The 132007-nt window shown below is 34.0% G+C and overlaps 20 protein-coding genes, 1 long non-coding RNA gene and 1 pseudogene across 26 annotated transcripts; 11 read left to right on the top strand and 11 right to left on the bottom strand.

Annotated features, from left to right (window-relative positions):
• The window catches only part of LOC108976598, a 3821-nt pseudogene extending 3666 nt beyond the window's left edge, over window positions 1-155 (bottom strand).
• Window positions 156-4908: 4753 nt separating this feature from the next.
• On the bottom strand, window positions 4909-6824 carry LOC108976651 (keratin, type I cytoskeletal 10). The gene is made up of 2 exons (XM_018945885.1): window positions 6203-6824; window positions 4909-6067 (listed from the first exon to the last, which is right to left on the bottom strand). The coding sequence occupies exons 1-2, from the start codon at window positions 6218-6220 to the stop codon at window positions 5540-5542; spliced, it is 546 nt and encodes a 181-aa protein (XP_018801430.1). The 5' UTR covers window positions 6221-6824; the 3' UTR covers window positions 4909-5539.
• A 15323-nt stretch (window positions 6825-22147) lies between these two features.
• LOC108976640 (C-Myc-binding protein homolog) lies at window positions 22148-23044 on the top strand. The gene is made up of 2 exons (XM_018945867.1): window positions 22148-22295; window positions 22356-23044. Exons 1-2 carry the CDS (start codon window positions 22284-22286, stop codon window positions 22878-22880), a joined length of 537 nt encoding a protein of 178 aa, XP_018801412.1. The 5' UTR covers window positions 22148-22283; the 3' UTR covers window positions 22881-23044.
• A 637-nt stretch (window positions 23045-23681) lies between these two features.
• On the bottom strand, window positions 23682-25453 carry LOC108976638 (serine/threonine-protein phosphatase alpha-2 isoform). Its single transcript, XM_018945866.1, has one exon. The coding sequence runs from the start codon at window positions 25257-25259 to the stop codon at window positions 24351-24353; it is 909 nt and encodes a 302-aa protein (XP_018801411.1). The 5' UTR covers window positions 25260-25453; the 3' UTR covers window positions 23682-24350.
• Window positions 25454-26253: 800 nt separating this feature from the next.
• On the top strand, window positions 26254-27964 carry LOC108976637 (sialic acid synthase). The gene is made up of 3 exons (XM_018945865.1): window positions 26254-26426; window positions 26510-26725; window positions 27144-27964. The coding sequence occupies exons 1-3, from the start codon at window positions 26295-26297 to the stop codon at window positions 27921-27923; spliced, it is 1128 nt and encodes a 375-aa protein (XP_018801410.1). The 5' UTR covers window positions 26254-26294; the 3' UTR covers window positions 27924-27964.
• Window positions 27965-27997: 33 nt separating this feature from the next.
• On the bottom strand, window positions 27998-29435 carry LOC108976634 (interleukin enhancer-binding factor 2 homolog). The gene is made up of 2 exons (XM_018945862.1): window positions 29035-29435; window positions 27998-28975 (listed from the first exon to the last, which is right to left on the bottom strand). The coding sequence occupies exons 1-2, from the start codon at window positions 29326-29328 to the stop codon at window positions 28085-28087; spliced, it is 1185 nt and encodes a 394-aa protein (XP_018801407.1). The 5' UTR covers window positions 29329-29435; the 3' UTR covers window positions 27998-28084.
• A 229-nt stretch (window positions 29436-29664) lies between these two features.
• Window positions 29665-30984, top strand: LOC108976635 (SUMO-activating enzyme subunit 1). The gene is made up of 3 exons (XM_018945863.1): window positions 29665-29911; window positions 29972-30400; window positions 30464-30984. Exons 1-3 carry the CDS (start codon window positions 29805-29807, stop codon window positions 30939-30941), a joined length of 1014 nt encoding a protein of 337 aa, XP_018801408.1. The 5' UTR covers window positions 29665-29804; the 3' UTR covers window positions 30942-30984.
• LOC108976636 (proteasome subunit alpha type-2) lies at window positions 30971-32101 on the bottom strand. Its single transcript, XM_018945864.1, has 5 exons — window positions 31974-32101; window positions 31837-31913; window positions 31522-31777; window positions 31310-31465; window positions 30971-31252 (listed from the first exon to the last, which is right to left on the bottom strand). Exons 1-5 carry the CDS (start codon window positions 32012-32014, stop codon window positions 31060-31062), a joined length of 723 nt encoding a protein of 240 aa, XP_018801409.1. The 5' UTR covers window positions 32015-32101; the 3' UTR covers window positions 30971-31059.
• Window positions 32102-32613: 512 nt separating this feature from the next.
• Window positions 32614-33642, bottom strand: LOC108976617. The gene is made up of 2 exons (XM_018945834.1): window positions 33305-33642; window positions 32614-33218 (listed from the first exon to the last, which is right to left on the bottom strand). The coding sequence occupies exons 1-2, from the start codon at window positions 33527-33529 to the stop codon at window positions 32715-32717; spliced, it is 729 nt and encodes a 242-aa protein (XP_018801379.1). The 5' UTR covers window positions 33530-33642; the 3' UTR covers window positions 32614-32714.
• A 6279-nt stretch (window positions 33643-39921) lies between these two features.
• Window positions 39922-47151, top strand: LOC108976654 (putative fatty acyl-CoA reductase CG5065). Of its 3 annotated transcripts, none has more exons than XM_018945891.1 (6): window positions 39922-40156; window positions 44093-44333; window positions 45495-45889; window positions 45964-46073; window positions 46199-46634; window positions 46712-47151. In XM_018945891.1, exons 2-6 carry the CDS (start codon window positions 44112-44114, stop codon window positions 47127-47129), a joined length of 1581 nt encoding a protein of 526 aa, XP_018801436.1. In that variant the 5' UTR covers window positions 39922-40156; window positions 44093-44111; the 3' UTR covers window positions 47130-47151. The 3 variants fall into 3 exon arrangements, with proteins under 3 accessions (XP_018801436.1, XP_018801435.1, XP_018801437.1); XM_018945890.1 differs by having other exon boundaries at window positions 39922-40253; XM_018945892.1 differs by lacking the exon at window positions 39922-40156 and adding an exon at window positions 40263-42187.
• A 1459-nt stretch (window positions 47152-48610) lies between these two features.
• LOC108976606 (solute carrier family 25 member 51) lies at window positions 48611-50934 on the top strand. Its single transcript, XM_018945823.1, has 4 exons — window positions 48611-48854; window positions 48912-49641; window positions 49701-49830; window positions 49891-50934. The coding sequence occupies exons 2-4, from the start codon at window positions 49154-49156 to the stop codon at window positions 50173-50175; spliced, it is 903 nt and encodes a 300-aa protein (XP_018801368.1). The 5' UTR covers window positions 48611-48854; window positions 48912-49153; the 3' UTR covers window positions 50176-50934.
• Window positions 50935-51372: 438 nt separating this feature from the next.
• Window positions 51373-53844, top strand: LOC108976644 (probable cytochrome P450 313a4). Its single transcript, XM_018945876.1, has 8 exons — window positions 51373-51571; window positions 51643-51846; window positions 52114-52299; window positions 52380-52449; window positions 52692-52806; window positions 52870-53034; window positions 53127-53550; window positions 53619-53844. Exons 1-8 carry the CDS (start codon window positions 51373-51375, stop codon window positions 53780-53782), a joined length of 1527 nt encoding a protein of 508 aa, XP_018801421.1. The 3' UTR covers window positions 53783-53844.
• An 894-nt stretch (window positions 53845-54738) lies between these two features.
• LOC108976645 (60S ribosomal protein L32) lies at window positions 54739-55594 on the top strand. The gene is made up of 3 exons (XM_018945877.1): window positions 54739-54826; window positions 55052-55151; window positions 55217-55594. Exons 2-3 carry the CDS (start codon window positions 55059-55061, stop codon window positions 55526-55528), a joined length of 405 nt encoding a protein of 134 aa, XP_018801422.1. The 5' UTR covers window positions 54739-54826; window positions 55052-55058; the 3' UTR covers window positions 55529-55594.
• Window positions 55595-56028: 434 nt separating this feature from the next.
• LOC108976605 (serendipity locus protein delta-like) lies at window positions 56029-58315 on the bottom strand. Of its 3 annotated transcripts, none has more exons than XM_018945821.1 (2): window positions 57901-58315; window positions 56029-57367 (listed from the first exon to the last, which is right to left on the bottom strand). In XM_018945821.1, exons 1-2 carry the CDS (start codon window positions 58046-58048, stop codon window positions 56067-56069), a joined length of 1449 nt encoding a protein of 482 aa, XP_018801366.1. In that variant the 5' UTR covers window positions 58049-58315; the 3' UTR covers window positions 56029-56066. The 3 variants fall into 3 exon arrangements, 2 of the variants coding, with proteins under 2 accessions (XP_018801366.1, XP_018801367.1); XM_018945822.1 differs by lacking the exon at window positions 57901-58315 and adding an exon at window positions 57617-57732; XR_001993971.1 differs by lacking the exon at window positions 57901-58315 and adding an exon at window positions 57591-57855 and having other exon boundaries at window positions 57276-57367.
• A 357-nt stretch (window positions 58316-58672) lies between these two features.
• Window positions 58673-60127, top strand: LOC108976601 (serendipity locus protein delta-like). The gene is given in 1 exon segment (XM_018945818.1): window positions 58673-60127. A coding segment is annotated over 1 exon segment (1221 nt). The 5' UTR covers window positions 58673-58881; the 3' UTR covers window positions 60103-60127.
• On the bottom strand, window positions 60120-62041 carry LOC108976600 (serendipity locus protein beta-like). Its single transcript, XM_018945817.1, has one exon. The coding sequence runs from the start codon at window positions 61807-61809 to the stop codon at window positions 60502-60504; it is 1308 nt and encodes a 435-aa protein (XP_018801362.1). The 5' UTR covers window positions 61810-62041; the 3' UTR covers window positions 60120-60501.
• A 210-nt stretch (window positions 62042-62251) lies between these two features.
• On the top strand, window positions 62252-65995 carry LOC108976642 (succinate--CoA ligase [ADP-forming] subunit beta, mitochondrial). Of its 2 annotated transcripts, XM_018945869.1 has the most exons (9): window positions 62252-62282; window positions 62382-62453; window positions 62764-62867; window positions 63525-63677; window positions 63737-63899; window positions 63959-64223; window positions 64411-64416; window positions 64853-65277; window positions 65332-65995. In XM_018945869.1, exons 2-9 carry the CDS (start codon window positions 62388-62390, stop codon window positions 65503-65505), a joined length of 1356 nt encoding a protein of 451 aa, XP_018801414.1. In that variant the 5' UTR covers window positions 62252-62282; window positions 62382-62387; the 3' UTR covers window positions 65506-65995. The 2 variants fall into 2 exon arrangements, with proteins under 2 accessions (XP_018801414.1, XP_018801416.1); XM_018945871.1 differs by lacking the exon at window positions 64411-64416 and having other exon boundaries at window positions 62257-62453.
• A 130-nt stretch (window positions 65996-66125) lies between these two features.
• Window positions 66126-68394, bottom strand: LOC108976641 (beta-catenin-like protein 1). Its single transcript, XM_018945868.1, has 5 exons — window positions 68275-68394; window positions 67664-68216; window positions 66721-67589; window positions 66464-66659; window positions 66126-66397 (listed from the first exon to the last, which is right to left on the bottom strand). Exons 1-5 carry the CDS (start codon window positions 68302-68304, stop codon window positions 66309-66311), a joined length of 1737 nt encoding a protein of 578 aa, XP_018801413.1. The 5' UTR covers window positions 68305-68394; the 3' UTR covers window positions 66126-66308.
• Window positions 68395-69212: 818 nt separating this feature from the next.
• On the bottom strand, window positions 69213-75632 carry LOC108976625. The gene is made up of 3 exons (XM_018945851.1): window positions 75316-75632; window positions 74058-74211; window positions 69213-69971 (listed from the first exon to the last, which is right to left on the bottom strand). The coding sequence occupies exons 1-3, from the start codon at window positions 75462-75464 to the stop codon at window positions 69609-69611; spliced, it is 666 nt and encodes a 221-aa protein (XP_018801396.1). The 5' UTR covers window positions 75465-75632; the 3' UTR covers window positions 69213-69608.
• Window positions 75633-88230: 12598 nt separating this feature from the next.
• LOC108976624 lies at window positions 88231-92362 on the top strand. The gene is made up of 4 exons (XM_018945850.1): window positions 88231-89629; window positions 89689-90321; window positions 90381-92042; window positions 92101-92362. The coding sequence occupies exons 1-4, from the start codon at window positions 88519-88521 to the stop codon at window positions 92268-92270; spliced, it is 3576 nt and encodes a 1191-aa protein (XP_018801395.1). The 5' UTR covers window positions 88231-88518; the 3' UTR covers window positions 92271-92362.
• Window positions 92363-93211: 849 nt separating this feature from the next.
• LOC108976623 lies at window positions 93212-93924 on the top strand. Its single transcript, XR_001993976.1, has 2 exons — window positions 93212-93324; window positions 93604-93924. It is a non-coding gene; the product is annotated as an uncharacterized LOC108976623 (long non-coding RNA).
• A 215-nt stretch (window positions 93925-94139) lies between these two features.
• On the bottom strand, window positions 94140-115249 carry LOC108976622. Its single transcript, XM_018945849.1, has 3 exons — window positions 115100-115249; window positions 95367-97067; window positions 94140-94478 (listed from the first exon to the last, which is right to left on the bottom strand). Exon 2 carries the CDS (start codon window positions 96945-96947, stop codon window positions 95685-95687), a length of 1263 nt encoding a protein of 420 aa, XP_018801394.1. The 5' UTR covers window positions 96948-97067; window positions 115100-115249; the 3' UTR covers window positions 94140-94478; window positions 95367-95684.
• Between the last annotated feature and the right edge of the window lie 16758 nt (window positions 115250-132007).

Below are 132007 nucleotides of genomic sequence, written 5' to 3'. Positions count from 1 at the left end.
TTCACCTTTACATACAACCTTGATACAAGTGAAAACGCAATAGGAATTGTTTTCATTTGTTTACCGCCCAGCAAATATTCCTCGGTATTATCCGCTCCATGTCCGAAAAATCCGAAATAAATACCGATAATTAACGAAACACGTAACATCAACACGAATCAACATAATCGACGTTCCACAACTAAAGTCGTTAAACTGGAGAATAACAGCACCTAATGTGTCATTTTCGATTTGCGAAATTCGAATAAACCGGTTTCACTTGCATGGTGGAGGTGATTTTGGTTAATGAATGATTTTACTTTCATAATTTAGTTATAAAACCTCTATGTTACAAATCAATTATCATAAAACTTAATTTCTTATCCCCATTGGAAGACTTAAAGCGATTACTTAAATCAACTGTAGGTACTATAAATACAATAATATTTCAATCTTCAAGTGCAATTAGACTGCATAGCAGGAAATTGGAAGAGAATTTTGAGATAACGTCATATTGGAATTGTAAATGCTACACATGCTTATACATATGTTATAAGGAAATGGCATATAGTAAAAAATAACGGCTACAAACATTATACGAACATATGAACATTTTGACGGACAAACAGTACAACTAACGGACCACTTGAACGCTGTGTTTGACGTCGTTTAAGTGAATATATGGGGAGTTTCTGCATCGTTTTATGACCAACGACGAAACATAGTTGGATTAGTACACACTAGAAACCAATAAAAAGTCGATACAGTCGAGCTGTATCCTGTAAACCTGCTCTGAAAAAGGCGAAGTTTGTGATTTGGTGGATACCGTTTTTTAGAATTCACACGCTCTGCGCTACATTGTCTACTTGGAGAAACACTTTGGGTCGTTTCGACGCCGAATTGTGAAAAACTCCTCTTAAAGCTTACCGACTTCCCTACACTTCGTCACCACAAGAGCATCTGGCTCAGTTTTTCGTCAAATTAAATTATTTATAAATTAATCGTTTCATAACTGGTACAAATCCGGTATTTTTAGGAATAGTTTATTTTAAATCATGAAATTGGTATCTTATATAAATTCTGGTGTTTTTTGTGTTTCACTGCAAAGTATGACCTCACACGATTAGACGAAAGGTTTAGAACATCTTAATTTAGCAGAAAATAAGCTTTTTTTCACACAAAATTTTTGCACAGCAACAAATCGCCAGAGCTGCATTCAACTTCGATTTCAGCTTCGATCTCGTTTCATTTATGGTATTTGCAGCTGCAAGCTGCCAAGTATGATTACAAAAAGAATATGTGATTACATTTATATTTTATGCCACATAACATACATATGTATGCAGACATGCATACGTGCAAGTGTACAAGCGCTTCTGCGCAAGAGTTCAGTTACAATAAAAATTAATGATTTCTTAAAAAGTCTGCAATTGTAAAATGTAAGCAGCACAAAAACCTGAAACATTAAAATAACAAAATTCGGCAATAAAATCAAAATCCTTTCACTTTTGGCGACCGCAAAATGACAACGATGATGCTACGGTAGCCGATGCATCAACACCATCAGCAGCAGAAGATTTGGGCCTCGCACCAAAAAAGGCGAAAATGTTAGCAACAGCTACCCATATGTATATTCATTGCAATAATTGTCCGAACATATGGCAACAGTGATCGCATCATCGCTCAGCAGTTGGTTTAAGTTGTTTTTATAGGCCGCTGCACTGCAATCATTACAAATTGCATATTTTGCTACAAACTGGTATTAAGTAGCGGGCAACTGTGCATAATGCAACAACGTGCAATAACAAAAATGCCTATAGGAACTAAAATATTTTGCATATAAAAAGTCATAAATATGTCAAAGCAGATCAAATAGTAGCGGGAAATTCAAAGTATTCGTTAAAAAAATTAGAATACCTTCAGAGAATTATAAGCAGCTTTTGATATCAGATATTATTTATATGAATTTCTGACTTCACCAATTTATTTAACCAACTTAGTATACAAATATATCTTTATAGAAATGTTTATAAAGTTACGAGCACTATTACTTAAAGATTGTGTGGTTTGTTTCGTCGAAATAATATTAATTACTATAATAGGATAGAAACACGTTATAACTCCTTAGGCTATGCCACAAGAGCCAATTCGACCTTCAAACACTTATTATGAAACTTTACCAAAGTTATATCTTATAGTTCAGATTTGTCTTTGTAAATTAGAGTTAAAATTAATTTTGCTTTTTTTGCGTCTGAATTTCTTTCAAACTTTTAATTATATATTATTTTCTCCATCAGCTTCAATTGTGCTTATTATTATATCATAATATATCGTTCTTACATTTTATGTACCCATATATAGTTTGGGGTTAAAGTTGTATTAAGGTCAGTATTAGGTATTATTTATACTTCATGAAGATGCATACACATTTATTTTCAATGAAAATACACTACAGTATTTTTGCAAGAACACGCGTTTTTATTCATAGTCAACAGAAATCGACAAATTAATTTGCAACCAAGTACGTGATAAATTATTGGAACTAGAATAAGGTCGTCGATTGAATTTTATTATAAAAAATTTTGATTAAAATTTTGTAGTATACAAATGTTTCAATTTATTAATTTGGTTTCTATTGAATTTCGGTTGGTTTTCATAGCTGCATCAATTTTCATTCTCTCATTTTATTGCGTATTTTTGAGCAAGTTTTGTTTTGCGTATTTGTTCTGCGAGTATGTAATTAGAGCACAATGAATGGTTGGTAGTACAGAACTAAACTACATATATGGTATTTACATACAAATATCGATTCATAAAATAAATTAGTATGATCTGCTCATCGGCAAAATTATGATAGATTTTAGCATTTGGGGTTGAGCGCCTTTAACTAGACTTTTTATAACTACAATATCATATATAAGTCTACGTTTCTATGTAGAATAGTGTAAATATCCAAACATTGGCAATTATTCGGCAATCAAGAGCGCATCTCAAATAGTAGTTTCAGAGTATATTCCGCTCCTCTCAATCTTCGAACTGCCTCAGAGCTTTTTGGATACGGGTTTTGATGATAGAATATAAACAGATTTGTGGAATTTTCTTAAAAATAGGAAACTGTACTTCTTATTTTCATATTTGACGTCCACATGAAGGCTGTTAAAAAGGATTTTTTCATAACGATAATAACTAAAATGGACGATGAATCGGATTTAAAAAAATTAGCAATAAAGCAGTTACAATTTCTTGACAATGTTTGAGGAAACATCACATCCAAATTTGTATCAATAATTAAAAATTTTTAATACTCTATCCCTATTTGTAAAAGGCTATGGAAAAAGAAATCGCACACCTTTACTGTGTTTTTTTATTTGTATAAACATGTATTACTAAAATATAAATATCGGCATCAGCATTGTATTGAAGTAGGCAAAATGAATGGCCTACTCGACTGACATATATATAAAAAACTTATGTATATACTTGGACATTTTGGCTGATAACACCAATTGCCTCTGAGTTGTGATGTTATATGTATATAAACACAGTACATAAGTTTAAATATATGTTTACGAACTAAGCCAACTGGGTAGCTGGGTTAATTACTGCCGCAACATTCCATTATATGTATGTTGTGTGCTCATGGGTACGCTGCCCAGCCAAACTAGACTTACAATAATGCCCCATTATTAAAGTACAATGCAATATATTTCATACGAAAAGAACAACAACAGCAACACCAACTGAGTAACCATTATAACAGTAGTAAACCAAATTGTGCCACAGACATCAATTTCTATCAGTTTTGCTTACCACTTGGTGAAAACTATATACATATATTTACAATATTATGCAAACTAATGAGTGTGGCATCATCAACCGCAAATAGGGAGTACAAAGTCGGTACTTGCACTTTTTTGTGGTATTCTCATGCATGGCCTCATATTATGTATGCTTATGTTGATGAAGAGGCATGAATGACTATGTAATTGATGTTTTTAATTTAAAAAAGTTAACAAGACATGGATTAGGGTTGGTCTTATTTTGATTTTTTGGTTGTAGTTTTATCTGTATATTAAAAAATTATAAAAAGTGCGCTCAACAACTACGACATAAACGCCGAATTAAAACTTGAAATTGGTTTCAAAACTAATAAAATCATAGGGGCACAGCAAAGAAAAATAATTGTCGCAAAGAAATTTTAAACGTTTTCTAGATGAGTGCGGAAATGGAAAACAAAAATCAGCTGATGCCTTCATGGAAATCTGTGTCTTAAACAAACGGTATGATATTTAAGAACGATCTTCATGTAATCTGTAATGTTTCTAGTTTATGAATAGAAGCAAATAAAACTAATGCAAATTTAACGGTGACAAAATTTACTATTTTTTTATTGTTTTCATATTTTTTTGTTGTTTCCTTGTTTGTTTCATGTACAAATAAAAACACTTACAAGCTAGTGATGCGTTATAACATTTTTTGTTTTTTTTTTTTGCTGTTACTGTTGTTGTTTACACAAACAAACAAAAAATTCAAAACTATTTACAAGAAAAATTAAAAAATAAACTCAACAAAACACACCCACCAAAAAAGTTGGAAAATGGAATATGTGTTCTTTTTGGTGGATATGTTGAAACAGCGGGGGTTATAAAGGATAGCTTGTTGAAAATACCTTGGAGATAGTGGGGTATTGGATATTGAAAGAGCGAGATCGCGTGAAAAATGAAAACGAAATATCACTGATGGCCCACCACACCATACACCGCTTGCTACTGCACCGCCGCGAACGATGACAACGACACAACGGCAGCCGTTCGTTGGTTGCGGTGCAGTGGATTGGTGCTGGTTGATTGGTTGTTGATGTTCGGTGCTGCAGTGGAATTATAAGTTCCCTACAAGTTATTGTTGTAACATTTTTGGCACAGGTCGCTGCAGAGCAAAGTCCGGCGCGTCAATTATGCTTGTTCGCGGTTGTCCGTTGCGCTTGGCGGTGTTGGGTGGATGCGGGTGACAGTGCGAAATCGAAATAAGAAAAATGAGTAGATATTATCATACTCTACATGTCTCTGTACAACACATGTTTCACACATTCAGCGACAGCAACGAAAATGGCAACAATGTTGCAGATTTCGTTGTTATTTGATTGTTGCTGTTTGGTTGCTATTGCTAATGTCGCCTCCGTGATCATCGAATTATCCATTGAGTGGCGTTATTGTTGTTGCTTGCATTACTGTAGTTGTTAGTTATTTTTAAACCGCTTTCACTTTAAATTTGTGCTTCATAGCAATCAATGCCTCAAATCGCCCTCATCGTCTTCATCATGTATCATTATCGTCATCTTCATTTTCGTTTTCAACTTCAATTTCATTTATTTGGCAGCATGTTGTTTGATTTATTGTCTCATCGATTGGTGTATTGGCTGAGGATCGTGGTCTACATTTAATTTATATTTTTATGCTTGGCTTCTTTCATTCCGCTCCTTCTACTCATCTACATGGTCACAGGCACAAGATTTTTATATATCTAGTATTTAAATGTATTTAAGTTGACGCACACATACATCTTAGAAAGGCGCGCCATAACTACCGCTTGGTCTCGATGGAGCACCATACGAGCCAGAGGGCGCGCTTGGGTAGCCGCCGAAGCCACTACCGCCGGCTTGCGTGCTCTGTTGAGCGAATTGCGCCACCTGGATAGCCTGACGCACACCTTCCAAATCAATGCCAACAACACGGCCGCCACCACCGAAACCGGGCACACCATAAGACGATGAAGGTGGACCATATGAGCCCGATGGTGGGCCATACGAGCCAGATGGATAGCCACCGCCGCCACCACCACCGCCGCCGCCGCCAGATTTGCTCTCCTCATTGAGTAGAATTTGACGTACTTGTTCCAACAGCTGAGGATCGACATTTTGGCCTTCGGAAGTCTGGAAGCCACCACTTACGGCTTGGTAACCGCCACCGCCACCTCCTAAGGAGCCGCCACCAAAGCCACCGAACGAACCACCGCCACCGCCGCCTCTGGGATAATTATATCCTGATGGTGGTTCCGCAACGACCAGTGCTGCCAAAGCAAACACCAAGAACTGCAAGAAACAAATTAGAAAAGGCGCAATTAATCCACTTGAAAGTTTGAGGCAACGACTTTATCCATAATTGTTGGTGAAGTATCCTTTTCATCATTTGTTATATTGTGTTTTGTTCATCACTTTAATACTTACCACGGAGAAGGAGTTCATAGTTGTGAGTTTTGTGTGGGGGAGAGAAGTAAAACTTAAATTAAAAAATAAATTTAGTTGTTTGCTTGTAGGGAACCAACGACTGAATGCTTTGACGTTGCCCAGTGAGGCCTCTTTATACTTACTCAACGAAGCGCACCAATGCTTGTGACACTAGAGTGGACTTTGCTGCAGTTGTTGTAGTTGTAAAGCGACCAATGCTTGCCGAGCGTATGCGTCGGAGGCAAGCAACGAGCGAAGCAACCAAAACGATCAAGAGGCGAAATCAGCGTTCAACCAAAGCAACAGACAAGCGTGTGACCCCACAAACAAACAAAGAAATAGCCGTCAACACCAAAAGCGATGCTCGACCTGCAAGCGTTTTTCGGTATTTTCGTCTCTTCGGCTGTTACTTTAACACCAATTCAGCAACAACTCGATCATCAAGCTGGTGATTATTATTTGGAGAATTATCACGTTGCTTTGGCTAAGCAAGCATTTGTTGCTTCCAATTGAGGCCTCCAAAAAACGTGTAGCCTGTCGGCAGTACTCTCAATAATCTTGCTCATCTGAACCAATTGTTGACTATGCAAATTTATTTCATTAATTTTTTTATTTTTATATGAACTCATACTTTCTTTACAATATAATTATAATACATATTTATGCTTTACTTTCCGAGCATTTATTTCTTTCCTAATATATATTTGAATATAGTCACTAATTTTTCTTTCTTCCAATAAAAAGTACTTTTTTTACCAAAACCTATACTTTGTCCCAATACTTTTTCTTCCGTTGATTTGTGTTCAGGTGGTTTACATATCCTGTATGGTAGTAATAGCATCTGTGGAAAATCGCATATACATATGTACGTAGCAAACGTGAAATATTTTGAATACACCACGAAGGTCGAAACTATAAAATGGAAAGCAGTCAGACAAACACATATGTAGTTAATGGTTATGTCTATATACATATACATTAATACAGAGTTTACATATGTATAAAATGAAATAGGAAATACTTGATATAAAATCGAACGAGTTCTGCGTTTTGGAAAGGTGATTGCGCTGTCTAGGACTTACAGAAATTCGAAAATACACACACAAAAGTACATATCCTCTGTGGAATTTCAATTCTTTTAATGTTAATATTGACCAGTAAAATAGGATGCGAATTAATTACTCTGTTCCTAAAAACAAACAAAATGCTTGTGGAGTACCGTAACAGGAATATGTTTGGCGCCATCATTTTTTAAATCAATTGTTGTAAGCGACGCCACTTTATAGGCGAGCATTCGCATGAATTTGAAATATCAGAGCACTTTGAGCGAGCTGGACTTTACATTAAATTACTGAAGAATAACCGTTCAGATGGTTATCGCGAATTGTTATTGGGGAATGTACCGGGTTTTCCAATGGGGTTGACATGATTTCTAACAGTAATTTCGGCCATTTTTAATATGTAATGGTCTGTAATTTTTTTTATTGTATTCAGAAATGCTTACAATTTCTTCATGCAAAGATATACGCGAGAACAACGTTTACAAATAATTCAATAAATCAAAATAATCGTTCTCCAATTGCAATTTTTGTTATTTTATAGTCATAACAATCGTCCATCTGTGCTCGCTATTCGTCGAATTATTAATAATTTCGAGCATACATTTCCTTAACACAACTTTCAGGTGCTAAGAAGGCAAAGAACCGCTCGATGTAATGAAATATTGCTGTCTTTGAGGCAAGTGTTGCTGAAGACCGCAATTCGTTGATTCCAAAACATTCTCAAGAATTGGGACTGTCTCAAAGCACAACTTGGCGTATTTTGAGAGAGGATTTGGGCTTGAATCCATATAATATCAAATAATGGAGCCATTCTACTACAGTAAATGTTGTGAATTTGTCGAGTTTGCCTTGGAACCACTTGAAAATGATAACAATTTCTTTAAAAAAATCATCTTTGCGAACAGGCTCACTTTGGAGAGCGGTATAGATCGTTGATAACCAAAATTGTATGGCCGTTTTTGAAAGAAGTTGATCTTGACAACATCAGGTTCCAACAAAACGGGGTTACATTGTACATAACACAGCAAATTATTGCCAGAAAAGTTTGCAAATTCGATTATTCCAAGAAATTTTTACATTGAATGGAGGCCAGTAGTTCCATTGGTAGGTCAATTTTTGAATGAGTTAGATTACTTAAGACGAATTTGTATAATGGGTTCAGTAACATGATAAATAGCGCTGAATTCAAGTTTCTTCTATATCGAGTAGTCAGTTGCAAAGAAATCAGCAACATTATCATATAAATATAGTATATACGTTTCTCTTCGTCAGGGACTTCTGGAATTTTCATATGCATGTGCAAACAATCTAATATGCATATAGTCGCCAACAATCTTGTTGTTGTTGTTGTAACGGCAGAATTCTGCCSAGTTGACAGTCCTTGGCCGGATAAAAATCCGGGTCCGTTCCGGTTTTCGTAGACCCGACTGTCGTGGGAACGGTCGCCAACAATCTTCAAAACTATTGCTTATTATACATATGTATATGTAGTATGAGTGATATATATTTTCTTTATTTAGTTATACATTATTCTCTAAGCAACTCTCTCCTTTAAGCATTTTCAGGAAACAAATTCAGTAAATGATTAACAAACTGCCCAGCCGATCAGTAATTGGCACAACATCGTCAATTGGGTTACAAGCTATCGACAAACAGAAACAACATGAAGGATGGCGATGAATAAGGCGATGCTGTCGAAAAAAAAACCAAGATGACAATTGTTATGGCGAATATGTAGTCGAGTGTAATGTGATTGTACTACTTTTTCAACCAATTATCAACTTTAGGTCCCAACAACTCGAAATGGCAAATAAATATTACATAAGAATACAGGAAACCAGCCATGATACGTTGAAACGTTGCAATCCACCGCAACGTTGGCGAGACGCAATCGTTAATGCTTGACGACATGGAAAAAGTGCCGACTTGCGACTACAAACATCAAGAAATCACCTGCAGCGACGGTAATGTTAGTTGTTGCAGCAACTGCAACTAATAATAGTTGCAACAGCAGCCGGCATGGATGAGTCGGCAGCACTAGTGTGCGAACGACTGCTGTTTGTTTGTGATCACAACAACAAATTTTGATGATTTTACAGTTTCCTATGCGGCTTCTTCAACGCATTTGCTACAACAATAACAGTTCAGTGCCTCTTGCTAGTCATGTCTACAGATTGGCAATTGTCGTGTGACGTACACTGGGTAAAAGTTGTTAGGCCACTTGAAAACAATGAACAGCTGAGAGCAAGTCGCGATGATGCTGCTGTTCCATGTTGTATTCCCGGTTTGTACACGAAGATGACAACATCGCTGGCAGGCAGCACGTAGTAACCATGTACACAGCTGTAGCAAATTTTGGCTATGTGCTTCCAAAAGAGAGAAAAAGTGCTTAACTAGGAATACATAGCTACCATAACAGCCCGTTTGCAAGAGTCGAGAAAGTTTTAATGTTACGAAAGTGCAGACTTTGATGGCTTATAAAGAAGAAAACACAAGGGCGCTAACGTCTGGAGTAATAGTGTGGTATGCATGAAATCTTCAACTTATAATTCTCATATTATATTTATTTTACAGCAGGTATGCATAACAAAGATATTAACTTTCCCTTTCAATTGGTTTATTTTTTCATGCAATTAAGCAGGATTGTATTATATCGGATTCTTTCAATAACAGTAAAACTATGAAGTATGAAATTGTTTTTGTTTATTTAGAAAGCACAGCCTTGTTACAACATTCATTTATCTGGGTGCTCCAATTTTTGATAAATCGCGTTACAAATCTTATTGAAAAGTTAACAAACTGTGGAGTACGTCAGAAACTAACTGAAAAGTGTTAAATCTGATGTAACATTAAACAACAGAAGAAATGTACACCTATTTATTCCTAAATATTAGATTAAACCAAAGTTAATCGTCTATAAAGTCTAAAGATGATAAACCCCATGGAGGTTCAAAAGGGCCTGCTGCGAACGAAAAATCCACAAAATGATTTCTAGTAAACATAAAAAGCGGTGATCGAGAAAACTGTGTGACCTAAAGATATCGGACGAATATCTAAAACGTATCATTCATGCAAATTTGGGAAAGATCTGTGGGCGCCTCGCATGCTCACAATCGATGGAATTGGAATTGGGATCAGGCCCCTAGTAGTATTTTCTGCCTTCGGATCTCAAGAGAACGGTATTTGAAAAGAAATCACTGAGACTAGAATATAAACATTTTAATATGACAAAATGTCGCTAAGAAATTAACGTTTTATAGAATGAAACACGAAACACTTCTTCTTTGGATATAATTTAAAATTTTAATTGTTACTGTAATAACAAAAGACCAACGGGGATGCTATTAAATTTGCACACAATGCCACATAATTATACGATTCACTCTTAACTTGCTACGAATTGGGCATTTTATGTCGAAATGGCAAACTAACCGCATTTCTCAAATCAACTAACCAACAGGCTAAATCAGACGAATTTAACGAACCAAGAAAAAGTGCCGTCTCTGACAGCAGCCCAGAGGTCGTTAAATCAAAGTCTGCTTGCTTGCTGCTGGTGCTACAAACTGTTCACCGTGCAAGCATCACTTACCGTCTTTAGTCGCATCTGCACGTGTAATAATAACCATAAAGTGTAGACAATAAAATATGCGACAAAAAAATATAATTTTAAAGAAATAAAAAATATCAAAAAGTGCCACTGATGGCAGCGTGCCGGCAACAGTTCACCGGCTCACAGCGGAATATTTAAACCCTTTGCATGGCTCAAAATAATGCGATACTGAAACACAATAACACTCACACTCTCGCAAAACGACCATCAAGTAATCTTACAACAAAAAATAAATTAAAATAATTGCTTACGTACAAAAAATGTTTAACGTTTTATATTTCAACCACCTTCGGTTTTCCTTGCACCAATCAGAAATTGTACTTTTAGTTACTCGCTGGAGACAAGCTTTTTTTATCGCTGCGTGCAAAATGTAAAATGCCATCGATGGCATCTTCAACTTGAGCTTCAAATCTTAAGTTACCAATTTGCCTGCGCCCTTCCCCACTTAGCCCATCTCAAGCACCACTATGTTGCTATGAAGCACATGAAGGGCGAGGTCGACCAAGTGATTCGAATTGGCATTTTTTTTTTCAAAAATTTAAACAAGTAATTATCCATTACATGACGTGTTTTTGACTGTTTTTCTGTTCTGTTGTAAATGTCAGAAAAATTAGTAATCCCTCCATCTCCACGCTTGTTTGAGATGAATAGCAATTAAAAAAGAGAATTGTGTGCTTGAAAATCGAATAACTAAAATATTGCGACAACCATGTTTTTTGACATTTATGGTGACCTTTTTATCTTTCTTCTTCTTCTTTACTGGCGTATACACCGCTTACGTGGTTATAGCCGAGTTCTTTCTTTTCGCTGTTTGACGCCAATTGGAGATTTCAAGCGCAGCCAGGTCCAGGTCCTTCTTCAACGGCAGGCACGCTGCTTTATACGTTCAGAGCTGGAGGTTTTTCATTCATACGGACGACATAAACCAGCCAGCTTAGCCCTTGTCTCTTAATTCGTTGAATTATGTCAATGTTGTCATAGAACTCGTACAGCTTATCGTTCCATCGAATGCGATATTCGCCGTTGCCAATACGCAAAGAACCATAAATCATCCGCAGACCTTTTCTCATTTCGATGGCATTGTTGTTGCAGTGACCTGTTTTTCCACTCTTCACACAAAAAGTTCATTATAATCTTCGTTGTAAAGCCGCAATGTCGCATAGAAAACAGTTCTTCAGCAACTATTCAAAAACTCGATTTGGGACACTTTCGATCATTTAACTTTCGATGTATTGTCCTCACAATGGCACAGTCCGAAATTGTGTACTCTCACAAAACCAGTCTGACTTTTAGCGATGTTCTGATTATGTAAATTTAAAAAACTTAACATAAGCCAAGTCGTGAACCCGCTACATATTTTCCAAATATACCATTATCAGGAGTTTTACTGTGCTGAAATGAAAGTCAATACTTGACACTTGATTTCAATGACAACATGTTAGTGTTATCCTTCTGAGTGCACTGTCATGGTTGTCGTGTACTCGTCTGCTGAGATCACCGCAAGCATAGTGCCAAAGAAACGTGAGATGTTCATCTTAGCTACATACTACAGCTCGATGTGCATTTAAAAATACAAGTATGCAATTTTAGTTAAATTGAAAGTTGTTTTTTTGTAATTAGAGCCGAAATATTCCAATTGTTGATATCCAATACCATCACTAAATACTAAATTCAAGTAAATTGAAGTTAATGTAATGGAAAGGTTAGTGCATAGTGTTAGTGAAATACAGGTTTGAAATATTGTCAGTGCTTTACGAAAATAATTTATAGTTTTGGAATTCTAAAAATTAATTCATCGCTGAGATAATTGTAGTAATGAGAGCAAAAATCTTTCAGTTAACGACTATCGCTCTTATATCTCATTGCATATATTATACACATTAAGTTGATTATATAACAATAGTGCAATGAAAATGCGGAATTCCCATGAAAATGTTATTGTTATCATAACCTACTCATACAACTGATACACGAACTTAATGACACTACACTTTACACCCATTAAGGGTTCCAACTAAAAAAAAAAAATATATGACAAAGCCATAAATATGTGACTTGGGTATTTTAAAAATGTTTGTTTTTCAACATTTTCATTACGTTGACCGTGTTGACCCAGTTAATGTGTGCTATTATTTATACTGATGCTAGAGACTTATGTAACATATGCATAGGTATATGTTAATATATGGGTCCAAGTTTAACATACGCAATTGAAGAAAGAGTATATCGCCGAATACTTATGCTCTCGCATTGCACAGCGCCACGTACATTCACACTTAGACACATAAATGTAACAATTATATATGGGGTAAATGGCAACACCGTTGACCAATGCATAGAGTTGAGGGCAGCATTAGCGCCACTGACCCACTGTACTACAACGAATACGTGCTAATGATCACACTCAGATTAGGCCAAAAGACGAAGTAAAAACAAAACAATTTAAACCAAAAACATATATACATATGTATCAACAATTTCTACCATGGTTTAGAGAAGTATGGCAACAGTAATTGTGTGTGAGAAAAATATTAAGCGTTGGGAACTCATACAATCGTACAAAAAGTTGCAAACAGAAATAAAATGAAAATTGTTATAATAAAACGAGAAATAATGAGTGCGAAAATTTGCAAGGCATTTCAATGCGCTTCTTAAGTAATTTCATGTCTTCAGTTATTTTTCTTGAACGGCAATTATGCTGTATGTTTTTGCTAGAGCCGACAGTATCTCACTGCTGGCGGTCGGTTTGTTTAGCACACATTTTTGCTTTCTGCAGAGAGGTTTATAAAAATATTTTTTCAGCTTTTTTTGGTTTCTTGAGTCATGGAAATCGAGTGATAAAATAATTGCTTAAAAATTTAATGCATTTTTATTAATAAAAAAGTACAAAGAATCGCGTTCGGGGAATTGCCTTCATATAGCATTTTAAGATATGACGAACTAGATAACAAATACACAGTTTATGGGATGGCAGTATACATAATTTACCCTATTTCGATGCCTAACAACATTATAGGTCACACTCTTCTCGAATTACCATATTTATTACTCATATTAAACTCAAAAAGAAATAATTAAATTCTTTATTATTTATAGTCAAAATGACTGTCTTTATATACGATACACTTCCCGTTTACCCCATTCCTATTACTCTCAAATTAGCATTATGCATTTTCTCTCAGTGGTCATCCTTAGTTTAAATTGCTATAATGCCCGACTCGTCAATGGACTCGGCCAGTTTATTTCACTTGTCATTGTTTAACTATTTATTTTTGTGGTTTGTTTTGACTCCAACCATCTGAGTTGATCACTCGACTCAGTGCACAGTGTTATTGCAATAGCGCTAATGTTGTATATGATTTGTATTTACCATGCGTTGTCTTCACAAATTCCATGAAAAAATAGTGCAAATTGTGTGTGCGCACTGATGTGCGGTGTGCATTGCTAATACATAAATAGAAAACATTAAAGAGCAAAAAGCGGCTAACAGTATAATTAAAAAAACATGTGAGAGAAGGAGAAACAACAAAAAATATTTACTAATAGGAAAATGTTGCCAGCAGTCGTGCGCAAATTCCGAAATTACACAATTTTTACAGACCCACCTGATGCATTTTACCTCGAAAAGTGGACATTTAACGAGAAGCATATCTTAAATGATTCATCATGTGTTGTAAAAAAAAAGCCCATTTAAATGCCCGGCGCATTTACCTTCATTCGAAGAGCTTTGTTTTGATTTTTAACTAACTCGCCGTAAACTTTTTATGTTGAAATAAAATTGATATTTTATATTAATGATTTTTATTTTATTATTATATTTTTATTAAATATAAATTATTATTTTATTAAAAATGTTTATTAGTGTAAATAAGTACTACATATATACAAAACGCAGACTCTACTTATTTCTGAATGTAGGGTATGCTGCTTAAGTCTTTTGTCTACACTGTGGTTATAACGAAATATGTCTGATGCGCGGTGAAAWTATTTGAATGAATGAATGAAATTAAATAATTATCCATGTATGCAATACTTCAACTTTAATTATTTTTAAAAGGAGACATAAAAAGTTTCTTGGCTTTCATAATTGAGGGGTTACATGGGTTTACGAGTTTCAAAAAATCGATTTTTTTTATTGTTTTATTAAATCCTACAACACCTCAAGAATATTGTAGCAAATTTTCAAGTTGTTCCTTTTTTCTTGAAACTGTGTTTTTAAAGTTGGTTTGCAAGATTTCTCGAGAACTACTTTTCATGAAATTTTACATTAGCCTTTAAGATACAACTCTTAAAGACTTGGACGAATAATTTCGATTACAACTACCTGAAAAAAAAATTTCGCAAAATTTTCACTGAAGTTTTGATTTTTTTGTAAAAATGTCTGCCAAAAAACCATTTTCATTTTGATTCCTTTGTTCAAGTTCCGTGTTAGGGTTTTAACTAAAAGAACTATCTTTTTCCTTTAGATCTTTTTTCCCAGAGCTCACCAGAAATGGCGTTACAATGGCCGAGTTAAATTTTTTTTTAATTTCACAATTTCTTTGTTAATAATGAATGTTTGTAACAATAAAAAAATCTAATAAAATATTTAATTTTGTTATGAAAAAAAATTATTGGAAACAGGCTGGAGGAAACCCATGCAGCCTCTTTTAAGAACTAAACATTACACAACGAAATTATATTCAAATATTTTCTTAAATAATTATCTTCTGGAAAATTTTCAAATCTGGACTTACGGCAGGCCATTCTAGCAATACAATTTTCCGAGAGTTAAAGAACGTTTTTGTCTTCCTCCCTAGATGGATCGGTTTATTGACTTGCTCGAAAATCAATGTATCACCATATAAATCACCAACAAAATCAAGATGCTTGTTTTTCAACAAATCAACGTAGATCTCCGCATTCATTTTGCCATATATGTATAAAATATGCATAAGAAAGCATTTGAGTTGAAAAAATTGTTTCAGAAATATCAAAGCGTATAAAAAGACCAAAGGTGTCCAAAAACGTCCTTACTTTTTGCGCTTTAGTTTCTTTATTTTTGCTTAATTTCCAAACACAAAAGACGAAAAAATAAAAAACTAATGTTAATAACACGCATTGCCCTTCAGAGTCGTAAATGCGTCGAAAAAGGGGGTAATTGTTTAAATAGAAGATGAAATAGTAAACACGAAATATTAAAAGCAAAATTAATTTTGTATCATTTATCATTGCCGTCTCAGTACAACCTGTTGAAAGCCGGCACACCGATATACCGACACACAGACTCAAACAATTAAAGCGTTAGGCAGTTAAAAATAATAATGTTATGGTATATACCAGTATAATTGTGTGTAAATGCAATATGTTTGAATCAATGCAACAGGCGCACTTTGAAAGAATATCCAATTAAATGTTAAATACTTTCGGCCTTAAAAGATTCAAAACGTTCAACTACACCTTGCGGCTGATAATATATGAATATACTTAAGTATATAAGGTACATTTAATCAGTATTGATACTTTTTGTCAAATATGCATGAATGATTTCTGCTCAATGTAGCAACAATCGAACAAATGTCGGCAAATTTTCTTGGAATTAATTCGCTACTAAATTGGCAATTAGTTCAGCTCATTTAAGGCGTGCACAAAGAAGTGCGATCGTTTACACCTTCAATATTAATATTTAGCGTTGAATTCATTAATACAATAGTGATTTACAAACACAATACGTACGTAAGTACATATATTTCGGCTTAAAATTAAGTCATATTCATACTCGCGTGCTATGCTTTTGTTGTCATGCAATGATTATTTCACTTGGCTACAGTTGTGCTCTTATCTACTGGTACACCGTATTTTCACCTGAGTTTACACGTTTGCATTGCCGATTATAACTTCGTACTTGTAAACAATCCCCTCTATTCCGGATATTCCCTTAATGCTAATATTATCACCATCACCCATTTCTCATGCGATTTTTTAAATCTCAGTCGCGAGGCCCTTTTGTTTTTCAGCGGTTTTCGTTTTATGGACTCAATAAACTCAGAATGCGATCGCCATTGCGGATATCAAGTATTTCCATGCTTCGAGACAACAATCGATTTAAGTGAGTCCCGAGCTTCGGCTAGAGCGAGCACACTAACCTAGATCGCTCTTACGGTCGTCTCAACGTAGTAAAAAAGCGGAATTACTGATTTTATGAATGCTTAGGATAGCAGTGGGATTATTCGCCTTTACAATTATGCAATGCAATATAAAGAAAAACAAATGAAAGCAGCAAATATTACTGTGCGATGCATAGGCTAATTTACCTCAGCTGGTGTGAAACTGGTTTTCGTTCAGTTAGAAATTACTGAAACCTCCATAAATTCACCAAAACAAATGCAACAGAGCAAAGGCACAATAAACACTTATGTTGCAGTTGCATATGCAATTGCCATGGCGAAAAAGGATCTTCCCCGTTTTATGTAAGAGACAACAAACGAACAGCCAGTTAGTCGCAAAACTGCAAATATTTGAGTGTGTAAAAGTGTTCACGGTAGACAAGTGTTGCAATTTTTCTGCATGCAAAAACTCATGGGAAGGGAAGTGAAATTAACATTTAACTATGAGTTGCATGCAACATTCGTTAGATTGCGAAAAGCTGCTAGGTAGTGGAGATAGCTCTAGCCAAAACTTCATGCAAATCAAACCGGAATTTGAATCACAGTAAAAATTGGCGAAAATAAAAAGGTCAAAAATGTGGTCTAAGGTTTTTGAAAACAATCTTACTAATAGTAACATAAGCCAATTAATATTTATTTCAATGTTAGCATAGACCTTAAACGGAGAAAGATTATTTTTAAAGCAGACTTCTTAAGCTAGTCGAACTTGGTGGGGCTTAGGCTAAGTCGTGTGGAAGTAGAAATTGGATTTATCTATGGACGCGGCAAAGAATATAATTAAGTTATTTTTCTTTGTGGCTAAAATCGGTACTATTATTTTTTCAGTTATTAATTGCATTCTAAGTAAAATCTGGCCTCTGTGGCACCTCTAATCAGTACAAAAAGGTTTATCTATTATTGAACATCGGAAACAAATCACATTAAATATATATTTTGCATACTATGTCGAAAAATTTAATATATTTCTGTAAGATTAATACGAAAAGTTTCTAAATATCGGGCAAATGAATGAACCACAGTCTTTTTTTTGGATGTAAGAAATTAAAGTACATGAACCCTATATCCCAAGGGTTCATGTACTTTACTGGTTTACGTGAAAAAACTTTGAAAAGTATGAAAATAAAAAAAATAAAAATCGAATAACAAAATTTAATAATTTTAATTAAGAAATATTAAAAATATGAGAAAAATTTATTAATATTCAATGTTAACGTAAATTTAAACCATTTTCTAAAATTCATGAATTCGCAGCCGAAACAAATTATAATGATGGAGCTAAAATGTGAACATGAAAAATAGCTGCTGGCTATGAAAGAAGCGTGAAAAAGGTTTGCAAATTAGGTGTTGAAGTGTTTAGTAATCTATTTGATATTGCCAATAAATTTTCTGCTTTGTATTACTGTTTCGTTTTCATCGCTTGATCGCATTTTTAATTATACTTGTTTTATATTAAACGTTGAGTCGAGTGTCTTCCTCATTTTTTTGTGGGTATTTTTCAAGTTTTGGAAATTTTACTAGTCTTAATCCACAGCCGATTGATATTGAGAAGCTTTTCATGCTAAAATGGCTCAAGAAATTTCACCATAACTGTCGAAGTGCAATCCATTCCATACTAACAATCAGATTGAAGTAAGTTTTGGAATACATGACGTTGAATAAATCTTAGGCAGAATCTTCTTACTATTTTCACATTTCTTGAAGAATATTTTCTAATAATTTTAAGATTTACATACTGCTAAAAAGATGAATTTGCTGATCATCTTCAAATTGTAGTAGTAAAAACATATTTGAACTCGCTTCCAAGCAGACGATAATGACTAATGTAACTAACTTCATTTATCAACTTTCAGTTGCCAGTAGAGCTAGCTACCCGCTCCCGGCTACGTTTGCTGTCACAAGCATAAGCGGTCTAGCGTAGTTGCAGATGTGGCACTTGCATGCGTGAATGGTTGCGTCTCGTTGTCTCTTCGCCTCTACCCACCCTTTCAATGGGGTTTTATGCAATTTCTGCGCTTGCTTGCGTTGCACAAATACTAGTTTGCCAGATAATTGAGGAAATGCTAACACCACCGGCAGAGTTGTTAAAGGAGTTGGACGAAAAGGTGCGGTGAGCACAAATCGACCAGCATGACTGTGCAATAACCACTAAACAAACAGCTGTGCGAAATTTTTTAACAAAGATAAAAAAGCTATTCATTTTTTTATTGTGCCCACTTTGGCTATGGGATAATATAAGCCAGCATAAGTGTTGATGACTTGACATATATATGTATATAAATATGTGACATGCCACACAAGAGCTTCAAACTATTACATAAAAATGCATTTGCATTGGAAATGTTTTGTAACTCGCTGGTGACGCAAGAAAGAAAAGATATTCAACGGTATGTATGTATGTTTGTAGAAACAACTGCTTACGCATATATCCGAAGTTGCGCGTGCAATTAGATAAAAACTGGTGCGTGCACCCATATTTCCTTTGTGGTGGCCTAAATTTGTTATAGTGATTGTTGTTAGAACATCAAAATGTTGCCGTCTGTTTTGTTTAACCCTCTTATGTGCACCAACAACATTTATTTATTTTTTTTTTTTTGAACAATACGTGTCACATATTAATCATGCATTGTTTTATTAAAACTATTTTCGATTTTGAATCAGATTTTTACCAAAAACCTTTTTCATCAAAATGCTTAAGGGTTAAATGGGCTTACGGGTTAAAAAAAACGATTTTTTAATATACAGTGAATATTGTCCCAAATTTTCAAGTTGATCCGAGATATAGTTTCGGAGATATAGCCTTAATGACTTTTGCAGTCGGGGCTAAATTCTCTGTCTTTAAACGGGTTTTTTGTCGAAACTATGTTTGTGTAGTCGGTTGGCAAGATTTCTTTAGAACTAATCAACCGATCTTCCTCAAATTTTAAACACGTATTTGAAATACAATTCTTTAAGACTTGGATGAACAATTTCGATTACAACTGTTTGAAAAAAAATCGCGAATTTTCACTGGAATTTTCATTTTTTTTTTTCTTGTAACAATGTCCGCTAAAAATCCAATTATCAGTTTCCTATCCCTAAGAACCCCATATAACACCTTAAAAGCTTATTGCGTTTGAAGAGAGTTTGTTTTATAATAATGACTTTTAGATGCATACAATGAAAAAAAGCAGCTATTATAGTTTCCACCCTCAAGAAAAGCTGCAGAAATCAATAATTTAAAACAACAACCGCTATATTGAATGGTATTGACCTTTAAGTTTGCAGTGAATGTGAGGCACTCGTAAACACAAGCTTACAATGAAAGATCTGCATACATGACTCAACACATTAATATAATTAGTTAAAAAATGTTTTTGAATACAATTGAATTACAATCTTTTGAGTTATTTCTCTATTATTACTTATCCGCATTATTTGAAGTGGATTTTTGCGTGCAAAACTTTTCAGCACATGGTCAAGCTACTATGGACCATTTGAAGTGCACAACCAATGTTATACATATTATACTCTAGTGTTGTACACATGCAACATCTTGCACAGAGTATAATAGTTGTATGCATTAAAACAGTTGTTACAACACCATATGTATGTATATATACATGCATTAGCTTTTTATTATGTAAAGGCATCGTATGACTCACCTATGTACATATGTTATCAATCCACGAACACATAATCATAAAAGGATTAACTTTACAGTACACTGTAAAAGCATATGTTTGCACATATTTTCAACATTTTAATGCCTGTTTCCGTAACAAAAAAGACAATAAAAAAAGAATTTATGTGTTTGTATATAAAATATATATAAATAAAATTATTAATAATGCATTAGTGCTAATTAACTATATATTATAGTATGTTGACATTTGCTGTATATAGTATGTATGTATCTGATAAAAATAGTCGTGAACTCATATACTCGCAACCATGGATGATATAAAGTACAAAGCCAACCATGGTCATAACAACGCTTTGTGACTGCCAATATCATGGCCTTTGGTAAGAGTGCTGTATTTTCGCTATTAATATTGTATTTTGTTATTTCTCATTTCTTATTTCATTTTTTTTGTTAATTGTTTTCATTCGTACCTTTTTTTGTACAGCGTTGTCTGTTGATCACGACAAGCATTTTAGAGAAATATGTACATACAAATACATTTCACAGCGAATACCACGCTATACAGAGGGCGCGCAGCGAATTACAGAGCGAAGTCGGGATCAACTCGTAAAAACAGTTAAATTGAAGGTGAAAACTGTATTGCGTTGGTGGTGACGCCGCTTACTCGTGGGTTGCTAACGGCGGCTGGATGGGGGCACTTTGATGATCGGGCAATGGCCATTGTATGGAAACAGTTATTGTTGGTAGTTTTTACTAGTGCCCCTGCAGCAACTTCCTGATATCTCATATTTCAACTCATGTAAAACAAGTTCATACAAAACAGTACCACTGTAAATATATACATACATAACATACTGATAAAAATAAGATGAAAGCAAACGATATTTATGTGTAATAAAAAAATGCGGTAAATTTCGATAAATAAAATTTAACACGGAGGGAGTCAAGTTTCCTGCCGAACATTGTGAAATAAACGTTGTGGAAATTCATAGAAAGTAAAATAAGTAGAACGAGTGAAATAGAAACAATTTGCTGTTCGTACCTACAATATCCGAACTTTTTATAAATATATGTACATTTATATATGTATGCTATTAGAGATATGTGTTGTGTACTTAACTGAGAATGTTTCCAGAGAACTTGAAACTATTAATTAATTCTTAATTCTTGTATGTTCTCTATAACCATCTTTCTATAACTACAAACATGAAAAACAGAGAGCGCTATAGTAGCATGAATTCTAACCTTAACTTATATCGATTCGGAACTTGGAAATAGATAAATATGAAGGAAATTGGCACCCTGTGTGTTGACCAGAATTCAATCAATTCATTTCGTATGATATTGCAGTGTAAACTTTTATAAATTGTGGCATTTTACTTTGTGTCATGTATCTCTGTTAAGTTAGCATTTCTTATAAATATTTTACGTATCATGTACTTTATAGTAAATTTCTTTTTAATAAGAGAGAAATCTTAAATTTGTACAGTACATCTAAAAGCAACTCTATGTTTTCGATTATCCGATATTTTTACAATATTGCTAGGATTTTTTGACATTTGTGTTGATTTATGGATTTGAAATCCTGTTGCTTTACAACCCGTTTGCTTTTACGACCAAATTGAATTAAAATCTACAAAAAATGGCCTTCAAGGTAATAAGTATATACCAAATTTTATTATTAACCGGAATATTATTGTATTTTCATTAACAGCCAATAGATCCAAAACGTGATGATTTTCGCCGCTATCTGGAGCGTTCTGGAGTAATAGAGGCATTGACGAAAGTTTTTGTGAAAATCGTAAAAGATCGTCCTGACAATCCTCTCGACTTTTTGCGGCATAACTTGGGAGATGCTCTGCATCAAGCTGATAGTATGGCATATTTACAGAGCGAGCTTCAAGAAGCCCGCGGGGAAATAGAGCGATTACGCGGTCTAATTGAAAGCATCGATCCTGACGCTCTAAGAGAGCAAAATCTGCCAGAGGATATGGAAAAGAAAACTGATGAAACAACAGAAAATCAAGAGAAATGTAGTGAGGAGAAGACAAAGCTCCAAGAAGAGTCTCAACCAGTGAAAGCTTCTGATGAATTAGAGGCAGTAGCAAGGGAAGATTCTCCGGCGCAAAATAATACCTCACCTGATAATGATATAGTTAAAAATTTGGAAACTCCGGAAGATTCAACTACTGCTAACAATTCAAACAAATTGACAGCAGTACAAACCGACAATAATTAAATACTAGCCCGTCCATGATATAATAGCTTACATACTATTCGCTAAGATGCTGAGTTCCTTATTTTAAAAGGCACAAAAAGTATTATATATATGTATACATTCATTATACCATACTTAATAAAGTGATATGTAAAATCGGAACACCTTACCGATCCAAAATAAAATTATATTTTCATTTATAGAAATACTACCATAAAATCCATTTATACATTTTTCTTTATTGTGTGTTATCGAGTGCTTTTTATGTTGCTCTGCCACAAATTTTTTACCAAGTGTTCGTCCTCTAACTGATTAATCGCAGCAACGGGTTTGTACTTAGTTAATTTAACAGCAGAGGGAGTTAACAGAAACAGCAGTTATTCACATCTTTAATTCAGAAAAAAATAAACCAAATATTACTCCAAATATTTATTTAATTCATTTTAATAAGTTGTATATAATGTATTTAGTTATTAATACATACAAATGATGTTTAATAATACAGATATTGATTAATAATAGTAAGCATATGTGTATATGTATATGAAAAACATCTTATTTTAGGGTACTATTGTTCATGACAATCAAAAGTTTTAGCAGAAATTATTTTACTTAATTCCAAAATTTAAAGTTAAAGAAATTAAATGTATATATGCAGGTGTATAAAATTTTCATGTTAACTTTACAATTTACATCGATTGAATTTCCTCTTAATAGGAAACCAATGGAGCGACGAAATGATACTAACAAGAACACTAGCCGCAGGAAGAATGAAATGATGTAGCCTACTAAAATTTTGAACAGCTGGTTAATAACAGAACATACACTCCCATTGAAGCCTTTTCTTTCCAAACATCCATTTGAAACATTAAAGAATTTTCTTATTACACTTAAAGAAATTAATGCTGTTAGTATTTTATGAGATATAGAGCTATAATTTTTCTTACTGTCCATCGAGAGTAAAATATAGTTTTGTTTTATTTTTTCCAGAGTAGCGTCGTTATACAAAGAGTTAATTCAGCACATGGTTTTAAAACACAAACTTATTATAAAAAGTATATAACAATCGTTTACCAGGATTTGGTTAACTCAACCCGATCAAAACCGATAAAAGTAAGATATTGGCTCGGTCAAAATGAGTGAGAAGTGCCGTTTGTTGTTGATTTATTCATGCAATTACATGTATTACATTTAAGTAAAATTTAAGAAAAAGTATTTTTGTTAATTAAATGTTTTTGTTTAATTTGTATTTTTTTTTTTTTTTTGTTTCTTTCATCTCTCTGCATTGTTTGTTTACTTCTTAGCTCCATGTCTGTAAAACTGGTTGTTTTCCTTCCCTTTTTGATTTTATATATCAAATCAACTTTTTAACAATTACTTCGTCTTATATTTGCTGTTGCGATATTCTTGCTTAGACATATTACTATTATAGTGTGTTGTTACTGTTGATGTTTTTATTGGTGCACTTGCAGCAGCGACTAAATGTTTCGCTTATTTTTTACGTTTGTCTGCCGGTTTCAATATCTGAAACGAGCACATTAAAGAGTCATCCACAGACATCATAGCGCCGGCATTGTCAAATTCACCACAGTAGTTAGGTGCTGAAAATAACGTCACCAATTGCCGTTTTGCGAAAAACTCGTAGCCGTCTTCGACCACTTGATGAGCACGGCAAATCAAATCAAAATCATGTTTTTGGAGGAATTTACCAACAACTTCAGCGCCAAATGTGAAGCTAACTCCACGATCATTCTCACCCCAGCCCATAGTATCCTTGTCGGGATCAGACCATAACAAATCGCAAAGCAAACCTTGGTCGGGGACATCTGTTGGCCTCATTATGCGTCGGATTTGTTCCATTGACGACAAATCAGGACTGAGACCACCATGGCAGCAAAATATTTTTTCGTCAACGATGGCAGCAACTGGTAAACAATTGAAACAGTCCGTGAAAGTTTTCCACAATTTTATGGTATAGCGACGTTTGCACTCGTCGTAAAATCCATAGATGCGATTTATACTGGCGCACTCATGATTACCACGCAACAGGAAGAAGTTCTCAGAATATTTAATCTTGTACGCCAAAAGCAAGCAAATAGTTTCCAAAGATTGCTTTCCACGGTCAACGTAATCTCCCAAAAATAAGTAGTTGGATTCTGGTGGAAAACCGCCATATTCGAAGAGACGCAACAAATCATAATACTGACCATGAATGTCTCCACAGATTTTTAATGGTGCCTCCAATTCAAGCAATATAGGTTGTGATAGAAATATCTCACGCGACTTTAGACAAAGCCCACGAATTTCGCTCTCCGATAATTGAACATTCTTTCCAGGCCTTGCACCACGCACCTCCAACAATCGTGAAATTATGCTGTCAATATTCATTACGTCAGCCATATTGGTTAGCTATTTGAGTTTTCAAACGTGTGTACTTGTAATTTTTACGTTTTTTAATGGCAAATCTAAAGTGTGTTCCCTGTTTAAATATTGTTAAATATTTTTAGTAAATTTTTCACAGCTACCAGAAGATCGAAGAGCGAACACACAAAGACTGACAATCGGGCCGAGTTAACCCAGCGCACGAATACTATCAACATACAATCGGTTGAATACAACAGAATATGGCCGAACGATCCACTTAGTATACCTTTGATTTTAGAATTTACTTTATGTAAATAAAGTCCATGCGAACTTATTGAATTTTATAGCTAAACTTTAAAAATTATTATATTTGTTAAATTAATTATTATATATTTATAGTAACGAGTTTATTGTGAATAAAGTTGAGAAATTTTTTACACACATACATATGTATATATATTATATCAATAACTTTTAATGAAATGTTCTTTAATTTTTCTTCTTGTCTGATATTCATTTACAATTTTAATAATACATTTTTATGCATTATAAGTTTCGTTCACCTTAATATTATATACCTACTATCAAAGAACGTACATTTATACTACTATCATTAAGACTTTTAAATAGTTACTACGTTTTTGATGCTGGGCATAAATATTGCTTTCCAAGCGGTAAAGATGAGTGTACCGGTTCAATTCTAACCTAAAATGTGTATATGTAAATACACAAGCGCAATCATAGGATAAGTGACAAGCGTATGATTGATACAAAGAGAATAAAATACCACAGGGTTGTATTTCTTCATCCAATTACCGAAAATTCGGAGTGCTTATATTACAAAACTACTGTTTCACAATTTTCATAAAAATAAATAAATAACTGCTTTCGCGGTTTTAATAGTTCTATAATGAAAAATACTCGCTATGTTAACTAGGTTTTTATAACTGGCATTTTTTTAAGTTTCATAGTCAATTAACTTTTTACCTTCTGGCATCTTTTTGGTTTATTTAAATCGTTTGCTTAATTAGAGCTGTTAATTAATAAAGTTGCTTTCAAATTCAATACTTTATGATGATAGCATTAAAATTAGGAAATAAAAATATTTTTTCTGATGGCGATACTGTATATATAATTGCGGAGATAGGGCAAAATCATCAAGGTGATTTTAATACCGCAAAGGAAATGATATCGGAAGCAAAAGTATGTATGAATTTAAGTATGCACAAGTAGCCTATACAATATATGTATGTATGTAATTATATATCACATTTATATATATTTAGAGAATAGGGTGTGACTGTGTGAAATTTCAAAAATCCTGCCTCCCAGCAAAATTTTCTAAAACAGCCCTTAAACGCCCATATATATCAGAGAATTCTTTTGGCAAGACTTATGGTGAACACAAAGAGTTCCTTGAATTTAGCGAAACCCAGTATAGAGAATTAAATATATATGCCAAGAGTGTTGGAATAGATTTTACTGCATCAGCTATGGATGAGGTAAGAACTCGTATAGTATTTTAGAAAAGTATATACTTGTACATATATTTATAGTATAGATTAATAGTTAGTACTCAGTTAATTGTAACAGACTCAAATTTTGAAATAACACTGTAAGGCAAGTTGGAAACATAAATTAACGGAAAAATTAAAATTGTTAGAAAAATAACAATGATAAATCTTTAAAAATTGATATAAAATAAACCACACTGTTACATTTGTATACGAAATAACAAAAACACAATCATCAAAGCATTAGAGAACAATGCAACACGCATATATGTATTATGTCAACTTTATTTAAAAAAACTACGTTTCTAACCTCTAATATACTTATGAAATCTTATTTTTCAAGTTTTTGAATTTATTTCCAACTCATAAATATTTATATTTTTTAACCAAAAATCGTTGATTTTAGATATCTTTAAATTTTCTAAACGAGCTGAACGTGCCTTTTATAAAAATAGGCTCCGGCGATGCTAATAATGTGCAGCTTTTGAGGAAAGCAGCTAAAATGGATACTCCGCTAATTGTGTCTACAGGAATGCAAACGAGTGAAACTATCCAGAAAATTGTTGATATAATGAAACAGAGTAACAAAACTAATTATGCCTTAATGCATTGCATTTCTGCTTATCCCACTGATCCAGATGATTGCTCTTTGGAAATGATAACTCGTCTGAAAGAGCGGTATCCAAATATAGTCATAGGATATTCCGGGCATGAAAAGGGCATTGAAATAAGTAAAGCAGCAGTGTTAATAGGAGCTAGAATTATAGAACGTCATTTTACTTTAGATAATAATCAGAGGGGTTCAGATCATAAATGTTCATTGGAACCTCACGAATTTGGAAGCCTAGTTAATGAAATTAAGACATTAGAAAAGCTTCGTGCATTGACTAAAGAACAGATTATGGATTTACTTGGTCATCAGAAAATTATCGAACTTGCTTTGAAAGAGATAAAGTTAAGAACTATACTTCCAAGTGAAATACAATGTAGGAGCAAATTGGGAAAATCCATAGTTGCTACCAAGGATTTGCAAGCAGGCAATATTTTAAAGATATGCGATATATGTATTAAAGTAAGTGAGCCAAATGGTATACCTGCAGAATATTTTGATTCTGTACTAGGTAAATTGATTGCAGCTGATGTGAATGAGGATTCACCTTTAACCTGGCGCCACATTTCTATTTAATTTCAATTAGTTTTTCTAAAAATAATCCATAACAAAAATGAAACTAATATATTTTTAAATAAAAAAGTTTTTCATTACCAGTTTGTGACATGAATTTATTTTCATAAGTTTCAGTTTAAATTAAATTTAAAAAGGATGGTTTTTATTAGGGTAAAGTAAATCTACTCGACTGTATCATCATCTGCTACACCATCATTCTCTACAGCTTCCATATCTTCCTCACCTTCGCCATCTTTCTTATCAGCAGGCTTTTCATATACCGCTTCTAGAGGTGAGACTACCACTCCGTTCCATACTGACATTTCCCGAACTATACTTGTATTTCCTTCCAAACCCAGTATATGCTTATATCCACCGTGCGCAAGAACACGTAAGAGGGTTTGAGCAGTTAAACAACAAACATCTTGTTGTTCCAAAGTCATTGCAGTGTGTACTCGAATATGACCTGGTTCACATGGATCCGTTATACCAGCTGAACCAGGCAAAAATAATCCAGCAGAAAGTAATTGAAAAACACGTCTGAATGCCAAATTTATAGGCAATGCTTGACGCGATGGATTATTCATAATAGATAAATGGGCGATTAAATCGAGCATCCAAGGTGAAAGTGGCGCGAACGCGTCAAATCTTCTTGTGAGATCTTTCAAAATGCGAATCAACACCTTGATAGAAGAGTGATGAGCATTCTCCTCAAACCATCTGGTATGACGAATAGCAGCAAGATGTGCTTGCATTAGCTTCTGGTCAAGGTGAATATCGGCTTCCAATTTTCTTAAATTTTGAGGAAGTGTTGCTATCAAAATACGAACTTTAGCTTGCCAGTTTGCTACATCAAATCCACGATCATGTATTGTTGTGTAAATTTGATCGGCTTTTGTTAATACCTCAGTTTTCATAGCATTTTTAAGATCAGATTCCACTTTCTTAGACAATGCTTCGCATGCCTCTTTTGTTGGTAATGTTTTCAATATTACAACGATGTCTGCTACATTATTGCCAGAAATCATGGTGCCTTTTTTAAAGGATCCAACTTGACGCACCTCCTCCAATTGCTTTAATAAAATTTAATTAAGTACTTCCGAGTAAAAAGCATTAAACCTTTGAAACTTACACAGGTATTAAAATCGCCAGGTGCCACCACCAGATTATCTAGAACTGACTGAACTTTTGTCACTAAATTTCCAATTGAAGTTTGCTCAGCTGGGGTTGGACTGAGGTCTTGGTTACGTTTTAAAAGGGCTGCAGTGAGATTGGAATCATCAACTGCAGGCGAAACTTTTGGAAATAAAACCTCAGCAACCAAAGTCAAATCGAAAGGATGTCTGGGAATGAATGTCTTTTTAAATGGAGGCCGATGGAGTCCACCTCGGATTGGTCTACCTCCCCGCATTGCTCCTCGCACCATTTTTCTGTTTGATGAATTAATGATTGCAATTTTTTAATATAATTTCCTGAAAAATATCACTAGTAGTAATCAAACTCCACAATATGAACACCGAAAAAATCGATAGGCGATCGAAATAGAGGTGGGTGGAAAATATATATTAAATTACTCGGCGTGTGGTAATCGGCAACGTGATATGAGACATATATTTATAATAAATATACAAAATTCGAAGTAACTGAACTATAGTAACATCATTTAAAAAATATAATTTAAAACAGTGTTAACCACATGAATAATTTTTTGTAATATATATAATATAGGAAAATTTACCCGATAGTGAAATCGATTGTTGAGAAAATATGTGTGGTAACTATGGTAGTTGGTAGGACTGAGAGTCGGCGTTTTTATTTGCAAATTTTCTTTTACTATTTCTATTCTCAACCAAACCAAAAGTTAGTTTACAAGTTTAATAAAATATAATATTTGATAAAATCATGGAAGTCGATAAAAATGAAAGTGTTAATGGAGTAGAACTAACAGAAGCTGAAAACGAGTTGTATGACAGACAAATTCGACTTTGGGGCTTAGAATCACAGAAAAGGTTTTTATACAAGCAAGCTTAAAATAAATGAATAGTGACTTTAGTTTTTGACAATTGCAGACTCCGCACAGCAAAAATATTAGTTGCAGGTTTAGGCGGAATTGGTGCAGAAGTCACAAAAAATATTATTCTTTCCGGTGTTCACTCCGTAAAGTTGCTAGATGAAAATATTGTTACAGAAGAGGATTTTTGCGCTCAGTTTTTAGTGTCGCGTGCTGCGATCGGCAAAAATCGTGCAGAAGCCTCCATTGAACGAGCGCGTTCTTTAAACCCAATGGTCGAGATATCAGCCGATATAGAATCGCTTTCCACCAAAGAAGCTGATTACTTTGCAAATTTCGATGTTGTAGTTGTGATCGGTGCATCCAACTCGGAATTATTACGTGTTAATAATATATGTCGTGAACACAAAGTCAAGTTTTTTGCCGGCGATGTTTGGGGAATGTTTGGCTATTGTTTTGCAGATCTGCAAGAACACAGTTTTGTTGAGTAATGATAATTAATAATTACACCTTATAATTGTTTATAATTAAAATGTTCAACATTTTGCAGGGATGTGGCAAAGCATAAAGTCATTTCGAAACCAAACGAAAAAGTAAAAACTGAATTAGTCACTGCCTCTATTCAGCGTACTTTGAATTTCCCATCATTCGGTGAAGTTGTGGATTTCGACATCAATTCACCATCTTATCAAAAGAAGCTTAAGCGTACTGGACCTGCTTTAATATTATTGCGCGTACTACAAGAATTCAGAGAAGCCTTCAACCGCGATCCTTGCTATAAAACTCGTGACGCCGATATTTCGCAATTGCAGCGTATACGAAACGAAATAACAAGTGCAAGCTCGTTATCTGATGAATATTTTGAGAATGTGTTCGCACAAGTTTCGCCTGCTGCGGCAGTAGTGGGTGGAGTTTTGGCCCAAGAGATTATCAAAGTAGTTTCGAAGAAAGAAGCACCTCACTGTAATGTATTTTTATTTGATCCAGACACATGTTGCGGATTTGTTGAAACGATTGGTTTGAACTAACACTTTATTTTCAATAAAATAAACCGAAATATACTATAACCGATTTTATTTTTCTGGTTATTTAAATTACGTTTTATTAAAAAATAATTTTTTTGGGAAATTTGTGTTCTCAGCAAACTTAGTTTGCATTAGATAGATGGTCATCGATTTCCGTGGGTGTTAAACGTCTGAAGCCCTTTTCGGTACAGATTCCTACTTCTATGTTATCTTTAGTCATTACGCCTTCAAATCCACCTTTTAAAGTTCGCATGGCATCGACTACTGCATCATCCAATGATTGAGAAACAGAGTTATTTGATTGTAAGTTGAATCTACAGAATATTAAAACATAATTGTTGTTATTTCAAAGCCAGAGAAGATGAAAATACCTTTTCTCCATGTATGTTTTACAGCTTTGCGCGTTTTTACCGAGGGCAGTAGCTTTCCACGCAAAAAATGCACCAGTGGGGTCACATTGGAATAGGTAGGGTTTTCCGTTATTCCAACCACAAATCAGCAAAGATACCCCAAACGGCCTCACACCTCTAAATCAATTTTTTATTTGAATATTAAAAACATTTAATATTACAGATTTCCTTACCCTGACTGTGTATATTCTTGCATCACATTAGCAACTTGTTGAACTAATTGTGATACGGGCATAGGCTCTTTGTAGACTAAAAAGTACTGTTGAGCCATTTTACGAGCTCTTTTAAGAAGTGGACGATAATCTGGTACTAGTCCAGAGTACACCATGCCAATATGGTCAGTGATTGGCTCAACACGATGAACGCTATGTTCTTCATATAAAGGCGACTTGTACTTATTTTCAGTGGCAATAACAACACCATCCGAAGCTGGAAATATGACATCTAGGTTTATATATTTGATTCTATGTACAGTATTGAACACTTACCAACTATTCCCACTGATGTAGCACCAGCAGCAACAGCTGCCAAAGCATATTCTAATTGCACCAATTTACCAGACGGGCTGAAAACATTACAGGACATTCATTAGGATATGTTTTTACATAAATTTAATAATTTATACCTAAAAGTAGTTAATGAGAAACTATAGCGTTCAGAAGCCATTTTCGCCAATTACTTTTAGTTGTTTTAACTTCTACAATCCTTGTACCGCAACAATACTACAAAATCCAAATGACACAGCAAAGCTAAATCGGAATGTCAAATTTTAAATTGTCATATTTTTTTTAAAGATTGTGGGAGTTGCCGTATTTCCTTAATTTTATATATAAGCTATAAAATTTTGGGTAAATTTAGAATAATAAAAAATAAAAATAATAATTTTAAAGTATTTACGTATTTATTGATAATAATAGATGTTTCTATTGTAATTAAATGGATTAAAAGATATGTGTAACTTTGATCATGCTTTCACTGAACGTTACCTAACAAGAGAGTATCTAAAGATAAAATTTTGTTTCAGATGATTCAACACCGTGTTGTGAGCGGCACCGCACATCAATTTTTTCCGAAACATTTCTGACTAATTTAAGATATTGCAGATCAAATATCATTATATAATAAACCATTGGTTTTTAAAAAAGATTTTAACTGTTTCATCATTAAAAATGGGCCTTGTTTTTACGAATTAGCCCTACTACCCCTTAATTTCGACTGCGCCTGAACTTGAGCCTCTTTACTTGTTGATTGAGGAGTTCACAAAATTCAAGTGTTTTAATTTATTAGTTTACTAAAATTGCCTTACATTTAAAATAAAATGCTCAAATGCATATATTGATCTAAATCATTTCACAACATTTCCAAATTATGCTTTCCGAATTACTTTTGTTGAGCCAATATTTCTAGTTTCAGCACCCTCGCTAATGGACCTTGGTGTTGTAGAATCTGATTGTCTTTTGTTGAGCGAAACAGTGCTAGCAACAACTCGTAAATTTTTCGGTCTTTTACTTTGTACAATGGAAAGGCTGCAAGCCTTTTTTTGCTGAACAAGCTTTGACCGTTTCAAAATAGAGTACGGTGCACTTTTCGCTGGCGGTGGTGACAAATTCCCTTTAAAGGGCTTGAAACCTCTAACAAATTTTTTCTTCACTTCCTTCGGTTTTTCTAGTGCTTCCTTTGGGATATCCATCGCCACAGATTGTGATGGATTTTTCAAAGCCAATATTGCTTCTTTGTTTTCCTTAATTCTTCGATATCCTTCCGGCGAGATACTTTTGAATTTTGTTTCTCTTATGGTCCATAAAATTGCTGCGAGCTGGGCGATAACTGCAGTTGAATGCCTAACTTTCTCTTTTATTTGCTGCAAAGACTTTAGGATACAAACAATAATTAATAATACTTGCATGTATACATATTTACAAGTTAAATTTACATATTAATATAATGTATCAATACCTTCTGATCTTTTTCGAATATCGTTAGCATGGTTACGACCAAAAATGCTAGGAAAATTAGTATAAAGGATGACAACAGCATTGTGTCAAATGTGCCCACCGAGTCCAAGTGGTTGTCGAAAATGAAACGGAACAATTTTGAGAAACCATTACACATCTTTTGCGAATATGGGTAGGCGCAGGTGAATTCAGTCCAAAATTTTAATACCGGATCTTTGTCGTCCATACTGCCTATTTCTCACTTGACGTAACAATTTGAAAAATTGCAAAAAAAAAAATATTTACTTTAATTGATTTCCTAAAAAATATGAAAAATAATTTTTTGTTGAACATTAAAATACAGGAGAGTTAGAAAAGTTTTATGCAGAAAAGTGTTTTTATACTCTCGCAATTAGAATTGGTGTGGTGAAGGAATGACAATTTACTTTCATTTTCCACCATACAAACCAGAATTTATATAGGAACGATTACTGAGTTTTAGAGTGCCTACCAGAATTTTACTGGATCTATCATGAGCCAACTCTATTTGGAATTTTTAGCGGCTGCATTTCAACATTCGACAGATGAAGTGGAAGTCTCGCACTTAAACACATCTAAAACTCTAAATATAATCAATAATTTTTTAATACCTAAAATAGGCATATAATTTACACAACAGATCTGTAAATATCGATTAAGCAAAACATAACTCTGATTGCAATGTAAATGGGATGGATCTAAAGTATTCTGCTTATAAATATTTATTGGTAATAATATTAGGTTAAAGTTCTGAGAAAAATAGTTATCTCTGCTTACAAAGGGTGTGAATATGTGCAATGTATGGATATACTTATGAATGGAATAAACTATGTCTTTTAATACACACGATTAAATTTCTCAGAAAAGCTGTAATGCCCAGGCTAAACATATCTATGTATGTATGTATGTACATACATTTATCCTATACTTAGCAAATAGGTTGATTTGGGATTCACCACTCTGCAGTTCATAATTCATGTGAGCAAAAAGCTGTATTAAATGTCGGGAATGGTACTGTATGTAAATATGCTTTATACATAATATAAAGTATTAAAAATGGGAATTGTAAATGCGCGTCTTTAGCTACATACATATGTAATAGCCAATAGATTGTGTCGTGAGTCCAAAAACTGTTTTCGATCTTCGCCTTCTCACTTTAGCTCGCTTTCAAACGGATGTTCTTTGGCTACACAGAGGATACTTTTTCTAAGACCAGAAGTCGTGAGCTGCTTGAGCCATATGTAAAGTAAACGTTTCTGGGCACTGCCAAGTGAATGGCGACCATCTGAATGAATCATTCACAAATCGAGCCCATACTACGTATAGTATACATTGTATAATGCTCGTCGTGCCTAAAGATTACGTTTTCATATTTATGTAAAGTGGCGTACACGAGCAGGATGAAATGACTGCATGCGCGTCTGAAAATGTGTAAAATCCCAACTGCATTCAGTATGTTAATTATACGATTTACATACATATGAGTATATACTTGTATATATGGGCAATAAATACTAATACCCTATATGACCTCATAATAGGTTTTTACATTTATTGTATATTTCATCATACAAGTACGATATTTAGTTTGTTTGGAATAGATTTTGATCCACAAAGATGAAAAAACTATATTGTACACAACTCAATGTATCAATGTACGAGTATGTCAAAAATATTTTGGTAAGTTTTTTGGACTATCCTTAATTACTATGCCAAATATGAGCGCCATCTGTCTAACAGTTTACAGCAGCTGCTTAAGTCGGCACTGTTCGCAGTGAGTTGGGATTTTTAGCAGGGATAAAAGGATACCAAACTTATCCCAGTATAAGAGCGCCTAAAAATTAGCGTCTTCTATAACATTTTCCTTTATGACTAATAACCTATTGGCATTTAAATTAAAAATTATTATATAGAGGTCGTTTAATATATGGATAAACTATTTAAATCTTAGTTACTTAAGGGTATATTCAAACAATAAAGGTATTTAAATTATTTCTCAATTAATAAATGTTTTTAATCATTTCCCATTAAAAATTGCATCATAGTGAAACAGGTTTTTTATTATGCAACAAATCCCTCCCTTTATAAATATTTTTTTTTTTTTTTTTGTTAAGATTTCAATGTGACCATCCCTAGTTTACTATATAATTGCTAGAAGTCAAAACCTCCTGAACTGTAACAGTTGACAGAATTCAAGATGTTTTAACTCTTATTAATTGATCTCTCACGTCCAATGAGAGATGAATTGGGCATCTCTTTATCTCTGATTTTTACAATGGATAAAAATATCGAACAAAGAATTTGTCTCATTTCTAACCAAATTTCGGGTGAGGAATCATTGTGAAAGTCGGCTAACGCTCACGGTGATTCAGTTTTATCTAAAACACAAATCTACGAGTGATACGAAGCCATTAAAGATGGTCGTGATGATGAGAATATTAAACAAGTAAAAACGTTAACTTCGGTTGCACCGAAGCTAAATACCCTTCACAGGAGCATTTCTGTTAGTAACTATGTGTTCAGTTTGTATGGAAGCTATATGCTATAGTCATCCGTTCTGAACAATTTTTTTTTGGAGATTATATTGTTACCTTAAGCAGTAATTTCGTGACGATTCGACGTCAAGTGGGAAACTTTTACATACAAGCCCTTGATTCCGATCGTTCGGCTTGTATGGCAGCTATATGCTATAGTGAGCCGATCCGAACAATTTCTTCTGATATTACATTATTTCTACAAAAAATAAGTCATACCCAATTTCGTGAAGATATATCATCAAATGAAGAAGTTTCCCATGCAAGCATTTGATTCCGATCATTCAGTTTGTATGGCAGCTATGTAATATATTAATCCGATCTAAACAATTTCTTCGGATATTACATTGTTGCCTTAGAAAATAGCCTGTGTCAACTTTTGTGAAAATATAGTACATTGTGAAATGTGAAAGTTTTCCATACAAGAACCTGATTCCGATCGTTCAGCTTGTATGGCAGCTTCTTGAAGAGAAAATGATGTTTGCAAAATTTCAAAACGATATCTTAAAAACTGAGGGACAGACAGACGGCTAAATCGACTCAGCTCGACATACTGATCATTTATAGGGTCTCCGACCATTCCTTCTGGGTGTTACAAACTTCTCGACAAACTCAATATACCCTGTTCAGGGTATAAAAAGTGAAGGAAACGTTGCTTGAAAAATGTCAGGCAAGCGTAAAAGAGATGACCAGAGAGCTCGACATCTCTCCCGAGTCCGATTGAATAATTTTGGTGGATATTTTGGGTATTAAACACCTTCTTGCTTTACTTGTCCCTATAAAGCTGTTTTTTTTTTAATAGGATCGTAAACCCGTCTCTTTGGACATGCTTGATCATGCGAATTCCGATCACATATTCAACGAGAGCATTATAACTGCCGGTGTGACAGGGTTTATGAGTTTAACAAGAACAAGAAAACCCGTTTAAAAATCAAGGATTTGATGCATTATGAACTGGTTCTGGATGGACAGGCGGTCAATAAGAAGTACTATTTGGCCGTAACGAGCGGAAAGACAATTCATGGATTTTACACGATGATATGCATCATTACAGCGCGCTACGGTTGTGACCAAATTTAAAGCTAAAACCGCAATGAATACCATCCGTGGTAGAAGCTGAAGGCCTTCCCAAAAAGTACTTATGAAAAGTGTTTCGAGGAGGGGAAAACTCGTTGACATAAGTGTATTACATCTTGTGGGCACTATTTTGAAGTCGACAAAATAAATATTGATGAATAATTAAAGATTTTGCGTTTTATTTACAATGAAATATGTAGAAATAATAATGGAAAACAATCAGCTCTTCAGAGCCGTTAAATATCATATCAGCAGTTTAACAACCACCTTTTATATAATTTTGAAGGTAGCCTAACCTTTTCCTGATTCACACGTGCTTCTTCGACAGTCGTGTAAATACAAAGTTCGTTTCAATCAAATAGTATTAATTTAGGCAACTTTTGGTAGTTTCATACTTTTTGTTCATATTTGCAGCTGTGCTCTAATTGCATTTGCATTTATTTTGGCATCAGTTGCATTTTTGTTAGCAAAGGGTATTATAAAATCGACATGAGGTTTCTCTTCGGATGCAACGCACCCACCAATCCCTAACTGGTACCGAACAGGTTTATAAGTGTCTTTTTTGTCTCTGCTTGCACTTTACATCTCGGCGGCCTTGAGGAAAATAGTCGTTTTTCTCTCCCTGTTCGCCCTAATAAAGTGTGCAATGTGATAAAAAGCGAAAAAGTACCAAAAATATTTGTTTCGTAAGCTTAAACATTGTAAATATGTTTGTATGCATATAATATATATGCCAACATAAGATTATGCTCGTATAAATGTAAGAATGAAATATGCGAAAAATACTACTTCCGTAAAAAATATACTCAAGCTTTAACATGTTAATAGCTCATTTCCTGGCCACACTTATTCATGCCCAAATTATAATTATTTCAATTGTAAATTCGCACATATCCATTAATAAAGTGATTGTACGCAAATGTGTACATATATATGGTATATACTTACGTAGATTATATAACTCAAGCTGTTTGAAAAAAAAAATTGCTTTTACTGCTATGAGCTTAGTTAATAACGCTAACCTTTTGAAGAAGTAAATTTGGGCCAATTCTTCTGTTTGTTGGTGTTATTTTTGCAAATAAGCAGATATTGCCTTAAACGCATTGTTGTGCTGTTTTGTAGCAATGGCAAAATTAGGTAAACGGAATATATTCACTGAACGCATTCATATGCCTACAAACCGGTAGTTTTCACTTTCAGTTTTCTTTTTATGCCAAGGCAAGGAGTAGCCTTCCTAACCAGTTTCTTTGTCACATTTTTAACCTGTTTACATACGTTACCTGTTATGTGTTTATTCACTTAGTGAATCCCATTAAGATATTTGTTAAGCATCCTTAAAGTTGTTTTAAGGGGTATGACAGACTAAGGTTTTCATATTCTAGAGTTTTTTGACAATTTAAGCACTAACTTTAGAGTCCTGAAAAGTTGTTATAAGCCTTGGATGGAATGAATTTCAGTGCCTTTGGCGAATTTTGGTTTTTCGGTTTCAGCTTATTTTCGGAACGCTATTTACTAGATTGATGCACAATTTCGACGTCCCTCTTCTCGATGAAGTTTTTCCAAAAGGTTCAGTAAATAAAATGAGTTGAGTCTATCCATAGATACAAAAACTCTTTATTACATGCACTCTTAGTCTTTTTGTCGGTTCCAAAGCTTATTCTATCTTAAAGGACACAGAAAAAAGTGTACCTACAAGGTTTCAACTAATTCTGGTTCGAGAAAAGCGAAAAAGAGATACAGGTTTACAAGGTAAAAATGGTCAAATGAAATAATGGTAATCTAATAGACCCCTTACCGAATCACTTAACACATTTTTTTTTTCATTTTTGCTCCAATCGACTCATGACCACTCTTCTAGGGGTTATAACATATTTGGATTTTCGAAATTCAGAGAGAAAAATCTGTCAATTGTTAGGTGTTTTGAAAAAACTTCAGAGCTCTTTCTTTAGGGCGGGGATAATGGTTTTCGACCACAATTTAATGCCTTCTCTTTAATTCATGTTGATGTTGTTGTAGCAGTAAATCCTGTGCAGTGGTAAGGAAGTAAGTATTGGCCTTCTAATAGGATCTATTTCAACATTGTCGATCCATAAGACGGCGGTTGTTAGATGAGAATTTTATCACAATTTTCACTCACACAATACCCGCTTCAACTTAAATCCGTTTGCTGTCGCTGAGGTAGATCCTTCAAAATATTTTTGCTTCATTTTTCAATAAAAAATTATCAAAGCATTTTTTACCAGCTTAAAAGAAATCGCGCTACCGAAAAGAATTACTCCGGGATTGAATTTACCGATTATAACTACATAAGTAAGTTTGTAAATAATTGCCCTAAACGACGATATCAATTGAACATTGATTTTTACAATATTTTTCTGACTTATTAATAATGTATTTTTAAGCGGGCTTTTAACACTATTTAATTAGTACTATTATACTAATGAATATTGTTGTTATCACAACGTTTCACTATATGTGCACACACATATGTTGGGTTTGAAGTTAAATAAGAAGAATTCTTCTCAAATAGCATACCAGTTTTGGAACAAGGGTTAAGTAAATTTGTTCATGGGTAGGGCAAGAAGGTCAACATAATTCTCATGCTATTGAAATGTACACACGTTGACAAATGCTTGCAGTCTTTAATTAGTATTTATGACAGTCTAAATCGAGTCAAAGTATTTTCTTGCAAATCACTGCCCAAGTAAACACTTTAAGCACTGTAAAATTACTTGTAACTTACTGTTGGTGCTACCTATGGGTATTTAGTTGACCCTATATACCGAAACGAACACCAATACATTTGGCGCAAAGCGTATTCGCCTCGAAAGATGCTTCTTTATTTGCCTACTCTTATTTTTCTTACCACAAATATTATTAACTACTTAAAACATGATCTGTATGTATGTGTGTGCATGTGCTTCGTTCGTCTATTTAGGCTCCTTTGCTGCCGAGATCATATAATTTCCTACCTATTCATGATATTCACTTCAGTTTGTGCTGTGACTTCAGGCGAAAACCACAACAAACGCTCCAATCGCAAGCGCAGTAAAGCTCGCAGCTCGATCGCTCGAATATTGGAAATACCACAAATACCTGTAGTCGTACATGAAATAAGCATTGTGTTTCCTCAAGTTTCCGAGTCGTCAATTGCGTGCAATCATAGTGAAGAGTAACTTTTCATTTACTTCTATTAGTCAGTTACTCAGTCAGTCGGTTAGTGGGTGAGTCGCAGCAGTGCCGCGGAAAGCCTAGTACGAGTTTAACAGCAGCGATATTAGTATATGAACAGTCACGAACGCTCCTCCAAGGAACTGCATGGTATCTCGAATTTGTTGCTTTATAAAGAAATTAATACAAATGTGCTAATGATATAGAACATCACCGAACAATTTTTGTGTGAAAACAATGCAATTAAATGTGGTCTACAAAGTCTTGATGTATTTTGTCACTAATAACACAGCCTTGAGCAGTTTAACCCTGAATCAAATCAGCGTAAAGATGCTTAGACAAACAGTGCAATTAGCACGCGTATAAAAATTAGGAAATTCCAAATTAATTTGTAACAAATGAAATTGAAAGTTGTAATGCCTCACTATAATACTTAATTATAATGTCAATGTGAGAGAAAAGCGCTTAATTGTTGCCGTAAAAGAGTGCCAAAGTAATAAAATGCAATGAATAATGAAATTTCCTTCAATGTTTCAAATGAATTGAGCGCAAAATAATGATATTTCTTCAAGTTATGCATGCAGAAGCAATCGAAATAAAAAAAAAATATGAATTAACGCCAATACCAACAATACCGACAAGCGTAAAAATTTTGTCAAAAAATATGAATTTGCAAAAAATGCCATTGAAACTAAATAGTGCCTACTGGACTGTGTTAGTACTAAGCTTAACTTTGGGTACTTTGTATAACTAAGTTTGTGTACTTGCTAAAAAGTGAATGTGAACGTCCGAATATAACAGATATTTATTTGTTAACTAATTTGCACTACAATCATATTGTACATGTGTACATATGTATSTATGTATATCAGCGTATATCTCAAAGTAATGCCTCGGCTGCTTCACAGCATATGTATATTTAAATACATACATATGTATTTATATATGAACAATTGGACACATTTTGAGCTTAGATTTAAGTAGATGCATTGTATTCTAAACGCCTTGAAAAATCAAAAATTTTCTTACTGTAACTATTAGATGTGTATGTATATGTATACGTATATATGGATTTAAAGCACACATTCTTATTATTAAATAATTATTACGAAAGCATTGCGAATTTGAGCTCGCATGTAATTTTACACCAATCTACTCACCAATGGTGACCGCATTGGTTACTTTATTGCAAATACGTCGAAGATTCGTCAAATAATATATTCCGCTTCTTTATCTTTAACAACCAATTTTCAAGTTCATAAGTAGTCTGGAATTTACTTATTATTTATTTAAAGACTTTTTTTATCTAAAAAAAGTATAAAAACATAAATTTTGCATCAAGGCGCATCTTAGGTGTAAAATTAGGTAATTTTGGTAATAAATAATTATGCAATAAAATATTTGGTGCACAAAAATATTTTTCGTTAGTGAAAAAAGATTCGTATTTAATTCAAACCCTTGCTCACCACTTGTCCGATATTTTCTTGTTTCTTAATATAACGGTTTAATTAAACGATTTGGAACTGATAACAAAATTTTCTGGTACAATTTAAATTCCAGTACTCCATTTACAGTGCATATATGTATCTTCAACAAGTTCACTCCAAATCTATCTAACTTTCAAAATGCGCCATATTTATATTCCCGCGCTCTCAACAAAAAAAATCTATAAAAAATTAATTATACTTCCAATTTTAGTCAAACCATGCTGTATATATAATATATTCACTGCAATGGTTTCTAGCCGGCTTCAACATAAGAAGTCACAGAGACTATAAGTTTGAGTATGCATTTTACTAATAGATTATAATGTTTGTATTATCAACAGAAACATAGTACAAATAAAGAAATATACATATGTATATTACTATAACAAAACAAATATGTATGTATTTATAAAGTTGAAAATACAAATGTGCGACTTTCAATATGCGCCAGTTTCCTCATATTTACACGAACAGGTTGCTACCGCAGTACACAAACGCTTTTAATTAGGTATTAAAACACACATACACATATGCACATGCCGAAGCTTAACGCAAGACAAAAGTAACGACTCTGACACGAGAACTGCTGCTCACAAGGTATGCTTAAATCCATTGTATGTATGTATGTATGTAAGTTGGGGTGTATGCATGCATTTGATAAAATATTGCGTGCAAGGTAGTAAAAGTGCTAATTTGTTACACCAACAGCATTAGCGGTGAATATTACGCGTATTCGCTTACTTGAATATTTCAATTTTGAGCACTTCTTGTAAATAAATAAACATATATGTTCATACATATGTGGGTGAATATTTACACAGCAGTAGCAGAGCTACTAAAAGCCACAGCATAAAACATTTATCGTCGTACAATAAAACAATAAATATTGTAAATTTTTTTATGATATTTATACAGCATTTTTTGGATAATTTTGTAATAACACAACTATCTACGTACATCTATGAAAATTTAAAAAAATATGTTGCAGACAAAAATTTGAAATATTGAACTAAAAATTATTATTGTTTAGTCCACAGGCATATTTGACAATATTTATTTGGTAAAATATTTTTATAAAGTTCAAACATTTTATAATTTAACTTTGAATTAGTGAGACATCTATGTACCTAAACTTCTTGTCGAAACAACCCTTCGCAACAAAGCAAAAAAACTGAGAAAGCAAATATTAAAATGTATAAGACTTTTTCAGTGCAATTTATGTATGTTATACATATAGTATATAATATAATCAGGATAATTTAATTTTGAACGATGCACATGCACCTATACATACCCACATAAGTACATATGCTGCAAATTTTAATGAAATTCACAGCTAAAGTGAGATTAGTTGAGTGCGATAAGAGGAGCACCAATGTGTTTGAAATTGAAAGTGTAGTAATTTATTAAGCAGGCAGGGCCTTTTAATGGGGTTTGTGAAGGGTGCCCCAAAATGAACGCAAGATTAGAATTTTTTGCCATTTATGTAGTAAAGTTTTGACAACCCAAAAAAATYCACAGCTAACAGTTTAGGCTTAGTGAAAATGGAGCGTTAAACGATAAAGCAAAAAATAATGAAAGCTTGGCGGCCGTAGTTTGAAAATTTCAAACTAAATATGTCGCTTAAGTCTTTTGTTCATGATATTTGCATGAATGTTTATACTACATACGTAAACTTGTGATTTTTGTTATTTTATTAAAGTCGGCTTTATTTTAGTGAGTAAACTTTCTAACAAAAATGTTGTGACCACTTATAATTAGAATAATTATTATAAATCGGAAATAGTACAAATTAAAATAAAACTTTGGTGACGCTAATATATTCTCGCCCAGAAGACAGTTGATTCTACGTAATTTAAATGTAGGAGGTGTTTTTTATCTCAACATATATTTAACAAGTGTAAACTCAACAACATACTCCGAAATATATACAGATTTTCCTTTATTATTATATAATCGAAGATGAATGATTTGTTTAAAATTAATATTAATTATTATTTAATTATACATATATCATATATGTATACTCGTATATAAAGCTTGATTATATAATAATGGAAAATCTCCAAAAACTCCAAATAATAATTTTCTTGTTTCATAAATATGCGAACATAATTTAAAGAGTTTACTCAATATTATTTAACCAGCAGCAAAGACATAAAACGGTATTTACCAACTGTCGACATACGCTGTATAAGATACGTAGGTGCAAAAATGCCAACGCCACATACACATGCACACTATGTACAATAAATGCATACAATGTTTTTGACTAAAACAATCACAACTCAACAAATATTGACTCTGTTTAGACTCTGTTAATATGTAGTGGGCAATTCAAATGAAAATTAGGATAGATTTATGTACATGAAAGTGTGCCACTAAGTAACGCCGTTACATCAATCGCCTACCACTACAGTAAACTTTATGCTATTAAAATTTTTTGTTACTTTTTTCGTTTTATTTGTAATTATGCTTATACCTGTTTCTATTTCCATGCAGAAACTCATATTTCCACACAATGGAACTCCTTACTACAGTGGAACAATGTGAAAAATCTCAAATAGCCCAATGGTATGCCGGCAAAAACATACTTATAACCGGCGCCACGGGTTTTATGGGCAAGGTGTTGGTGGAGAAATTGTTGCGCAGCTGTCCGGAAGTGAAAAGGATCTATCTGCTTATAAGATCTAAGAAAGGTGTCGATCCCTTGATACGCAAGGATCAGTTTTTCAAATGTGTGGTAAGCTTTCAAGTATATATAGTGGATTCTAAAAGAATCGGAGTTTGAAAAATATTTTTACAACTTGTTATTGAGTGTCAATGAAGAAATTCAAAGATGAAATTCAGAAATGAAAAGTTCGCATCTATGAGAGGGTGGCACTTTGTAGTTAACTCTAACCTTCAAAACTGGCTGACGAAAAATTATTTTGAATTCTCATAATTTGATGAGAGTTTTATAAATTAAAGCTCAGGTTATGATAAAAAGGTAATCGCTGAGAACAATTTTATAACGAAGCAAATTTGTCTTTTACTATAAAAATTGTATGAGAAAATGTGATAATCCTTATCATAAGCTTGTTGCAGTTTACATAAATATATGTATAAGTATATACACAAATTTGTGGTAGCAAACATGAGCATTAATTTTACCTTTCCACTATAAAAAGTATTTATGGACCAAGTACTATTGTAAATAACTATGTAAGTACTTACATTATTAGGTAAAATTAGGAATCAGGTACATATTCATATATGTATATAATAATTTTAACAATATTTACCAATGATTATTTCAATTAAGTCATGGCCCGCAGATCGCATTAGACAAACTGAAATTATTTGTTTGCTAAATATAATAACGCTTTTGAAGACATTTTGCTTTTTGAAAATCAATACACACATATAATGTACATCTGTATGTATTTGCCTCGATATTTCCACATTTAGATGATGCGGTTAAATTTTCAATGGGCAACATCGTTCTTACACATAGACGCATAAAATTTCAAAGTCGTCATGTAGTACAAGCAGTTTTTTTTTAATAATGAGAGTAGTAAACGGTAATTGAATTTTTTCGTACCTTAAAAATTTGGTAGGTATTGGGTCTTAATAGCAGAACTTTGTCAAAACCTCTGGTGTATAACGTCATCACATTTCTGAAATCACAGTGAGTTTTGAATGCTGGCAATCACATGGTGCTTTGTTGGTGACATTTTCGAAAAATGCAAATTTTGAAATTGCAGAAACGCGCACTTCTTCCAATAGAATGGTATATAATCCACTCTATATACATATATAGGTTTTCTTCCAAGGATTGGAAATAATAGGTTGAAATTTGTCAGAATACGAGTATCTTCTGTGCTTGTTAATAAACAAACACTCAGCTTTAATTTTATTTCAGATTTTCAATAAAATTTTAAAAGAAAATCCTGAAATTGCGAATAAAATTCAAGTCATCAAAGGTGATGTGTTGGAAAAAAATCTTGGTTTGAGCGCAAATGACACAAACGTATTAGTATCGAATGTTGAAGTAATATTCCATTGTGCTGCTAACGTGAGGTTTGACCAACCCCTGCGACCTATGGTTCAAATGAATGTTGTGGGCACACTGAAATTGCTACAGTTGGCTGAGAAAATGGCCAATCTCCAAGTGATCATACACGTATCGACGTCATACTGTCAATGCAACGAAAGCGTTTTGGAAGAGCGCGCCTATCCAGCACCACAAAATCCCTACGATGTTATAAAAATGGTGGAAGAAATGAGCGATGAGGCGTTGCTGGAAATAACACCAAGGTAAAAATATACCCAACCATTAAAATCACTTAAAAACCATAACAAAAGTAATAAAATTTTGATTTTAATTTTAGACTGTTAAATGGACTACCCAACACATATGCCTATAGCAAAGCGCTTACTGAAGATCTGATTTGTAGATATGAAAAAAATTTGCCTATCATTATTACCCGACCATCGATTGGTAAGATCTTTGCAATCTTCTTTAAAGTTGTTCGATCAGATATCCGTATCAATGATAGTGTGACTCTAAACAATAACTTTTATGATGCAAATTAATTCGATGTATTTTATATTTATTTTATTCAGTAACTGCTGCAATTAAGGAACCTCTGCCTGGTTGGATAGAAGGTGTTAATGGGCCTACCGGACTTATGATTGGCGCAGCACGTGGCGTAATTCGTTCAATGCATTGCAACCCTGACTATTCATCAACAGTTATACCAGTAGATACAGCTATTAATGGAATGATAATTGCGGGATACAATCGTAGCAAGTCACAAGAACAAGGAAATGTGGAGTTTTGTAATCTTTGCATATCAAAGAAAGCTCTCTTTTCTTGGGGTGAAAGTATTGAGACTGGCAAGCGATTTTTTTATGACTTTCCACTAAGCTACGCATTGTGGTATCCAGATGGCTCGATCAAAAAGAATTATTACCATCATTTATTTTGTGTGATTTTCTTTCACTACTTTCCGGCATACCTCATTGATTTCCTCTTATTACTTTTTGGGCGAAAACGATTGTAAGTCAATTGTTTTTTTTTTTATAAATTATACATAGCAGATATTTTTAAATTATTTTACTGTCCTCTTCTTGCAGTATGGTGCATGTTCAAAACAAAATTTCAACTGGTCTAAAATTATTGCAGTACTACACGACTAAAGACTGGGACTTTAGAAATGAGAAATTCCAACGTTTAAGCGATAACCTAAATCAATTAGATCAGAAAATTTTCGACGCCTCTGCTAGTCAAGTTAACTGGGAGCAATACATACGTGGCTATATAATTGGCATGCGTACATATATACTTGGGGAGAATGAAGATACAATTCCACAGGCAAAGAAAGTTCTTCGTCGCTTATATATTCTAGATCGTTTAACAAAATATACTATTTGTATATTATTTTTTTGGTTTTTGTGGGCTCATCTAGAAGGCTTTGTTGAACGAAGTGATGCTATAATACGATCATCTTTACATATAATTTATAAAGATACTAATAAAACTCTTCATATATAGTACAATTTTTAATTTTTTACAATATAACATGTTAATATTTTGTATTGTTTAAGTATATTATTTTCATTCATTTTAAAAATCTTAAAAACTTATTTTTTTATTAACATAAGTCTATAAACAAGTAATAAATTTAAGTAAGCGCTCATTTATTTTAATAAAAAATATAATTCTGATCAAAGCTGTCATACAAACTGAATGATCGCAATCAAGTGTTTGTAAGGATGCAAAAACCTTTTGATTTGCAAAGAAATTGTTCAGATCAGAAATTTTTAGCATATAGCAACTAACGTTTTTTTTCTTGTTTTTATTAGTAATTTAAGCGAACTGCAAATAAAGATAAATGTAAGTGAACGACTACGGAAGTTAATAAGTTTAAAAGTTAGTGAAGTCACCTTGTGACCTCCAAATCAAATCACATCGCGGCGTGAGAATCATCTAGGCACTGTTTAGGCCCGGATACTGCTTTACTTATATAAGACAGCTGGCAGCACACTTTTCGTGAAGTCATCTTGTGTATTCTAGATAAGATCACATTGCGGAGGGAGAGTCACCTAAGCGCTGACTAGGTACGGTGTCCGGTTTTCTTTTATAGAACCAGCTGGCAGCCAGCTTCCAGTGAGGTCACCTCCTGTCTTTTAAATCACATCACCTCGAGGCGGGAAAATCACCTAAGCACTGAAGGCAAGGTGTCTGCTTTTTTTATAGAGCCAGCAGCTTTCAGTGAGGTCACCTCATTAATTTTAAATGAAATCACATCGTGGTCACATGCGAACATATTGTTCAATTCGGACTACTATTGCATATAGATGCAATACAAACTGACGGCTCAAAATTAAGATAGAGATCATTTTATACCCTTGTATTCATAAGAAATAAACCTGTGAAGGGAATAATTACTTTGGTGCAGAAAAAGCTAACATTTTTCCTCTTACTTTTATAAGATAAAATAATTTATTAGCATATGTATTATGGTACTCACTACGATTCAAAAACGAAAAATGGGGATCCCCTGTTGTTGTTGTTGTAACGGCAGAATTCTGCCGAGTTGACAGTCCTTGGCCGGATAAAAATCCGGGTCCGTTCCGGTTTTCGTAGACCCGACTGTCGTGGGAACGGTGGCTTCCCTCTCTACGGTAGCTTTAAAATACCTATAATGACGGTCACAATCTTCCGAAGAAAGGAATGCACAAAATGCCTTGTTAACACAACCATTGAATGTAATTGGTAGAAATTTAACAAAGTTTAGGGTGTCTACTTCCTTTCCTTTTTTATTCATTTGCTTTCTTTACTTTTAATTATAAACAAAATATTAGCTATTCGCACCATGTACTCAATTTGAGTTTGAATAATTAACAACCACCTGAACCTTTATCGCTTCAACCAAAGTAACATTTTATCATCTCTAATCAACGCCGTTTTAATTTTCTCCTCAGCTGCGATATTTAAAATATCAGCTGTTTACAGAATGACAGACTGATAATTCTTACTACGAAAAGAACGAGGAGTTTTAAAAGTACGTGTAAAACCTTTATCCTGCTGGAAATATTTTATGATTAACAAGAGAGGCAGAGAGGCAACAATCTTGATACAGATGTGTTGCTTCTCCCATTTGTTATAATCAAAAGCTGGCTGTGTTACAAAATATGCTAAATGAAAAACGTGACGTATGTTTATGTGACAAAGTAAAGCATAAGGAGAGAAGTTACCAAAGGGATAGTTCTGACCGTAAGATAGCTTATTATCATAGTTATGTAATTTAATAGTTTTATCTTAATAATCTAGGGATATACGAAGCATAAATCATTCGATCATGTGTAGTGCATAGAAGTGTGAACTATTAAAGCTGTGTGTGTGACCAAAAATAGAATTCAAAACCGAAAAGGTTCATACAAACCCACCTCTGATAGTATCTCCAGCAGTTTAACCGTCATCAAATGTTGAAAATAAGTTTACGAGTACTACATATCAATTACAATACAAAAAAAATATTTGGATAAAACTGTTATTTGCATGCATAGTACAACATGAACAACGAATCAAAATTGCGGGACGTCAGCAGCGAGGCTTTAACAACAACCCCACACATATACACCAAGTCCATATTAACCGCTTTCGACTGGAAAGAGTTTGCGTGTGGGTGTGGGGCAGCCTTTATAAATATAGGCGTCACCTATCCAATTTATAAAATGATTTTTCGCCAAATGCTCCATGGTGTGCCAATAACATCAGCTTTCGGCCAGTTACGACACGAAGGTTTAGGATTTCTTTATCGTGGTATATTCCCGCCAATGGCACAAAAAACAATATCTTTGTCAATTATGTTTGGTGTGTTTGATGGTTCACGCAGATATTTAATTGACAACTTTAATATAAACTCATACACGGTTAAAATAATTGCTGGTATTACATCAGGCACAGTTGAAGCTGTACTACTTCCTTTCGAAAGGATACAAACATTATTGGCACATTCAAAATACCATGCATATTTCGCTAATACACCGCGAGCGTTCAAGTAAGTTACACAAACATATTATCATTTTGCCACTTATTTTATACTTAAACTCGTTTTAGTTATGTACTAGTACATCACGGATTTTTAGAGCTATATAGAGGTATTGTGCCAGTGCTGTGGCGGAATGGACCATCGAATGCCATGTTCTTTATGCTTCGGGAAGAAGTTTCATTATTTCTACCAGAGACTGTAAGAATTTGTAAAATACTTATATACATAATTAAATCATTATTGTAATTCTTTTTTCAGACGTCGAAAACAAGCAAAGCAGCACAGGAATTTGTTGCGGGTGCAATTATCGGAGCGTCAATTAGCACACTATTTTATCCGCTAAATGTTATAAAAGTTGCCATGCAAAGCGAAATGGGTCAAAAATCAGAAACAATGTGGACGATATGCAAACAAATCTACTTTGAGCGAGGAAATCGTATAAAATATTTCTACAGAGGATGTGGTTTTAACTCTTTTCGTTCCTTTATTAGTTGGGGAATTATGAACACCGCTTACGAAAACTTGAAGAAAATTATTTCATAAAAATGTTAATGGTGCTGAATTCATTTCGGCAGCTGATTATAGCGCACATGGAATGTCCGTTTTGTGACAGTGTTGCAGAGGACTGAATCGCGCCGAACGATGCCTGATACATGGTACGTTCATGTACTTTTAGGCGGAGCAGTATCGTACTGAAAGAAATTTAGAAATTTTGGTTTTGTATATAGCAAGTAAGAATTTGGGTTTTGAAATGTGTTACTAGCTAAATTTCTTTTGTAAATTTAAGTAAAATTAAATTTTATTTAAATATTTTTTTTATAAACTGCCCTTAGACCTTCTCATTCTATATACATTGTAACATAGTGTACGTACATAAATGAAAAATTTGAAGTTAGACTTTTAGTTCTATTAGTGAATTGCATATGTAAGTATAAGAGAATGTGTAGAGAGTAGTAAAAACCATAAAAACTAAGGTTTCGTTTATTATAACTAAATACATTGCGCATTTAGTCATTAATTCGTAACACACTTTTAAGCAGTAAGAATGTGGTTTTGCAAAATACTATTATTAGCTTACATGCAACTAGTCCCTATTAAGTAAGCATACGTATTTACTATATAGTATTCATAATACATACTCACTTGCTATGAATATTTCAAGAGGTCAATGTATTGTAATTTATTATGACGTATAAAGTTTCTCTTGTATGTCAATTGAACGATTATAAGTATTTAATATGAAATAAAAAGACATGCCTGTAGAAGCAGTACGGCTGTTATTGACATTATCAAATCAACATACATACATAAATGTTTCTGTTAATAATAAGTTCAAAGAGCGGGTTGACCGCCATTACTTGGGTGACAATAAATATGATTCTACACGCGTCTGCGTATAATATAAGAATGTTGGGACTACTTACGTCCGATTATTTCTGTATATTTCGTAATAGTGCTTTAAAATTTCTAGTCATTTGCCCTTTGTATTAACAATATACACACGTATGCATATTTACCTGTACATACACATTATATAGCACTGTTCATACCTACATACATACATACATTTGTTGTATTAAAAAATTACAAAAATAAATTAATGGCAGTAAAACCATTAACTACTGCAAAATAGCCAAAAAATGTTGGTTTTACTAATGTATATAGGAACTCATATAAAACAATGTAGACTGTCTTATTAAAGTTAGTTTCATCGAAAATTTATACTAATTACATTCGAAAATGTCTCCAAGTACGGAAAATTATGATAATTGTTACTGTGTGCAATTGCGTTATGCATTTGGAATCGTGTGTTTCATTTTGACTTCATATTTTTATATTTATACTAAACGTAAACAATTCAAAAATATCACAACGAAAATACCAACAATTTTTGGACTACCATTTATTGGGATAGCATATAAGTTGGTACCTATCAAAAGTGAGCTGATATCAATACGTTAATTAAAAATATGCTAATCGAAATTTATATTATTTTGTGAAAAACAATAGGATTTTTATACATAATTAGTTCATATTTCGAAGAGTTCAATACATCAACATATTGCGCGTGGCTGGCTACGTGTCCAGTAATTGTCACCATAGACCCAGATATAATCAAAACTGTTACATCATCAACGGAGTTTCTGACCAAAGCGGAAGTATTATATAATCCCATTAATAAGGCTATACCAAAGGGAATAATTACAAGCGAAGGTAATTTTGATACTATACTGTGTATTAAAAAAATTGTATAAATATTAAAAATGAATGGTGTAATTTTATTAACTAATTGTTATCAAAATATGACAAAAAACTTAAAATTGTACGACGCAAGAATAAAAAAATACATATTAAAATTAAATAATATCATATGTTACTCACAAAGCTTTTAATACCAACTTTCCACTTGCTACATATAGTACACCAATTTATCTATTATTTATCTTCATCATTTAACTTCATCAATTTCCCCGATTTCAGTTATTACATGGAAGCACAATCGCAAATTAATTAATGGCTATTTCAATCATAAGTTACTGATGAGCCTTTTTCCTCTTTTTAACCGAGGTGCGAATACTAGCGTTGAACGGTTGAGTAAACTTTCAAATGGTGGCGAACATAAACTATTTGATCTTATTAAACGCGTAACTCTGGAAATAGCCATAGGCAAGTATAATACCAAAACCAAAGAACCAATAAAAGATTTTAAGGTTTCAAATGCTTTCATAAGATATTGTCTTTTTTAGAAGCCACTATGGGCATTGACATGAGAGAAGGTGCCAGTGAAAATTATGAGCTTATCGATTTGTTTACTATGTAAGTATTACCATACATTAATATATGGGTAAATTATTTGAGTAATATTTTAATGGGTTCAATCGAAATTAACGTTTTTTCTTTTTTTAATATATGTATGTATTACTCTGTAACTATTACATAACTATGTAGAAATCACACATTTAATTACTTCAACCTTAGGAATAATTTAATTTAAGTTAATGTACATATTTGTACAAGAATTTCAAGTAAAATACTTTTACTGTTACTATATGCAACAGTTTAATGGAGAGAATTGCCGAAGATGCTGCGTGTTCTACATTGGGGCTCGGTTTCTTAGCGCGCACACCCGATTATTATAAGTCGCGCCGTTCTTTGCGAAATTTTATGAATAAGGTTAAAAATATATACATACATATATTCATTCTTACTAGAAAAGTAAATAATTATGTTCCTTAGTTAATAGAAAAGCGTACAAACAACAATAATATGCCTAAAGTTGAAGAATGGCAGTATGATGAAGTAACCATGAGCTCATTTTTAGATATTGCACTAAATTATTGCGATAATGGAAAATTTGAAAAGGAAGACGTTATCATAGAATCTATCAGCTTGATTGGTGCGGTAAGCGGAACAATTTTAAGCAAAACATTAATTTCAATACACGAAATTTGTTAAACTATACTACATAAACATGTTAAAATATTATTTTTTAGTCGTTCGAAACAGTTGCCACTGCGATTTATTCAGGCTTAGTAATGTTGTCTATGCATTCGGATGTTCAAGAGAAACTTTTTCAAGAAATCCATTCGATATGGTCAGTAAATGACATACAAGTTACTTACGACCATCTGAAAGAAGTTCCTTACCTAGATATGGTTGTTGCGGAAACGCTACGACTTATGCCATCAATACCAATAGTCGGACGTCAAACTATACATGAAACGAAATTAACGTCAGATTTAATTTTGCCACCAAAAATGCAAGTGATAGTACCAATATTCACTTTGCATCGTGCGAAAACTTGGTGGGGACCAAAAGCACACCTCTTCAATCCCGACAATTTTCTGCCCGAAAACATAGCCAAACGAAATCCATATGTATATATGCCATTTTCAAAAGGCGCCAGAAACTGCATTGGTAAGATGAAATTCTTCATTGGAACTATTTGGTTACAATTGCAAAGATTCACTTTAAATTTCTTTCAGGCTGGCGTTATGCTGAGATCGCAGTAAGGATTTTGCTTATATTGCTCGTCCGGAACTTCAAATTCTCTACAACATTCAAGTATGAAGATCTACATTTCGTCGACCACATAAGTTTGTGGTACGACGTTGAACCAAATATAAGACTTGAATTGAGAAAATTATGAAGCATCATGGAAATTTGAATTGACTTAATAAACTAATATGAAATTATCTATAGGAATATATACATTACGAATTGTGTAAATATACATTACGAACTACTAATGTAGTCGAATTAAATAAAAAGTGTGACCAGTCTATGTAAGGTAACAATTTGCAAGTATTATTTGTGATTTTTTAAATATTGAATAAAAATTGAAATAAATATATAATTCTTTATGTATGTTTGTTAAACAAAACAAGAAAAATATCCTTCACAAAAAAGATTTTTATGCAAGAAATTGATTTTGATCGTTCAGTTTGGTTTGCGATAGTAATCTACATACTTGGACAACTTACTCGGAATTGGCAGCGTTGCTTTGGAAATCCATGCTAAATTTTATGTCAAATAAATAAGATTTCAATACAAAGGACATGATTTTGATCGTTCAGTTTGTATGACAGCTTTATGTTATAATACTCCGTTAATTGCGGACGTGTGCGAAAGTTCAGATCGATATCTCGAATACAGACAGGAGGCCTGGTTAAATTGACTCCGGACGTCATGCTGATCCTTCACATAAATATATTTTATACGGTTTCGACGTTTGTTTTTGTTGTTGTAGGGCTGAAAACTTTCCTGAAGTAATTTCGGGGCATTGTGCCGAGTAGACGGTACTTGGCCGGATAAATATTCAAGTCCGTTTCGTTTTCTTAGACCCGACTGCATTCGACGTTTCCCTTCCAGTGCCACGAACTTTGTGTTACAAGTCAATTCGCGCTATATCCTCCTATATTAGCAACAACAGCCAACATAAATAGAAATCGATGGTAAAAAATTAATTATAAGTAAATTCCGCATTATTTCTAAATTTTTAAAATCATGGTTTACAAACATTGTTTTATTTTTTCACGGACTATTTAAATTCAAGTTGGTAGAAGAACCGGAAATGTGTTTAATAGTTGATTTGTGCACACTGTTGAATGACACAAAGTGTCAAATTACGAATTAGTCAATAGCGGCCAACTTCAAGTTTCTTTCTTTTTGACGTGCTCTTTCAGAAAAATCGGTGTGTAATTTCTAAAATAATCAGAAAATATTTATAACATCATTAATTTTTATAATATTCTGTGTCTTTTAATAAGAGTTTATATAACGAATAATGTACTTTGTGCTGAAATCTATCATCATTTTGGATGACTTATGTTATTGGACAAATTTTGTTGACAATTAAAAGTTGGTTTTGATTTAGTGAAAAATGCTAATAAGGGCAATTTATATCTTTAATTCATAGCGTAAAGATGACTATCCGCCCCGCATACAGGCCAAAAATTGTGAAGAAGCGCACCAAGCACTTCATCCGTCATCAATCGGATCGCTATGCCAAGCTTTCGGTGAGATTGGTAAAATAATATGTTTTTCAATTTAATAAAACATTTTTTTTTTTTAACTTTTGCAGCACAAATGGCGTAAACCAAAAGGTATTGACAACAGAGTACGTCGCCGTTTCAAGGGTCAGTACCTGATGCCTAACATTGGTTATGGTTCCAACAAACGCACCCGTCATATGCTGCCAACTGGCTTCAAGAAGTTCTTGGTTCACAATGTCCGTGAATTAGAGGTGTTGTTAATGCAAAATCGTGAATATTGTGGAGAAATCGCCCACGGTGTATCTTCTAAAAAGCGGAAGGAAATTGTTGAACGCGCCAAGCAGCTGTCGATTCGTCTCACCAATCCCAACAGTCGCTTGCGATCACAGGAGAACGAATAAACTTAAGTTTTTCGCTGTTCTTTTTTTATTTTCGCCAACAACTTAAATATAAAATCTGAAAATTAAGTAACAACCGAGTATTCATATTAGAACAATGCAGAACTGATCCAACATTCATTGTTGTTTGGCCGTTAACCGTGTGATGGTTTTACTGAATGAATTGGGGATTCAAGTGACAATTCAAAACAGTTGACAAAAATTTTTGAAGATTACAGAAAAGGCCGCTTTTGGTGAAGTGAAAATTGTTCGCGAAATTTATTTGAATTTCCAATCTCCCAATCACACCCAAAAAGTTTAATTCCAGACCACATGCTTTCTTTTTGAATTAAGAACTGACCCTGAAATTTTTCAATTACAATATATAGAGAAAATTTCATGGTCTCGACATATTGATCCTGCACTTGGCGCTAGTTTGTTTAACGAAGGTACCATATTAATTTTCCCACCCCAACCTCAAGTTCTTACTTCACGGTTGTTTTAGAAATAAAATTTCTTTGACATTTATTAAAATTTCTTTATAAAAAAATAAGCATGTAATTTACTGGTTGTTATCATCACCTAAAATAACGTCATGATCGCTTTCCAAATGTTTCTCCAAATTTTCTTTATTATCAAAAGATCGGCTGCAAATTACACAGCTAAACTCCTTCTGTGGAGATGTATCAAATTTCGATATTAGCGTAGATACAGCTTCCTTTGTTTCGTTAAGTTCCTGCTCGTCTAATAGCTGTGCCACTTTTGAGCGACTAGAAGGAAGTTCTATATTATGCGATTTCATATGCATTTTTAGCGTATAACGTTCGGTGAAAGACTTTGAGCAGTGCGTGCAATGATGTCTCGGCCTATTTTCTTGGTGAATAAGCATGTGGTGATTATAAGTTTTTCTTGACCTAAATGACTGGTTACATATACTGCATATAAGCGGGTTCTCTTCGGCTTCATGACGCATACGGTGGTTGTAAAGCATATTATCCAAAGAAAAGCGTTCCCCACATTTTTCGCATTGATATTCCTTTTTATCCCAGTGTTTACGCATGTGGCGTAATGTATTTACTGGTCTAGTGAAACGTTTATCGCAGTACCGACACTCGAACTCTGTCTTGCCTTCATGCAGATTCATATGTAATTCTAAATACTCTTGATCTCTACGAACTACTCCACAGATAGGGCAAATAAATTGCTTTATGTCATGCGCTGAGCTTATGTGTCTTTGAAGTTCAGATTTCGTTTTAAAAATTAATCCACAGACAACACATTCCTGGCTCTTTTCCCCAAACATTTTATCGGCGTTCCATTCGTCCTCATCATCATTAAACTCTTTGTCACTGTGCATGCTTTCGTCATCTAGGATCGTGCTTTCAACACTTTCCTCATTTCCAACTATTTCTATGAACTCTTCTTTGGACTCCATATCCGGGTCAAAGGCGTCTTCTACCTGGCCATCGTCTTCAACGATCATTGCTTCAGCAATAGACTCATCATAATCGATCTGTTCTAACTTTAGTTCGCCAGACAAAACCGATCGTAATTTTTCGGTTAACCGTTTTTGAAATGAAAGCAGATTAACCATTAAATTGTCATATTCAGATAATTCATCACAACATTCCAAGCAAATACTTGCGACCCCTTGAAACACCAGATTTGTTTTTACACAATGGGCCAGATGTTGTAATACAACCTGAACTGGTTTTCCTGATGCCGGCACTTTGCATGTTTCAATATTTTGGAATGTTTGGTTCGAGGGTTTGTCCGATTTACCACACAAAAAGCAATACTCGCTGGTTAATTCTCGAATGGTACTTGCATTGTCAATATAATCGAGTTCAGCCTTAGGTTTTGCTGGAAAGATAAAATTTCAGTTTGTGGTTGTGGTCATTTTTATGCAATAAATTACTACGAGCTATCTACTAAAATCTTTAGGATTGCATCAGATATTTGCTCTATTTTCAGAGACTATGTTTTATTATAAAACGAGATAAACCGTTCAATTCACGTGAACAACATGGAATTGGATAAGGTTCATTGTAATTTATTAAAATGTTACGCAAAACTGCAGACTAACTTAAAATAATAGAATGCAACGTTTACAATGCAATTTGAAACAGAATAGGTGATTGATTCCCATTTGAATTGACCGGTTAAATTTATTATTATAATTTCATAGAAGTCGATTTCGACCTTTATCGATTTGGGTAAAGGCGACACATTAACTAACCACTGAAAAGTGGGGTTAGGGATGGTTAGTCGATATCCGATTTATAAGCTATATCCCCCCTTTATTTTCAATTTTAAGATCGACTACTTATTTAAGTGATGGGCAAATACCACAAATAACTAATGGAGCTGATAACATTTTGAGTCAGTAACTTTACCTGTGTCTATTCCGTGCATCGCTCTTAGATGAAACGAAAGTGTTGTCGTACTTTTGTTGTATTTTAACAATTTATTGCACTCTTTGCACTTCACTCTTCTACCTTCGTCAACTTTGACAAAATGCTGCCAAACTGCACTCACTCGCATTATATCAATTTAGAAGAAAATTAAATTGTTTTCTCGTAGTCTTTACAAGCTAAATTTACGAAATATTGCATCCTAAGTAAATAACTGAATGGTCGACCATCGCTGGCGATAAGGGAACGAACGGAATTAATGAAACAAAGGATGGTATATCAGTGATAGAATAATGTCGGATAATCACATCGCTTACATTTGGGTACGCTGTTTAGTGGTAATGGGCAGCATTTGCCATCGTTAACGTGGGAAAATTAAATTTTTGATGATAACTTATTGGTTATTTATTAATAAACTATACAATTAAAAACTGCTTTTGAGTAAGAATTTTATAATGTTTCATACATAAGAAGAACTGCTCAGCACCTGCAAATTACTGTCAAAAATGTATCACGGTCATAGATTTTGTATGATGCTTACATAAATAAACGTGGTTGCAACGCTGAGAATTGAAAACAAATTCATATGAAATAAAATTTTGACATTTTGTTAAGAAATAATTTCTATACTTTTCTTACAAACTTCTTGATTTGCGATGTTTAATGTTTATCGTATCTCGTTTTGCATTTTAATTATTTTGTGCAAAATTTAGAATTTCAAAGTGGCAATATCGCTAAGGCCTATTCTCTACCTCTGTTCGATAAATGAGTTTTATGCTCTATATCGATAAGTCCGACGTTTGACAAACTCATTTGTTAACTTTTTGCACAACACTTATGCTTTCGCTTTTATAAAAAATACCTATTAATAAATTTGACAGTTATTCAACTTATAAACAACAAATATATACAAACACTGTTGGATGTGTTAAACTCGTTGGAGTCTGCTAAAACAACTTAAGTATGCGTTGCCTTCTTTGCAGAGTGTTCCTAAATGAATGCGATGAAATTGAAGACATAAATAAAAAATCTCCTTTTTCTAAAAAGTCTCTCCGTTCAATTGTTGATTATTTAGCAAAAATATCTAAACCGCCTCTTGTTATAACATGGACTAATCAATTCAATGAATGCTATATATGTAAAACTTGCTACTATGATCTTTTATTATACGACGAGCATATGGTCAAATTGTTGGAAATACAAAAACGTATTATTTCATTTTTGCGGAATCCAGAGCTCAGCGACAAGCTTATAGCAACACAAGCGTTGGATGAATGCATAGAAGATGGTAATATAAAAATAGAAGAAATCGATATAAGTATTTAAAGCACAACCGGAGAGAGTTTCACTGGTGATGAAAATAATGCTGATAAGACATTTATAGAGAGAGAAGAAAAACCCGAGTCTATTATTGATGATGGCGAAGATTTCAGAGATATAGAAAAACTGGTATTGGATACAATTAAAGACCCTCCCGCTGGTGTTCGCAAATACAACATTCCATCTAAATGTGAAATATGTAGTACAGCTTACAAAAGTAAAACCCTTCTGAATAGACATATAAACGTTGCACATAAACCATCTAAACAAATTTGGAAATGTGAAGTTTGCGGCATTATCGCAAAAGATGAAGAATATTTAGAATTGCATAAAAATATCCACGAAGGAAGGTCTGATTTGGAATGCCGTTTCTGCAACAAACGTTATTCTCGCAAAATCAATGTTATTCGACATATGCATAAACATTGGGACAAAAAAAATTTTCAGTGTGAAAGATGTGGACTAAGGTTTTCCGAGTTACCACTTTACTATAATCACAAATTGCAGCATGATGCTGAAGATGAACCGCTGATTTGTGCAGTATGTAACCAATCCTTCAAAACGCGACGTACTTATAGAAACCATTTATGGGTACATCGTGATGATCGCCCACGTTATAGCTGTGAAATTTGCGAGAAGACATTTGTTGAAAAATATACACTTAAAGTTCATCTCAGATGTCATACTGATAAAGATGGAGAACGCAGAGGGGGACGAAGAAAAATTAAACCTTCGGTGCACCAGGAAGAAGAAACCTTCGAATGTGTTATATGTTCCGATCAATTTTCTTCCAGGGATATATGCAATCAGCACATGAAAGAGCAACACGACGTAATTCTAAAATCGGAAGACAAATTTATTTGAAATAAATAAAAATTTACTAATTTTAGATATATGTATATCCTTTTATTTGGACCTCGGAAACATAATACAGGCAAATATATAATTAAAGCAAACGTGGATATAAACGAACTATTATTTAACCTAGTTCTAGTTACTGACTCTGAATAACATAATTAGTGTTTCTTCAAATTATATGAAACATAGTACTGTGATTTCGATCAAATGATTTGGTTATTTGAAAATAGCCTTTTACGTACTATATTAAGGAAATAAAAGAACAGAAAACAATTACTAGTGACGGACCATACACACATATATATGTACATAAATTAATACCTAAGAGAATTAATACCTATAAATCAATGAAATACTAATCGTATAACATAAAAAAATTACTGATGAAGCAATTGTTATATTTTTTTAAAATGTACTCGTGTGAACATATTTGAGATGATAGTCTAAATTTGCTTGGGCACTAAACATTTGGCCGCATATATGACAAGCTTTCTTTGACTCGTCATCGACCACATCAAATTCAGAAAAATTATTGATCGTTAAGGATTTAAGTATAACGTCGTGTTCTTTCTCCATATGTTTATTTAGATGATCCTTAGCTGTAAATATTTGATCACAAATTACACAATTGAATTTGATATCCTGGGTTTGTGCGCGTTCGTTATCTGGTGGGATATCTTGTTGCTGCTCCTTTACTTGAGCGACGTCACTGGAATTCATTGCTTCAGGATGCGTTCGTTTGTGAACTTTAAGAGTATATTTTTCTGTAAATGTTTTAGTGCAATATTCACATTTATAACGAGGCCGGTCCGCCCGATGTGTTATCATATGATGACGGTATGTGCGCTTAGTTTTAAAAACTTGTGAACAAACCTCACATTGAAGTGGTTGTTCTTCAGCTTCGTGTTGTAGTTTATGATTGTATAACACGGTTGTTTGTGAAAAGCAGAGGCCACACTTATCGCATTGATACTTTTTGGAATTGAAATGTACTTCCATGTGTCGAATTGTGCTAATTTTTGTTGAAAATTCTTTGTCACAAAAACGACATTGGTTCTCATTTCGTCCATCATGCGTGTTCATATGTAGCAATACATAGTCTTCATTACGATGACTGTAATTACACAATTCGCAACTAAACTTTTTATGTGCGTTTGTTATGTGTTTTTTTAACCCTGATTTTGTTTGAAATCGCATGGCGCAAAAATCACACTTGGTACCAGTCGCACGATTTCTCTTATTTATTCCACATGGACTTGTTGAACGATTCTCCGATTTTTCTCCAATAGCATCATCTATGGTTTGCGCAATTTCAGTATCCGAAATTTGAGCATCATCAAAGAAATGGTCGTTGGTCAATTCATCTAGTGCGCTCATATCCGAATCAAATTCATTATCAAAATCAGAATCAACTCCCAAAACTGCTTTTTCTATTAAATCAAGAAGGGCACGTTGCTTCTTTAAAGCTTTCATGAGGTAAGTGTCATATTCAACCACATCAAAATGGCATGTTGCACATACAGATTCGCCATAGCCAATATATAGCTCAGAATTCGCGTGACGCGCCAAGTAAGATAATACATCCTTAAAGGATTTCTTTGATGCGGGACATGTACTGCTATCGACGAGTCTCTGATTTTGCGTAGATAAGATTTTCCTCCGACATAAAAAACACCTTTTATGAAAACTTTCTGTATTCACAGCGTTCATCATTATTTGCTTTTGTAAGCGAAAAGCTTCAATAAGTACAAATTTCTATAATTTGCAATGTGTATAGAGAATTTTAAAATAGGAGCTGTAAGAATATCAACAATCTTTGTGGTGTTAGTTATTGATGAGGGTTTGTTTATTTATTATTGCATAATCGACTAAAACTTATCGATAGTCGTAGAAATGTATAAATAGACATTTCATTACAATCCAATTGTTAAATTTTTATTTACGTATTTATCACACGAAATTAAAAATCTAGGTGACGGCAGAACTATTCTTTGTAATAACAGCCATTGTAGTATGCAAACTCCAAAATTGGTTGTTTATACCTTTCTGTGTGTACAATTGCCTTATGATGCGATTAATTGAAACAGTTTTGACTTGGCAGCACTTTGATTTTGACATTGAATAGGATTATTTTGCAGTCGAGTCACTCGTTATTCTCACATATTTGCTGTCGACATTTTTTGGTGGTTGGAATAATATAGATTTTTTAAAATATATTTTCCGAATAATTTACAATCGCTATATAATATATTAATATATAAATTTTTTAATTACTGCCTCACTAGTTAAATATGGCTGCTTTATTGGCTCGGACGGGTATTTTGAATGAAATCGTAAACCCAAAGGTTGGGCAAAAGGTATGGTGGATTTTTTGGCAAATTTTTTACATAATTGTTGAGATTTGTTGTATGTTGTTGGGTGGATGGTGGAGATAGGAGACTTCACTAGCAAGGTCTGAAACGTTTGATCAACTGTTGACTATGAAATTCTCAGCTGACTTTCTTTTTAGGGTTCATTATCAGTGACGTAATTAATTAAAGTCGTTGTAATTATTGTATTGTTTAATTAGAGAATGTAACGTTTTTAGTATATAAACGTAAACAAATTCACACACAGATATGTATATTAACCTTTTCTTATTTTGCAATTTGATTGTCTTTTTTTCAGATTCTTGCGCTTGCCACCAGCGGAAGTCTGCAGAAAAGGAACCTTAATGTTCAAGAACATGTTTCATACACTTTACTTAATGAAGCCGGTATCCCAACTCCAAAGTATGTTAATAAATATTTAAAAATACCTGTTTAATCAATTACTTAAGAAATATTGTATGCTTAACAGAGATTTATTGAAGTTATATACAAATTATTTGTATATTGGCTATTTTTATTTGACTTCGGAAAAATAACCCAAAACATGATTTCTCTGGAAATTCCATATGTTTTAAATATTAAGTGTAGTATTTTCTCTGCAATATCTCAAGACCAAAAATGCCAAATGTAAAGTATATACTGAACTTATACAATTACGCAATTTTAATTAGTTGCTTATCAACAACATTAGTAAAGTTGTGATGCTAAATGAGTAATTTCAGCAGACTTTGTACCTAGCTTGAGATTTGCTGTTTGGCATACATACAGTAATTTCAGGGCGATGTGTAAATAAATACATAAAAACACAATAATTATACACATATGTGATTATTTAATGCACAATAAATTAGGTTTAATGTTTATAGTGGAGTATTTAAAATATTTAAGATAATAAACAGTAAAATACTTAAAGTAGGTTTTTTGTATTTAATATATATTTAAGTTGTATACATCATACTACGTATACGTATGTTATCTTTATGGTTGAATACGTCACGATGAGATGGATTACGTTCTATTAGCGCTGATAATTTGTGTACATTGTGAATCATTTCTCAGGTTTGGCGTAGCGAAGTCCGGTCAAGAAGCCAAAGAAATTGCCCAAAAACTCGATACGAATAATCTGGTGTTGAAAGCGCAAGTTTTGGCTGGTGGACGCGGAAAAGGTCATTTTAAGAATGGCTTAAAGGGTGGTGTACGCGTTGTAAATACGTAAGGATTTAATAAACTTTAAATACGCTATTATTTAGCAATACTTAATTCAATCGTAGACCTACCGAAGCTCAAGAAATTGCCAGCAAGATGGTAAATCAACTTTTAGTAACCAAGCAAACTGGCGCTGCTGGTCGCATCTGTAATTCTGTTATGGTTGCGGAGCGCAAATTCCCACGCCGTGAGTTCTATTTTGCCGTTATGATGGAGCGAGCCTTTAATGTTTGTATATAAACATATTACCCTTTAAAGTTATTAATTTGAAAACTATTCAAAAAAAGGGTCCAGTTATCATTGCTTCATCACAAGGTGGTGTTAATATTGAGGAAGTGGCTGCCGAAAACCCTGATGCTATTGTTTATGAACCAATTGATATTAAAGTTGGATTGACACCTGATCAAGCAGCTAAAGTGGTGAATTCCGTTGGCTTGGGTGAATTCCAAGAGGAGACCGTAAAAATGCTAATGAACATGTATCAGCTGTTCGTAAAGAAGGACGCTTTACTCATTGAAATTAATCCTTATGCAGAAGATGCTCTCGAAGGCTGTAAGTATATTGCAAAAGCATAGAAACTTCATTAAACTATTTAACATAATGTTGTCTAATTTAATCATAATTAACAAAAATACCCATGACTTCATCAATCAATTACGAAATGTAAATCGATGGAATTAATGTCAACAAATTAAAAAATATCTCTTTTTATCAAACATTTAATGCCACAATAACGCAGGTTCCTGTAAGTAATAAGCCTCTTATATTAGTAATCATAAATAATTTTGGAATTCTGTTATACTAAATAGCTTTTTGCAAACGACAGTTTTTATTAGTTCTAAAATGGCCGGTTTCATAATTTTTTTTAAGCAAGCTATTCATATAAATTTACTTTAAAACATAGAAACATTGTGTATAATGACATCACAGCATTGAAATTTCCAAAACTTAACATTATCGAATATGAAAAATATTTAAATACAAATTATTGTTATTGATGTATTAAAAGTATCTAAATACCAACATATGAATAACTTCAAAATATAACGGCGCACAAGGTTCATTAGTAGACCTTAAAATGTAGGAATTCGCATAAATTTGTCTCATTCCATTCATCTTCGTGTTGAAACCCACTGAATATAAAATTTTTAATACAAATCAAATGTTTTATCTTAACTTAGTCTTCGCATTGGATGCTAAATTCCGTTTTGATGATAATGCTGAATTTCGTCAGAAGGAATTATTTGCATTGCGTGACTGGACTCAAGAGGACCCCAAAGAAGTGGAGGCAGCTAAATTCGATCTGAACTACATTGCTTTAGACGGTACTATCGGCTGCATGGTGAACGGCGCTGGTTTAGCCATGGCCACCATGGATATTATTAAACTCTATGGCGGGGATCCAGCTAATTTCCTTGATGTCGGTGGCGGCGCAACCGCACAAGCTGTGAAGGAAGCCTTCAAGATTATTACTGCCGACCCGAAAGTTCACTGTATTCTAGTAAACATTTTCGGTGGTATCATGCGTTGTGATGTTATAGCTGAGGGAATTATTGCTGCTGCCAAAGATTTGAACATGAAAATGCCTATTGTAGTTAGACTGCAGGTAAGCACAGATGATTGATTTCTTTGGCAAAATCATAATAATTATTATTTTAAGGGCACAAATGTGAACGAGGCACGAGAATTGATTCGTCAATCAGGTTTGAGGATTATTCCCCGTCACGATTTGGACGAAGCTGCAAATTTGTCTGTGCATTTGGCTCAAATTGTCCATTTAGCGCGAGAAATGAACATGGATGTCAGCTTCGAGATCCCAGACAGTGTGAAGTAGATATTCCAAATTCTCGAATTAAAAGTAGTTAAACATTAGCAACACGTACACGTCGAAAACAAAACAACATAATTATATACGATGTATAACAAACACAAGACGATTTGAAATTAAGACTTGCTTTTAGGTTTTGCAAAAATTGTTAATTAATTTCAAGTAAAAGGTTGCAAATATTTTAAATATACAATATTTGTTTGTTGAAATTTTACCTAATTGTGGCGCAATTTTTGCAAATTATTATGTTAACCGCATTTCTTATAATTTCCTTAATCTTTTATTCTCATTCGTGCACGCATTGCTACCCTTGATGTGGACGTACGCAGTTGTAGTGGCCACTAAGCAACTTTTAGTATATTTGTGTTAAAATCTATTTTATATTTTTATTTTTTCATTTCTTCTAATTTTAAAATAATTTATTGTAACTACACATAGATAAAATCACATTGTTGAACAATTAAATTGTATTAAAAACAGCTGTTTTAAACAGAAATTCTTACACTTTTTTTTTTACCAATAACTGTTAATAGAATCAAACTAATTATATATTCCAATTCAAAACTAGCAAAAAGCCTGGCCCAAAAAGTGGTAGTGATGGAGATGGCAGTCCCATTTGCAAACCCAAGAAAAAAGTCACTTGTGACAAAAAACCGAAATGAATTAAGTAATTACTATGGAATTTTCATTTATATTTTCAAAATTTTATGTATTCGTTTGCACATTATACCAAAAGCAATTTATTAAACAAGTTTTCGGCTCCATAAAAAAGAAACATTTTTAGTTGTTATTTGTTTCATTAATACATTTCAGAATCTATCAATCAATGAAACGATATGTGATTGCTCTTGTTCCTTCCAATCGGCATCACCGTCGTCGCCCAAATTTCCGGCGTATTCTATAATTAATATTTTTTTTGTTTTTCATTTAACGACATGTTGAGTATGAAATAATAAGTACCAACCTCGCATAACATTCCTTATAGTTTTCATTGATGAACCACGTAAATTCAAAATTTGTACAACTCGTTGCTTTACCGTATCCGCAGTAGCTGATACTTCTAAAATAATATAGTCTATTCGCTGCAGCGTGAAAAGTCCGCCTGTCAATCGCTTGATGTAGTTATTTTCTGCTTCCTCATCTTCATCGATTTCAGTATTCTAAATAAAAAATGTATGCGTTTGAATTAGGAATCTAAAATAATTTGCGTAATCTAGCTACCTTTTCTTGTTGATCTATTTCCCGGTCTACGGTTTCTACTTTTTCCAAGTATTTCAAATGTAACTCTAGCAACCGATCTACTTTTTCGTGGTCATTCTCGGTGAATTTCGATAACAGTCTTTGTCGTTGCGCTCCTCTACAATTTCTCAGCATCGAAGCTATCACTGAACAAACGTGCTCCTCGTGCTCATCCGATGATAATAGATGTTTCTTATTGCGTTTTGGTGTCTTCATGAACAATGGGAAAATTGTACGAAGTCCAAGTATGTCTACGAATTTATTACAATTTTCACGACCATCTGGACCAGACATGGCATGATCGAGCACTTTCAGCGAACCATTTCGTGACATCTTTTTCTCTCGCAACATTAAATTCATAAGCTGCAAGCCTTCACCTTTCAGAAAACGATCCCTGTTTTCTTTGGCCATCAGCGCTGAACAAAGGCAATTGAATAGATTTTCCATATATTCTTGTTCCTCTGTGGAGGATGGATCATGTCGCTTATAAATAGCTAGCTGTTGCAGTAGTACATCAATGCCATCAATAGTGCCAAGCATTAGACGGTTATCGTTGTTTGTTTGTATTAGTATGGAAAGTATTTCACTACAATAAAGTTTATTAGGATCAAAGGGTGACTTTTGTTTGAGCCTTTTAAGAAGCCAAGCAAGTAAGCCTTGCTCTGCTGCTTCTCTAACAATATCACTGTGCATTTCTGTTAAATTTTCCACGATGGCCAAAGAGTTATGAACTCCATCTGCTTCTTCTTTTACTTCTTCGTTCAGACGTTCTAAATTTTGTACTAAAAGTGCACAGACCTGCTGCTTACGTAAAGCTTCAATCAAAATTTCTGCTCCCTCACTACTCTCTCCTGCAATATTTTATTCATACCATTGAATTAAAAGTAATTAATTTTCAATTGTTTAAATGTACAAACTTTTTTACCTAATATATCTACATCGGTGACTTCTTGCAAGAGATCCACAATCGCTACAGCTATGTCTGTATTTGGATGTGCAAGTAATTCCAAAATACTGGGTATGCCATGCAATTCCACCAATACTGGGTAAAGATCTGGCACTGTCGCAACTCCTTTCAACTCCTGTATTACTGAATGCAGATCAACTTCCGAATCCATAAATTTTTCTGGGTTATCAGGATATTTTATTCTCATTTCCTGGTTTTTTAAATTACGTTTTTCAAAAACCAGTAGCAATTTCTTAAGGCCAACTTCATCAAGTACGTCCCCTTCCGCATCTTCGTTTTCTACATAATTCAATATATTGATTCGCTCTTCTTCGGTCAGCTCAGGACCGAAAAATGAATCCAATGATGGAACGTCAGGTTTCACGAAATCTGCTGACTCCTTGGCCTGCTCAATACGGCGCAGTCGTTTTGATTTTTCATCCCGTTTAACATCTCGACTATTTCTGTCCTCCGAGGAATTCAATAAGTAATCATCATCCTCATCATGTGGACGTTTTGGGGTCTGCTCTGGCTGTAAGGTTATTGCTTTGATATAATCATTATTGTTTTCAAATTGAAATGTTTCTTACCTTGAAAGACAGTAGTTCGCCGACATCCATATTTAATTGATATTATTGATTTTATATTAATAAAAATATCAATTCACTTCAAGAATGTTTACCTCAGTATATACTGTGATGTTTACAATATTTTTTATTTTGGCAATTAATGCGGCATGAGAACAATGATGCTGCCACCTTAATTTGACGCTATAAGGTTGCCAGCCTTATCTTGTACACGTGACATTTAACTGAAAAGATGTCGGCAATGCAGTGTCAGGAAAAAATTAATAGTCTGGAGTACGTGTTGTTGTATCGGCACACACTCTCCATATAATTTTAGAAATGTTATCTTATTAACAGACCTTGGTTATTTACTTTCGGTTACATAGACATGATTCTTGTGCGTCTAATACTCGAAACTGACTTTAAGTCTACTTCATTGAAATGCCCTCCCTCCCCAAGTAGCATAACAGTAACTCTAATGGAAATATGTAGAAATTTTCAAAACCAAGTTTTATGCAAATCATCAATCATCAGACCATCTCGTAAGCAAACAAACATGAAACACTCACTTACTCTATTATTTCGCTCAAAATTCGCAGTTGTGAGTGGATGTAGCACTTAATGTGCTCAGTTTAAAGGACCAATCCAAATAAATTTTTTTCATATACACTACATACTTATGATATACAGCAACTATGTTGATATACATACATACATCTTCTTCCTCTTATATAGCCGAGGTAACAACAGCGCGCCAGACGTTTCTTTTCTTCGCTATGTGGCATCAATTGGATATTCCAAGCGTAGCCAGGTCCTTCTTCACCTGGTCCTTCTAACGGAGTAGAGGTATTCCCCTCTGCTTTCCCCGGCGTACACCTAGCCAACGTAGCCGCTGTCTTTTAATTCACTGGACCATACATACATAATATGTACAATAATTATCAATAAATAAAAGATTTGAGAATTTTTCGACGTTTATATATATTATAATCATAAATTAATACAAAAATATTATTTAACTAAATAATGAGAGTATAAGAAAGTATCAGAAATTCAGAAAACGTAAAATCTTCGAAGGTATGTCCTCGTTTACATATGTATACAAGCATAATTAAGCACAGACAAACATATGGTACATACATAAACTTTGCTAGTTTTTCACTGCTAGAATAAGGACATAGAACAGTGTAGGATAAACAAGAAAGAAAAAATGAAAATATGCATTGCCCTTATGAGTATCTGCGTTAAGAGTTAACATTTTATATGATAGAAAACATTTTTGGTTTCACTCCAGCAACTTCGTGTACGTTTGCACACACTATTTGCTGTACTTCCTACGTTTCAAAACAATGCTGCATTTAAATGCGCAAGTTTGGGTTTGTATAGCGGACGTACTTCAGCAAGGCATCGTTTTCCTCGCACACGAATGGTTTCTTGTGATGGCAGGCAACGTCGTGCCAGTTGACGCCATCATTGTAGAATTGGTTGAGCAGAGCCAAGCAATTTTCGGGAGCACCGTTCTGTTTGTATTCACGGTTGTCGGGTTGGGGCAGACCAATACCGCCGCTTGGCGACCAATCACCCTGGGAGCGCTCGGAAGTTGGAGCCAATTTTTGCAGAGTGGCGGTCCAGAACCAGCCATTGACGTTGGTGGGCTGCAAGTCGGGACGGTCACAACCCTTGAAGTCGCAGAGGCGACCACTGGTCCAGATATATTTCACCTGAAATCAAATTAAAGTGGTTATGTTAGTGGTTTTTGTATACTTTTGAAATTATAAAAGTGTAGAATATTGCTTACATATGCATATGCATGTAGATATATGTATGTATTTGTATATATTGATATATATTAGTTAAAAATAATAATACGACCATTATAATTATACCCTGAACAGAGTATTGATATTCAATTTGCCACGAAGTTTGTAGTACCCTAAAAAAACGTCGGATTGCTATAGTGTCTTGTCAAACTAGTTGATCACAAAAGAGTTTTTTTCCAGAAAACTTTTTTTGACGAGAAATCTATCTTCATGAATTTTAGCATCGATTATCATAAATAGTTTTCGAAAAAACTGTTGAGTTTGTTAAGGGTTATAGCATATAGCGGTCGTTAAACTGACCGGACAAAATCAAGATATTGAATTTTTAGACCCTTTTATGTTATTATAGCTTCTTGTTAATATGTGACTTAAAAGGCGTTCACGCATGTGCGCATAAAGTGTATAAATGGTGCTGACACCGATATCCATTGGCAGTGCGTCCAAGCCAGCCCAAATTTGAGTAGTGTTTACAAATATGCACATATGTACATAGATGTATGTATGTATGTGCCGCTTACTAATTCTTAGTCGTCAGCTACTTACATATTGCATGGTAGAGGCAAAGTAACACAAAATTTTCACGCCAATCATACAAAGAGCCAAGAAAATAAACCGTTAAAATGGTTTGATCGGTTTAAAATGCGCTGGCAATAAAAAGCTTTAACTAAGCTGACTAAAAGCAAAATGCCGACAATTCCATTGTTGTGTGGTGGAAAGTGGCATAGCAAACATGTTAAGTGGCTCATTACTGTCAAGTAAAATACGGCAAATACAATAAAATACGTTAAATATCCGACACATAATTCATAAATATTTTTTGAATGCCTTTAGAAGCTTACTTGCATTTACAAATGTCACCAAATAAGTCCATGTGTGTGCCTATAATGTATATACATACATATACATTGGTTTATATGTATGTGTACAAATATACGACTGGTTCGCATGTATACATATGCAGTTGTTTGAAGTTTAAGCCTCCATTGCTCGTGTTGAGGTAATGCCTGCTCCGCCACTACCATTGACACTCGGCTTTAACGGATCACACCTCAGTCATAATACAATAAAATTAATATTTGTTTTTCACTTTCTCTTACACGACATATAGCAAATTAACAACAACGGTAATAACGATTTAAGCAACAATAAACAAATAATAACGGTGTTAAGCTGAAGGGCCAATCAGCAGTAGAGAAGAGCGGAAATTCTTATGACAAAGGCAGTAATGGTGTGCAGATCTCATACATATTCAAGCAGATTTGTATGTATGTGTGCGTGCGCTTGGCGGCGTAAATTCATGCTTTTTACTTCATTTGCTTATCGGTCGCTGCAGCGTCAAATGGCAGTGGGCAAGCCCTTTTGTGGTGACACCAATTAAGAAGAAAGTGAGTGCAGATATGCAGTTTGGATAGGCATGTATATGTATAAGGCCTATATATGTACTTATACAGGGTGCTAACAGATTAGAGCTATCTGCGAACGGTTGTAGGAGTTTTTGAGAAGCTTTATCATTTTAAAAATGTGCTCGTAGGTTCGTTATTGCCTTCCAAGGGACAAACACTTTTGGAAAAATTCAGACATTCTTTTCCCAATAAATATGTATTTTGAGGAAGGTGTTCAAGATGCCGCAAGATATACCAGAAATATGAAATTTTTTTTATTTACAGAAAGTCAATATTAGCTTTTCCTTTAAAACTTTGTGGTACTAATTTGTATAAATGTTTATGATACAGTGTAAAATTATGCCAACCAGAGTATACTTTAATGACTTTTCAAATTTTACTTTCATTAATTTTTATTTGCATTGCACTTTTCCTGAAAAGATAAAACTCGAACCCAAGAGCTTCCACATTTACGACTGCGAACACCAATAATACCTGATTACTTTCAATTATGCATATAAGATAATTTGCCGCACTTACTTCCTCTTCCACCAAAAGATTGCGAAAATTTGCATTAATTCCGCACTGCATCATTCGTTTAGTGCAGTTTTTTGCTTTAATTAAATTGCAACATTGTACGTGTATCCTCAGCACTCAATTATCCATAACACTATTTGTTTGCCACACGGTTTCGCCGAGTTTATTAACGATGTGGAAAATTAGTTTTTCCCAATCGCAGGTCTACAACTAAAATCATACGGGCGTTTAGATATATATATATATATATGTATATGATTACATGCAGACATATGGGCATACGGGCGTATAAATCGTTATGCATATGTTTTGGTCACAGCAAGCGGTGGCACCAGTTGGCACCGGCCAATTTCTTACACTTTGCACATTTCGTTGCCGCGCGAAAAACTAATTTTCACATTGAACTTTATGGGTTGAGAAAACTTCAATTATAACGGTTTTTGTGTGAAATATTTTGTTCATGTGCGTCCATAGCATTTTATCGTGGAAAAATGTTGAAATCATTAGCATTTGGATGGACAATGGAGATAAAATTTTGTATATATGTAAATCCGTCTTTAATGAGTGCTAAAAAGTTGGCGTGTCTGCATAAAATGTGGAGATTATAATATTTTAATATTGCTACTAGCAGACCGAGCATCTGTAATAATTGCCATAAATTAGGCAATGAAGTTCATTTTATATGCAAACTATATTTTAATTGAATTTTTTCTGCGATTCTTTGCAGTGATGGTTTGGAATATCATTTGTTTGAGAAAAAAAACGATATTTCATGCATCATTCACAGAATCTAGTTTGGAGATTATGTTGAAATGTTAACAAGAATTTAATTAAAATCATCGCTGTGTATCACTAGATATCACTAATTGCATATTATAAGGTTATCACTGGCTGCCAATGTGTAAAAAATGATCTAATCATAATAAACATAATATTTACGAGTTAACAAGTTTTTAAGCGAGTAAAGTGCGACTTTTTGAAACACTTGTTTGACCCAATCATTAAACTAAAACTTTTGAATAATTAACTACTTAAATTCACACATATACCATATATGCATCTTTACACATACCTTGATCAAATTTAAGACAATTTGCCAAGTGCAAACCGTGCGAACTCGTACAAAATAAACATACATATTTAACTAACAAAATGAGAAGTGTCTTTAATTGTGTTGATATAAAAGAAACAGCAACAATTGAAGTGAAAATGGGCAGCTGAGCCATGTGTGTTAGAAATGAATGAATGCGCGTAAGAGCAGCTAATAGCAGCTGGCGGCTATAAGCAATTATTTATGCAGTAACCAAAATTAACACTCACAGGTTTTGTAAACGACTTTGAAGAATTGTGTTGTTTGTTTTTTTTGCGCTTTGACATTGCTTTTCTACAAAATTCGTGTTGCGCGTTGACAACATTTTGACAGAGAAATGTATGCAAACCTTCATTGCGTTTGCGCTCAATGGTGTGTTTCGACAATAAGTTTGTGTGTCGGTAGCGGCATTATGTTTTATTAGTTAGGCGTGTGTTTGTTTGCGGCTCCAATTGGGTTTCACTTTCCACAAAATACTTTATTTACGTACAAACTTTTACTTTTGTTAAGTGCAAAATTGTTTTGAGCTGCAAATTCAGCAAGACGAATGTTTAATACTCATTTGAGGTGAATATCATTGACAAGTTCGCTACAAAAGTCTTTTGTGTGTAGAAACATAAGCTATGCACTTCACGCTACGTAATACGTAGAGCAAATAAAAAAGGTTTTTTGTAACGCATATGAAGAAAATAATGCTAATTGAAAATATATTTTATAATTGTCGAATTATTTTTTTTAATAGTCAAAAAGGAATATTATTTATTCATGCATATATAACACAGACTACATACTAATTTAACGTTAATTTAACGTTGGCGAATTTTTGTAAATTTTTATACAGATTTCCGAAAAAATCTTTTAAAATAAACGAATCACAGGTAGCATGTACATATGTATATAACAAATATCATCCTATATTGTAACTTATTTTTTTTTTAGCATGCAAATTTAATTTCTGAATATCAGTTATTTACTTACGTTTTCGTTAACCACGCGTTGTTTAATCCATTCATTTTCTAAGCTAGTTTCCAATGAAACCAAGTCCATGCAACGTCTGCGGCAGAAGTTTCTGCCTGTCAACCAATCTTCTTCCACACCCTTCAATTGTGGGTCGCGCCACGAGAAGAAGTAGCTGCAAGAGAACAATATTAATTATATTTATATTTATAATATATAATTTATCACAATAATTAATAAGTATTATAATATATTTTATAAAAAATATGCTTTATAATTTTTTTTTTAATTAAATTTGTTAAATGAAAAAAAAAAAATTTCGTTATCTTTTATTGTAAAAAAAAATGGTATCAATATTTAGAAGATAATTGGTAAAATCCTCTATTAATTATATTAGTAATGAATTAATATTAAATTATGTAAAGGAAAACTGCTTTCTCTCGAATGATAAAAAAATTAATAACAGTTATAAATAATTAAATTGCATATGAAATAGCTTTTATTCTCCCTAAAAAGATTGATTAAAAATATTAAACTTTAAAGCAATAATATAATATTTGTTACAATTTTTTTACTGGTGTATATTGCAACTTTTTAGTTTTTGTTTAAAATTTGTAATAAATGTAAAAAAAAAATTAAATATTTCAGAAAAAATTGGCTAGATTTGGGTTCATTTTCTACTCATAATATTTTTAAGCATAATAATAGGTAAAAATAAATAATTAGTTTACTAATATTCATTTAGCTGTAATTTTTTTTTAGTTTAAATATTTCGCACATATATTGTTTATTTTTTTATATATGTATAAATCATTTGCCGATGACTTCAAAATGCTGTTTGCAAAAAACCAAAAAAAAAAAAAAAAATTAAAAGAAAAAGAATAAAAATATGAATGCTGCACTTATTTGTTGAAATGGGTACACTCAAGTGCTTTTTAAATAAAATTATTTCGATTAGAATTTGAGTTGATCGGAAGATCATTAAGATTTTTCAAAACAGTTAAAAAATCATTCATTTCTGTGAATACTAATATTTTTAAGACTTGGCAGTTATAAAAAAAAAATGTTGCTTCAGCGCGCTTTCGTTAAAATGTGTATAACAATTTTTTCTGAGATATTTTTCTCTTTTTTCTATGATTTCACTTTTAAATTTGTCAATTTCACAAATATGTATAATTTTTTATAGACACTCAAATATTTTTATTGAATAGCTTAATGGCTTTTCAGACATTCTTTATGCAATAGTACATCGTCTAAATGCTGCAGCGTAGATACTCACCCTTTGCCATCGGGTGTCTTTTCGTGTATAATCCTTTGAGCACACAATTGTGGATTGGGTGGATCCAGAACGCGTCCATTAGAGAATTGTGCAGAGCTTAAACTAACAATGCTAATCAAGCAAATACCGGCTACGACGAACGCTTTCATTTTAACATTCGTTTATTTAGACGTTCAATATATATTTGTATTTATATATGACACTTTCGTTTTCGTTATAGTCAAGCGCGAACGACACCACCACAGCACAGCAGTCAACTATTTGTTATTTACGTACGGGCCGTAATTTTTGAAATGACATAAAATTTTGTATATCACTATGCTTTATATATCGCCTACCATAGAGACATTGTGGTGTATTCGGCGAGTAAACATGGTGAGTGCGTTGCTCTTTTACGCTGGCCTCCAACAAATGTCTTTGCGCTCAATTTGTGTTGAGTGCTGGAGATTGTTTTGACTGCTGTCGCATGCTTGCCGATATTTTTCATATTTTTGTCGCTTGCTCATTTTGAGACATTACGATTTAAGATTATGCGACATGTTCATAACATTGAGTAGCTCTTTGAATGGTGTTCACTGTTAATATTTAATGTTAATGCAATAACTGCCCTGACAAACTCAAAAATAGTCCAGTAGTAGTAGTTCAAAATTATTACTGAGGGAAAACCAAAAAAAAAGTTCGCCAAAACAGTTAAGTTTGTTGCAAATACGTGATTACTAGTATATATRTATATGTATGTGTACAATTTTGTATTGTTATTCTCTTTTGTAGGAGAGTAGAATATTAATTGAAACCGACTCCGACCTTCCGTGTCTCTCCAGAATTTCCAAACAAAAAAATTTAATTCAAAAGTTACGACAGTGGCGTTCATAAAAAAGTTTAAACTCGGTTTTCCCAAAAGTTTTGGAAATTTTCGGAAATATAATTCGCTTATTCTTTAACGATTGATTGGATACAGTAGATTTTAAATAAGATTATCTAAAGACAAATTTCGAATAAATTTATGTTGAAAATTTTATATTTAGTAAGCATATTAAATGGATATTGAAATCAAAAATAAAATAACTATAATTTTTTCAAAGCAGCATAATTTAAAAAAATAGAGACATATTATACTTCTTGTTTATTGGCGAAGACATCGCTTACGCGATTATAGACGAGGCCCGATCGGTTTCTTTTTCGTTGTTTAGGGCCAATTGAAGATTCTAAGTGTAGTCAGGTTCTTCTCCACCTGGTATTTCCAATAGAGTGGAGGTCTTTCTCTTCATCATATAGCAGGACGGGGATAAATTAGTGCCTTGTAGGATTTGATTTTTGTTCGTCGAGACAGGACTTTATTTCTCAATTGCCTACTCAGACCGAAGTAGCACCTGTTGGATAGAGTTATTCTGCGTTGGAACTCGAGACTGACGTTGTTTTTGGTGGTAATACTGGTTCCAATATTGACGAAATTATCTACGACTTCGAAGTTATGACTGTCAATAGCGACGTGGGAAACCAGTCGCGAGTGCAACGGCTGTTTGTTTGACGACTGGAAATATTTCGTCTTGCCCTCGTTCACTACCAGACTCATTTGCTACGTTTTCTTATCCAGTCTAGAGAAATCAGAACTAAACGCGCTGGTTTTTGAGGCCAATTCTATCAATATCATCGGCGTACGCCAGCATCTGTAGAGAGATATTTTGTTTACATATGTACATATGTACATATACATATATATATATATATATATTTGTATGCAAAGATGAATAACTTTTTTGTTTTTTTCTTCCAATTTTCTATATACCACATAATCTAACCTTGTTCCACTCACGAGAAATTTATACTATATAAGTATTTTTCATCATATACTCAAAAACTCTTTTGTATAGAAGAAATAATTAAATTTTAAATATCCTAATATTTGGTTTTAAATTTCATAAAAAAATTCCCTTTCAAAACAATATATAGTATTTTTAAACCAAATATTTTATTTTAAAGCTGATCTTTCCCAATTACTAGTGCAAATACAATTTTTTTGTTGATTACACAAAATTTCAAATTTGGTCTTAATTAAAAAAAAAAAACAATAATTTCGATAACTTGCTTATGTATGTTTATATATATATATGTATACATATTATAAATAACTATTTTTTCATTTTCAATAGATATTCAACCATCGCTCTTCATTTAGTATTCCTCCAACAGTTTGTACTCGTTACGAGTACCGGAAAAAGTGTTGTATTTGTTGTTACGCTTAAAAGTAGGTGCCCTGTATGCAAAGATGTGCATATTTTTAAACAAACAGACACACATATATGCTTACTAAAAATTTAAGCAAAATCACTTAAGTAAATATATATGTAAATATATAAATTCATATATATGTATATAAGTCGCAGTATTTGAAGTATCATCTGAATGTGGAATACCTAATTGATTGTGTGTCACGCTGTTACTACGAGATTTTCTCGCATATGCTTTTGCTTATTTTGGCTGTAAATATTTACAGTTAACTTGAGTTGCTTGAGCGCCACATACAACTGTTATCACACGCCAGCATAAGTTACGCAACTTTTCAGATGTTTCGCACAGGTTTCGACCGCTTTGGTAAATGCATCTGTTCGTATGCATCAAGAGTAATGTGACATAGATATGTATATATGTACTTTGTGTACGTCATGTGTGTATATATTTCATATTTTTGGGTATATCGTTATATATATGTATAAAGTAAGTACTTAGTGCTTAGTGTTTAGCTTTGGCTATTTACTATTCATTAACTTCCATTAATAGCAATCTTTGCCAATTTTGCAAGCATTGCAAAAAATGCTTTTACTTCCAAAAGAGGTTTTAGGTGACAAGAAAAACGCTAAAAACGATAATTTGAAAAAAAAAAATTACAGTTTGGATGCTTTTATGCTCAACTTATTTTAGTAATTATATAAATAAAAGTGAAATGCGAAAAATAAATATAAAGTTGGATGGCAACAAACTCTATATCTTTTCATGCAAAATATTTGTATATGCGTATATAAGCTTAGTTAAAGTCATATTTCTTTAATAGGCAATTTTTTTTAATTTTAAATATATGTAAGTTTAAACATATTATTTGTCTTGGAACAGGAAATCTTCAGTTTTAATATCTAACAACGAAACAATTTTCTCTAAGATATTTCACTTTGTTTTCTTCGAAACTTGAGATGGTCGAAAAAATAAACTTTTTTAATTTTAAAAGTTTGGTAAAAATTATTAAACATTTTAAAGCCAAAAATTTATTGCTATATTAATTTTTCCCCGTGTAAAGCGAAATGAGAAAATAAATTATATATTTCACCTGCCATTTATTCACATGTCGATTCAATTATATGATATCACGTACATGAAGCAGTTTGTCAGCGGACCAGTTGCTGAACCGGTTGCCGGAAAAAATTAAAGGAATCTCCATTTTGGTCCTACTCTATCAAAATGACGTAATGCCTACCGACATTTATGCACTACACACATTCCAAAATTAGCAAATATGCACTTTTTAAGTACAGTTTTTTGGTAGTGCCTGAAAGCTCCACAATATGGTGTTTATGCTGAAATTGTTTCGTAAATTATCAATTTTTAATTATTTAATATATGTGACTTGGTCTACGGAAAGGGGCTTAGGTGTCAAAAAATCAATTTTCACTTTTTAGTTGATTCGGATGGAAGATGAGATGCTTTTTTTTTTTAACAGCTGTTTCCCAGAAAACTAGTTTTCGCACGTTAGCTCCCTTTTCGTAGACCAGGTCACATATAATTAAGTAAAGTGTGTTTTTATAGACACGCGGTTTTCAGAATGACACAAAACGCATATTTTTTAATGTTATAAAGAATTTAGCTTTATTATTGGTAAACACTTCATTATATTTTAAAAATTATTTCGAGCAAGTAATTCGAATAAGTTCCAGAAAAATATTTTGTTCCTAAAACGATTACATATAGTGTGCTCACCAAAAGTTATCCTTCAATAAATTGTATTTATCGTTTGTGCTATGGCATGTACTGCCATTTTGTTGGCACCAAAGTTCGTCCACATCAGCATAACTCAATTCTGGCATGGAAAAGTTATTAACCATGGTCCTCTAACATTATAGTTGCCTTCATTTTTGAAGAAATGTGGCTGAAATCTGTCCGTAGAGAAAACCAAGCAGTGACTTCTTGAGGAAGTAACGATCTCTCAATAATTGCTTGTGGATTATCGTCACTCCAAATGCGGCAATTTCGTTTTTTGATGTATCCAAGTTTTTCATTATGAAATGKCTAACCACACTGAGTATAAATCAAGTAATGGCTATAAAAAAGATCAACATAGTATTCATTCTTATTAAAAACCACACGTTTAAAAACTCACTTTGTATACCTCTAAAGAGCCACCTAAAGTGCAACATCTCATTTAAACAAGTTGTAAACATTTGAAATTGTACGGTCTTAAAAAGCGCTAAATCAGATAATCGAGTAAATATGAATGAACAAAATATTAGTGTGCAAGCACAACAAATTTGTGCATTACAAACATGCAAAAATCCGAAAATTCCAAAGTTGAATAAAATTCAGTGATTTATTGTTGACCACAAATTTATGAAAAGTAATAAATGCCGATTAAACCGATGAATTGCAGTTGAACTCAAACAAGATAAAATCTGAATAAAAATATTTACGCTCACCCATAAACAATCGTACATACACATGTAGTATTTTGTAGCGCATTGTGCGATCAAGCAACAACAATTACCCACATACATACATATGTATATGAATATCTGAAAAAGAAATCTTAGCTTCTGCTACTTGTCTACAGTTTGCTTTTCGCCTCTTCCCTGGACCGTGCCAATGTTCATTCACACTATTTTAACAGGTGAATTTAAAGCGCGTTGCGATGGAAGAAAAATAGGGAAATTTCACAACTGCACAAAAGACTTAAGACACGAACTTGTGTTGCAATTCAGTAGGCAAGCGAGCGCATAATGCTTGCCGAAGTAGTGGGAATGAATTCACAACGTTTATTATGCATTTGTTTTTCTTCTTCGTTTATTAAAGGCGCATTTGAAGTTCACATCAATGGCATGGCATTGAACGACAGCCGGAATGATGCGGCAAATTGTGTGCTGCGCTGGTAAATAATACTATATACAGATATATGTACATACGTATAGTGTAGGTATGGCATGTAATAAGGAAAATCGAAATTTTTGTTGATATATGCATTTAATAAGCTTAGCTTGTAGTTGTCGATGTGATTACATGACCGACAGATTAAAAGAATTGAGGCAGATATTTTTTTATATATTTCGATTACTGTCAGTAAACTTCCATTTTGAGTGGTAATGGTTAGCTCATTGATATATGTATAACATTGAAATTTAATTTTCAAGCCGCCAGATAGCAAATATCAGAATCAGTGGACCTATGAGCAATGTTATATTCCTTATATCCCTACTTGTATTATAATACAGTCTGACACTCATTATGGAATAAAAAAATACTTCGGTACTTCTAAGATTTCCAATTKATCTAATATAATGATTATTATTATTAGAAATTAAGTTTAAATTATCTTGGAGTTTAATGCACAATGTTTCCTTCACATCACTGCTAGGGCTACCGTGGCTCCCATATGTAATATTTAAATATTTTTTCGACTTCTTTAAAAAGTACAAAATGTGTGGCAGGTCTTGTTCTTAACCTGCCCTTTCGTATATTCCAAAAAACGTGATCATAAATAGTCCTATGCAAAGTGGTTCCCAGCAGTTTGCCAGCACCTACGCACTACTCAGCGATTTATACGAGAAACTTTTTCAAAACTCCAGAGCCAACCAGCCGGTGCTTGAAAAAAGCTTGCTGTAAATTTAATTTCACGAAATTACGAGCAAATATGTAAATATTTTGTCTTGTATTCATTCACACGCGTACACTACTATGTATGTATGTGTAGCAAAGTAAATTTCTTTAACGCCCATTCATGCGCAACGCCCATAGTGGCTACACATCACTGGCATTTTCTTAAGAAACTTATCGCACCTTCGCTTGCTGATGAGTGGTTGTATGCGCAAATGCTGTTATGTGGGTTTCGATGCTGACACAGATGAATAAGTTGACTGTTCGGTTGATTTGTTGATTTTGTAAAATTTTTGGTGAAATTGTTTTATAATGACCGATGGCAGAGTCGCATGCTCATTGACCTTGGCGTTTACAGACATGACAAGTTTGTAAAAATCCCGTTTTTATGTAACTGTACGTTGTGGAGTCTGTGTGGAAAGTGAATCTGAATGTGTCACGAAAAAATGAAAACATATTATTACATAGGCTTACTTGTGTGCATATTAGCGCATACATACATACTAAATCCAATAAAAAAAATACATACTAATTTATATGTAAATATGTGTAATTTATGGGCTGAGATGTGCATATATCAGTATGTACATATGCCACATTGGATGCGTTAAATTGTGCAAATGTATGCACCTTTGAGATCGTCATATTTAATGCTGGCGACATGAAGTCTTTGGAGTTTATTTTTGTTATTTTTTAAAGTTTTTGTGCACGAACGTGCGTAAATGCATGCCTGTGCAACAGGGAATTAAAACCTTTAACCTTTAGGTGAAGTGCGTATGTTTTAACATGTGTATGCATGATTACTTAGCTGAAACAGGATTATTAAGTATATTTATTTAAACTACTTGCACATTATTGTCGATGAATTTAACTGTCGTATGCCACATTTATTTTATGTACAATAAAAATTTAACGTTAAAGACTTGTAATGACACTAACAGTGAGTAACGTTAAATGTTGTACATATATCTTTTTTTATTCACATATTATGTTGAAAGATGGGTGATAGTGTGGCGCATAGCGCGTCTAAACCTTTTGTCAACTCTGCATATGTAAACAGGGGCGGATCCACCTTATAACTTATACATTATTTCAGTCAATTACTTTCGTTAATAAGTGATAAGATACTGCTACAGGGTTGTAAAAGATGATTGGCTTTGGTTTTTAGCATTTTTCAGTATTTTTCTAGACTAAAGGCTGTTCCACAAATATTCAGGAGTATCAAACATTTGGCTCCATCTTTGCATTTTCTCGTTATTGTGGGTCTTACGTTAAGTTAAGTTAGGTAGTTTGGGTCGTAGGGTTGATCGGCAATCGATAGATCTCAATTGGACCAATATTCGTCTTTTGTGTTACCATAAATTTCTAAAAAGTGGATAACCAGATCCTTATAAATCGACGAACCGTTTAGAGCTCACCACAAGGCGGTTAATATCAATATCAGCCACTTCACTAGGTTCGCCAAAAGTGCGTCTACCGAGATATTTTAGTCTAAGTCTGGCAAAAGCCGGGCAGTAAAGGAGGAGGTAATGAGATGATTCCACATCTCCTTCCTCCGTACAGTTTTGGATTTTGTTCGACAGAATATTGCAGCGTATCGTGTGCAAACCTATTGGACAACTACGATTGCGTCGAGGTTGGCTTTGATAATACTTTGTTGGTCTTATTTTATAAAATATTAAGCTCTTTCGAAAAAATTTTTCAAAAATATATTAGTGAACTCGTTTTAGCACCTGCGAAGCTCAATTTCATACTGTACGTTCGTATGCATGTATGCATATATGTAGATTCGAGGGCACTTCACACGAATTACTGTCCCTCATTTACTGCGAATATCCAAATATGTATGTATGTATGTAATATCCGCATTACTACATCAATTATGTGTTCATTATCAGGCTTAAAAAATTTGGCTGGTGCTATTTGCAGTATTGTTTGTTAAGCGCTTACGAATTGCGGCAATGACAAGTTGGATTTCATTCGGAAATGCGAATATTTGCCCGCATATACGATTATGTGGCTTGTATAGGTAAATAGGTTGCATGTACTTAAAATTATTTACCTACGCCTGTGTTGTGTATATCAAGCGGGCAAATAATGCAAATATTTATTTTGGAGAAAGTGGCAAGGTAAGGTGCCTATGGTTATCAAAGTGCCTTTGTTTAATTGCAAAAACAATATACATAAACGTTGTTGTTGCGTTCAAAATCGTTTAAAATATAACTGGAAAATATTATATTATATTTATATCTCACTACAAATTGCATAACTTTATATTATATAAATAAAAAAAATTAGCAATTACAATAATTACGTTATTTCGTTATTTTCTTCACTGCTGACATAAGCCTGGCTTACATCTAAAACTCTGTGTGAAATCGGTCAGCATGAAAAAGAAATAAAAATAATAATAATGTTTTGTAATATTTATAGCTCTCGAAATTTCAAAATTTCCAATTGCATGTAATGAACATTACTTGACGAACCTTAAATAAAAATAAGTATAGCTTCACACTTCAAAAAACGCGTGCAAACAAATTTTGCTTAAATAATGCTTTTGTTTTTTAACGAGAGTATGGGTACTACAAGTTTCGATTAGCATTAGCAACTTCACTCGAAACCCATCATAACAGTTGTTAGTGGGTACTCATACTTTTTAATAAATAAGGCCAATTGTTTATTCAAAAAGCATACTTAAAAACTTTTGAAGACAATGTACTTGAGTATACGTATAAAGATACATATGCAATAAGCTATGTGGATGCGTTTTAACCGTAGAGTATATAGATATATTCATACGAAATGTTATATATTTTTTTCTTCGTACATGTAGATTGTAATTGAGGTCACTATCCCTGAGTTGGGTCAAAATTGCGCTTGAATCAAATGCTGTCCAGAGAGAGGAATCACAATTAGAACGTTAGAATAATAGGCTTTCAGCATAGTTTAGCTACAATTATAAACCCGAATTTTTTAACCCGAGGACACATTTTAATACCTTTTAATATCTTAAAATTTAATTCACAAAATATTCAGCCCAGCAAGGTTCAGTAATAACTTCATGATCGAGTTCTGGCTTTTTTTTCGAAATTTGAATGTTTTTCATACATCGATTTTCATATCTAAAATTATTGGATGAGCATGGATACCCTTTTAAGTTAATGGGAGGGTTAAATTCTCTAAAAAAAAAGAACTAATTACATTTAAATTGTGTCTTTTTACCCCTTTTACGTACAGTTTATATAAAAATTGTTGTTATAAGACCACTTATTAGGGAAATACAATTTTTGTCATACATATTAGCTTTTGAAGAACCGCTGTAATTTCTTCTACTTTCGTATATTTTTCCACATGACCATAAAATATTTATTTTTTATTTTTTATTTTATTAGAAGGAAACTAAATATTGAACAATATTTTAGTAAATTTTTTAACAATATATGTTTTAAGTTTCAATTTATCTTTATAAAGAATTGTTTTAATTTTTTTTTCTTTTTATCATGAAATTTTTGGTTACATAACTCTGAGTGCGAGCAAAGATATTCTGCACAACCAGTTTAATTCTTTGCAGTTCTTTGTTATAGCCCTTTTCATTAAAACAGAATTTCGTATGCCATTCTAATATAATTTAGTTTACTTCTCCTTACTAAAAACTTACAAAAAACAAAATTAAAGAAAATCCCGAACGAACGAGAAAGTCTGAAAAAAATTTTAGAAAGTATAGTGCTAAAGTTTGCGTGGCCAGGAGTGTATTAAATAGATATTGGTACCTTTTCTTGCCAAAGAGACCTGTTTATGTTATTTTCAAATACTTCATGTAGTTTATAATTAAACATTTACCAGTAAACTTTTAACTATACTTTTTCAAGACACTAAATTGCGGAATTAAGATAAAAAATTATTGAAATTAATCTTTACAGAAAGACAATAAAATAATAATAGTATTTAAAAATCTAAAAAATTATAATTTCTATTTTTTTAGTTACTTGGTATACTTTCTTTTTGGTATTTTTTCAATTATAACTAGCACTTTTTAAATAAATGCGCACTTCAATTTATATACATATGTAAGCCAAGTATAAAAATTAATCCGGAAATAATCCGCAATTATTAAACTCACACTACACATAAATATGCTTACATTCATAGTATAATACATATATATGGAAACGCGTTTTTAAATACAAACATATTTATTTATCGCGGGTTCAGATAAAGGTGAAGTTTAATTTGACAACCAAAAATGTTTAAATGCTCCAAACTATAAATTTTGTATGCAAAATGATGCTGAACATACGGATTTCAGAGGAAATTTGTACGAGCAAATGCTTGATTGCGTACATTTATACATACGTACAAACGCTTATGCAAACGAGAGTACTGCAAATATTACAAGCTTAGCGATTATGCACTCACTTTTATGCTTTGGGTGAGATTACGCTGGAGGTTGTTGACTGAATTCGCAGCCTGTGAACTGGTGACCAAAGAATGACCGCTTTGTGTACGGTGGAAAATGTGTACGTACGCATGTATGTTAAACTTTAGTTGTAGCTGAATTTGAGTGAATAATCGTTTAAACTAGCTTTAGTTACTGGCCAGTGCAATTTAATTTGAAAAAATATATATGTATATGTATTTAAAACAATTGCACTTAAAACTTAATTGGTCAGAAGTTCAAGTATATGTGTTTATAAGTCATACATAATATAATATACATATTGTGGATGCATCAAAAGAGTGCAACAAAAATATAAATTTAAAAAAGAATATTGTAGACTAGACGTCGTATTTTATCTGAAGATATGATATAGAAAACTTCAGAAAAGGTAAAAAATTTATTTAGAAATCATAATTGCACTCTTATGCTAAGTCTAAATTATTTCCCTAAACAACTTGAACAACAGCTCGAACATATATAAAAGCATCAGCTCCAACCAACTGTCCCCTCCATTAATAAAAAAAATTAAATTTGTATGTGTACATATGGACATATGTCTGTTTGCAATCTGAAATAAATTCCTGTATAGTGTTGAGCTACTCATAGATTCCATATTAACGAGGGGTGCTATATTTTTTTTATATAGTATTCAATATTAATTTGGCAACAAACATATTTACTTATACATATTTGAAAAAGTACAAGCTTATACTAATGCATACGTATAGGTGTATATATCTGATTAGCATGCAACTAGCAAATCATTGGCAACATATCAGCAACTATCAACTGCCGAAATAAAGAAATAAAGTAGCTACGGGTTATATTTTTTTGTACATAGGTACGTGTTAATAGTCACTATATCTTTTATTGATTATAGGGGTTACGATCACATGATATAATATGGTGACAGTCGGAAACCTTGGCCTCCAAAGCCAAAAATGTAGAAGTTGTCCCAGCAAAGCCATCGCCGTATAGGCACTTGGGATTTTTCTAGATGTTTTGACGTACTTATACTATATATTGGATTTGGTAAGCACTAATGAGTGACGTATAAACAAATTACTGGTATAAATGTAATAGGCTGCTATAATTAAAAATACGCATTCACGTTCTTATATCGACTTAATCAGGTATCCTGTTGTTCCTTCGTACTTATTTCTTTTATGTTTCGTAGGCATTTCTTTTCACACTTGCGATCATGACATATATAGCTATGTATATTGTTGCTGAACTCTTGGCTTTATGTACATATTGTACCATATGCATAAATAATTATTCTTTAATATGTCCAAAATACATACATATGAGCCACTGTGCTTAGAATGACATAAAGTTTCATCTACGTGGAGTGAACGTACCATTCGGTGGGCTGGTACGCACACATTCCCAAATTAAATATACATATATACAAATTTTGTTTTGACTCTTTAGGACTTTTTATAATTCTATCAATGTTTCAATTCATGGGTATTATACGTACTGCTAAGGTGTGAATTTGTATAAGTACCTATTTACGAATCAGCTTATGTGTGTAGCATATAATTAAGAATTCGGCGGCCTCCTCAAAAGCTCCAGAGGTTTAAATTTATGTACTTATGTAGGCAGATATATTCATAACACAACAATTGAAAGTGCTTCATTTCCGGTTGATCATGAAAATGGTCGTAAAAACAAACGCGCGTTCCTTCCTTCCTTCTGTTTTGGCTTTGTGTTGGCGTCAGTGATGATGTCATAGTTCTTTTTTTATAACAGATTTAATCAAAGAATATGAGTAAATCACGGGCGTGGATTGATTATCGAATTTTCGAGATACCAAAAACTTCACTGTATGTGGAGATTTACAGTTTTAAATTTTTTCTGCCAATTTTATTTTGGGGTTATTTTGGATTGTGGTTCTTGGAACAAAATATTATTTGCATAAACATGGTTTTGCTGCTTTTTATTTTTAAATTTATATATAACAATTTTTTTGCCTTTAGTTCCACTGAGCTTCATTCAAATGACTAAGCTTCGACTACTTGCCAAGTGTACTTAACGTCGTAATGATGAAGTTCATTGCTGAAAAAGCTTGATTTCACAATTTCAATGTTATTCAATAATATTGTTCACTTTTGCATAAATTTGCACATAAATATAACAATTTTACTAGGGATCACATGACACATCAGATTTGGATAGTTTCCAAATCACGCGTCCTTTTAATCGATTCAAGCGCCAACGCGTGAAGGTCAAATTGATTTAGACAGAATAATAAAAAGTTTAATTTTAAATAAAGGTATATTACTATAAGGTATGCAAAGCCTCTCATTGAGAACAGTAAAAATATAATTTTATCTATTTTTGTAAGGCCTTACGTAAAGTAAGAATAACGCAGAAACGTAGTAATTGGAACAGCTGTTTTGCTACATTTAGTCAACTATTTTTTTTTAAATAATAGAGTTATTTATACATATATATTTATTATTTCTTATACATTTTATGCTAAATTATTGATATTGTAAAAATTATTATCGCGTTAACAATGTATAAATATTTTTACTTCATTCCAACAAATTAATAAGAGTTTGGCAAGCCTTGAGATTACTATCACATAAAGCTAAGCTGTTTGGCACATGTGTGTCGATAAAGCAGTTGGCTATTGCAATTGACTTTAGTGGCATTTTCACAAGTTTTACCAATTTGATTACAAATTAAACAAATAGTTTAAATAGTAAAATAGTGCTCACTTTCTCAAATCAAAAATATACTTTTAAGCGATTCAAGTAGTGAGAGTTTGATATATAATGAAATAGAGATAAAAATAATAATAATTCTCGTGTGACGGATCACTACCTAACACGACAAGAAATAAATATACATATATATACTTTATATCGAAAGTGGTGCATCTTTGGAAAATAAAAGCACTGAAAATGGGTCGTCGCTGTTGTGTAACTGGATGCAACTCTACCTCTCGTTTACCGGAACATCATGGTGTCACATACCACTCATTTCCCTTGGATTCCAACATACGCGCTATTTGGCTGCGTAATACCCGGCTTAGCTCAGAACGACAAATAACCAAAAGCGTGCTTGTGTGCTCACGACATTTTCGTCGTATCGATTTCCAACCACAACGTAGTGGAAAGTATCTACTTAAACAACGCGTATTTCCCACAGTATTTCCGTGGGGAAAAGTCGATCCAACACAAGTTGAATCTGATTTAGAAGATCTAAAAAATAATAGCATGAATACATCAAGTCTTACAAATCAATCAACTGAGGATGCTACAAAAGCAACAGTAGAAGCCAAGGTTGCACAAATAATGGCTGAAACTGCTGAACGTAGTGCAGCAAAAGCTAATGCAAATGCCGTAAAGGATGATGTTGAAACTGCATCGCCCGTAACTACACCAGTTGCGGCATCGCCGGCTGCTGTTAAATTTGAGCCGGTCACGTCATTCAATCCCGGTGCAAGATTAGAAGCACAAGATTTTGATGGAGTATGGCATGCAGCGCGTGTGGTTGAAGTTGACAATGATGACAGAGAAGTGCTAATAAAATTTGAACGTTCTGGTAAAGTAAAATCGGCAGTTGTCGGCACAGAAGAGTGGATACCCATGAATTCAACGCGTTTGCGTCAAAAAGTCTCAACAAAGCCAGTACCAGTTTTTGAGCTGGAAGAGAAGTGTATGGCACGTTGGTCTGGGCCCAGAAAATTCCCTGGCACAATTAAGAAAATACTCGGAAATGATATGTACGAAGTACTCTTTGATGATGGCTATGTAAAAAATGTGCGCGCAGTACATATTAATAAAATATTACCATTGGATCCAGATTTACAAGTACCAATGTCATCGTCGCCGACTATACCAAGCACTCCACATACACCATTAAACAATTTGTCAGACACAGCAGGACTAAAAACTCCAAATACCGAATCGCCATTACCAGTGACGTCAAGTTCAACAATGGGAAAGAAGCGTGCTTCATCTGGTTCTCGAAAGGATTGGCCTTTACTTGATCTGGCAAAATTGGATTTATGTAAGCCTAATGGTAGCATAAATAAACAAAAATGTACTAAATTATTGTATTTTTTTTAGCTTCACTAAATTTACCCGATATTCCAAAAGACGGAGAATGGACATGCCATTGGGTGAACGATCAACCCATTGGGAAAGAAGGTTATCTTATTGTCGGTGAGCACCGAAAGCCCACTGTAATCGTTGAAGATTGGCGTCTGCCACCAGGCTGGGTGAAACATATGTATCAGCGTTCAAATGTCTTAGGCAAATGGGATGTCATATTAGTTACGCCAGGTGGAAAACGTTTTCGCTCAAAAGCTGATTTGAAAATTTTTCTTGAGGAGCAAGGGCAGGTGTACAACCCCGATATATATGATTTTAGCATTCATCGACGTCGTGCAAAGGATATAAACGCCTATGTGTATACGCCTGATTATACACCACAGCCACCGCCAAAACCAAAAGCACTAGAAACGACAATTGCCGCCATGGATGCAGCAAGTGTGAAAGCAGCTACAACAGCACTTGCTGTCAGCACTTCACAATATATCGAAACACCCGTGGCCTCGGCCGAACCGCCAGCAGAACTGATGACGCCAACTTTGGCAAGAGATTCTCCTTTGAAAGACGTTACACTAGATATAATAGACAATGCTGACACTGTTTCGGGACGCTCCGTGGACGCTAATTTGCCAGCAGAAGATGGTTATGGTAAATATTTGCTTTATTTTTTACTGCTAAATTTAAAACATCTTTGCATTTATTTTTAGCTTACATTGGTGGACTAAAGGTGCAAATAATCAATAACCTTTTCCGTTGTCCCCAAGAGGGCTGTTTGAAGAACTTCCGCAAGGAGGACCACTTGCAAATCCATGTTAAGCACTATCATCCTGATTTGAATAAGCTTCTGGGTTCGTGTCCAAAGATGCTTGATCTGGCCGAAAAACGTACACATACCAAACCCGACCAACATGAACCTGCTCCGCGCAATCAAATTCCAAATCAGCAATTCTTTGCTAAGCTACATCAACAAGATTTACTACAAACGCGCGCACATCGACGTAGCGCTGGTACACATACCGCAACAACTGGCGGTATTCCTCAGACTACGGTGACTACCACAGATTTAAAATGTGAAGCCGATAACAAGATGGAAACAGACGCTGATGCAGAGACTTCACAAATCTCTGTCGGTCTCAATGACACCTTGCTTAATAGTTCGGTACAAGATAGTCATAATAGTACAGCGGTAGAGGTAGCTGCAGTTACTTCAATTGCCATTGATGATAGTTTGTCCGACATTTCGGGTATACCAACCAAACGTTCGCGCATGTCACCGAATAAGCGTGCCCTGGGCTCACGCAAAAGCAACCGTCAGCGCACCACCAAGCGATATTTGACAGCGGCACAAGCCACAGCAGGTACATCTTTGCTACCGGTTGTCACCGGTGATAATAGCTTCGGTGTGTCCGATTTCGAGGAGACTCGCCACTCCTTTAACGCCACCCCGGACGCCAAAGTTGTAGAGGTTGGCAAGAAACGAAAATCCTCTGGCGCGCCAGTTACATCAATGAGCAGCCTCGATTCACCGGTAACCGCTGACTCGGGATCGTCATCGTTCCCACCGCTATTGGCGCCGGCTTCTAATGAAACTGATGGCATAACTGGTGCAACCAGTGTAAATAATCCGCAGTACATAAAGGAAAACGGCGAAATAATAAAGATTGTTAGCATGCGTCAAGAGGAAATAATAAATTGTTTATGCTCATACGGCGAGGAAGACGGTTTGATGATACAATGCGAACTGTGCTTATGCTGGCAACATGGCATTTGCAATGGCATCGATAAGGAGGTGGATGTGCCTGAGAAATATGTATGTTATATTTGTCGAAATCCCCAACGTGGTCGCGAATCAATGCGTTTCAAACACGATCAGGATTGGTTATATGATGGAAAATTACCAGTGGCCAATTACCACATTGCCAATCCAAATCTGCCAAAACGTTTCGAATTTTTGAAGAAATCACATGTTCTCACTGGAAATTTGGTCGAGTTAAATCGCTTTATGCATTCGTTGCGCGTAAAAATGAACATTGTCAATAATCGTTGTCATCCAAAATTGTATTTGTGGGCTAAAAAGTGGGAGGAAGACATAGCACAGCAAAGTATCAAATCCGATATAAAATCTGACCCAGATATTAAGATCGAGGATGCCGAAATCGGCAGTAAAGTGTTGAGTGCAAAAGTGTCGCCCACTAAGAAAATTAAATCGGAGCCCACTACACCTACACCAGCACATCCCATTCCCAATATACCACAACCGGAAGCAGCTATCGATCCAGTTGAGTGTCAGCACCGATTAATGGAGCATATTAAAATACAACAGAATTTGGTATTGAAACGTTTGGACGATATTGAAAATGAAATAGATGGTTCGTATATAATATCTTGCTTCATAATTGCTTGTGTTAACTTAACTTTTATTTACAGAACTGGAAAGTCAGGATGATTTAATCGATTTAAAAGACGCCGACTATAAGAGTACGAAGGATGTTTTGGCCACTTTCATCAAAGAGTTGGATGTCATGAAGCAACTAGCTAAACTAAATGCTTTGGAGAATACAAAACAAACAATGAAAAATGCCGTAACTGCGAAGTAACTTCGTGTTCGACAAGGCGAATTCGATTCAATTTGCAACTGTTTACAATTTTTGAAATTATATCGATAATATATAGTACATATATAAACTTACATATGTATTTCCTTTTCTTTGTTTAAGTTAGTTAATATTAAATGAAATAATTATAATATATTTTGATTCCATTATTATATTAAATTTTGTGGCCTTCATACGTTTATTATATAATTAAAGGGTCTAACTGATTATTTTCGTTAACACTTTCAATGTAGGCGTCATAATTTCAATTTGATAAAAGTTTCGGTATATTCGATACCGGTTTGCTATTAATGAAAAAAAAAAAGATCAATAATTGCAAAAATTAGTCCATTTCATTGAGATTTGTTTCGGTACTTCTGTTTTTATACCCAGCGTACAACTGTTTTTTTTTAAGAAAGTTTTGTTTTCCATCTGACCAAGGTTTTTAACAAATTGCTGATCACTTTAAAAATATTAGAGATATGCAAAATTTGAAAAAGCGGTTCAAACGGGTCTAATTCGCCATCTCTCGAACGATGATAATGTTTTACTGAGCTCTGCCTGCTGTATTAAGGTAATCTCCTACCCTCCAGATTTCACCCCGACATCCTTCATGCATCTAATCTCTGTTTGACAACCTTTTCACTCTCAAGCTTTAGAATCTCGTGGAAAAAACAATTGATTAGATCTTTAGGAGGATTACTTTGATGCCGACCGGCGATTATCTGTGCCTAAAGAGGGTTTTTGTAATCGCTATTATTAATTTAAGCACATACTAATATGTATATATTCCACCAGTAATTTATACCGAATATATTGATTTTGATCTTTCCGATTGATTCTGATTTCCGATCGAGTTTGTGGGAGTATCTATTGCTCGGTTTCGCCTAAACTTTGCCGTCCCTTAATTGTTTCTTTAGCATATATAATTAGAAGAAGAAGTGACTCTAGCAAAAGTGAAGTCAGTAACATTTTACATCTCACCAATAAAATGTGGTATTTTAGTAAATCATTTTGCTATTTTGTGCTAGGACTACTATCAATTCACCAAATGCAGGTATGTTCTTTTTAACTAAATGTGATTTGCTGGAAAATTACTTTGTATAAGCATAAAAAAATTTCAAATTGAAAGCCAAAAACAAAAAAGCAAAATACTTATGTACATTCTAAGCAATTTTTGCACTCAACGCGTAATATTCGATAGCATACATATGTATATTGTATCATAATATAATATAAAATCGGCATACGACTAAAAATCATATATTTTATTATTATTATTCAATCTATTTGACTTTTTATAATTTTGAACATTTCTATATTTTATAAACCTTAGGTGTCGGCAGTGGAATGCGATCCTGGGATAAGACCTGTACCGCCCGAGTGCGCATATATAGTTAGCACATAGATGTTTGATCGTAATTGGCGATCTCCATTGTATAGGGATTACTGGCTGAATATGAAAGTAATTCCAGTTTGCAATCAACTTCAAAAATTTCACTATGGAAAATCTAACCGAAATTGAGCCACTAATTCGCATACGGAGGCGACTATAGCTACGGTTTGTGGCTTAGGGTTCTCATATATTTTCGTCAATTATACTAAATATCTTGTAATTTATGCACATTTCATTAAATAATAAAGTTCATAAAGCTTTTTTGTTTGGTTTTCCATGGATGGGTGACTTGTATCAAAAGGGGAGTTCTAGTCGAGGCGGTATGGTACTTTTCCTTGGGGGTGCTTTTTGACGCGGTGGACCTCAAAACCAGAGCACAACTGGTATATACGCAGTATTTTGAAAAAATCTCACCAATCTATGTTAACGTTCAAATAAAATAACTCCACTTGTTTGCATAGGGTGAGTATAATTAATAATAATATATAATTGCAAATGTAACATTAATTTTTTTAAATTTTTAGAGTTAGTAGCTTATTCCTTTCTGCGAATAAACTTTTGCAGAGTTTACTCTTTCTCTGAAGATGCACTGAAGTGAGTGGTTTAGCTGATTGAACATCGGCAACATGAGGTAGATTATTTTCCAATTTTTTGGTTTCGGTGCATTAAATTCGTTTTAGTTGTAGCGGCAAAATTTTGCCGAGTTGACAGTTCTTGGCCAGATAAAAATCCGGATCCGTGCCGGTTACGTAGACCCGACTGTCGTGGGAACTTTAGTAGTTGTAGCTGACTAGTTTATTAGGCTATGTTTATAACTGCAATGCAATTAAATATATGTATGTATATACATATATATATTCATATGTTTCGATATATCAGACAGTTATGTTAAAAATCACACAATCATGCATAAATAAATTCTACATATATGGTTTGCAAAAAAGTCTTGCGGTATTTTCGCTAGTTGGCGCTGAGAGCGCGTAGTTCAAGTTTTATTCGTCGCATTGGGGCATGCTATACCTTTTTGGAAAGCTCATTTCCCGCGCTAACACGTGTTTGACTGATTGCCGTTTCTTTTAAGTCGTTCGTGAGTTATAGTGTCGCAAACATGCAGCAAAATAAAGAGAAAATACGGCATATTTTACAGTACTACTACGATAAAGGCAAAAATGCATCACAAGCCGCCAATAAAATTTGTGCAGTTTATGGACCCGATACAGTTTCCATTTCCACCACACAACGATGGTTTCAACGTTTTCGTTCTGGTGTAGAGGTGGTCGCAGATGCGCCACGCTCCGGAAGGCCTGTCGTCGAAAATTGCGATAAAATCGCTGAATTGGTCGAAAGAGACCGGCATAGTAGCAGCCGTAGCATTTTAAAATTTTATGAACAATTGAAAATTCAATAAAAATACCGCAAGACTTTTTTGGCAAACTAATATATCTATGATTGATGCAACTAAATATGAAAATATAAGACAGTCGAATAAAAACTAAAAATCATACAACCGAATTCCTTAATATATCGACAGTTAAATTTTAAATACTGTGTGTATTACCGATATAAAAATAGTTTTATCAAAATTAAGCCTGCTCTATTTGACATATAACATAACATAACAGGATATGACAGACGAAGCAAACAATGGTGTGAAAACTGGGAAGAGGAAATAAAGCCAATAAAAATTACTAAAAAAAACCTACTTTGTTTATCTTTTTTTATGCAGAAATGTCCTGAAACAGCTCCATTCGCCCAACCAATTAAATGGTTCATTAATCATGTCCAGAAATCTTTTCTTAAATATATTTTCTTCGAAAGTAAATGTTGATCTGAGCACTGAAGTTTTAAACTGAATTTTTTCTAGCGATGTTACGGTAGCTCGATCAAAGGCAAATGAAATATCAGTTTTTCTTGAATTTTTTCTTTTCGTTTTATAAAAATCCAATCTTCTGTTAGCAATGAATTTTGAATATTCAACATGAAAACAATATCATTTGTTCGTAGTAAGTTCAAACTGCCTGTTACTTCGAATGAATAATAGAAAATTCACGACTTTTAAGTTTATCAAGAACTAACCCAATAGGGACTCCGCTATTTTTAGGAGATATTTTTCTTCTACGTTTGGTAAAGCGCTTAGTTCGCTGCGGCCTTTGTGCATATAATCCATTATATATTGTACTTTTGGAGTTATTAGAAGCGATTTGGCTTTTACTTTGAGACGCCAGCTTAGTATCCATATTGTGATCTGCAGATAATTTAGCAGCCTTGATAGGTTGAAACAAATACTTGGGATCTATATCGTTTTTTGTGGCTAATTTAACTGGTTTATATTTTTTAGGGGATGTTTCACTTTTACTTTTCGAGGCGTGTTTAGTTTCCTTTCGGTTTTCTGTAGATTCATTATGATTTGTAGATTTGGAGCTAATAGAAGCAAATATGTTGGCATTTTTCGTAAAAAATTTGCTTTCAACTAACTTGAGTGTAGATAATTCGTAATTCAAGTTTCTATCTGCAGATGATTCATTAATTTTGGAAAAATTCAAAGCTTCTGTTTTACTTTGTGCAGACATTTCGTTTTCTTTTGTGGGTTTAGAATTCTGAGTAGGAAATAGGATTGTACTTTTCGAGAAGTGCTCATCTTTCTTCCGCTTTCGCGAAGATAATCTAATATTTTTTTCATGATTCGATTCATTAGATAAAATACCTTTATTTTCGTTTGATTTATTGGTTTCTGCATTGATTTCACTATCTAACGCATTATCTTTTAGTACTACCAGGTTGTCCTTAACACAATAAACATTTCCCAATGTTAGAGGACTTTTTGCAACTGTGTCTGACCCTTGCTTTGAATTATTACGATATAATATGCTTACATTTCTATTTTCTTCCCTGGTTTCTCGAGCTAAAATATTAATCTTTATATCGAGCTCATTCTTAATGCCATCATTTTTGCTTTCTGCATTTCCTACAAGGACAGGGTTTGCTGCAACTTTATTCATATCGGGTGTACCCTTATTAAGTCTGGCACGTTCTTGACGTTTTCTGCGTAGACGCCTCTTTTTAGATTTGGAAAGCCCCATTTTATGGCATTTCAAATCAATTTTTATAGCAGAGAATTTCCTTTGAATGTATTTGATTTCACCGTCAATATTTCTTCCCTTTTGCAGAGTTGGATAGATGAGAAAAGCTTTTCTATTTAATTGTCGGATTGTAACATTTCTCTGGATGGCAATGGGGAGATCCGCGTCGCCTGTGCCTTTCGAGTCCTTTATTTCTTCTGCCATGTTGTTGTTGTGTACCAAAGCCCGAATAAGGTATGAGTTTTCTAGGTTTTAAACTTTACATGTATACATCGTAGTTTGAGGTTAGGTGTCACAATGTTTTATGAAGCTTGGGAAACAATTCTGCAAAGAAAGGATTAAATGTTTCTCACAGTTATTATTATATTTCTATTTGGATTAGTTATTATTAATAGGCTAACCACTGACAAAAGCGTTTTCGACGACGAAGTCTAACGAAAAGATATAATATTTCCAATAAAAAAAAGACCCAAGGATAAAAGAGTAGCAATACTATTACGTATCTCCCTCCTTAGATAACTGATATATTTCATAAAAGCGTTATTTAAACTTTATCGTGACCCAAACATCTAAACAATATACTATATAACTGTTAAAACGTGACCCAACTCTGGCGTTTCAAAGTCCAAAATAGCTATTTATTTATTTTTTTTCATACTGGAATAAAAAGAAGCCATTCAGTGAGGAGTGTACGGTGGTGGACTGTTCAAATCGATGTTCTCAAAAAAAAAAAAAAAAAAACAGTTGTTTCGATAGATGTGTGAGAGCTCGTGTTACCGTGATCAAGAGTGAGCCGTCTTCGGTAGTTGGTTTTCCTAATTTCTTAAAAGACAACTGGTAAAAAAATGGTTGTGCAAACAAATTTTGGGTATTCGGCTTATTCACCACCGTAGTCGACTGCTATTTACTTTCAGGCTCATACGTAAAAATCCATGATTCATCTGTCACACGAAGTGTTTCCAAGCATCGAAACAACCCGTTACATTTTTCTCATCCAAAATCGACAATTTGTGTGAGATTCCACGTTAAAAAATTTTTCAACAATCAAATTTTCATACAATATTAAATGCAATGCCTTGTTTCGATCTCATAGGTCGGATAACTATTTAGCACTATCAGTTCGCGCGGAGAATCAAAAGTCTCTGGGAAAACTACTGATTTTGGACGACCTTCACGATCAAGTGATCTACGACCTCAATTGGGTTCACCATATCATCGATAAACGCTGGTGCTTGGATGGAGCTTCATCATCAAAAACTGAAATAAGTTGAGCTACGTTCTGTTGCTGAGATAGTTGTCAAAAGTTGTAAAAATATTCGCTCAATTTAATTTAATTTTTTGGCCGAGAAGAATATTTTAAGTGACTGTAAACAACACAAATAACGCTCGTATGCAAAACGTTCTAAGTACCAGCAAATATGTTAAAGTGTACGATCAAATTGGAAGTTTCCAGATTGGGACAATCGGGTTGCTAAATGCCGCAACATATAAAGGCAATTTTCTTCTATTCGAAATGTACCACTTAGTTACAACGCCTCGAACCTTGGCACCTGTTTTATTTACAGCTATCTCCATGTTTACAGTAACTGGTGTATAAGAGCGCAGAAATTGTTACACTTTCAAACATTTGGAAAATGGTGCATTAAGGCAGAATTTATGTGGCTGATAAAAGTTGTGGTGTCAGTGGTGTTCAGCGGCCACAAAATTTTCTACCGACACGAGTATCAACGATAGCGATGCAGTGAAGTTGCAAACAAACTTACATGCGAACGCTATCACTATAGTTATTACATGCATACCGGCCCCCAAAGTGGTTGACACATAGCTATGAGCAAAATGCGCCGGCATAACATACATAGTACGTAGAAGTATACACAGGTGAGAGCGCGTGCATGACATAATGAATGACACTTTGTGACATTTTCGCTGAACCGTTATAGCAAACTTGTAACAATACCAACAACGAAAATGAAAACAAAATTCAACTCACAAGTAGTTGGCTAACTAAGCAGTTGACTGAGTGGAAAGTCGCCGAAACGACGTGCAAATGCGACCGAAACTCGTATTTTCCTGAGCATAATTGCAGATAAAAAGTATATGGTATGCACATACCCAGGAAAGCAAGGGGAGCGTTGGCGGGACGCGTTGCCGGCACTCATTCCTCTTCAGAACACAGCCGAAAGGCAAGGAAAATTGTGCCGCAACCAGTTGGTGTTACCAACAGCGCCAACGTCAACGGCATTTGCATACGCCACGTGGTACAATGTTTGCAACCGAGCTGGTTGCAATTATCGCCGTGTTGTATGCCACAAACAATGACGTGTAGCAAGCCTGTGCATGCGTGTATTTGCGCTCAAATATGTGCATAAAAATGCATTCGAAAGAGAAAAGTTGCGGAAGGCACCTAGAAGGATGTCGCTTCTGTCATTGCTGCGCTGGCGTGTCGTCGTCGTCGTCGTTGTTTTCGTTGTGTGCTCTTCCATCAAACGATTTACATGCAACAGCCGTACTTTACACTTTCACCAACTGAGGCATAAATAGTGGTATTTCACGCGTACGGCACGCAAGGTACGGCGTTGGCGCATTGCCTTTGATAGTAAAGTGTGCAGTTAACATTTATGAATGTGTGTGGGTATTTTCATACCGCTGGTATACATGACACAATAAATTCATGACAAATGGTATTTAGCATTGCATACCTGCAGGCGTGTACAGCGTTGATATGGTAAACCGTTATTTAGCGGTGCATAATAATAAAGGTTGTCATTATCAAATTTTATATATAATATATGTATATAATTGTTTAAAATTATACAGAAGAACTTTATCATTGATAGTTCAGTTTGTAAGAAAGACATTTGCGATATCGGCGGTTCCCTCAAACGAAAAGTATTTTGGAGAGAAAAGCACGTGTTCAACATTTTAAATCTTAAATTATTTCAAAAACTGAGAGACTACATATACAGACAGAGAGGCTTGGCTAAATCGTCTCAGCTCGTCACTCTGATCTTTTAAGTATATATGGTCCAAACTTTATAAGGTATCCGACGTTTCCTTCTGGGTGTAACAAATTTGTGGTAAACTTAATACACCTTGCTCAGGGTATAAAAAAGTTGTTATGATATTTTTATACTACATACATACATACACAATATATATATAAATACTATGTATGTATATATAAGCGAGGGCGATCCGTTAAGTGGTTAAGGATGAGTGGATGACAAGAACAATTTAAAGTATTCGGCACCAAAAACTTACAAATTTATTGTTGGTAAAGTCTTGAGACAGGAAAGATCGATATAGAAATACTTGATTAAGCATTTTTTAATGCGGAGGTATTTGACATATTTGAATGCTTAATAGAAGCAAGTTGATAATGGAGATGCTATAACAAAAATCGTAAAATATTTTACAAGCGTTATGCAAACTTGGGTGAGTACCATTATACCGCGTTTTCCAATGGGGATGATATGGTTTCGGCCATTTAATATGACATGACCTGAATTTTTTCAAATTTTATTCTGTAATGTGTACGCAAGAACAAAGATTAATAATTATTCAATTTTATTATCAAATAATCCTTCTCCAATTGTAACTTTTCATGGACTGTTGCCATTTTATGATCGTTATAATTGTCCAGCTGTGCTCGCTATTTTTCGAGTTGTTGACAATCTCGAGGGAATACTTTCTTTACATAATGTTTAAGTGCAAAGAAGATATTGCTGCCGTTGAGGGGAGTGCTGCTGAAGACCGCAATTTGTCGAATCCAAGATGTTCTCAAGAATTAGATCTGTTTCAAACTACAACCTGATGGATTTTGAGAAAGGCTTTACGGTTTACATCCGTATAAAATTATTCCCAAGAACTGAAGCCGTTAAACCACCGCAAACGTGGTGAATTTGCTGATTTTTTCTTGGAACAACTTAAAACGTTAACGATTTTTTTTAAAGAAAATCATCTTCTCCGATGAGGCTCACTTTTGCCTGAGTGGTGGGGGAATAAACAAAACTGTCGACTATGTTGCGAAGAAAATTTACAAGCTGTTCATGAGCATCCATAACATTCACCTAAATTGACTGTTTAGAATAGTTTTTGGTTTGGTGGAATCTCCAGTCTGTAGTCCTTTCGAAATCAAGTTGGTGACACCGTTACTGTAAATGGATATACATTCATCGATGATAACCAACCTTTTATAGCCATGTTGGAAGAAGTGATTTTGACAACATTTCGTAACAACAAGACACAGGTATGTGCCACATAGCTCATCCAAATTATTGGCAGAAAAGTTTTGAGATTCGATTATTTCCAGAAATTGTGACACAGAATGACCTCCAAACGTTGTGAAGTCATGGATCTTTAACAAAAAACCAAGCTTTTGAAGTCAATATCAAAAGTGGTATTCATGGCATGCGACTTAATTTAGTGGAAAAATTACTCAAAAAATGGGTTTATCGAATTCGTTACTGCAAAAGTAGTTGAATGATTTTATATTCAGAACTTACATGTATCGATTGTACCTCACTTAAATAAAAATGACTGAATTTCCTTAACAATTAGTATGTTTTTTAAAAGAAATTATATCACTTTTATTGGAAAACCTTGTATTAAAATATAGAACTTACACTGGATGATAACAAATAGGATATTATACCAGTTCGAATTAGCAGAGAATGGGAAAGACGTTTTCCTATTGATAAAATTAAATGTTGAATAATTCCAATTTACTTGATATCTAGAGCACAGTATCGACTCCTCAATTAATGTGCTAATTATTTAGTATATATATATATCTTTAGTAAATTTAGGCATTCCAAGGAGTTGGCATTTTAACAGGGCAAGAAAAATCTTCAACATTTTTATTTTTTGCGATTTTTATGCGAAATGTGCCTAAATTTACACCTTGTTCGCTTCCGTAAGCGTTACAAATTACCACACGGTGAGCAATATTAAAATACTCTCCCGTAACTAATTTAATGCTGCATGGTATTTACTAAGGACATTTTCTTCTTCAGTTTGGGGCTACTTTTTTAATCTACGCCTTTTAAAATGAAAGGGAGTCGAATGCCTATCCTACGCTTGGTAATTTTCATTAGGCACACCTCGTTCAACGCAGCCCCAAAAATTCTACTCAATGCTAGATTATTTTATTAGACTCAGCTATAAAATAGGACAAAGAAAATAAGCTTATGCCTGCGAAAGTCTACACACATAAATTTGTATTAGTTGAATGTGCATAATGGTCTTATTAAATGTACTCATAATATGGTGAGTGCTACTCACTGACACGCAACCTTCGACCAGCCATAATTTACGTGCGTTTCTACCTCATCACTCGGCATATTATTATACTTGTATATATGTATCTACTAGTCGCATTGAACTTTTCGACGAAAGGAAGTTACTACTAAGGAAAATTGACTAATTTCGCGCTACAATGCCTCGCTATAATTTGCCGCCAAAAACAGTCGAAAGAGTGACACATTTTAAATTCTATTTCCTCTCTTGCCACTCAAGCAATTTATATGAGAAAGCACTTGAAAACTTTGAACGCAAAAAAAAAAATTTTTAATCTCTTCAACAAAATGAAAAAGCGCAAATATTTCGGTGAGTAGTCAGTAGCCGAAAACGCGTAGTACCCGAAGACTTCAAAAGTCATAAATCATGCAGTCAGACACAGCAGTCACAATCTGTTGGGACTGCAACAGAGTGCGGGAGCGGCGAACGGAAAAGTTGGTAAAAATTATGTCAACAGCAATGTGTTGGAGAGCGTTTGCTTCAGCAAATTCTATATTTGGCAATTTAATCAAATTTTAAGTTTTTGACGGAAGAAAGGATATATGAACAATGTCAAGGTTTGACATTTTTTAACAACTGTTTTGGGAAGTCATGAGATGGGTCAAGGTAGTTTGTATACGTAATGGTTTTTATACACTGAACTGGGTACATGTTTAAGTGTCCCACGAAGTTTGTAACACCGTGTAATATAAAGTTATGTAAATACGTATGTGTGCCTATATAAAGCGTGACGAATTTAGTCGATGTAGCCATGTCCGTCTGTTTGTATATACCCAAACTAGTTCCTGAGTTTTTGAGATATCGATCTGAAATTCTGTTTAAGTACTTTTTTTCCCAAGAAGTTGCTCATTTATCGGAACAGCTGATATCGACTCATGTATGATACAAAATAGGATTGTAAAAAAGCTTTCATATGGTCACACTATTTCAAAATAAAGAACTGCTATTCTCTAAACTGGGAACATACATCCATACATATGTATGAGAGTGTCTACTTGCACACTGTACCGCGTATCTAGTTGCAAAGTTATATTATATAATCAGCTGGGGACAAAGTCAATGGCACTGGGTGGCGTTACGATGGCTCAGCTGCCTTTGCGGTTGAGATTCATCACAATGGCAATTGCATTGCGTTCACAAGTGGCCATCGAATTGATGGAATTTCCAGGAGCTAAGTATATGCAATGCATATGAAATGAAGCAGTATTTGTGTATAACAAAGAACAAAACGAAGGAAAAGCATTTACATATACAACAACTTGGTCTTGGTTTTATGAAAAAGTGTTTTGAAAAGCCGATATTATTTTGTGTTCAATTCTACATACGGATATAATATATACGCACTTTAAGTACTTTAAAACTGAATATATGCATATAGTTGTCTGTTCGATTTGCCAGAGATTCAAGATTTTTAAGAAGCTCTAATATTTTTGGCGAACTTTTGCTTAAATTTTGTTAAAAATTCCTTTTCAATTCCGTTCGATTTCGCCAGTCTTCATTTGTGCGCTTGGGTGTTTGCGGTGTACGTGCTCTTTACAATACCTTGATTCCGCTTTCTCAACTTTTGTAACGCGATTACTGCAAACAACTTGAAAGCGTAGTCGTAACAGCCAATGTGGCATTTCCATGCGTGTTGCATTTAATTCACGTGCGTGCCGAATGTATAGTTCGCTTCTCAATTTACGTGTGCCAACAAATGTGTGTTCATTTACTTAGCACATACAGTCATAAGGTAAATACATAGGATTTGGGCGGATTGAATGTGCATATTTTGGCTGCTGTTTATTGAGGAAGGAAAATAGAAAGCCGAAAAAGTTTCAAGTTTTCAGCATCTAGGCAAATAAATGTATATATGGCATAAACATATACATGTGGGTGTGTGTGGTGCTCCATGTTCTATATGTATCTTTGGTATGTAAATACACATGCAGATGGTAAATAACGAAATCAATTTCAAGAATTTTGTAGAACTACCGATATTTATTTAGTTTAATTTCTATATAATAAAACAACACAATGTTCACACTTCGGAATTTCGGTTAATAAAATATGATTTTGTTAAATAACCGGTTTGAGGTCAAATAATAAAATACAAAAGAAATACGTTTCTCAAACTAATTTTGTTTGTGGATTACTTGAAAACGGGTAAAACGATTAATTCTGAATATTATTGCAACCTTTTGGACAAGTTGAAGAAGAAATTTGTGAAAAAATACCCGGTTTGCAGAAGAAAAAAATCCTTTTTCATCAGGACAATGCAACGCATCACAAGAGTATTTTGACAATGTCTAAAATGCATGAATTAAAGTTCGAATTGTTGGAGCATCCACCCACCGTATTCACCAGATTTGGCCTCCAGCGACTTCCACTTGTTTCCATAACTCAAAAAAAAGTTTGTGTGGCAAGCGTTTTTCATAAAATAAAGACGTTATAACGGCTGTTGAAGCAGTTATTGTAGACCTTCCGGATTCTCACCTCATAGATGGGAGGATCGATGGAGCAAGTTTAGTTTATTGATATTATACTGAATAAAAAAGTGTTTTTTGAATCGTAACATTGTGTTTTTCTTATCAAACGACAAAACTTATTTAACAACCCGGTATTTGCAGCCGGAACAATATATCTTCTTAAGAGAGATTAAGAATATATTATTTATATTAAGTATAAAATGGTAAATCAATACTAATAACTCACAAGATTTACATAGAGAACTAAGAAATTGATTTTATTTTTATTTTAACGCGCCTCTCCGCGCAACCCATGTCTAAGATGCCGCTGTCAATTTATGTGTCAGCAGAACCACCCCGAAATATTCGGTTTAAAAATTTGCTGTAGTCTAATTGCAGCGTCTGTTCACAAGAGAACGGAAAAGCACCGCCTCTACGCTGATATGTCGGAATTTGGTATCCCCGTAAAGCTAATACGGTTGCGTAAGCTGACGTTGCGAACACCAAACAAGCCGTCAGGATCAGGGAAGGACATCTCTCTGCCGTTTGATACGAAGCAAGGTTTCAGACAAGGAGACTCTTTATCGTGTGACTTCTTCAATCTATTGTTGGAATGAATAAAACGAGCTGCACTTTTTTTTTAATTTATGGGAATATACCCTGTTCCTCAGTCATATGGCTTTTCCTCATAAAAAATAAAAGTAGCACATGTCGCAGGCAAAGCAATTCACCCGAATTTTGTGGTACACGTGAGTGTGCAAATACATATATACATATAGCATACAACTTCATTTGCTAAAATAATTCAGTTATTTAAGAATTTTACACAAAATTGCCCTAATTAATTAGAAAGATATTCCCCAACACCGCTACAATTAATCAACAGGCTCAAATATATTAGCCAAGAATAGTACAAGTGCCACATTGTACAAGTGCGCGGGGTAAGCGAGGCAGTAACATTTCACATGCTTCGGAGTCACGTTTGGCGTTTATGCCACTGGGTCATTTGCTATAGCGATATACATTGCAGTTATGCGCGTAGACAAGAAGCTGTGTAGCTAATACATAGCTTTCAGCTAGCAGTGTTCAGTTATTCCACGTGGCGGTAGTCAAGGATCACGCAGAGAGCACTTAATCAGGGCACTTGGTGTTGGCGATGAGGCGAACACGCTCGTAAATGTTTATAAAAACGTCAAAAGACGGATGATGATGTGGCTGTAAGTATCGCACATTTCTCCATGTTCATTAACTATAATTCACAAAAATTTATTTAAGTATTGATTATAGCATTTTTATGTATCAAGAATAATTAATTTTTGAGGCGTCTCAGAAAAAATTATTTGGCTTAATCATTAAATCAAATAATATTTTAACATCCTTGCGAAGAACTTTAGTGGAGCCAATATTATTTTTGGCTGCAGGATAAGGAGTTTTACTTAGTTACTGGAAATGTCGACAATCTTTGAAAGGCTTTAAAAGAAGGATTAATATATTGCCTAAAACATACTGCTTTGTGACAGATTTTGATCTGAGAAATGAAGAATATTATGTTTTTTGGCTTAGTCGCTATTTTGATATGAAACGTGTCAATGTGAAATACAGAGCGTACAAACTTGAAGGGATTAAGGAAATAGTCAACCAATCCCGAGAAAAATTCCGCCGCCTTGCTGCGCTCTATACAGGATACTGAAGGCTCAGGAAGGACTTGTCCAACATTTTTGGTTCTGCGACATGGAACAGGAAACCCCAGAACACCTGATGCTGGACTGTCCAGCAATTTGCAAAAGCAGACTAAAAGCCCTAGCTTCCAAAAATTTCGTTGTGTTTTTACACTGTCACACTAGGTGTACCCTTTAAGTACCCCTTTAGAACCGCCCTCGCAAAATAAATGCAATGCTACAAATTAAATTACCAACTGGTATAATAGTGTGAAAAGTTGTTAATGACAGGAATAACCTGCACACATTGCCATCTGCTGCGACCAGATCTGTTGTCTGTCTGCCAGCTACATCTTACTGCTTCTATTGGTCTGTCATTCATGTATTGTCTGTGCAGTTTTCACATTTTGCTTGTCGTTGCAGGCTGTTTAAACTCTCTGTGCCTGCGTGCCGTCGTTTTTCAGCTTGTCAGACGAAATTTGCTCGCACAAGCGCATAGCCCACAATTGCACTTTTCAACGCTTTTATAAAGCTAAGCACCAAGCACACTGCAGATAGATGAATAATATTCACGTTATATATATATATATATATATATTTATGCATGGTGCATGCAAATGTGCATATGCACAAATGTTCTTGCCTTTACTGCCGGCGCTACTTGGACACTTTACAAGCTCTTTATGTTAAATCGACTCAAATTCAACACTCCAGTTTCATCGTGCAACACCCCAGCCTCAGATGTACGTGTGTATGCAAAAGTGTATTGTATAAATATAAATAGGTGCATTCGTTGCCATTTACTCAGCTGCATGCCAAGGCTGGATGATTTATTCGTGTGCTTGTGTATTTGTGTGTTTGTTTGTTGGTTGGACAAGTCGGAAATTTCACGCACTTGTGTCTTTTTCTGTCGCTGTTGCATGTGTATTTAAGCATAATTATTTCAGTCTGTTGATTATTGCAGTAGTGTATTTATTTATACAGTTTTCAACATTCGAGTCAAATTTAGCATCATTTTTGAATGCATTCTGCATCTGCTGTTTCCATTGCTTTCCATATTTAAATTGCTTTTATTTATAACAAGTGGCGCATCTAACAGAATCGTTTGTCTTTCTGTCTGTACTGCACCACTTACTTTCGGTATTTATGATAAATACAGTAAAAAGCATACATATATATGTATATAATTCCATATCTATTATATAAGTATGAACGTGTTAAAGCCGAACTTATTGAGGAGTAAGTTAAATATTTAAAATTTCAGAAGTGTGATTTGAACCCATAACATAGAGAATTAGAGTCCCCACACTCAATAACGTACACTTTTATTTTTGCGAACGTCAGTGAGATTAATTAGAAGCCAAAAAGTTAGGTTATGTTAAATAATTCCAATTATCTCTTGGCGCATTTATTATAACCTCAAAACCGCTAATTGATTTTATTTTGGGAAGAAAAAATATTGACGTCTCGTATATTTATTTTATACTAGAGAGTAGTTCGAAAAAAGTAGCCTAAAAGGTGAATGACAATATTGAAATTTAGTATCACTTTCATCTGTTTGTGAAAACATTACAAGACATAAAAGAGTTAAAGTTATAGCTAAAGTCCACTGCTAATAATGTTGACATTAACAAACCACCGATCCCAAGGAGTTGAGCAAGGCAATAATGTCTGTTAAACTTATTGGAATCATGTTAAACAATGGTTAAAGGTCAAATCCACTTTAAGGTAAATTAAGTCGCCGATTTAAATACTTGTATTTGATAAATACATATACACCGTTTCAAGCAAGAGCACAGATAAATTTTCTAACTTCAAAAAACATATTTTTATTTTTTTTGAAGCCCACTGTATGCGTATTATATTTCGGAGCATTTGCTAAATGATAGCACAGCTTCCGGTGCAGCATGCGCCATGCCGTCAAATTTCTATAGCGGATAGCAACAGCTGAGTGTTCCACTGGCGGTAACGCATGGAGTTCGTTGTATGTCGTTGAAACATGTTATCACCAGTCAGCAGTTTTACACCGCCAACAAAGAGGTAAACAAAATGCACCACTTGCGTATGTTGCCATTCATCATTAGGATATATATTTAGCTAAAATGAGTACGTGTATGGGTCTAGTCCGTTACTTCTTCGCTGTTTATCATATCAAAAGCTGAAAATAAAATATTTAAAAATACAGATACATCTGCTGTAACATAACTTATAGCGTTGCGGTCAAGGTGCAAAACAAATTGTAGCGTCAGATGCTGAAGATAGGTATTTAGAATTATATATTATAACTTTTAAATTAGGAGAAGGTTAGGCATCCTTATTAATATAACTTAAACATTTAATTTCTTTTGATTGTAGTAAAAATTATTGACAAAATTTTTTTTTGACGAAGCCATTAAGCTTCATCTGAGACGATATTTCGATGATAAAAAATCAGTAGCCACCGGAGACCGTGAACGTCCGTTATGATATTGCACAATTTGCATGCAGTGTACCGAAATGAAATGTGACATAATGAAAAGTCAAACCGTACTGAATATACTGACAACATTTTACACAAATCTGTAAATAAACATTGCCGCCACGAGCTGTCAAAATCACATTATCCCTATTGGTAGACGTTATAAGACAGAAGTAAATAGCGGTATAACATATCGGGGTTGTAATTCCGAAGTCATTTYCGTCAATTTCATCTCTAATCTGAATTAAAACCACATTTTTCGTATATGTATAAACATACATACAAACTTCAAACATCACTTTAATAAAATTTAAATTTCATTTGGGCAATATAAAATCATTGACTCTATGACTTCGGTCGGTGAACAATGGCCCCACTCGTAAAACTTAACGACTGCTACAGCTTTAATTTCTACTGCTATGTCAAAATGTGGTAAGAAGGCAAGTAGAAAAACCAAAACAAAGAACAACAACCAAATCGCAAACAACAATGAAAATGGTAAGTTGTCATCAGTTTAGACAGCGAAGTCCATTACCGAAGAATTGGCCATATTGCTGTCACTGATTGCTGCATCTTTGGCTGATGCTGTTGTTGAGCTGCTTACATGCTTGACCCATTTCCTTATTCACACACACACACACATACAGTGCTTTCACCATAATGACACATACACGAAGCGAAACTTTCAAACCCGCCTCCCGGTGACAGCGACAATTTTACGAGCGCGAATATGTTTTCACGCGTGTAATGGAATTTGTGGTGTGAACAGAGCTTGAGGTCATGATGACTTTGATAAGAAGACATCATAGTAGTCATTATGGCGAAGGGGAAATTACTTCTTTTTTTACAATTTTGGTTTTATAGCTGCACTGCTGTTCATTCAAATGCAACATATTCAATGCTGACGTTGTGCGGAAGATAAAGGAGCACTGGTGTCCTACACTCGTACATACTTATGTATATGTATGTTGGGATTATTCGAATCTTTGGCGAACGAGCTTACTTTGTTAGACTGCAAATGGATCATAAACAAATTTAATTAAAGGAAAAAGCATAATAAAAGAGCAAAGTAATGAAAAATGTTAAGATGCTATATTAAAACAAGTATAAGAATAGACGTTAACTAGTTTAATTGATTTCATCGCTTATTTGAAACAAATGATCATGACAATGACATTTGCCAATACAAATCAAATTTTACCCGGTTAATTAGTTTCTTTTCGAATACCAATCGGTAAGAACTATAGGTAAACAAAAACGATAATGTGAAAACTTAATATTGGTTAGTCGAAAAAGTCTTTTCGTATTTTGTCAATAAATGTCGTTGCAGTCGTATATCTCCAGTGCTACCAATCATATTTTTGAAGTTTTACACTGATGAAATAATGACTCTAGCGGAAAAATATCAAAAAGTGGTCGATCAAAATGGTACATATCGGTTTATTTATTTATTATTATAAATATAAAAAAATAAGTTGAAGTTTGATTAGAAATACTAAAAGACTGTTTTCGACAACTTTGAAATTTTTAAGTAAACAAGGACTAACTTGGTGCAAATGGAAAAGAAGGTGCTTCAAAACTACCGAACCGTGTAGTTTCTAAAACGTCTATTTTATTTTATATTATTTTATAACGGTTAAGGAGTATTATTAAAATTATAACGGCATTTTAAATTCTTCGAATGAAATAACTTGAAATTTACAGTATATTAATACAAAACAGACATACCATGACCAGAAAAAAACCCTCAAACTTAAGATTCAAATTGTCCTGGTTAGCTATACTTTGGTTTCTATTATTCCTTTACTTCTGCTTAGCACACTTATTCGTACAAGTTTGGTTAACTCACAGTTTGTTGTTGTTGTTGAAAGCTATTTGACTGAGCCAATAAGGTCGCAATAAATGACGATAAAATAAAAGTTTTATATCTGGCAGCCACAAAACGAACTAAGCCCTTTGTGGCAGCAACTACCACAATTTAGACGAGGCTACGATTTTTCTTTCAGGATTTATGACTGTGTGTGAGGGAGACTAAAAGGCAGATCAACAATATTGTGACCACATGAAAGGAAGATTTTTTCTTAGAATTCTTATTTTTCATTAATTAGAGTGTTTCTGCAGCGCTGAAAAAGCTTTGAATCAAGCAAAGTATTGTGTACATTTAGTTCAAAAAAATTAATTAAAATAGTGTATAAATTCTCATGTAAAGCATCAGAGTTTGTGTGAAGAAAAGGGAAATGCGGAGTTTAAATATTATCATTCTTTGTGGAGATTGAATTTGTGGGAATGAAAAAGATCTACAACGCATCCTGGGGTGTTAAACAGCGCAAATATCTTTGGGTAACCAATCAACCGATCAGAGCAATTGCAACTTCGCACATATGCAAAACTCGCATTTGCACTATTTATGCGTTATTTCTATAACAATGCGCTGATTGCTCCAACAAGGCAATGTGGTTTGAAAATTAATTTATGCCGATGCGATTAAGGACTTCGCTTTTGCACATATTCACATGCTGGCAATCAATGCTCATCAGATATGCAGCTCCGATGGTTACCAACAGTTTGTTGGCAAACATATTCAGGAACAAGAAAAAACAAAAACGAAAAATAAAGAGGGAGTCAAATTAATTCAGTATGTCAAATGTAAGTGTTGCTATGTGCAGTTAGCTGCATCGCTTGTTGCCGTTGGATGTAGTTGTTACACTCTGAGTAATTGAGTTTGTTAGCTTTAGAGCCATCAGCAGTTCAGCTCTGATTGATTAATTGGAAAATGCAAATGACATTATTTTGCTGCGCCACAGCCGATGCCACCACAAGCGTGTTCCATCAACGTACACGGCGTGTAATGGGCGCAATTTCATTGGTTTATATCCAATTATACCTGCGAGAATCACTGCGCTGTTCGCTTTATTGCTGGCACAAATTCATTTAGACGACTAAGGGGTGGATGCTTTTGTTGCATCGATGACTATTTGTATTTGTAATGTATCTACTAATGGATACTAAAAACGTTGTATAGAATAAATGAAATACTATTATAAAATTGTAGTATGTTTTCTCACTAATTCAGTTTTTGAAGAAAAAAAGTGTATTCAAGGAAGAATTATATTTGTTGGGGGTGATTCCGACAAATTCTTCTAAATCTAACCATTATTGTGATTATAATTTTAATATCAATGTCATGACTTCATTTTTACGGATTATGACGTCCAAATATCTATAAACATGTATACATATATTATATCTAGAGATGTTGGTAGTGAAAGATCAAACTGAAATATAGTAAACTCCTAGAAATCCCGACCAGCCATGGACAACCAAGAAAGGAATAGTTGCAAACTAGAATTTCAATATATCTCAATAGTTATAGTTATAAAAAAAGGCATTTGTTGTCGAAGTAGCGTTAGAAAACATCACTGAAGTAATTTGGAGGAATGCTGTAGGTTGGCAGTCTGTTCCAGTTAGGTAATCCCGATTGTTGTGGGAGCTTTGGAAAAACATATTCGGCTGTGTAGTTTCATCGCTATTTGATTTCGCTGCAGGGATGCCGCTGAAAAATCTCGTTAATTCAATGAAGAAAATTTAGGGCAAACCCATAATGCTTTAAAGTAGATGCGCTAAGTAGCAATTCAGCATATGTGCATGCGGATTCATGCAGAGTCATAGCTATATTATTAGCTGGTATGCTCCATGCACGACCGACGAAACAAACCGTAATAACTATTTTTTATCAATGCATTACATTTACTTTTTTTGTTGTATAGCAAATTTTATTTTATTTTATATAATTAATTATTTTCAAAATTATGAACCGTAAATGATTCCCGTGCTCAGCCACACATATGAGCCACCTAATTAAAAAATTATTCATTGCGGGCCATCGTGGATTATTTCTGGATTTTATTACCTCCATATACGGTAATTTTGCTTCCTTTTTTCCCGTTTGAATCAAAATGGGTCCCATCAGACATAAACAGCCAATTTATCAAGTAATTGTCTTCTTTTTTTTTTTTTGGCAAAATTCCAGGCAAATATTCAAATCTAGAGGGTTTAACCGGCTTGTTATTTCAACTTTGTATGAAAAAAGACTTAAGTCATCATGAATTATCCGTTGTAATGATTGTCTCGTAATTCCATGTTGCGACGATATATTGGCGAGTCGAAACTCTTGGATTTACCGCGATTATTTCTTGAACACGAACATATAGAACTTGATTGTACAATCTTTTTGTGATATTTGCAGATTCGGTAGACATATTTACCACCCCATAATGGTCCATCTGTTCTGTGGAGTGCTGCCAAAAACCCGCCCGAGTTCGGACGGAAATGAGGGACTGCAAAACGTGGCACCGCTGCACTATCAAAACCCTCTTTTTTTATATCCTTACAACCAGTTTCAACAGTGTAACAGATTTACGTATATTTTATATTCAGATTAGAAGCATAATATTCCATATATGTGGCAAAGTCACACCGTGCAAGAATTTATGTATCTGCAATGTGCGATTAGCTTTCCTTGAGGAATGTTCACATTCACGCCTATAACTTATGCATCGAAATGAGCCATAAACAAAACTGTTGTTACTCTCACATTTTTTTTTGATTATGGATATCAATATGTATGTATATAAATATCATAAATTATCACTGTTTGAAAAGAATTCGCTGGTGAATTTCGTAATTTATAATTATGTTTAATTCAGAATTTCGCTACAGAGCGAAGCGACTCTAAAGGTTAAAGATTGGTTTTGATTAAATTGAGTTTGGAAAATTGAATTCTGAAAAATGGAGTTGTACCATATTTCAATTTATTTTATGTTTCGTCCTCAAAATATTTCCACTCTCTTTCAAACTCCGAAATATTAAAGGCAAACATATGTATATACATTTTGGGAAAATTCATAACAAACTCATCTATTTCATCAGCAGTAAATGAAGCAGTTAAGCACTTTCTCGAAGAAACCGTTTCGATGATATTTACAAGCGTACATATGTATGTGCATACACTACTCTGTACTATGTATTTGTATGTACTCATACCCTTGCTACGTGCACTGAAGCATATGAATTACGACCACACTAGTCTATCGCCAGACATTTTGTACCTTTAGGGAAATTGGCAAAGCCCATTCAAGCAAAGGTTGTTGTAGTTGATAGCATTGCTCTCACAGCGTCCATGTATGAGTATGCGTTGGTAATTCGGTCAAAATTACTTGAATGCATGTTATGAATATTGATGCGACAGATGCAAAGGGATTTGCGATAATAAAGTTACTATCTCTCGCCGAGCTGAAACATGGTTGATAATTATGGATGTACATACATATGTAGATAATATTTTCAAATAATTTACCGACAAATTTTCATGTCTAATCTAATGAGTGTTTGTTTACATAAATTAAGCGTTTCAGTCATATAAAATATTTGCATTTGCAAAGAATTAATTTACATGTTGATGCCATTTATAAATTTATATTTTATATATATATTTATATATATATATATTTTATTTATAAAATTATATTTTTTTGTGGGAAATTGAACAGAATTAATATATAAAAATACGTACATATGTATTTATAATCGAAGGCGCAACACACCCATTGTATTACAATATCGTTTTGGGGCAACCAGCTGCAGCAGGGATTTCCGCTGAGTAGCATGAAATATGAATATGCTTTGACAATTCGCCTTCGGTCTCGGGCAGCAAAGGTGTCGATTTAAATCCGGTTAAGCGCCTCTTTTGTGATTTTGCAGTTCTTTAGAATCAAGCTATACTTCCGTTCATATCACTTTACAACACATTTTTTTGTTTTGTTATTTACCCGACTCACAATGCAATTTTCTTATTATACATACATATGCAGTTACATGTGGTAACACATGTGTGTATGTATGTATGCATGCATGCATGTAGTTAAGAGTGAAATAGTATCCATTAGCAGGTGATAACTTCTAAAGCAAATTTATTTAAAACATACTACCACTTTGTTACAAATAAAACGTTCATATATACATATATGTGTTAAAACAGCGAATAGCATACAAAGAACTGTCGTGTATGTATGTTTGTGGAATTTCCTATATGCAGCGCAAGGATAGTGTCCATGCTTTTCACAAAACATATGTTTTGGAAATTGTTTACAATTTGATAATAGCAAAATTTACCGATTTTCTTTTTATGGTGCAGCATACCTAATAAAACTTTTTAAGTAATTTTATATCAGTAGAACATTTTTTATACGTAGGTATTTTTCTACCGAAATTAGGTTGCGCAGAAATTTGCAAAAAATATTTCTAAGCAATTTCATAATTTATAAATACTACGATCAACACAAAAATCTGGTAAATTTACGTTCATAATTGATATAATTTTATGCTTAGCAGCACATTTCTGCCAGGCTTATTGGAAATTATGTTCAGCCCATCAATATTAACAAACAAGAATACATGCACATGTACATATATCCATATGTTTAAAGAAGAACTCACCTTAATGAAGTGAATCAAATCTTGTACTTATTTGTTAAATCACTATGTAACCTTTGTTTATAAGTAAATACACTAAATCACTTTTGAAATTACAAAACCCTTAGGATTGACTTAAAAAATATGTATACCGGAAAATTAATGAGATGTTTATTGGTGATGTACTGTCAAAGCGAAGTGTCAAATCTTTCGGTTTTTCCTTACACCGAGTTTCCAACTAGTAAACAAAACGAATTCTCTGTGTTTCACTTTCGTTGGTGACTTTACAATAAGCAGAGTGGCCACTAAGCGTTCGAAAGGGATGAAGCGGAAACAAAGCAAATTAAGACTATATAAAAATAACGAGAAATAATCAAATATAATTGCACTGTGAAACCAAAAAAAAATATTTTTTAAATGATTTTATGATTTTAAAAAAATAATACTGGTACATATGTAAATATACTATAATAACAATAAATTTACTGGTGTAGACAACGCTTGCGCGGTTATAGATGATTAACAACAGCGCGAGCGTCGTTTCTTTTTTTCGCTGTTTGGCGTCAATTCGAGATACCAAGGTAAGCCAGGTCCTTTCCACCTGATCTTTTGAACGGAGTGGAGGCTATCCTCTTCCTCTGCTTCCATCGGCGGGTATTCTCAGAGCTGGAGCGTTCTTTTCCATCCTGGCAACGGCATGACCTAGTCAATTGCCAAGAGACCGTTGTCTCTTGATTCGCTGAACTATGTTAATGTCGTCGTATGGCTTGTACAGCTCATCGTTCCATCGACAGCGGTACTCGCCATTGCCAAATCACATATGTACCTCAAGAACTGCTCAACCGATTTCATGTCACAAATACAACTTTAAAATCCTTTGAATCTTTCACTTATTAGTGTATAGTAAATAAAGAAGCAGTTAATATAACGACATAAAACAATAAGTAAGAGAGATCTAAATTCGGGAATAATCGTACATTTCATACACTTCCTTATGCCTTATGTACTGGGGTACCTTCAGGTACATAAGGCTTGTTAGTTATATGGGGTCTATGAAGAGTGTTTACCAGATTTTATTCACTTATACAACACAAATGTGAACAGTTATAAAAAAAATACACTCTTTCAATTTGATTAAGATAACTAACAAATTTGCCGACTTATGCTTGACTTTTTACCGAAAATGTCGCGAAATGTGTGAGATCTTAGTATGTCTGTGGGCAAAAAAAAAAAAAAAAAAAAAAAAAAAAAAAAAAAAAAAAAAAAAAAAAAAAAAAAAAAAAAAAAAAAAAAAAAAAAAATAAAAAATTGAATCAGATCAATACTTCCCATATACCTGATATAAAGATTTTCGAACTTCCGGGTGAAGTTAAGGGATCATCTCAGTGTGACTCTTCGAAAAATCACAGAATGTTGAATCGGTCTGGTTTTTTATAAGTAAATACATTTATTACGATTTTTTATGTTTATTTATTGGGTCTATACTAGTTAAATAAATTGTAGAAACGACACGTAAAAAGAAGGTCTTGTACGATGTCCACGATTGCGGCCGCAATTTTGGTCTAAGACAAAAATTTCAAAAGGATTCTTAATCTGTCGGAAAGTCGCTATCGCACAATGGAGAGTTCTTTTTTTTTGCAAATTTCAGAAAATGGTGGTGGTTTTAACAAAAAGTATCGAATTATGTTCCTTTTTCGTATGAAATAATAGGAAGATTTCAAAAAAGAAAGTGTGATAGAGAATGACGTTAAAAATGTTCTCTCCAAATTGGAAGTAGATATTTTCAACATTTGATTGCAGTTTTTATTTTGTTGTAGGTTGCTAGCAAAATTAATTCAACTGTTCCACAATGCAGGTTTATTCAATAAATTTGTATGGTTAACAATACGCTGAAAGGCAGCATTGATTACGATAATATGCGCGTTATGACTTCTTGATCACAACTTTGAAATGATTTTTAGCAATATGGTTTTAGAATGTTTGATTGTACGGAAGCTTCCATGAATTGAAAATGAAAAGGCCATTTACCTAATTATTATATAAAAGTATATATTTGCATAAAGATGAACATATGTATATACATACGTACATTTAAGTACGAAAACGTAACTACTTTAATTGCTTCAATGCATATTTGCTATTTATTGATTTATGCCATAAAAAATGCATTTATATGCACACATACACTTGCATTTGTTTATATAAAAATTACGACTGTATTAAGTTTATCGCCGCATCTGTAAATGCGAGAAAAAATATTTACAGTTATATACAAGCGTGGAGCCTTTGGCATATTATAATTGTGTCGAGAAAAATGCATTTCCAGGAGATTCCAGCTCTTCACGGTATTTCACGGTAGCTTCACTTGTGCTGTAGTCTGCTGTTGTTTATATTAAAAATGTCAGAATTTCGCAAGTAAATGCACACAGCACAACCAAACGTACTTGTATTTACCCATTGTACATCTTTTTCCGTTGAATAGTTTTGAGTGTGGCCACAGCTCGTTCGTCTTGCTTCGTAGCGTGGTTACTCTTGAGAGCCATAAAATTCAGTTCGTCGAGTCAGTTTTCTTTATACGCCGTCAACCCTCACAAATATTAAGTGAATTCACGTGCATTTGTATCCATCTGATCGCTTGTCTGATTGTAGGTGGCTAGACGACAGAGCGACGTTACTTGCAGCATTCTCCACATTTCTCAAGGTGTACGATATTTCTCCAATTCATTGCGCACAGTCAGCATAGCATCAGCAGACCAAAACTTTCTTTTCTCGTTTTTTATTGAATATGTGTGTACTTATATTTTAGAGACGCAGCCTATGGTCGAACTTGGAACATTATACATTTATTTATGGAAACATTTAACTAAAATAGTTTAAAGATATTCAAAAGTTATCGTAGTAAATAAAGTGGATACATGATATTTGCTTTATCATTGTCGTATCTGTTTTTTAAAGAAGGATTCTTCGAGAGAACATGTAAAATTGAGGCTTTTACCAAAACTACTCATTCTCATTTCTATTAACATGAGAGAAAGTTTGGGTGGCGCAATAAGAGCGCTACAAAACATTATTTAGAAGAAAAACGGTTTGGGATATCAATGAAATTTATTCCTGTGAAAGTAAATTCGATGACATTTTGTATAGAACTCGATTTCTTTTGCATGGCCACCATGGGCACGCTTGAAGAAGTCCAGACACTGAGCCCAATTTTCGACGCTTTTCAAGCATAAATCGGCCGATACTGTTACAATTTTACGTTCGATATTCGTACGATGTTCACCAAACGTTGCTTGTTGGCATAGATCATATACTTGACCTATCTCCACTGGAAATAGTCTAACGGCATAAATTTGCATGACCAAGGCGGTCAATTGACTGGACCACTTATTGCGATAACACGTTCACCAAACTTGGTTTCAATAAATCGATTGTGACATTCGTTGCGCCATCCCGTTGGGAACATATATTATCCAAGCCCATATCATCCAATTAACCGGACCATAAACCGTACCAAACCGTTATTTAATTTTTCGGAATGCAATTGTGACTCATGGTGTACGTGTGGATTGCTGCCTGACCAATAACTCATATTTTGCTTATTGACGAAGCCATTCAGCCAGAAATGAGCCGCATCGCTGAAGATAATTTTTCGATGAAAATCAGGATCAGTTTCAAGTTGTTGCTCAGCCCGATTCACGAATTCACGACTACGATTATGGTGGTCAACAGCTTCAGCTTTTTGCAAAATTCGCCACAACGAAGTCACAGGGATGCCCAACGCTGCAGAACGACATATGAGAGATCGATTTGGGTCTTCCTCAATTGATGCGCTAGCGGCAGCAATATTCTCGACACTGTGGGCACTTCTTCGACTCATTGGCACAGGACCATTTTGTACTGTGCCTGTGGATTCAAAATTTTCCACTAGACGCTCAATTGTTGATCTGGCAGGACGATTATGACGACCATAAATTGGCCGTAGTGTTCTTAGAGTTCAAGTCACTGACTCCGAATTTCGGTAGTAAATTTACTGAAGAGAAATGTCAAGAGAGCGACTAAAATATGGCGTCGTTTGCTGTCCCTATCGGTCTACTTTTATAGTGCCCTATTGAAAACCTTATATTAGACCTAGCAAGCTGGATAAAATCACATTTGATGATTATACGTTATGTATGTGTATTATAATTATCATACGAGACAAACTCAGCTTCCATATCGAAAAGTAAATAAACTGTGCCCCAAATATATGTGAGCTTTTGCCTGGTTGGTATAGATAAATTCTCACACATTCATACACATAAACATATATTATAAAAAATATGTATATGTATGATGTCATATGTGTAAGTGTAATAATGCAGCAATAATTTTGCATGCAGTCGCTTTGGTGAATAATCGGTGTTTTTTTCGTTCATTGCCCACCGACCAAATAAGTGACTTTCTAATGCCATTTTACGCTTTGGCGCGTTTTAATTCCATTTCATAGTTTTCATTGCACTGACACAGAATAAGTTCATTTGCTGCTCGCTGCTTAGCTGAGCTCAGCTTTTCTATGCATCGCAATTTCCTTTGTTTGATTTTCGCTTTTAATGTTCATGCTCAGTGACTTTCCAGTGCACTGCTCGGCAGCTTGACTGCTGGGTTGTGATATTTATCTTTGAAGCTGAATTTTTGCAACTTAAGTTTGTAACTTAACTTTTGCATAAACAATTTTTCGTTTAGCGACAGAGAGCTGTGATTGTAGAAATGGATCTTGTCTCAGCTGGTATGTTGCGATTCTCTTAAGAATTGCTTAAAGCGAAAGAAGATCTTATTACATACATTTTTGTAAATATAATAACCATTTAGTTTTTAAATCATAATTCAAATTGACCTGACTTAAAAATTAGCGTTCTTAAGCTGAGAAGTCTACCGCAAACTTTGCATTAAGGCATATACTTACGGTCCACAGTACAAGGTAAGGCGATTTGTTTTATTAATATTCACAGTACGATTTGTGATGAGATCCTCTGTCAGAAGTTCTCTAGCAGCCTCTGTTTTACACCCGCACTGCAGAAGAATGCCCCACTTAATTCTCAAACACTTTAGAAAAACGAAAATCATTATACATACAAACATATGTAGTACATGAGTATATGAGGGGTAACATCGAACACATTGTAACAATACTACATACAATTACCAAGCCATATACTAATAAAAAGTTCTCTGAGGTTCGTTAAGGTACCTTACATACATACATCAATCATATGGAGTAAAGTCTTAAAGTCTTATGGGGGTTAGGTCAAGTTTTCGCCTAAGTTTGTCCATTTTAGGCACAAAGATACGCTGTCAACAGTAAAACATGTTTTCTCATTTTCATAGAGATAACAGGTTGGTCGATACATGCGGTATAGTTAACTGGAAGTTCGAAAATCGTTTTATTAGGTTTATGGGAGGTAAAGGAAGTATTGACACGATACAACCCATTCCTGATTTGAAAATATTATCCCTGAATTTCAAATGTAAAAAGTCAGCTATATGTACTGGGAACCAAATATTCGGTACCTAGGGGGATGAACAGTTTTTGTTGCAAAGTGTCTTCTGAAAGAATCAAACGAAATTTAGAATTGTGTTGCATGGCAAGGAGGCGTGGTTGCATTCTGAGCGTCCATTTCCTCACTGTGAAATAAAAATGTTATTCTTTTAACAAATTTGGTTCAAATCGGTCGAGTAGTTCCTGAGATATGTGATTTACCTAAAAGTGGCTGAAGCTACATCCATCGTCCAATTATAGGGGGGGCTACACCCAATTTTTCGAAATCTATCTTATTTTAGTACGTTTTGCTTTTTATTTCGTTTAATGACGTTTTGTGAGCGATTACGCCTATCTTCGAACTTGTCCTCACTTTTTTGCCAAGGAACTTGTAGACCAATTTGCATCAAGATATGCCATCTGACAACGTGTACTATACTTTAATATTGACTATATACATATATTAATATATTATATATATGTATAATATTCAGGGCCGTTTTCATTACGTACTGTTAACATCCATCTGTCAGTTAAGTTCTAGTTATCTTAACCAAGCCTCCTTCTTTAGGTAAAGAACCTTTTAACTGGCTCTCGCTCAAAGGCAGAATAGTTAACTGAATATTCACTTTAAAATAGAAATAAAATATTTACTGTAAAGTAAATTTATATATGTATTTTTATTAAAAAGCATTATCGCAAGACTAATACTATAAATATTGCCATAATATTCTACATTTCTCTAACCTTATTTCCAACCAAAATAACTTTAAATTTTCGCCAAATACATACATTTGATGCTCCCTTTACAATTGAAACATTTCATTTGTTGTTGCGCATGATTCTCTTTCATAAACACGCAGCTGATTTGGTTAAAGTGTCCCCATTATGCTAATGAGGTCATCACTTGCTGTTGTCAGCTTGTCATGTCATATGTACGAATGTTTTTGGTGTTGTTGCTGCTCTGTAATTCATACCGGAAAGTGGTAAAACCGCACTACAACAAATAATCGGGAGCATAATTTACATAAAGCTTAACCCTATGGTTGTGAGCGTACATATGTAAAGTGCATTATTATCCTTATGGGGTTGAGCTAAAATCTAATTTCATTTTTGTTAATCCCTTTTGAGTGCCCATGGAGTGCTCTCAGCAAATACGAGTTTTGATCTGCAGCTTTGTGCTTAAATTTGACTAGATTTATATTTTAGAAAGGACTGATAGTGCTTGAAATAAATAGAATTTGTTGTTAGTATTGAGACTGAGTCTAAGTTACGTCTGAACTGAGTGTTTGTATCTACAATCCTATATATAAGGTCCGTTTTCGTTCAAAAACTATGTTTGGAATTTTAAAAATAAAAACTATTTCTGGAATTTAGTTGTTGTTTCGGGTTCTACGTCCATACCTACCATCCAGTAATTACAGCTTACTTTCTCTAGATTTTGCATTTTATTTGTATTTTAAATGAGCCTCTGAAAATCGAAGGAATGAGTTATCAATTGGTATCACGCCACATACTTCGTTAAACGTTCAATTGTTTTGAACCTATTTTTGTTGATTGTAGAGAAGGGTTGGGTATTGAAAAAATTTATTGAGTGCTTTAATTGTTTGCTCTATTTCATATTTTTGCAGTTAGCCACAGAGGCATAGGTGCTGATGAAAAACAATTATTTGTACTTTTTGCAATGCATATTGCAACTTTCCTTTATAAATAGCAATAAAAGGCTTTTAGTGTTATGGCAAGCCCGCCAGTTATGAACGTAAGGTTAATACGAAATGTAATAAAATCAGAAAAAATAAATTATAAATATTTGTATACTTGAAAATTTAATTTTAAATTACTTTTCTTGAACTCTGTAAAGCACTTGACGCAAGAGGATAATCAAATGGCACTTCGCCTTTGGCTATCTGCTCCCTATAAAAGGTATTCAAGTTACGTGCTTAAGGCAATTCAGTATCGTGCTTTAGCCTTATTCCACGTTGCTTAATTTCCACTTTCAACAGTGTGGCGAAAGTTTTGCGCAATATTTCTATATTTCGTGTATTTTGCACTCTTCTTATTTGTTCTGTTTTTTTTTTCTTTTTATGGATTACGGATTATGGCTGCCTTGGCTCTTCCTCGTGACCTTTAGGTGGGTTGGGGTAGTTTTAAGTATCGCATATTTTTTAAATTTTTTCACTTTTATACTTTTTTTTTGTAGTCTGTCTCTGTCCATAGTGCATTCTTTTGCACAGTCATTTACCTTTTTGGCAAAAAATTTGCATACCAATGAGCGAATTCTCTTCGGATTAATTTGTCTTTGTTGGTGCATGTTTGGGTGGTTGGCGGAGTCTTTTGTTATCCATTTCATTTGTATAGCCACAAATGGATTTCGCAAAGTTTGCCGGATTTTGTTTGTTTTAGTGCAAGTGAAAATTCGTTTAAAATTTAAGCGTTTATTTTTTGAGTTTCTATAAAATTTGCATTCATATTCACACTTTGGTTTGTCTTAATTAGCGCCAGATTTATATTTTTCGCCCTTAAAAGCAGCAAAATACTGAAATTCCCTACAACTTATAACCTACCAGCGGTAGTTGGCAGCATCACTCCTATGCAATGAACCTCGAATGCAATAAATTTCCGGTGTGTTCTCTGCATTACTTCGCCCATTTTACCTTTTTCCACACACCATTTGCCGGTCGTTAGTAGTCATTGAAACTAGTTAGACAAAGTAGGACGAATTGCATATTTCCGCCAACATTTCCGACATATTGTAGTTGCCACACACATATTCCCTTAGTTTTTCACTATTTGCTTTATGGAATTGTAAAAGTTATGCCTGCGTTTGCGAACATTTTTAGTGTTGATGATTAATGAATTTTGTTAAAAGGTAATAATATTTCGGGAAAACGAGAAGACAATTTTCAAAAAATTTACCGATTCTGAAATTTCATATGAATATGCTAGTGAAACCAAATCTGCAGACTTTGCTTCTCCTTTGACGTGCGAAGTTTGACAGATATTTTGCGTTGGACAGCTGTCTACGATCACAAGTACAATCTGTTCCCACGACAGTCGGGTCTACGAAAACCGGAACGGACCCGGATTTTTATCCGGCCAAGGACTGTCAACTTGGCAGAATTTCTGCCGTTACAACAACAACATTACAAGTACAATATGACAATACAAATGATGCTTCTTTCAATTTCGACAATGAAAAAGATGGTTTGCCGGTCAACAAAAAATTAAAAAGTCAACGTTCATCATATTAAGGCGGCATCAGACTGGGTACTTGCACGTCAATGACGGACGAAGAGGTGGTATGTGTCGATCCCAATCGTCGAACATGTTTTCGTTCGACCATATTCTAAAAATAAGCTGATGCATGCCTCTTATCAGTTCTTCGTCGCCGTATTTGAATAGCCTGACCGGCAAATCATCGGCTTTCGCGTTTTGTTGTTCTACGGCCGGGTAATTGCTAATTGAACTTCTACATGGTCGGATAATGGAACGTCCGATGCATCGTCATCGATCGGGGAATCGGGTTCACCATCTCCTGGTGTTATGTTTCACTACAATTCAGCAGGGTGGAGAAGTGTTCCCTTTATAATTTTAGTATGCTCTGGGCATCAGTCGCTAGATCACCTTTGGTGCTTCTACAAAAGTATGCTCCGGTCTTGAAACGTTCCGTTAATAGCTGAATCTTTTCGTAGAATTTTCGAGCATTACCCCTGTCGTTYAGCTTGAAAAGTTCTTCGTACTCACGCATTTCGGCTTTTTTTTTTTTATCTGGAAATGCATACCACTGCCCTCTTCCACTCTCGGTATCTATTCCATCTCGCACGTGTTGTGGTCAATTTTAACGTTGCGAGGTAGGCAGTCTATTTTCTCTCTGCTGCGACACGGCACTGCTCATCACCCAGCTGTTCTTTTGCATTTTTGCAAAACCAATGGTTTCGTTTGCCACATCATAAAAATCTCTGACTAACCAAGGTAAGCTGATGTCTTCCGCATGGTCTTTTGCATGATAGCATGCTTGAAATAATATTTCTGCACTATGGAAAAGTACAAGTTCAAGTAAAAGTAGTTTTTATAGTCAAGCATAGATATCATTTAAAATGTATGTTGTAGCATACCTGTAAATGTATGTATATATTTGTGAATATATACTCTTTGATTCCTCAACCATAAATATGCTTTCACCTGCGCACGTATAATTTACATGCACTGTCAAAAGTGTTCATTTACTATTGTACTCTTGCATGCGTTTTATTCCGTTTTATTTCTTTCCAATCCCTTCTTATAGCGCTTTTGTTTACATATCCTGTAATACTGTATTACAGTGTATCTGTACATGTGTATATATGTATGCTCTCCCATAAGCCATTGCTGCTGCTGACTTGCAACATAACCATTACGGTTGTGTTTTACTTTATGACTGTTATAAACTGCAATTTCTTGCAAATTGTGATTTGTTACTATCAATAACGTTGCCTCTGGAAATTTGTCAATAAGAAAGCTTGTTATGAGCTTACTGCTTTTGAAAAATGAGTATCCACTTTGTACTATGTCGAAAAAATGGAGAAAACCATAAGTATTTACATATAATATATAAATATAGATTTTGTTTTAATAATAAGTTCAAGCTAAAGTTTTTAAGAATTATTGAATTTTTTTGTTATATGCAAAATTATCCCCACGTTTGTCAACAGTGGTTTTGATGAAGTTTGTGGAACCTATAAGTTTTCAAGGAAAAGCTTTTCCTTGCAAGCTTTACTATTATATAAATAAAAGGACCACATTTTGGCGATGATAAATGTACATACAAATTTAATTAATGCAAAAATGCGTTAATTAACTTATCATTTATTTAGTATTGGGTTTCTATCCAAAGCAAAGCTGACTAAAATTATTTTATGTCGAAACGGATTCATAGGTATGCACCTATGTATGTATGTAAATTGGTGTGCTACATTTGTATGTATTTGTTTTCAGTCAGAACGTAATTAAATGTGCCACATTACAATTAGTGCGCCATTCCATCGCACTTATTTGTTTCGCTATTAATTTAGCCACTAAAAATCATTAATTTGTGTTGCACATTCCCCAAACATTTTCTAATGCACTAAAACCTAAATTAGAGTTTGAACCCCCACAAGAGCGTGTAATTACGACCGAATGCAGCAATAAAACTCAACTGTTCCAACATGCCCTACACAAACACACATACATGCGCAGTTAACAATAAAAGCAGACATATTTTCCATTATACCACCACACGTATATGTATGTATATGGTTTTACATATGATTTTGTAGTTGTTGCCAGGAATTTTCTGCAGCATTTATGCGCATTAATAAGTAATTCGTTTAATGGAACTTTACGCGCAAATGTGTGCTCCTCTGAACTCGTACATATATGTATATACATAGATACATTCCGGCGAATTGGTAGTATTATTCGCGCATAAGCGAAAATAGCTACGAAGGAGATGTGTTGCTAATGAATATTGGTGTTATTGGTTGTTGTTATTTTATGCGCAGCACAGAATTGTTTGGAACGGTATTTGGTTTTATAGTTCCCTTCAGGCATATAGTCATAATACATAGCACAGCTTTGGTGTTATACTGCGCAATTTAAACCGCAGTGCAGCTAAATTGTCGCCATGATACTCAATCATGCTCATTGTTGCTTTCAAAGGAGCTGTTTGATAGGTGAGTAATTTGGTTTTGAGAACCATTTCAGTGTCAATTCCAATGTCTTCTACATTATGAGGGAAAAAGGCAAAATATAGCCATATATGTATGTATGTAGTACATATACATACGAGAACTAACATACATACATTATAGTATTCTACAGAAATATTTAGCCGGATAGATATTGATTAAATCCCTAGAACGGTTGACTGTTTGGATAGAATGATTAGCGTTAGTTAACTTCTTCTTTATTTGACTTTTAAGATTTGTGCACTTAATGTTGCTCCGCCTTGATCTAAGATCAAAGAATTAGAAAGTTTTCGTTAGCTTTCTGAGTAAGTTTGTTTTAAGATCTACTTGCTCCGGTTAGCCAAACGAAGGCTCTAAACTCTCGACTGGGTTTAAACCAAATTGTGCATATTTTTCTATCGTAATGTGAATTTTCCTTACCACTTAGATAGACTAGGTTATAACTGAACCGAGTACCTAAGTATTAATAATGGACTGTAAGAGTGGTTATGGAAGTGGAGAGATGAAATCATCATATTGTTAGCAGCATTCGGTGTTTTAGTGACATTAATTTAAGTGAACATGCATATGTGTCGCCGAAAAACTTTTAGTTTTGCCCGACTGATGTGCTTAATTCGGTTATGAGTACTCTCATAGTTGGAGTGTTTTCATATATCTGTCTCTCAATTCGCTGAACTACTTATATGTCAATGTCGTCGTATAACTCATACAGCTCATCGTTTCATCGAATGTGATATGCGATCCATACCTCGGACGGGAATAAGTTTTGTTCATCGAGAGAGGACTTTATCTCTCAATTGCCTAGTCTGTCCGAAGTAGCATCTGTTGGCAAGAGTTATAATGCATTGTTTGTTTGATGACCATGGATATTACGGTATTTTTCATTGGAGCGTTTTTTAGGTAGCGGGTTCCAAACTGGGGAGGGATGGTTCGCAGTTTCATTTTAGCTCGCTTTCAAACGGATGTTTTTCTAGGAGAATACTTGGTCTAAGACCGGAAGTCGTAAGCTGCTACTGCACTCAAAGAACTTTCCTCACTTGCGTTGATTTCTGAACATGACTCCATCCATCCGAAATATAATATGCACATTAATTGTCACCATCCGGCGGGAATCGTCCGGAATTTCTGTATGAAAAACTTACACATTCAAACTATACATAGATATCTTTAGTATAATATGATACCACAAATGACACCAACACTTAACATTCTTGTTTCTGTTGTTTTTGTAGTTTAGATTTGTCACTCTAACGTATGTATGCGATAAAACTTATGATGATGATTATAATGACGACATGGTCACAAGTTCAAGACGACAGCGCTGTGCTATTCCTCTTTGTAGTTGTTTGTACTTGTGTTGACTTAAGCATTTGTCAAGTATTTCTGATGTTTTGACAATCTGCGACAGCAAAAGGGCACTAATGATGCTTTTGAAGGACGTCAGCTGTTGCTATTTGGCCAGTTGTGGCTTTTCATTGCCAAGTGAGCAAATTTATTGCAAGCAATGTGTCATAAAATGTTTTTGATGGCACCTCTGGAAGCGGCTTAGGCTTTTGGGTAGCTGAAGTGATTTTCGAGCATTTATGGATTTACTGATTTGTTTTTATTTTTGAAAGCGAAAATACTGTAAAATTAAATAGTGTAAATAGTTTTTAGTGCCTCAGCAGTTTTCACATTCTCTAAGAGATGTAATGAAGCGTTTACTAGCTTCTCGAAGTACACATTTACTAACGGTTGAAAGTGGTGTTGTAATTTGTATTGAAATATTGATTAGTTGACTTAAATTTTCACTGCACTTTTCGACTATTCATTGCTACTTAAACTGCTTAATTTAATGAGGAGAACAATTATGTATATTCTAAACTTGGGATGAGAATAATTTTAGGCATCCTCTTATGCTACTGCATGTGTTAACTTCCGCCAAACTCTTGTGTGTACGTGTTTTGTTAGACTTAACATGAAGTTTTCATGTTGGCACGTGCAAACAGTTCTAAAGTTAACGTGACGTCTTTCCTGTCTGCGTCACGATCGTAATGGATAAGAAGTCGGGTAAATACAGAGAATAAGGCAAAGAAAAGTTACAAACGTTGCCGAAAGTTGATGTGTACCCACAAACTTGTAATTTGTGGCAAGCAAAGAAGAAGAGTATAAAGTTATAAAGGGTGCTTTCTATTAGAGGTTAAGAATCTCGCAGAGTGATAGCTTTCAAAACAGTTGTCAAAGTGGGCATATTTGTTTGACATTAGACTTTAGTAAACTTTAGCAAATTTCAATGCAACGTTTTATAATGGGAAAGAGATTACAACTGAATAAAATTCCAAAAACTCGCGAAAATATATTTTTAGATTTCTGTCATCCAAATATCTGCTATGAAGATGCACCATCATGTCTCAGCGGTTGGAGAGTTGTGGAGAATTGTTCTGTTCGGAACGTGTACAACCCTGAAAAAATCCTGCTACTTCATTGCTTCCAGGAATGCTTACTAACCAGGCTGTTTGAAGACTGAGCATAAAGCCAATGTTACCAAATGGTTAATGTATTGTTAGAGTATTTTTTGCTGAGATATTTTAGTAGTCAGAGTGTGAATAAGCTACTGAAAGGTTAGTGTATTCTTAGACGATGTTTTACTAAGCATTTATCATAGATAATTAAATGAAGATTGAACCGCCAGCTAGGGTCTATTGTGCCCTTAGCATTTACCATAATTATACATATTGTTAATACACCAATTCAGTTATTGTGCAAATTAATGATAATGTTCTGTGAGAATACGAATAACTATAATTTTTCTTCACAATTTTGGATGACTAATTGGATTGAAAAGTAGAGCTGCTGCGAGTAAATAATTTCAAAAGCTATAAGCCAATCAAAGGTATTAAAAATATATTCATCAACTACAATACTATAATCTAGTACAATACACATATTGCAGTATACAACTTACATGCTATTCACTTCTATGATCAAAGCACATCAATAACGACTCGGAGAATATACAAATCCCAAATATCGAAACCCAAATCAAATGTAATTTATCAATTTGCTTTGACAACTCCTGAGGCGCTTTCGATTATCTTATCCGTTGCTTGTTTATCAATTTGAGTGCACCTGAAGCTGTGTAACTACACATATAGTGAGTGAGAGAATGTGAGAGAGAGATTTATTTAAAAGCCGAAAATACCCGTAAAGGATTTAACAGTTGAAATAACAATTTAATCAAAGGAAAACACATATCCTTAAGTAAGCAACATTTTTCAATGTGAAACCGGCAAGTAGATAAAAAAGGAGACGATCTAAAGAAGAAGCATGACACATAGGCCGCCTATAATACATCACAAATGCTCGTATGCGAAAATGTATGAAATCATTAAATAAAAAAAAAAATTAAATAAAAATAAAAAAATACTAAATGGTAAATTAAGCGTAATGCGAATGTGTAAACAATGAGCGGGCGGTGGTGTCAAAATGTGGCCTGACAAAAGTGCTGAAAGCTGCTGAAATGGCAACTAAATCATTTCTTTTTTGAATTTATGTCAAATTGTTTGTGATTTTTGGGAGCAGTCGGAAATAATAATATTACTAAATCGGAAGGTAAGAAGTTAAAGATAAAAATAAAGACAACAATATAAACATGAATAGAAATTTTGATTAATTTACTAAATAATTAAATTTATTAATTGAAAATTAAAAAGTTAAGCTTCCATTATTTTCTTACTACAAATTTTCACATGCATCTGCACACATTCACTTGTAGAGAAATTTCAACGAAGAAGGCACATAGTTCCCGAATAGGCACACTTATCTTTGCTGTCACCGAAGTGGATTTGCCTTTGTTGACTTGTCTCCTACTTGTGTGCCTGCGACCACATTAAAAGGGTTAGAAGTTTCATTTTCCATTTATTTAGGCTTTAAAGATTTACGATTTTGCTTAAGAAAAGTAACTTGTAGTCAAGTTTAATTTTATAAAATGTCTACATTTTCAAGCCAATGATTTCAGTTGATGGTGATGAATGAGATATAAGAGGTCTTTAAATATAAATCAAGAAAATATAAATAATACTATATTAATACCACGTGAATCAGGTATTCACATACTCTTTCTTCTACTCTTCAAATTGATAACTTATTACAACTTTTTTGACTAGCAAGTAGAGCTTAACTATAACAAGCAAGGAAGTCGCAAATCGAGAACGACTACTATTAGCATTAGGAAGTTTCCTTGCAATTTCAATGTAGCAACTTTAAGAACGTTGCTCTTTTATTTTAAAATAGGACAGGAAAAACTTAGGGAAGAACGTTTTCTGCGCTCCTATGAACTAGAAATATTACTCCCATTCATAGTTGGCTCCTCTGCATTCACATATATGACGGTGTATTCATGTACCATATACCTTTGCACTGCTATTATCTGCGAACACAATCGCATAGGGTCTACAATAACAATGCACAGCAGACAGCTGGCAGGACGTGAAGCCATCTAATTGTGTTTTATGTGCGACCTCTATTTTATCGCATTTACCAGACATCGACTAACAATCGTTATGGCATTTTGTTCAACAACTAGCAGTACTTCGACTCATTAGGATCGCTGTAGAGAAATGTAGGGGTTTAAGCTTGCTTCAAGCATGTCCCATTCAATGGAGTCTTCAATGCGAAGTGCATATGTGCGTGCATGTTTGCTTGTCCTGGGTAAGTGTGTGAGTGCGAAATGATACATGAGCATCAATGAGTTTTTGTTCCATATGGGAATTCCATCACACAACCGTCATTATGTAGGAATGCTTGCTCAGGAAATAACTGCGCACATATGTTCAACATTTATCTTGGTTGTGTTTGTGCATGTATGAATGCATGTGCGCTTTTATTCTCAAGTGTGAGACTATGTGTTGGAAGTGTTTTGTAGCTTGGTGAGTTTGGCTTTGATAAGTTGTTTCGATCACCTTATAAAAAAAAAAAATCATTCATAGAGCATATTCGGCCGCTGGGAAAGAACTGGCTTCATACATACATTTTAATATACTTAAGTATAATCTTTTTGTTACAGAATGTTTTTATTTCTGTGTGTTTGCAATGAAAATGATTAAACACTAGTTAAACAAAAATACACTGCAATTTTAACCCTTACACTACCGTACTACTTCTGGTAATTTTTTAATACTTTTTTTTGTGGATTACCGTGTATATGAAATGATGCATGAAAAAATAAAATGATGTATTGCATTTTCGTCACATTTTAGTAGCTCGTATGTGGCTCAGTTTTTAAACAGTTCTTAAAAAATCCGCAACAATTTATTATTTAATACTTTTTACCGCCCATTTATATGAAATCTGTTATTTATCAGAAATCAACTGGTTATTTTTGGGAATGCATTCCTCAAATGACAGTGAAAGGGTTAAGAATAAAAAAAATATTTTTTTGACTGTCAAGCGGGATGTAAATATAACATCCATAACACTCAATTCCATAAAAGCAACACGGAGCTGGATATATGTACATGTGCAAATATATCCAAGAAAGAAGTGTCATCTCTGTATATTTTTTGGAAACTATGGTCTATAATGTTTAAAAACAACGTTTTCCGAATTGCTTTATGTATATTTTCTGATATTGCAAAAACAACAACAAAATACAATATAAACAATTGTTACTTTCTTAAGCAGGTACGTAGTCACTAATTTTGAAGGGGAACACCAAGTGTGACAGCCTTA

This window comes from Bactrocera latifrons, unplaced genomic scaffold (assembly GCF_001853355.1).
Source record: "Bactrocera latifrons isolate USDA-ARS-PBARC rearing strain unplaced genomic scaffold, ASM185335v1 scaffold_79, whole genome shotgun sequence".
Classification (NCBI taxonomy): Eukaryota; Metazoa; Arthropoda; class Insecta; order Diptera; family Tephritidae; genus Bactrocera; species Bactrocera latifrons.
This window is presented reverse-complemented; position numbering and strand designations above follow the sequence as displayed.

Excerpts from the sequence above, each read along its gene's own strand:
- LOC108976645 (XM_018945877.1), top strand. The coding sequence starts at position 55,059 with ATGACTATCCGCCCCGCATACAGGCCAAAAATTGTGAAGAAGCGCACC. Across the intron at positions 55,152-55,216 it reads ATCGCTATGCCAAGCTTTCG|CACAAATGGCGTAAACCAAA; the intron begins GTGAGATTGGTA and ends TAACTTTTGCAG.
- LOC108976636 (XM_018945864.1), bottom strand. The coding sequence starts at position 32,014 with ATGGCTTCTGAACGCTATAGTTTCTCATTAACTACTTTTAG. Across the intron at positions 31,778-31,836 it reads TACATCAGTGGGAATAGTTG|CTTCGGATGGTGTTGTTATT; the intron begins GTAAGTGTTCAA and ends TCATATTTCCAG. Across the intron at positions 31,253-31,309 it reads AAAACATACATGGAGAAAAG|ATTCAACTTACAATCAAATA; the intron begins GTATTTTCATCT and ends AATATTCTGTAG.
- LOC108976625 (XM_018945851.1), bottom strand. The coding sequence starts at position 75,464 with ATGAAAGCGTTCGTCGTAGCCGGTATTTGCTTGATTAGCATTGTTAGT. Across the intron at positions 74,212-75,315 it reads AAGACACCCGATGGCAAAGG|CTACTTCTTCTCGTGGCGCG; the intron begins GTGAGTATCTAC and ends GTTCTCTTGCAG. Across the intron at positions 69,972-74,057 it reads AACGCGTGGTTAACGAAAAC|GTGAAATATATCTGGACCAG; the intron begins GTAAGTAAATAA and ends ATTTGATTTCAG.
- LOC108976654 (XM_018945891.1), top strand. The coding sequence starts at position 44,112 with ATGGAACTCCTTACTACAGTGGAACAATGTGAAAAATCTCAAATAGCC. Across the intron at positions 45,890-45,963 it reads TTGCTGGAAATAACACCAAG|ACTGTTAAATGGACTACCCA; the intron begins GTAAAAATATAC and ends TTTTAATTTTAG. Across the intron at positions 46,635-46,711 it reads CTTTTTGGGCGAAAACGATT|TATGGTGCATGTTCAAAACA; the intron begins GTAAGTCAATTG and ends CTCTTCTTGCAG.
- LOC108976641 (XM_018945868.1), bottom strand. The coding sequence starts at position 68,304 with ATGGATGTCGGCGAACTACTGTCTTTCAAG. Across the intron at positions 66,660-66,720 it reads AAATAGATCAACAAGAAAAG|AATACTGAAATCGATGAAGA; the intron begins GTAGCTAGATTA and ends TTTTTTATTTAG. Across the intron at positions 66,398-66,463 it reads TATAAGGAATGTTATGCGAG|AATACGCCGGAAATTTGGGC; the intron begins GTTGGTACTTAT and ends TATTAATTATAG.
- LOC108976635 (XM_018945863.1), top strand. The coding sequence starts at position 29,805 with ATGGAAGTCGATAAAAATGAAAGTGTTAATGGAGTAGAACTAACAGAA. Across the intron at positions 29,912-29,971 it reads GGCTTAGAATCACAGAAAAG|ACTCCGCACAGCAAAAATAT; the intron begins GTTTTTATACAA and ends TGACAATTGCAG. Across the intron at positions 30,401-30,463 it reads CAAGAACACAGTTTTGTTGA|GGATGTGGCAAAGCATAAAG; the intron begins GTAATGATAATT and ends AACATTTTGCAG.
- LOC108976642 (XM_018945869.1), top strand. The coding sequence starts at position 62,388 with ATGGCTGCTTTATTGGCTCGGACGGGTATTTTGAATGAAATCGTAAAC. Across the intron at positions 62,868-63,524 it reads GCCGGTATCCCAACTCCAAA|GTTTGGCGTAGCGAAGTCCG; the intron begins GTATGTTAATAA and ends ATCATTTCTCAG. Across the intron at positions 63,900-63,958 it reads TGATGGAGCGAGCCTTTAAT|GGTCCAGTTATCATTGCTTC; the intron begins GTTTGTATATAA and ends ATTCAAAAAAAG.
- LOC108976634 (XM_018945862.1), bottom strand. The coding sequence starts at position 29,328 with ATGGTGCGAGGAGCAATGCGGGGAGGTAGACCAATCCGAGGTGGACTC. Across the intron at positions 28,976-29,034 it reads CTGGCGATTTTAATACCTGT|CAATTGGAGGAGGTGCGTCA; the intron begins GTAAGTTTCAAA and ends ATTTTATTAAAG.
- LOC108976606 (XM_018945823.1), top strand. The coding sequence starts at position 49,154 with ATGAACAACGAATCAAAATTGCGGGACGTCAGCAGCGAGGCTTTAACA. Across the intron at positions 49,642-49,700 it reads AATACACCGCGAGCGTTCAA|TTATGTACTAGTACATCACG; the intron begins GTAAGTTACACA and ends AACTCGTTTTAG. Across the intron at positions 49,831-49,890 it reads CATTATTTCTACCAGAGACT|ACGTCGAAAACAAGCAAAGC; the intron begins GTAAGAATTTGT and ends TTCTTTTTTCAG.
- LOC108976605 (XM_018945821.1), bottom strand. The coding sequence starts at position 58,048 with ATGCGAGTGAGTGCAGTTTGGCAGCATTTTGTCAAAGTTGACGAAGGT. Across the intron at positions 57,368-57,900 it reads GATGCACGGAATAGACACAG|CAAAACCTAAGGCTGAACTC; the intron begins GTAAAGTTACTG and ends TTATCTTTCCAG.
- LOC108976622 (XM_018945849.1), bottom strand. The coding sequence starts at position 96,947 with ATGGCAGAAGAAATAAAGGACTCGAAAGGCACAGGCGACGCGGATCTC.
- LOC108976600 (XM_018945817.1), bottom strand. The coding sequence starts at position 61,809 with ATGATGAACGCTGTGAATACAGAAAGTTTTCATAAAAGGTGTTTTTTA.
- LOC108976644 (XM_018945876.1), top strand. The coding sequence starts at position 51,373 with ATGTCTCCAAGTACGGAAAATTATGATAATTGTTACTGTGTGCAATTG. Across the intron at positions 51,572-51,642 it reads TAAGTTGGTACCTATCAAAA|GATTTTTATACATAATTAGT; the intron begins GTGAGCTGATAT and ends GAAAAACAATAG. Across the intron at positions 52,807-52,869 it reads TGCGAAATTTTATGAATAAG|TTAATAGAAAAGCGTACAAA; the intron begins GTTAAAAATATA and ends TATGTTCCTTAG.
- LOC108976638 (XM_018945866.1), bottom strand. The coding sequence starts at position 25,259 with ATGGCTGACGTAATGAATATTGACAGCATAATTTCACGATTGTTGGAG.
- LOC108976637 (XM_018945865.1), top strand. The coding sequence starts at position 26,295 with ATGATGATAGCATTAAAATTAGGAAATAAAAATATTTTTTCTGATGGC. Across the intron at positions 26,427-26,509 it reads AAATGATATCGGAAGCAAAA|AGAATAGGGTGTGACTGTGT; the intron begins GTATGTATGAAT and ends ATATATATTTAG. Across the intron at positions 26,726-27,143 it reads CTGCATCAGCTATGGATGAG|ATATCTTTAAATTTTCTAAA; the intron begins GTAAGAACTCGT and ends CGTTGATTTTAG.
- LOC108976617 (XM_018945834.1), bottom strand. The coding sequence starts at position 33,529 with ATGGACGACAAAGATCCGGTATTAAAATTTTGGACTGAATTCACCTGC. Across the intron at positions 33,219-33,304 it reads TATTCGAAAAAGATCAGAAG|TCTTTGCAGCAAATAAAAGA; the intron begins GTATTGATACAT and ends TGTATCCTAAAG.
- LOC108976624 (XM_018945850.1), top strand. The coding sequence starts at position 88,519 with ATGGGTCGTCGCTGTTGTGTAACTGGATGCAACTCTACCTCTCGTTTA. Across the intron at positions 90,322-90,380 it reads GCCAGCAGAAGATGGTTATG|CTTACATTGGTGGACTAAAG; the intron begins GTAAATATTTGC and ends ATTTATTTTTAG. Across the intron at positions 92,043-92,100 it reads TATTGAAAATGAAATAGATG|AACTGGAAAGTCAGGATGAT; the intron begins GTTCGTATATAA and ends TTTTATTTACAG.